Consider the following 144179-nt stretch of genomic DNA (forward strand, 5'->3'; position numbering starts at 1 on the left):
CTGTTAAAACATATTTATTTAAAAAGGCTTTTAGTTAGATTATTTATTTATTTATTTTTTATTTTTATTATTTTTATTTTTTTTAATATTGTAATGTTAATATAGTGATATTGTAATTTTACCGAGTAATTTTACTGGTTTTAATTTAGTTTTAATAATATTGTAATGCGCTTTTGAGTATTTTTATAGAAAAAGCGCAATATAAGTATTAAATATTATTATTAAATATTATTATTAAGCGCGCTTTGTTGATACATGGTTCCACTTACAGGCACGTTGGATGAGCTCGAAGCCGGGCCTGAGCTGGTCGTTCTGACGAGCACAGGAGAGTTAATGGGACTAACGACTTGCAGAGACCCAGTGTAAGGAGATGGAAAAAGTTCCTTGAGCTGTAGAGACGGCTACTTTATCTCCTCTAGCTCCTTCTCGAGAATTCTTCTCTCTTCCATTAACAACTCGTGTTATGTTTTCGCATGCCTCGAAGATCGTGTAGGCTGTTTCTTCCTCTGCTAAGCGCCGATTTCGTCGCAGGAACTCTTTGATGTCATGAAAACACAGTTCGCAAGTGTTGAACTCGGTTGAATATGGGGGTTGGAATAACAAGCGTACACCAAAATTTGCTAGCAAAGCAGAAAGAATAGGCTCCACGAAGTGGCCATGGTGGAAGCCACAGTTGTCCATTATTACTGTATCGCCTCTCTTTAGCACAGCCGATCCATCTGCTCTTGTGAGATTAACTGCTTCCTCGAAAAATAACAGGAGCTCTTGGCCATTGGACGGACCTTCAAGTACGTTCATAAAGTCTACGCCGAATGGAGAATGCAGCAGATTAATAATGTATGTAGCACTTGAAGCGTACCGTTGGATTTCGAATGCAGGCTCACCTCTGGGGGCATTTCCTTATTTTCGGTTACTAGTTGTTTTCCCAACACTACTCTCGTCAAAACAGCGAACGGTGCCTGGTTCCAAGTCGGATATTGCTTCAAGGAATTCATTTCGACGATGGATATTGTCACTCCTTTGTGATTCTGATGGTATTTGCTGTATTTTCTTTTTTGTCATGTAGAGATCCTCCCTGATACTCTTTGATATGGCAGACTTCGACGGCAGGTCCAGAAGATGAACCACTCCGTCGAGTAACAAACGATCTTGCAGTTCCCTTACGTATACGCTTGGTTTCATAAGTTTCTCCGTTTCACTACAACTGATTACTTCAGCATTCATTATTCTTCTCTCTGGTGGATCTCGGGGATGCTGGAGCGAGGAACCGGTGTGATCGTAGTCGGCAAACACATTCTAGATGAAGCAACGGCTTGTTTTGAGCTCTCTAGCAATTGTTCGCTGTGACATCCCATCATGGTTTAAGTCAAGAACTCGCAAGAGTTTGGGATAATTTCGACCGTTTTCATAGAGTTTTTCATCTTGATTCCTGCAAAGCTGCATTTTGAATTAGACTGAAGCTTTCCAATCGTTGAAACGGAAGGTTTCAAATTGTGACCATTCTATTGTTTCATCTCTCGAAAGCTATTGGTCAATTTGCAAAAAAATTTCCAGGGTGGCCTTGGTTCGAGTAGCCGCACTGTAAACTTTACTTATGATAACGTCCTGACACGTTTTGGTCTTGTGAGGAGAAATTTGAGGTTGATAACTGTTAGGGTGCAAAGAATCAATTAACTGAGTTGTAGCCATGTTGTATGGTAAGACTCTTTATGATGACTATATGAAGCTTTGTTGTAGGCTGTAAAGAACAATTTATTTGTCGAAGTGAACTTTTTTTAGAAAAGTTGTCACAATATGGTTTTGAATTTTGCAAGGGTAAGTTTACTTGAGCGATTAATGTACTTCTTAAGACTTAACTGATATAAATAAAGGTATTTTCAGTACAATTTCAGTTTTTTCCACTATTTTTTCTTAATGTGTTAAATTTTTTTTGCATTCTTCCAGAGAGTCCGTTTGCTTACGATGCTCCTTAGCCTGCTGTTTCTTTTGTTCAATTCCGTTTTTTGCTTGATTTCTTTTGTAAACTGACCCATGGTTCGATACATTTTGGACGTTTTAGAAATTGGGTTTTACTCTGCTTACAAAGAAAAACTATGTGAAAGAGTGACTTGTCTTGCTAATTAAAATCAAAGAATACCTATGGCCAACTCGTGCATAGAGTTCTTCATCTACAGAAGAAACATAGTCGTGAACCTGTAATTATATTTCTTGTAGCAATTCAAGGTTACTTCTATCTCAAAAGCCGGGGTATTCCGGAAAGTCACAGAGAGATCCAGCATTATGGTAACCATCCAACTCTGTGAGAAATAGACGTATATAGTCTCCAAAAACAGCACAAAATAGTATCCTGCGTTTATCGAATTTCCGTTTGCAAAATTTGTCAAATTTAGACGCTGCAATCCAAGTCTTTCTTCGCCTGCACGAGCCAAATTTTACTCTTGTCCATTCGTATGTCACGTTCCGCCTCAGTTGCTGAAGAAATGGTTGTATTGCAACGCAACAGTCTTTGTTTACAGTTTTAACCCTCTAACTCCCAGATCAAATTTGTAATTCTTCTACTGCCAATCATACAATTCTTATAGTGTAAGTGCGGCGAATTTAGTATTAAATCAATTAATTATCCCCGAATTGATGTTTTTCTTTATTCTCATTACCTATCTGGTTGATATTGTATTGATATTGTAAGGAGAAATTCTGTCTTGGTCACTCATGGGAGTTAAAGGGTTGTCTCCCGCGTGCATCTGGTAGCAAAACTCTTTAAGGGCCTGTTTACATGGGAGTGGGGGACCCCAGGTAGGTGAGGTAGCTCGCCTAGACCTGGTCGAAAAATAAAACGCGTTTACACACAATCTTACAACCCCGGGGTGCTGGGGTGAGGTTTCTTGAGGTTGTTGTTGCATTTGCAGTTAAGGAGTTTGAGCAGAGGCGTCCCAGGCTCACATCTCGAGAAAGACCAAAAATCTATTCTGGGACACATTTATTTATTCATGAAAGCTTCACGCGTTGTGTTACGCGTTGTTAGGTTACGCGAGGAACCGTTGACTTATTACGTTCTACGGAATAGTTTGGGAAACGAAATATGGTTGATTTACAACGCTAAATAATCTGAAATGTGAACATTTGACACTCTTTGTGTGTCCGTTGCAGTTTCTGGTGATTTCTGCCATGAGACGGCTAGGAAATGTACAAAGTTTAAAACATACATGTTTCGCTTTTGAGCTTTTTGCCATGAACAGTCAGGCGGGTCACCCCACCTTGAGACGTTTACATGGCAAATTGTCACCCCGGCTGACAGGGTTACCCTACCCGGCAGACCGGGCAACCCTCCTAGGCAAGTCACCCCACCTACCATATAAACGTGATCAAGATAAAATAAGAAATTTTATGGACAGGCGGATTACCTCACCTACCTGGGGTCCCCCACCTCCATGTAAACAGGCCCTAAGTTCTCTGCCTTGGAGCTAAATACCTCAGGAGGCATTTTAGGCGACCGTAATTTTTGTGTCTGATTGGAAATAAACATGTGCGGCAGTGAATTTCGCAAGTTTTCTTTTTTGTCAGAAAAGCACAGAATTATTTTTGTCCGATCGATTTAGTCACCAATGATAATCGAAAAAGACAATTGAATAAGATAATAAGATAATTGAATTTATTCATAGTTCTTGTTTGACATCAGATCATAAACAATAGGTTTGTGCTTGATCCCAATAACGTTTTTTTCACTTGCAAGGTTATACCTAATACAACGATGCTTGACATGTAACAAAGCCGTACTAACGTCATGCGCGATTACTTCTCCAAGGTAGTTTCGTGCGCAAGCGAATTCGGGACGACTAATTACCAGTGTCTACATCTTGGTGAGTGAGTGATCATTTGCATATCTGAGTCCCATAAAAAGGAGAGAAAGGAGAGAGAAAAGACATTGACCACAGCAACAGGTTACCCAGGTGTTGAAACTTTCATCAGCCCTCCCCTCTCCAGCTGTTTATTTCTGAGAGAGAAGTAGGAGAGGGAAAGAAAGAAGAGAGAGGGAAGAGTGAATTAAAACCCGGCTCTGTACCAGAGGTTCGCCAGCCTTTAACAATATAAAACGAAAGGAAAAAACAATTGATGGAAGAGATGTAAAGTGCCTATGTCTTTTTTTTACGTTTTCTGGTTGATAGCTGTATTCATTGACCTTAGCGCCCTGCAAGTTCTTCATGGGAATGTTTTTGTGCATTGAGAGTACGATTTGGCGGCAAAAAGGTGTCCCCATTTAACGCGCGGCCAAAACGATCATATTACGTAGCTGTGACATAGAAATGTGAAGAAACTCTGGTAAAGAAAGGAGAAATTAAGAAGAGAGGACGAACGTATTGCGTGGAAGGAGCGCTAAATGATTTTAGCTACGAGAATGATACACATACACCTGGTATTTCTATACAGTACTTTCCAAAGGATGTAGCTGTACGGTCAAAATGGACGCGTTTCGATCATCGTCATGGAGGAGATTTTCCTCTTCAAAGTCGTCGGCCTCATGCTCCATCTCGTCTTCGAAGACGGCTGTTACGAACACATACCACTGGTCAAATCTGGGGAACTTAGATTGCCAATGAATTCAGCTGAAAAGAATGCTAATTAAGAGGCCTATTCCACATCGGACACGATTATTCCACAAACTTTTCGGCTGACATTTCGCAAGCGAAGAATGGTGAGCTTCTTAATATTGTTTATTTCATGTGCTTTAGATGTACTCATACTCTTTGTCTTTCCACATGACTACATTTGCGCTTTTCTGATCGTTTCAAAATCCCACTTGTTGTAGTTTCAATCGCATTTTAACAACACAAATACATTTGTTATAAAGGTCAAGTCTTTTCCTGAGGTGACCGATATCCTGTTGCCTGAATAGTGCTAAACCTCTGGCGGATACTGGTATAAACTCAAGCTCGATGGGGCCTTGTATTCTCCCAACCTAGGTTTCCGTAAGTCCACCACACAGGCCATCATTTCCCCTCTGCCCTCAAGAAACTAAAAGTAGCAAAAATAGCAATGTCATTGTGATAACAGCACTACAACGCGATGAATTGTGAAACACAAATATTATTGAATTTGATAATAGCGAATCCAAGTGCTGTGTGAAAGTAGATGCATACGAAGTATTCATTTACAACACTAATGTCGGTTATTTGTCATGAGCGAAATATGTCATATAGCAATGCTGCACTCAGACTAAAATAGTCTCTCTCTATATGTTGAAATCCTTATTTGAGATAAACTTGAATCAGATGGCTATAAACTCACACGTTTTCCATTTGACCGACTCGACGACGATAGCCTCTGCTTTTGCAATGTCTGAGAAAAGGAGCAACTCGCAGTAAAACTACCCGATGACTTCTCGGTGGAAATCATCGTGCCTCGTGATACAGCTGATTCTTTCGATGCTGCCGTTAAAAGTTTACGTTTGGTTTGCCGAGGGAATTTACTCTACAGCAACGAAACCCATGGGCACAGACCAAGGGGAACCTTCGCCGCACTTAGTGACAAGGAGTAATTTGTTATGGCAACGGAAAAGAACACAGCTACCCATTCTTACCATAGATTTCGCCACAGATAATAGAACACAAACGTAACTGAATTTTTTCGTTCTAATCTTGACCTTAACACCACAGGCGAGAAACCGTCTTTATCCCTTTGTGAGTCTTTGTCGAAATCTTTATTTGATGTACGCGGTTCTTCTTCGAAGGGCTGACTGAACCGTACTCGCAACTTCCATTTCTTCTTTACAACTTGAGTACGATGTCATGCCCAGAAATCCATGAGGGCATGGCTGCCACGCACGCGCATCGACGTAAACATCACAACAAGGAAAACAGTGCAATTTTAACTAATCTTCTTTTAATAATTGCTCCTATGTTAGAACCGCTGGAGGTGACAGTTTCTTCGAGATCACAAAATGGAGTAGACTTTTAGTACAATCTTTCGCTGCATACTCTATGTGCTTTTACGTGTGTTTTAGTGGTTCCCGAATCTTTGGACGCGTAAATCCTCGCACTCCGCCATACATTTTCTCACTAAAAGTCCAAACAGAGCATAGAATGTCCAAAATTACCCCACTTCGAAGGTTTGCAGGAATATTCTTCCACATCAAACAGTTTTGTTTACTTGCTAAACTTCATCTCTTATGAAAAATTAGGAATCATTAAAGCCCCTAGACTGGTTCCAAACTTGGACAAAAAACAGCCCAAATACTACCTAAGAATCCTCAATGCTACGCCATTTTTCAAGCCCCAGAAAAGTACAAAAAACGCCATGTCTTGAGCCCGCCGTAATCCGTTATTCTATCGGTGTTTTTCCCTCCCTAAACAAGATCTGATGAGGAAGCGTTGTTTATCTGCACATATAAACCACGAGTTCTTTTACTCGAAGCTCGAACACCGTCCGTCATTTTACAAAGAGAACCCTAGGAAAGCATGATAAGCAAACTAAATACGCTTAAACCAAACACCAAGCTTAAGTTGTGCATGTCTGAAAAACTATCCACGTATGATAAAAAAAAAGATCGTGAATTAATCAAAAAGGGCAGGAGGAGGAGTCCTACCCTAAAACTATCAATTTTTCCGCACGCTCCTTTCGTCCCCACCTCTCTCTTTCCCGTCATGCACCCAGGAGGGGAGGTCAATTTTAGAAAGAGGGGTTCAAAATTCTTCCTACCTCTCTCCCACCGTCATCAAACCCTTCATCTGGTGCACATTCTCCCTCTGACATCCCCCTCCTCCTTACTCGCCTCCACACACACACACGCATGCGCCAAACCCCTGATCCACCCTTGAGTGGAAGTCAAGTTTACATAAAGGGGTATATATACTATCATCCCGCGAGTGACTCGAGGGGGTTGAATTTAGAGCGGGGCAAGTTTGTAAAGAACCTGTGGTGTTGCACTGGTGGGAGGTATAACAAGATAATTTGGTTTTCTGAACTGAATTGAAAATATAACTTGGCCACTGTAAAGAGTTTCTAAAGATGACATTTCGAGCATTAGCGCTCGAGGGCTAACATTCCAAATGTCAGCTTTAAAAACTCCTTACAGTGGCCAAGTTATATTGTATAAATTTAGTTGATAAAACCAAATGAAATTGAATTTGCTTTCGAATCACTTGCGTGTTCGGGCTTGTGGCGATTTAACCGATCGCTTTGATTGACAGGCTTCGTTTTCTTTTCCTTTCTCCTTTATTTTTGGTACGTACCTTTACTAAAGCAAACTTTTGTCTAGCCCCCCCCTACGGTCCCCAAGCTCCTCCGTCCCTATAGAATTGTTACAGTTAAAGATATATTTTTACCGAGACACCAACATGAGATGAAAACGCAAACGATCGACAGACATTGTGCAGTCAGAGCGCGGGAGGGTTGAGTGAAAAAGTTGTGTTCCCTTGTCATAACAATCAGAATACTTGGTGTCATTTTGTCTGACTTTTATTTACTTGAAATTGCAAATCACTGTCATATCAATTAAAAGGTACTCTCTTCAAAAACCTCTCTCTTCGTCAAGAATCAAACATTAAGCAAAGTTCTTTTACAAAAGATTCATCGATCCACCAAAAATATTCATACGTCCTTTTTTTATGCAACCACATATTACACTCAGCATTCGCTGTACAAAAATAAACGTCCTTTGGAACTTTACATCTATAACTATGACTCTCTTTTCCATTACCTTAAAACTGGTTTCATTTTTTTGTCTTAATTAGTCCCTATTTTCATTTTTATTTCAATTCTTACCACTTTCAATAGAACATTCTTATTGACCAGACAATATTTTTGGCCTGGGCGTGGAGGAGGGATGGGAGATTTTTGTTCTGTCACCATAAAACTCACTTGATCTCCCCCCTAAGGCTCTGTAAGATTCTTATCATACTCCCCCTTTCTCTCATTAGCAGTTAACTGGTAGCGCATTTTCTATAGTCCCCTTCCCCCTTTATATTCTGTCGACGACGACTGATTCCCCCTCTGTTTCCTCTGAAAACCATGTGATCATTTACCCCCCCCCCCCCAGGCGATAACTAATGACTGGTTCTGGTTGCTTGATCTCAAACTCTTTTGACCTACACTGTTCAATTTTGTGATAGGCGATCGCGAATTGCATAGCATGGCATAAATTACTTCATCATATAACTTTATTCGTACGTGCGTTATGATTAGTCAATTTAGGCAGGCCGTTTTTCACTACACGGCCCGCTAAATTCAAATGTCTGTGTGAATTGAAATCTTTCCTTTCTGTTTGAACTCAGAGATATGATAAATATCGTACTAAAACCTCGTTTTCCAGGTCCTTCCTGTAAGTTACAGAAACTCGTTTTTCCCTCGGATTTATGGCACGCGCACTTTGATCTTCCTTGCATTGGGCCATAAATCTGAACAGAAAAACCTTGATCCGTAACTCAAGTACAAACCTCGAACTCGGTTAGTGAGACGCACATGCATGTTTTACTTAGATCCGTGTTTTTTAGAGCCTTTCGCATAGACACGAAATTTAGTGTTTTAAAGTGACTGACATGATATTTCGAAGGCGAATCGCATGCATACAGCGTATGTATATCTAAATTACCAACTACAGTATAAACTGTAATTCTTTTTTTATACAACTGCATTTTTCTTGAACAAACATACGGTTTTCCTTATAAAGGCATTTGTCAATTCCCACCGGCACTGTCACACTTTCGTTCCCAGAACCTCAACCAAATGAGTAGAGAGAGCCTAAGAACGAAATTGTTATGGTTTGATTTCAAAATCAAATCACCACCTAGACAGAACGTCAGTGTCCCCTATACAACTTCAACGCAATTAAACGAATTCGAATTCGCAATATGCAAAGCTTAGGCTCAATTTTCCGACATCCAATGGTAAAGAAACAAATGTCGTCAAATGTCGAAATATTCCATGAAACACAAATTTAGGAAATATCACGTCCCGTAGTGACGTCAAAGAACTGTGCCGACACTATTAAAAACCTGTTGTGCTTCATTCATCTTAAACACGAAAAGAGTCTAAGAAGAAGTTTACTGATTTGGCAGACAAATAAATTGATGTGCCGCCTTACCGAGGATAAACGTACGCTTGATCAAGAAAAAATTTCTGAACAGTAACAACTTTGAATACTATATATATATCTATCCTACATCATCAATGTTCTAGTCTTTTCACTGCCATGACATTTTATCCAGCAATCTGCAGATCTAAGGCCCGTGAAAAAGATGAGCAGGTATCTTGCTCAATGTGAATGAAAATTGTCTCATCTCTTTGTAAGGCGCCATTTTTTCTCTTATTTCTGCCTCATGTCTTCCCCCACCCCACCCCACTCACTCTTTGGCCTTCTCTCGCATACAATAAGGTCGTGTGCCATGGGAATCAAACGCTTTAACTGAAACCAAATTTTTTCTAAATATAAGCGTTAGAACACTTAATCAACCATTTTTGTTTGAAACGAGGCAATTCCAATCATTACCAGACTTCTCCGCGTTGACGAGTTGAAGGAGGACAACATGGCGACCGTGATCATCATGTCGCGCTCTTCTGACTCAACTTTGAGAATAAGATGCTGTGGTGACTGAAATTGATGTGACGATAAACCAGCCGAATTAATCCTTCAACTCCCATAAGTGATCAAGAAGGAATTTCTCCTTACAATATCAATACAATAACAAGCAGACAAGTAATAAGAATGAAAGAGAAATATCAATCAGGGGATTATCAGTTGATCCAAAAACAAATTCTCCAAATTAACATCATAAGATTTGTATGGCAGACAGAAAGGAGAATTACTAATGAGATCTGGGAAGTGAAAGGGTTAACCCTTTGCACCCTTACATCATTATGCATATTCTCCATACTGTTCTCTATACATTTCTTCAAGTGCCGACAAGGAGAAACTGTTTAACGATCAAGAGCTTCTCCAGTTGGTGATCATTTGCTATATTCTCATGACCTTAATGCATGATCCGTAGGTGATATTGTGGGGAGAAATTAGATGCTAGTCACTCTTAGGGTTTAAAGTGTTAAGGCATCAAATGTGACAGCGGTTGCCACTGGTGTTTTTTATTTCCCACTTTTTTTCTCTTAACTTTATTTCTTTTTGGTTGATGCCTACAAGAAAAAGGCCAAAACCTTCAAACAACTCAGCCAAACTGAAAGCCTTGATCCCAATAAAACACGACCTTAATTTCATAATGAGTCGAAATAAAAGCCGGTTACCAGTGCTCTACTGCTACTTATAACGGCCGATTTACACGGTGCAACTATGATGCATGCAAGAAGCTTGCAACACTCCATGCTCCCTTGGGGCCATTAGCACGTGCACAAGCCAAAATCGCGTAAAATTCCTCTCCCTCTCACAAAAACTTGCCGGCTTTCGAAAAGGAATTCTTCTTCACTCCTGAGCGAAATTAATTTCTGCCTCCTCTTCTGAAAGAGTTATCTTCGCTTTGTATTCGACAGCTAATTTTGCTCTTTATTTGACAACTAACGAACAGCAGCAACTTCGTCCGTGATTATGATGCAAGAAAACTTCACTTTCCTCCCCCTACTCAGTAGAAATTTTTCACAATATAACTCATATTCATCGATTTCGACTACGGTTGTCGCAGCGGTTAAAAAATGTTTTTCAGAACATGTTTTAAAATCCTACGACATTTTTGAGACGTATGCGACAGTCGTAAGCGAGTTGCAGGTTTGATTTAGACGAAATAATTCGTTTCGTAGGCCTGTCGTGGGCTTGTTGCACGCGACAAAGTCGTACGGCGTAAATCGGCCTTAAAAGATTTTACCACCCGCGTCGGCGGGGAGGCGCTCGTGTTAAAGTTTTGCTTTGTGACTTCTTCTCGCGCACAGACATCTTTTACACCATCGGAAACCGCTCATGGAAAAAAAAGGAACAACAACACCTACCTTAATTACAACACGAACAAAACAAACGACTTAATAACCTTTCATTCACGATCCAAGACTCTACGTCCATTTAACATTGTCCAACTCAAGTTTTCCGCTTAATCCATCTCGATAGTAGAGAGCTCCACCTTCGGGCGACTACCTGAGAGAAACGCCTTTTCTCCCCGCTTTCACGTACAGTTCCTTCTGCTTCATCAATTATCCCACGGCTTAAGAACTTGCACGCAGTCATCCCTCGTCATTTTCTTCAATACATTGATAAGGAAATCCACAGTGGAACTATCTTTTTGTCCCCACTGATAAAGCACGTTTTGAGTAGCCTCGTTGACCTCAAGTTCAAAGTTTTTTATCTCATTCGTAGTAAACTCGAGGTATCCCGCAAGTGTTACCCAGTTTTTGCTTGACTTGGGGTTTAAAAACTTTCCAAGTTCGATGAAAACATGAGCGGGAAGGTCCCGAACCAACGTTTTACCTGTGGTAGAGAAATCAAAAATATTATTATCATATTCTGAGACTTACAAAAAGTACCATTTTGCTGGTAGATACGGGAGGTCTGAGGAGAGGTCGCAGGTGCCCATACAGTTATGAGATTAGCTTAGGTAATTTGCAGACTTCAGGGGGAGAGGGGTGAGACATGCTACGGTCAGCCTTCGCCTTGGAAGGGTTAAGGTTCGTTTCCGTTAAATATCAATAAATGACACAAGTTCCAGTCTCTAGCGTGGAGTTCAAATAAAAAAAACGACTTTCACTTCGAAAATCCGAAGGTTGGCACCACTCCGCAGGTCAGCGGTACACGTTCGAAGTTAAGGAGTTTTAATCTCCACCTTGGTTTCTCGTGTTTTCTCATTAAACTAAACACCAAGAGACCGTCATTTTTTTGTAATCGGTGGAGTTGTAGCCGGGGCATAATTCAACTTTTGCTATTGCTCAATGAAACAGTTTTTACTCCTCGCCCCGCCTCAGAGAATTGCACTGTTTAGTGGTGAAGGTAAGTTTTAACCCTTTAACTCCCAAAATCCTATTGTCAATTCTTCCCTCTAGCTGTAACAGATTTCCTTGTTATTAGTTTTGAGAATTTGGTGTTAGATGGGGATAAAAAAATCTACTCGATAAGTTTCAGAATTCTCATCACTTGTTTGCTGGATGATGTAGAGATATTATAGGGAAAAGTTTCATGTTAATCTCCTCTGAGAGTTAAAGGGTTGACAGCAAATAAATGGTAGCGAGCCGAGACCAAGAAATTACCGAAAAAAACAGAACTAAACAGTGAGAAGTGAAAAATAAACAAAAACAAAACAAAGCAAAACAAAAAAAGACAACAAAACAACATAAAAACAAAAAAAGACAACAAAACAGCATAAAAACAAAAAACAAAAACAAAACAAAAGAAAAAGGTAGAAAGTATTGAAAGTATGCATCATAAAAGAAACCAAGAATTTAAAATAGAAAGACGCTCTGACATTAAAAGAGACCATCGATTAGGCATACAGCGAGTTGAACAAATTTCTTGATCCAGCTGCCCATTTTATGTGAAAAAATAATATTTTAAACCTATTCTGTGTTAAAGTCATGATACGATTATACGTGACTCTGTCGGAATAGAGTTGAATTATTGTTTTTTTCACATTAAATCTAGCGTGAACTATAACTTAGTTTTGTTGCGGTTCTTCCTTATTCCTTCTTTATTCAAATTTGTCTGCAGATGTTCTGGATTGTGGATGATGCCCATGCGTTCTTCAACAATCCTTTACTTTCTCACACATTGTAATATCCAGGTAGAACTAATGCAAAGTATGAAAATTACTTCGATCACGAATAGGATTACAGGGAATGCTAAATAGCAACAGGCCTTGGACAAAAAAATATCTGAACTATGGAAAATAATCAACTAAAAATTGTCTGGTTCAAAGATGTCACACCACACACAGAGCGAATCGTCACGAAAGTGTCACGCGGCCACGCGCGCTTCTTCTAACTCCTAAAGGATTATTTTGAACACAGACCGAATTCTTCCCCATACTTACTTTTGCCGTTGCTTACGCTGACGCCCTGTAACGAGCCACTACTGCCCTGAGAGTCAGAATCTCGTTGATGACTATTTGGTCGAGAAAACTTGCGTAATCCTCTCAGTCAATAAGGAAGCAAAACTCAAATCAGCATTCTGTCAACATCGCGACATCCTACAGTTTTAAATTGCGTCCGCACTCCTCTTCGAGCCTAACATGTGTAGGTGTCAACGAGTAACAGGTGAACATGCATAATATTTGCTGTCAGGACTCTCGTTGGCGGACTACGCAAAATTTGTCTTTTGTCGTTTTCCCGCTAAGCAGATGAGAATTAGGAAATCTGCGAAGTGTTTTAAAAAAAACTCACGTGGGGTGCTATTTTCCTCCTCATTAAATCGTTTGATTCGCAACTTTCTCAGCTTTTCTCGTTATTGTCGCCGTTCTGTTTGGCATATGAGCGCTAATCTTTTTCTGATAGCAATCCCTTTTGAGACTTCGCTCAGCCTGACGATCGGACCTCAAAAAAAATTTTTTTTTCTTACCTTGAGGGTCATAAGCCTGGTTTCCTCCATGCCGATTTTGTTTCCTCCAGTAACAGTAGAAAGCCACAGCGATTAGAACGAGGAGCAACACAGCGACAACGATACCAATGATATATGTTATGGAGTTAGATGTTACTTTCTCTACGGGGCTTAATGAACGTCCAGCATTGGTTGGTACCGAAGGCGCTCGAGAGACTGCAATGATTGAAATAAAGCGTAAGTATATATCTGCGTTACTGACCAAATGTGAGGTCAAGATAGCTGGATATTGGTCAGTTAAGGAACTCAATGGCCAATTTTATTCTTAAAAATACCTCCAATCCAAACAACATTTTTGGGAGACCTTATGAGGTTGATTCTCAAAGAAAACTCTTTGAAATTCAACGATTAACACTCTTTACAAACACTCGCAATAGCTATGGGAACAAAAATGACGGTAGCTTTTGCAGTCATATTCATGGCTCACATTGAGAAACAACTACTTACTAGCTACAAGTCACATAAATCATTTCTTTGTAAAAGATACATTGATGACATCTTTTGTGTGAACCATTCCCGAAACCGAAAGCAACAACTTCATTGATTTCGCTGACTCATTTTACGCCATTTTTAGATTCACGCACGAAATTCACCAGAAAAAAATTTTTTCCTCGATACTGAAGTTTTTACAGGACAGAGATTTACCGATAGGAAAATCCTTGATGTTTAAACATAATGCGAGCCCACAGAAACGTTCTAATATACACACTTCTCTTTACGCCACCTTCTCAGTGCTAAGAAGAGTTTTGTAAAATGAGAGGCACTGCGCTTATTAAGAACAAACTCGGTTAAAGAATCTTTTGAGTTAAAGAAGAAATAATTTGTTAACTTGCCTTGCAGAACGAGGCTACCCTCAGGACCTTGTCGAAAAGGTCTTACCCAATGCACAATTCTTATCACGTAACACGGCTTTGAAAAACAAACCGAAATCATCTAAAAAGATTTTGGTATTTATTAGGACTTTCAACCCTGCTTAGAAGAATCTCAAAAAGATTCTTATGAAACACTGGCACCTTATTTCAAGCAACAATAACCTGGTGCAAATATATCCTAATCCGCCAATTGTTACTTATCGGAAGGACAGGTCTCTGGAAGATTATCTTGTTAGAGCACAACTTCCTTCACTTTAATTACACAACGGAGTTGTATACGATAAGGGTTTAGTGAAAATACTACAAGAAAAAGCAATAATTTCATCCCTTTCCATTCTAATACATCCTGCTTCCTCCGGATAACTCCTCCTGCGCCCCTATGCAACACAGAATGCGCAGGCCTACGCTTGAATTTCTCATAGGGAGTCTTTTTTTTTGTCGTGAGCTCATTACAAGACGGAAAACCATCTATTTTTGCTGCACTTATTTTTCATGCAGCACAAAGGCGCTAATGAGCACGAAATTTATTAAATAACAGAATATGACATGATTAGATAATTTACACGAGCAACAACGCTCTTTTAACATGAGAGTTCGATGCCTTGGGGTGGGGGGTAGGGATTTGTGGTGTGTGAAAGGTGCTAACAACGGCTATGAAATGATACAGAGCTTAATAGCCTACCCCTTTTTCAAAGATTGCAGAATTAATTTATGAAAACTGAAATTTCCAACTCCGATGTATTGCTCCCTGTCATTCATAGCGCACAAAAGTAAAAACAAAAACCTTAACCCTTTTACCCCTTGGAGTGATTAGCATCGAATTTCTCCTTACAATATCACCTCTGAATCTAACATTAAAGTCATGAGAATAAATAAAATGATTATCAACTAAAGAAACTCTTCATTGTTAAACAAATTCTCCTTATCAGCACCTTGAAAAATGTATAGAGAACAGTATGGAGAATATGCATACTGATATTAGGGTGTAAAGGTTAAATTATCGAGTAAAATAAAGAAAAAGAGTGAATTGTGAACTGCAGATAAAGAAGTGAAAATGAAAGCGATCTTTGCAGTAATGAACAATACTTGAGCAGTAGTGAAAATAAGGCTTGAAAAAACTCAGGCCTGTACAGGATTTGAACCCATGACCTCTGCGATACCGGTGCAGTGCTCTACCAACTGAGCTGACAAGCTAACTGGGAGTTGGTTATTATGTTGGTTCCAAATAAACCCGTGAAGTAATGAATAACTTACTGTGAACATCCCTTTCACGCCCAGGAGTGACCAATAAATAATTTCTCCAATATCATTGCAGACAGGTAATGAGAATCAGGAAAAAATCAACTGGGGGATATTGTTTGATTTAACACCAAATTCTCAGAACTAACACTATAAGCAATGTATGACAGAGAGTGAGGAGAATTTATATTGAGATCGTGGGAGTGAAAGGGATGTATATGAAAACATTTTGTTAACTTCAAACCAAAGATTAGACACAGCGATTTCGATCAGTCTCACATGACTCCTGGTTGTTAATCTGAACGTAACTCTCTGTCATTGTGAAAGATTGTGAATCAGCAGGTTGAGAACGGAAAAATGGGATACTTTGTTCGAGAGATTCCGAAGCTGAAAGATCTTTTTCGAATTAAAAGCTGACCTTGTTACTCCCTGCTTCTGATGCCACGATTTTCAAAGGCAACTTTGTGCCGTTGATAAACTGCACACCATATAGAGGACAATCGTATTTCTCAATATGAAGACGGACACGCTGCTTTGAAAGTGTCATAACTGCATTCTGAACGACATTAATAGAAGACATTAGAGACAACTTTAAGCTGTGCCTAACCTCCTAGCCTCTATCCATCCCTTTCGGGTTTCTGGATCAAGATCTTTGTTGACTTGCCGCAGTGAACAGCAAATTTGTGTTTACTCCAGGGGACTCATAACAACAACTATGTGGGGCGATACAATTTCATCACTTTCCGAATCATGTTTCATGTCAAATCCCGTCGGAAAAACCACTAAAACATCTTCCAAGCAAGTGATTCTTCAGATGCATTTCATCTGCTTTTCCTTTCAGGATATGAGGTCAGTAAAAATTTGAAGAGACGAATTTAAAGCAGCTGAAAATTTGTTGTTCACTCAGGCAGTCGTCAAAAACGGCTTCGTGTTTTGAAATTGCACCGAAGTCAGATACTCAATCACATACCGACACTCGGAATATTTGAAAATTTCATAGGAATATAGCATGTGCACAAGTGAACCCGCTCTGTAGCTGTCAGTCTTCAATAGCTGCCCTAATAGTCGGTGGGCGAAAATTGGCAATTTCACAAAGTGGTTCGGCTTTTTCAGTTGTAAGTATATTTATATTTGTTATATTTGTTATATTAGTGCCAATTTCACTTATTTTCTTTTATTTTCGCTTGAGCATACAGGAGATCTTGACTGAGCCACGTAGATGCATGAGCAATCAATCATGCCCAATAATTAATATTAATTTATTTAATTTATTTAATTCATTTTGAACTGATCCTTGATCCTTGATTCTTGATCCTCGATCCTCGATCCTCGATCCTCGATCCTCGATCCTCGATCCTCGATCCTCGATCCTCGATCCTCGATCCTCGATCCTCGATCCTCGATCCTCGATCCTCGATCCTCGATCCTCGATCCTCGATCCTCGATCCTCGATCCTCAATCCAATGATCCGGTGATCCTTGATCGAGTTTTTTTCAGGAAAAAATTGGCTGTTGCTTATAAAATTAAATAGTCCGCCATATCCGCCATATGGAGAATCTCCTGGAAACTCGTTTCTAGTCTTCCTCGGTTACCCTTCTCGCATTAGGCAAAAGCCCGGATATCATTCCTACAGAAGTTTTCAACATGGCTCAGGTGCGGGTAGGATGTGGTTGATCTCTATTTCGAAAGACTTCTTGGACGTTTCTAAGCGGACGATTGTCGCCAAGGTAAAGTCGTTTTTTTACCATTTAATACTTTCAACTTGATCCATGTTATGGCAAGGAAGGGAATTGTCTTAACCCTCGTAGCTTAGTGCTTCAGTCAGCACTTCCTGTTGAAGAGGTGCTAGTATTTTTCGAGTTGGAGCTCATCGTTACCCTTAATGTCACTTTGTTCAGTAGTTTTTGATGATGATCACTTAGTTGCCATCATTTTGTCAAATTTGGCTTGATTTGCTTGGCTAGTAGCCATTAAATATGTGTTTTAAAAGACAAATGGCTTTAACTCATGGATCAGTGGTTCTGTTAGAACCTTCTGTTTGTTTGCGGAAGAGATGGTCGTATTTTTCGAATTGGAGCTCATAGTTACTTTTGATACCACTGTATTCGGTAGATTTTGATGTTGATTCACTTTTGTCGAATCTAGCTGGATTCGTTCGACTTCCAGCTGAGAAGTATGTTTTAAAAGACAAATGGTTTAAACTCGTGAATTAATGCTTCGGTCAGCACGTTCTGCATGTTTGTTTGAGACATCTTCGTATTCGCCAACCAGTAGCTTATTTGTGTTGAGACCAACGTATAATTTCTTTAGATTCATTATTAATTTATATTGTTTGACCGAGTATCTATTATTTTGCCCGAATCTGGTTAATTTCTTCTACTTCTACTTTATCAATTGATAAAGCGTTCAACGCATCACATCAATATAAATACAATAAAGTAATAAATAAATAATAAAGAAATACTAATAATAAAAATTTATATATGTGGTAGGAGAAATTTTTTAAAACCACTTCCCAGTTTCAATTAGATGGTCATGCAGAGTGGTCTTAAATTTTAAATTGTCATCTATATTTACAATGTCACCTGGAAGTCTATTCCATTGGTTGACTGACCACGGAAAAAAGCTGTATGCTTATTGATTGCAATTTGAATTGCTTAGTCTTATGAAGGTTTTGGAGTTACCACTCCTTGAATTACAAGGTAAAGGAGTAAGATATGAATCTTTGTCAATATCAACAGTTTGATAAACAATCTGATGAAACATTGATAATTGAGAGAGAATTCATCTTCCTTTGAGAGATGGGCACTTCAATTTATTGAACATATCAGTTACTACTCCTGGTTCCTTGAAATAATTATTGAAACAAAGCCTAGCTGCTGAATGTTGGATCATATCAAGACGATGTACAGTCTTATGTATGTCTTTTTTTAAATATGGATACCAGGCAGAATTTGCATATTCAATCTTAGGCCTAACTAAACTATTATAAAGCTTGGATTTGCAGTCTACAGAGACATTTCTAAAGTTCCTCCTAATGATACCAAGAGTTTGTTTGGCACTTGATGTTATAATTATGCAGAATATACTCTGACCATTTAAGGTCTTCAGAAAGTATCACACCTAAGTAGCAATGGTGATGGACTTTAGTTAGAACATGATATAAAGAACATATGTTGTATCTAAATTAGATTTTTTAGTGGAGAAGCAGATGGTGTGGCATTTTATCAACACTGAATGACATTTGCCAATCTTTCTCCCATTTAGTAAATGCATCTAAATCTTTCTGTATGTTTTGGCATTCAACTGGACTATTTATACTACGATATAGGAATCAGTCATCTGCAAACAATCTCATTGTTGATGAAATACATAAGGGCAAGTCATTAATGTAAATCAGGAACAGCAATGGCTCCAAAACCGTGCCTTGAGGGACTCCTGATGTCACAAAACACTGATTTGATAAAACACCCTCCAAGGCTACCCTCTGTGTTCTCTTTGTAAGAAACACTTGGATCCAGGACAGCAAGCTGCCCTGAATTCCATAATGACTCAGCTTTTAGAGCAGCCTCTGATGAGGCACTCCATCAAAAGTTTTAGAGAAATCTGATATAAAGGCATCAACCTGTTTCTTGGAGTTCACTGCACTAACTAGGTCATGTATTGCCATAATGATTATAAGTTGGGTTTCACAATTCCTCCGCTTGCAGAAACCATGTTGAAAATTACTAAGCACATTATGATCTTTCAGGTGCTTTCAAATGTGATGACATATAATATGTTCTAGTATTTTAGATGTTACTGAAGTAAGAGATAGTGGTCTATAATTACTTGCCAAAGACCTTTTCCCCTTTTTCAAAATTGGAACTACATTTAGTTTTAATCAAGTCATTTGGCAACTGACCCTGATCTAATGACTGTTGAAAAAGTGAAGCCCGGATGCCAGCTCATGTGATAGCTCTCTCAGAATATATGTTGGCACATCATCTGGCCCACTAGCTTTATTCAAATTAAGAGATTCAAGAAGTTTCTGGACACCTAATGATGTCACTATTATTTGATTCAAATTTGGGCATGATAGACCAGGATCTAAATTAAGTAAAGAATTGAGCTTTTCATTGGTGAGAATAGAATGGAAACAATCATTAAGAACATTAATTAGCTCTACCAAAATTATCAGATGCATAAGTATTATCTTCCTCTAATATATTTATCCTTATGTCATCTTGTCTTTTAGATTTTAACAAATCTGCAAAGTTTCTTAGGCTGATCTGAACTAGGTGTTTCAATTACGTTGTTGATATAATCATGATATATCTCATTAAGCTGTTTCTTGTAAATCTTACAAGTGTTCCTGTATTTTGTTCTATTTACATGGAAAATTCTGGAGGTAAATGTAATATATACTCTATCTCCTCTGCCTCTTGACTCATGATGGAAAAACATGCTGTGATTGAAATTCCCAAAAAAACAATCAACTTTTTGTAGGGCATCAGCTTTGCCTGATGGGCCATCTGACGTGGATGCATCAATTAATGTTAGCAAAACATTGAACAGTTAAATTTTAGTTCCTGTGGGATGAAAATCAATCAAAAGACTGTTGTGCTTCCATATTGGAAATGTGTTTTCAAAGTAGTTGTTGAAAATCAATTTTCTACTTTACTGCTGGCTTGTTGTGAATGACATTATGCATTCCTTCATTTTGAGCCTAAGGAATAACTGATACATGCCTGTACCTCTCCTCCAGAAATACTGAAAACTGCTGCTTATTAGCTGCCCCACTTAAAAGCCCAATTCAAAGCTCTCAAGTCTTTCACATTCATCATGAGACTCACGCAAAAAAATTTAATGATTTTCTCAAGCTGAAACCATTGTTTCTTACAGCAAACTACTGCTGTCATTAAGTAACTATGAAATTATTATTGTTTCAAATATAATTTACTCCTTGTTTACTTTGAATGTGCTTCAGAGTTTTTCCAGCAGTGGAAATGCTCACTTTAAAACTAAAGTATGCCATAGAAAATTCATATTTTTTCACAATTTTTGGGGGAAGTATGCCCCCATTCCCCCCTAGGGATGGTGATGCCTGCAGCATCCCATTTGAAGGTTAAAATGCAGATGAAAATCTCAGTCATGAAGGTAGCAAAGGGATGTGGGTTTTATAGAATTGTGTGTGTTCCCCCTGAGTGCCCCATTTGACTTTTAACCCTTAACACCCTAAGACATTGGTATTCATATTCTCCACACTGTTCTCTTTACATTTCCTATGGAACAGACAAGGAGAATTTGTCAAAGAAGTATATTTGATAGTGAAACAAATAGAAGAGTCAGTTTAGAACATAAGAGCTACATCAATCAATAATTATAATAGGTATTTTAATTGATGAAAATCTTTCTTGGAAAAACCACATTGACTTTGCTCTCACTGAAATGAGTATGACCATACAAATGATTGTTACATGTAAGTTTAAATGCATTGTTCCATCATCTGTCCTGACTCATAAATATCTATAAATCCTTAATTTTACCTTATTTAACTTATCAACTCCCAACTTAGGGCAATGAGTCTAAAAAGTATATAGTAAACAAAATTGCTGTTGTTCAAAAGCAACTATTGCATCTAATTTACCTTACTGATAGAAAAGAACATGCTATCCCTTATTTATAAATGCAAAAACTCTACCTATTACTGTCTTATATTATGAAGCTGTATGAAAATTAATGCTTGATGTTCATAATGGTTATAAATTTAAACATGGCGAAATTGAAACAAATTGAACTTGCAGTTGTACAATATCTTTGGTGCACTTAGATACTCAGGATTTTTTTTCTTTTACAATGAACGTCTTTCATTTTCTGTTTTCTTTTCTTGTGTATATTTAACGGTTTTTTTCATGTATTATTTTCATATTTAGTCAAAATCTGCTTACATTTTTCACAATTTAATTTTTTTTCTCATAAGCTAGAGAAACTAGTTTAAACCATTGAAAAAGTTTAATTTGCGGAAAAAACCTTAAAAAGAAGGTGAGATACAGCAGAAAGAATGATGTCATAATTGTTTCTGCAGGCTTTTGTCTAGGATCTCAATTTGCATGTAATTTTTTCATCACATCTTGCTCTGCACATTCACTGGAAATCTCTAACACATTTTTCAAAATGTTGAGTAATGAGAGTCTTCATCAAATGGCCTAAAAGAGTGGCCTTAAAAAGTGGAAAAGAGCACGAACCAAAGAAATTGAAGTCAAGTTGTTAATTTTCACCAGCTTGCTTGATAACTTTTGGATTATGTTTAACTCATGATCCTGTTTCACAAAATGACCTTTCCCGCAAGTTTCAAAGGAGTTCTTTGTCAGGAGGCTTGCCAGGGGGTTCCATGTTGTGTTTCACTGGTTGGCAGCATGACCACTTTGACACACACTTTTAAAAAGGAGGCAAGAAAACTCTTAATTTCTTTGGAGGCCAAAAACTTGAGATTTGATATTACCCAAGTTACCTCTACATTAATAGGGTATGTAGAGTTGTTGGGTTTTCATGAAAATTGGCTTGAATGTTCCTCAGATATTATTGCACAGAAGTGCATAAAGCTTTAACGAAATTTGAAATATTTCTCTTGTAATTTACTGGAGTTTGACATCAAGGGAAATCTAACCTCACAATAGATTTTTTCAGTAACTATTATGGGAATATCAAAATTGCCTGACACTCTTTGTCAATCCATTATCTGCTGGGTGATACTGTCCAGTTTGTTTCGAGGTCTGGGGTAACACAGAGGCTGGTAATTCAGTAAAGCAAACACCATCAATGTTGCATTTAAATGCTTACGTGCACCTAACAAAACAAAAACTGTGAACAGTTTTGTTATTTCAATAATCCGTACTTTATAAGCTTTACTGTGATGTATATTTTTCTAAGGTTTCTGTTTTAATCTAATCATGTGTTTAGCATCAAGTAAACAGATATCAAATGTTGTGCAACAGAGCACATGTAAGTTTCCCCTGTACCTTTTGACTTTATCTTTAATTTAACTAGCCATAACATAGAGAGCATCTCTGTCTATTACAGTTTCTTTAATAGTAACATGAGTTGGACCATTTTTTCCAGAAGGCACCCTATTTTGTTGATAATAACCTTAAGTAAAAAATTGCCCCGCCTGGATTAGCACCAGCTACCTGCAAGTTGAAGGAATATTTTGTATATTGAATATGAGAAAATAGATAAAGTGTGACTGGAGAATCAGGAACTTTTTAAATTTTTGATGATCTCCTTTATTCTTGTGAGCCATACTTTTGATTCAAGGATGATACTGTAAGGAGAAATTAGAAGCCAATCGAAGCTCTTAGAGGTTAAAGGGTTAAAATGGAAGATGCATCAAACTTATTTTATTGATCTGTTGCGTGATATTTAACTCATTGTTTGAGTGCTGCAATATTCTGGTGTCGCAAAGCTAGAATAAAGTTATGATTTTTGTGTGTGCTCTGTAATGTTGCCTTCCATGTATTAATTACAAGCATTTCTTTACAGAGGACTTGATTTCATGGCTTCTGCCACCCCACTGCATCCTTCTACCAAAGAGACCTCCAATTATGCCCAACTGTGTCGCTTTCTTGTTGAAGTCGGATCACGTGTGCTAAGGGAGATCTTTGACCGGGTATGTCCACCAGAAAACCTTCACACAGTTCTGACTAATCCCACAAACCATGCCAAATTACAAACACTGCGAAAGAAGAGAGTCCTGAGTACCTTCCAGTGGGGGAAACTGTATCCTGTTGTCAAATCGTCAATTTCCTCAGGGAACTTTGACAGCTCCCTACTGCTATTACTTCTGACGAATATCTTTGGTCTGACTCTCCCTGCCTCCAGCTGGAATAACCTTCCTCCAGGATCAGACACCTCTCCAGAAGCTGGCATCACTCGCATCAAGTTTTTCAGGGACAGAGTTTTCAGTCATGCTGCTAATGCTTCAGTTGATGATCCAACTTTTAGTTGGTACTGGAACAGCATCAAAGACACCTTTCTGCATATTGAAGGGACCTGTTATGAGGAAGTCATAGATGATCCTACACTCCATTGTATGGATGCTGATCTTAAAGACCACTACCGAGAGCTTCTGAGAGAGTGGTTGAAAGATGATGACTTTGTCACAGACAAATTGCATGAAGACAAGATTGTGAAAAAGGCCAGGAAAGGAGGGGATATGGAGGATTCCTTTGACATTTCTGAACAAAATTCATGGGAGAGAGGTGTGTGTAATTTTTTTTAAAACCAGAGTTTTTAAACTAACTTGTAGAGTCAATAATGTACAGTAAGTCAAACTAGATCATTAGATGAAATTGAATTTTGTGCAGATTTTTTTTTAAAGTCACAACTATGTGTAATTGAAGTTGTGAATCTCTATTCCCTTGATACACCAATGCATCCATTAATTGCTTTTTTCCTTCATCTTTCTTATCTTTTGATTTCCATTTGGGTAAGCTATTTATTGTCACATACAAATGTTTAAAAAAAACTACAACCTTCTTTTTCAGAGACAGTAATAATGCCAGGGGAAAATACATCAACACAGACTGGCAATAGCAGCCCACTGGAGCTCAGTGTGAAACTTCCAGAATTGAGTGATCTTCCAACAATCTGTAATCCGTGGGAAACTGTCGAACTTCCTGTTGATATTCTTTTATTAACAGTGGAAAACTGTGAGTTCTTAAGCTGCTTTGCTTACCTGAAGAAACCCTTTAGGAGTTACCACATTCGTACTGGCTATGTGTACTTTGGGTGCATGGGTGATGATCAAGGAAAGAAAATGAAAATTGCATTGATGAGGTGCTCCAAAGGTCCTGATGTTCCTGGGGGTTCTTTGTCTGTTTCAAAAGATGCCATTGTGCTACTGAGACCCAAGACTATTTTTTCTGTTGGTGCCTGCAGTGGTTTGAACAGCAAAAAGGTCAAGTTAGGAGATGTGGTTGTTTCAGCAAAGCTTATAACAGCTGCACACAAAACTACCCCCAGCAGAGATATTGGTAACCTAATCAAACATGTGGCTGATGGCTGGAAGGCACCTTTACAAAATGCTGATGAATATAATGCCAAAGTGCACTGTGATGGAGTGGTTCTGAGTATCTCAGAGGCAAACAGAGATATGATTAGGAAACATCCTGAAGCAATTGCAGTTGAAATGGAAGGTGGAGGTGAGAATCATAATAATTGAAATAATTGATGAGCCAAGCACTTTTGTGCTTGAAGGAAGTGTTTTGGAAAACACTGCTCTGGTATTGTCTCTGCTGGTCCAAGAAGTAGTGTGTACCATATAGCATGCCAAATTTTGCAGGAATTATATACAAGAAGTATAGTGATTTTGTGTTTGGCTGGGGCAGGAAGATTTTTGCTGGTGAAGGTGACTGAATACTTCTTCTGGCTAAATTGAGTGTGCTCCTTCAGGATGTCATGAATTGTCTTACATTTTTCATCTGAAAAATGTAGAAAGTATTTTGTTGAGTAGTTTGAGAGTTGAGGAATAGTATCACAGTCCCTGTTAACCTTTAAACTCCCAAGAGTGACCAAGACAGAATTTCTCCGTACAGTATCAACATGATACCAAGCAGATAAGTAATGGGAAAAGAAAAAAGTCAATTGGGTGATTATTGGTTGATCCAAAACCAAACTCTCCTAACTAACATCATAGCAATTGTATAACAACCCTTTAACTCCCAAGATCTCATTGGTAATTCTCCTTACTGTCTGTGAAATGATTCTCATCATGTTAGTTTGGAGAATTTGGTATCGGATCAGTAATCCCATAATGGACATTTTTCTTTATTCTCATCACTTGTCTGCATGATATTGTATGGATAAATTGAGGAAAAATTCTTACTTGGTCACTCACGGGAGTTAAAAGGTTAAAGAGAATTTTTACCAATGAGATCTTAAAAGTGAAAGGATTAACTCTATCTGACAGAAGTTCGTCTTTTGAGAAATGTTGAAAGTTACTCATGGAACAAGGTGAAACCTGAAGAATAATTTTACAGTCCCAGTGTACAATTATTTTCTAATCGAAAAAAATCAGATTTCGAAATTAACTAACGTCTTTTTGCGTTGTGCATTTTTACAAACAGCTAGAGTGTGAATCTTTGTGAGCTTTGATTGGACAATTATATTAAGGATACTAAGAAAATAAGCTTAATATACAGTTAACAGACATGAGTATTTTTTTCAGGAGTGTATGCAGCAGCTCACGATTTTAAGACAGAATGGGTGGTCGTAAAGGGCATCAAAGACTTTGCGGATGAAATGCAGTCTTCAAGTGAGAAATGGAAACAAATTGCTTGTGTGATGGCAGCATCTGTTGTGGCCAACATTTTGAATGATCCAGTCATATTCCAAGATTGGCCTCATTTTAATGCAGGTATTGCTTTCTGTGTCAATCTTCTCTTTTTACAAGGATAGGTCTGACCTAGATCTAAGTTCCCACAGCATATTCTTATATGGATTACAAATCAAGATCATTTATTCAGTAATAGTTCACAAATAGGAAATTAAATTACCCTTATTTTGAGTTTACATTCCAGTTGGTTTAACAAGGCCTCTTAAGGTGGTGGGAGAAAAAACGTGTGGCTAAATTGAGTGATGTGATGCTGAATAACAATTCACTCCATGAGCCACATGAAATGGCCGGTATTATATAGTTACCATGGTTTATGTAACACAACTAAAATGAGGAAAATAAAGAGGTACTGTTTGTTTTCAATACACAGTTTAGACAAAAACTTGAAAGAAAAGTCTAAAGATGGGCAATGAATAATGCTTAATTTTCATTGAAAGTAGACTTGTGTCTTTTGCGTGCAAAAAGGTGCTCTTTAGAAGGATTTGCAATAAGACCTCTCATCGCCGTTCGTGTAACCGGCGAGGCTGTCGTGTTTGGGTTTTGCCTTACAGCTCTTTTCCGGGCACAGCCGCCTATAAGACCATCGTCACCCGGTTATGGAAATAGTTACCTAAACCTCTGCCAAAACCATTTGACATGTTGCACAGCAGAGTTGGGAATTACTGTCGCTCATTAGCAATGACATTAAGTTATTTTTGAAAAGTTTATTGTTTTTCATACGCGGTCTATTTTAAATGGAGTGGCTATCAGTTGAGGCTTCTATTCCGCTAATAATATTGAAATGTTCATTCTTAGGGGACGTCAAAAATTACCTTGATCAAATCAAAATTGATTTTGGAAACATGAGTGACAGGTTGGACGATTTGGTAGCACAACAAAGAGAAACAAAGCAGCAAGGTGCGTACTGCGCTAACTAACTAACAATTGGAATACGGGCTCCAGTTCCATTTTGAGGGCGAAGCTTAGTCAACTATCACGCATGAAACTGAGAGTGAAAAATCTAATAGTTTAATTTAATTTAAAAGTCATTCAAGACTTGGATGAAGGGCAGGCTCGTGTTTTTATTGAATATTGATACAAATGGGCCATCCCCTGTGCTGTTTACATTCCCTTCTATCTGTCACGGAATAAATAGTGAGTAGCTAAGCCAATCAGATTGCAGCATGTGCGATCGAACGTATATTTACCCTAATAATATCAGCGCTTGAGGAGAATAATAAAAAAATTAGTTTGAAATATTGGGGTAGGAATCAGTTACAGCAATTATTATTTCATCACAAATTGAATCAGATGCCTCCATGGGAAAGAATAACCCTTCATATTTTGCCTCACATCCAACGTGTGGCTTCGTAGCTCAGTTGTTAGCAGCACGGTATCTCATGAGGAGCTTTGGCCCCGTAAAGAATTCGCAGCCTGCATTCTATGGAGACGCTATCATTTCTGTCATCAATGTAGAGAATTACTTTAACGCTTGCAGTCGGTAGGTGTCTATGCGGTTATTTAAACCTGTTGATTTTGACTTAAAGGCTCATCTGATAATTAATACTTCATCTAAGCGCGAATTTCAATTACAAAAACACAACAAATCTTAGACCGGAATCACCTGGCGCGATCCTATCATGGAGGCCAAAGTCTTCTATCGATCGGCTGAGCTTTCTAGAGTTATGGAATACAATCTCGACCATATGTGCTAACGAAAAGTTAATGTGGAATCAAGCCCAATACAAAGAACGAAATCTTTCGTCGATTCCCCGATGACTGCAATACGTTCTGTCCCGCCAGCAGTTCTCAGCCGCGCCAACAAAAGCTGTTCGTTCAATACCACATCACCAAACATGTTGTATGTTCATTTGGTCTCTGTGCCGGACTAATTAGACAGCGAGAATTTCCTGCAGATGCATTCGTGAGGATGTAATGTTGGAAACTGTACGATACGTCAATTGTTCTTAATTTGATTGACATTAATAAGTGATTTTGTTTAACAAACAACATGTATGCAGTACTTATTTTATCGCCCCTTATATGGCATTGTTCCACTTGCTTACAGCGGAACGTTCAGTGCGTGTTTTTTCGAATAAGTCGAGAGTTGTGAATGGGAGTTAACCAAAGCGTTGAAATAGAATCGTAAAATCAAGTGAATAAACCGTGATTTCATAGGGAAGCGTGGTACAGCCTTTTCACGTTTTCGACAATAATCCTGTCAAATCAAATTGCTCTCGACCGTGCACTTTAGGCGGGAAATACCTCTAGTCGAATAATCATGGGGAATTGCAGAGATGTCAGTCAAAGAACGGTCTCCTGATATTTATTAGTGTGAATTCCTGAAGATTATTTTTTAATCTCTTCTATACCCTCTTGAGTAGTGCATACCTGAGAGTTATTTTTAATCTCTTCTATACCCCCTTGGGTAGTGTATACCTGAGCGTTATTTTTAATCTCTTCTATACCCCCTTGGGTAGTGTATACCTGAGGGTTACTTTTAATCTCTTCTATACCCTCTTTGGTAGTGTATACCTGAGGGTTATTTTAATCTCTTGCATACCCTCCTGTGAAGTGTATACCTGAGGATTATTTTTAAATCTCTTCTATACCCTCTTGGGTAGTGTATACCTGAGAGTAATTTTTAATCTCTTCTATACCCTCTTGGGCAGTGTATACCTGAGGGTTATTTTTAGTCTCTTCTATACCCTCTTGGGTTGTGTATACCCGAGGGTTACTTTTATCTCTTCTATACCCTCTTGGGATAGTGTATACCTGAGGGTTACTTTTATCTCTTCTATACCCTCTTTGGTAGTGTATACCTGAGGGTTATTTTAATCTCTTGCATACCCTCTTGTGAAGTGTATACCTGAGGATTATTTTTTAATCTCTTCTATACCCTCTTGGGTAGTGTATACCTGAGGGTTACTTTTAATCTCTTCTTTACCCTCTTGGGCAGTGTATACCTAAGGGTCATTTTTAGTCTCTTCTATACCCTCTTGGGTTGTGTATACCCAAGGGTTACTTTTATCTCTTCTATACCCTCTTGGGATAGTGTATACCTGAGGGTTACTTTTATCTCTTCTATACCCTCTTTGGTAGTGTATACCTGAGGGTTATTTTAATCTCTTGCATACCCTCTTGCGAAGTGCATACCTGAAGATTATTTTTTAACCTCTTCTATACCCTCATGGGTAGTGTATACCTGAGGGTTATTTTTAATCTCTTCTATACCCCCTTGGGAAGTGTATACCTGAGGGTTATTTTAATCTCTTGCATACCCTCCTGTGAAGTGTATACCTGAAGATTATTTTTTAATCTCTTCTATACCCTCTTGAGTAGTGCATACCTGAGAGTTATTTTTAATCTCTTCTATACCCTCCTGGGTAGTGTATACCTGAGGGTTATTTTTAATCTCTTCTGTACCCCCTTGGGTAGTGTATACCTGAGGGTTATTTTTAATCTCTTCTATACCCTCCTGGGCAGTGTATACCTGAGGGTTATTTTTAATCTCTTCTATACCCCCTTGGGAAGTGTATACCTGAGGGTTATTTTAATCTCTTGCATACCCTCCTGTGAAGTGTATACCTGAAGATTATTTTTTAATCTCTTCTATAACCTCTTGAGTAGTGCATACCTGAGAGTTATTTTTAATCTCTTCTATACCCTCCTGGGTAGTGTATACCTGAGGGTTATTTTTAATCTCTTCTATACCCTCATGGGTAGTGTATACCTGAGGGTTATTTTTAATCTCTTCTATACCCCCTTGAGTAGTGCTGCCTGAGAGTTATTTTTAATCTCTTCTATACCCTCCTGGGTAGTGTATACCTGAGGGTTATTTTTAATCTCTTCTATACCCCCTTGGGTAGTGTATACCTGAGGGTTATTTTAATCTCTTGCATACCCTCTTGTGAAGTGTATACCTGGAGATTATTTTTTAATCTCTTCTATACCCTCTTGAGTAGTGCATACCTGAGAGTTATTTTTAATCTCTTCTATACGCTCCTGGGTAGTGTATACCTGAGAGTTATTTTTAATCTCTTCTATACCCCCTTGGGTAGTGTATACCTGAGGGTTACTTTTAATCTCTTCTATACCCTCTTTGGTAGTGTATACCTGAAGATTATTTTTTAATCTCTTCTATACCCTCTTGGGTAGTGTATACCTGAGAGTAATTTTTAATCTCTTCTATACCCTCTTGGGTAGTGTATACCTGAGGGTTCCTTTTAATCTCTTCTATACCCTCTTGGGCAGTGTATACCCGAGGGTTATTTTTAATCTCTTCTATACCCCCTTGGGTAGTGTATACGTGTGAGTTATTTTTAATCTAGTCTATACCCTCTTGGGTAGTGTATACCTGTGAGTTATTTTTAATCTCTTCTATACCCCCTTTGGTAGTGTATACCTGGGAGTTATTTTTATGCTCTTCTTTACCCTCCTTACACGGCGGTCACGATATTCATATTCGTAGATGTGGATTTGCTTACAACAAACTAAAATGCACTAACGTTGTTTTAGAGAAACGTGAAGCCCTGCTTCTCCACTGTTATAGTCAATTTTGGTAAGAATTTTGTCTTCTACTATCAAGAATAGTTGCAATGTGCCGAAGCATGTAGACGGAACAGGTAGACCATCAGTTGAAAGCGATGTGTATTCTCTGGATTATCTAATCATCACAGTTTCTGGTCTTTAAAAGTTCAAAACCGTTACCTGTATTAAGAAGGTTTGTCTGAGTTAGCCTTAAATAGGCCTAGACCTTCCATCATGGCGGGAAAATCAGCTTTACCAGTGCCGCTTTTAAGGCAATTTTGAGTTTCTTCTTTTTACGTGTTTTAATTTTTTCCTGTTATATGTTGCTCTAACATTTGGCCAGGACTATTTGTGGACCTTGTGTTAACGATTTACCGTTGTCTTCTTTAAGACATACATTGTTTCTACAAAGAAAATAAGCTTAGCGTACCACCCCTTAGGTTATTTCGAATTAGATCCGTTAAGTTTCTTCGTGGAATTTCCCAGGACTCTTGCTTCTGGACAATGTGCGAACAAAGTAGTGTTGCATCTGCAAAATGATTAGAAATGTAATTATGGGAAGTTGCAGTTTTTTCCATTTCAATCGGAAGCACAGGTTCGAATTTCATCGAAGCCTGAACCTTTTCACAGGTTTCTTCCTGTAACTTTTAAAATTATCGCTTACCTGTGTGGGTGTCATGGCTTTATTTATGACAGAATGGTAATAAATAACAGTCGCTGGCATTGTAGAGGATCCAAGCCTCAAACTTTTGGATTTCGCGACTGAATATACTTTTATCAATTTTACCAACTGAGCCAAAGAGGCAAGTTGGGGAATTATCTCATCTGCCAGGCTGATTTTTTGACCAACATCTTGCATATAGTTAACATGACGCCGGGAAAGGAAGCGGGCTGATAAATTTTTAGGATTTTTCGTAAAGGCTTTGTAAAGATCTCTCACATGGCTCCGTTTCGCCCTGATAACTTCCTTATCAGTTTTATAATCAGAAATTATCATATGACAGTTGATAATTAGTATTTATGTAAACGATTTACCAAATTTTTGTTAAAATTGTTCAACTGCTTGCTACGTGGATGACTAAGCTCATATTGTCTTTTACCGTGAACGACTCTGCTTGGATCACTCAAAGTGTTAATTCCGACTTACAACAGATTCGCAATTCAGTGGTTTTTCGACAATTGTTTAATGCTTAATCCAGATAAGACGAAACTAATGGTTTTTGGCAGCCGAGGAATGTCTTCGAAATTACTGGACTTTTATCCCCCCTCAGGAAAAGACATTCACCCGGCTCAATCAGTCAAAGACCTTGGAGTAATTTCTGATCCCACGATATCTTTTGATAACCATATTTGTACTGTATCGTCTTGCTTGTGGAAATTATCTCAAATAAGCTGTATTAAATTCGTTTTCGATAAAAAACTGCTTGAAACCATAATAAACGCGCTTTTTTTCAGTAAACTATATTACTGTTCATCAGTATGGTCATCTACCTCAGCCTGTAATATTCGTAAATTGCTATATGTTCAAAACTTTGCCGCGCGAATTATCTGCAACGTAAAGAAGTATAACCATATCTCTCCTGTATTAAGAACCTTAGGTTGGCTCCCTTTAAAAATACAATTGTATTGCCGAGATGCTACTTTAACATTTAAATGTATGACGGATCAAGCCGCGGAATACTTAACATCTATGTATATAACAAGAGGCAGCGTATCTGGACGTATAACCAGAAACTTTCAACCACGAAACATTCCCCTTTTCAAAACTGCAACAGGACAGAAAACGTGTTATTATAAAAGTGTATCTACCTGGAACAAGTTAGATCCAAGCCTTAAATTATGTAAGAGTCCCGCTTCCTTTAAGAGAGCTCTAAAAAATCACCTTTTGAATGAATTTTTAAACTGATCATATTTTATTTAAAGATATATAATTCGTATTATATTGTGCGCCATATCAAACTCATGGGGTACAAATAGTCTTAACACGAATGTAGTGACTACACTCACTTCAACACCCCACTCAAATCGAGTGCAATTTTCGAATGTTTTACCATCGTGCGGATTCTCTACGGAAAAAGCACCTAGTGTACCTCTGAAATATTAAACTATAATATTGTGGCTTTCTATTTCGCTAATTTTCTTACTTGAAGGTAACGTTTTTCCCTCGTCATTTTTACTTTTTCTCCGAGCGGTTGCGTGAAATTATCAAGGCGTTTTTGATCAAAACACGACTGGGCGAAGGGTCCTGGGCGATATCTCTTTTACGCGGGTGCAAATTAAAAATGTACCGCTAGAATCAAAAAGAGGAACAAATTTCCTTTGTTTTGATATGTAAAGTGTCGAACAAAAAGCAGATTTACCCTCGTCAAATGGCGTTTCAAAACAGCTGTATCTTCCTCCTTTTAATTTTTCCTTTTTTGTAAGTGTAAAAGCAGTAGGAGAGGGATCGGGAAACTCAAAAAGCGCTTCGGGAATTAATCTGCCATCGTTTACTTACAAGATAAACAAGTAAGATTTGTGAAGTTCGTTGAAATATGAAGTCTAAATAAATGCCTTTTTTAAGCATGTTTGCTGGATTTTTCGTAAACTTCCCTGATTAATTTTTCGTTTCAGCTTACTAATCTATACTATTTCAAAGCAATGTAAAGACGAAGACGGAGAACCATGAGTCGATCCTTTCAACGGTCGTAAACAAAGTGTTTGAGCAATCAGCTTTACGAGGTGTAATAATCAATAGCCGCATATCAGAAGTCTTCAAAAAGAAAGTAGAAGGCAGCGATGACGTGATTTTTTGCTCATACAGGTTTGAATAGCTTAAACCCTCTAAACTCAAATGTGAAATAACAGAAACCATTTTTTTTAAAAAAAGTTCCTCATTAACACGTTGACCGAACTCTAATCAATATGATATTCGGTACGTTGTGTTCACCTTTTTCGTCACGAAACAGAATTATTTGTCAGAATTTAGCCGTTTAAAATGTTTAGAAAATCAATTTGTGTGTTCTTAATGCTCTACCCTGCCATCTTTTCTTTTTAAAATTGTTGAAATCTAAGATAATACTGTCACGTTAGCAAAATCACCAAAATTTTGAAGTCACTAAGACGAAGAAAATGAATAAGTGAAAGATGTTTTTACATTTCTATAATTTCGAACAACTTATCAGAAGAAATCCACCGCAGTTTTCTATGGTCTGGTCTGGACTTGAAAAATATCACCCAAGAAAGGAAGAGTACTTTTAACCAATTAAAAAAAAAACGGCTAACGAGTGTTTTTAAATAAATTATGGTTAACCTCTGAATGAACACATCAATGAATGCCTTCTATAACCCTTATATATCACAAAATTTAGGAGCACAAACGATTTCTTGCTGCATGCGGTGTGTTACGAGGAGGCTGCTTTTTGCAGCTCTGACTATTGAGAGCTCTCAAAAAAAATGTTTAACGTATTTCCAGAAACCAACGTGGTTTTATTTACTACCAAAGATAATTTAATGGGCAAAGTTTGAGGCAAAACTTTTCTCTGATGTGAAAGGCCTTGGACCACTCTTACAGAGATCGCCACTTAATTGATACACAGTAGCGTAAGAGATTGACTTGATAACCCATTAAATGCAGCGGATATTGATCATGTCGAGTTCAGAGTCTGCCTAGTTTCCGAGCCCCTCGACCGTGTAGTGTTCTCAAAATTTTGCACCCTCAGAGAGAAATGTTTTATTTTGCAGTTGTTTTCAAAATGAAAAAAATATCTGTTTGATTCCGGTTTCTTTTTTTCATGTTATTATGAATTATCAAACTTCGTGTCAATAATATCTGTTTCAGCCTTCGGCTTCGTCAGATAACTCAGACCTAAGTGATAATATTTCACGATATCATTCTCGGTGTCATCGTATAATTGCTTATTTTTCTGAGAGTCATGGCGTCATATAGCGTGTCGGTAAGAATGCCTCATAAAACTAACAACTAATTCTTTTTCAGATGGATTTGACCCAACTGGAATTATTGATAATATTCGTCAATTTTACAAAAATCGGGAAGGTTGGCTGGCACCGTTTCCCTGGTGTGAAGATTTTCACTTCTCCTTTGACGACATCTACACCAGACTTAAAGTCATCTACAGAAAGAAAACGAAAGGAACAGCAACAGACCGAGTTGTCACGATGTCTGAAATCTTCAACCAGCACGAAGAATGTGAAGAACCTAGAGTTGTGTTAATTGAAGGGAAGCCTGGTATGGGAAAGACCACTTACTGTAAAAAAGTTGTTTTCGACTGGGCCTCAGGAAAACACGCAACCGGAAATTGCTTCGCAAACATCGTAATAGTGCTTTTGATCAAATGTCGTGATGTTCAGTCTGGCCTTTGGGAGGCCATTGAAGATCAACTTCTGCCTCGAGAAGTTGGTGAAGACCAACGTGAGAGATTCTTCGACTTCATTCGCGACAATCAATCTAATGTTCTTCTGGTGCTCGATGGATTGGATGAAGTTTCCGAGAAGAAGCTACCTATGTTTTCAGAAATTATTCAAGGCCGTGAATTGCCACACTGTCGCGTGGTTGCTACGGCACGACACGAAGCTGGAGTCAAAGTTCGAAAATGCTGCGACACGCTGTTAGAAGTTGAGGGATTTACTGAAGAAGATGTACAATCCTTCATCAGAAAGTACTTCAAAGCCGAACCAAACTTGGCCAAGCAGCTTACCGCACACCTGTATATTGATCGCAAGTTATATGAAATATTGACGAATCCTCTCAACACTGCGCTTCTTTGCCTGGTGTATGAAGATTTGAAAGGTATATTTCCTGAGAGCAGAACGAAGCTGTACATGGAAATAGTGGAGTGTGTACTAAGAAGGTACAGAACAAAGCAGCAACTACCAGAAAACGGTGAAGACCTTGTTGACCTTTACGAAAGCCAATTGAAACACCTTGGTTCGATAGCTTTGAAAGGTTTACTTGAAGACAACTTGGATTTTGACGAGAAGGAGCTTGGAAAACACAAAGCAAGCGATTTACCTGGATTTGGATTTCTGTCAGTTCAGCCTGGAGGCAGTAAACTAAGACCAACTAGACGTTATAGCTTTCTTCACAAGACTTTCCAAGAATTCTTCGCAGCGTTCTATCTCAGTTGTCAGCTTATCCAGAAAGAAATCAGTACAAACAGCATAGCTGCTGGCCAAAAATATCGCCATCAACTTAAAGAAGTGCTTCTGTTTACATTTGGTATGCTAGCAGCACGATGCGAGGAAACAGTGGTGAACCTTCTGAAAAGCATAGCAACACAGTTAAACCAGGAAGAAGAGAAAGACGTGGACTTTATATTAGAATGTGTTAATGAATGCAAAAAGAAGAACAAAAATGTTGATGAAAAATTGGCTACCGCTCTTGGCGCTTCTCTTCAAACTAAAACTGTTAAAGTTTCAAGTGTAAAAGTGGATGAAACTCTAGCTGTCTTTTTAAGCAACTTTCTAAAAACAAATACAACTGTGACAAACTTAACATTGTATAAATCTTTGCAAGGTGGGGTTGCCGCTCTGGCAGAGTGTTTGAAATGTAACAAATTGCTGACAACGTTGGATTTGAGTTATAATGAAATTGGTGATGATGGTGCTGCTGCTCTGGGTGAGTGTTTGAAATATAACAAATCGCTGACAACGTTACATTTGAGTGATAATGAAATTGGTAATGATGGTGCTGCTGCTCTGGGTGAGTGTTTGAAATCTAACAAATCGCTGACAACGTTGGATTTGAGTTTTAATAAAATTGGTGATAATGGTGCTGCTGCTCTGGTTGAGTGTTTGAAAGATAACAAATCGCTGACAACGTTGTATTTTAGTGATAATAAAATTGGTGATGATGGTGCTGCTGCTCTGGGTGAGTGTTTGAAATATAACAAATCGCTGACAACATTGTATTTGAGTTTTAATAAAATTGGTGATGATAGTGCTGCTGCTCTGGGTGAGTATTTGAAATATAAAAAATCGCTGACAACGTTGGATTTGAGTCATAATGAAATTGGTGATGATGGTGCTGCTGCTGCTCTGGGTGAGTGTTTGAAATATAACAAATCGCTGACAACGTTGGATTTGGGTCATAATGAAATTGGTGATGATGGTGCTGCTGCTTTGGGTGAGTGTTTGAAATATAACAAATCGCTGACAACGTTGGATTTGAGTGGGAATGTAACTGGTGATGATGGTGCTGCTGCTCTGGGTGAGTGTTTGAAATATTACAAATCGTTGACAACGTTGGATTTGAGTGATAATGAAATTGGTAATGATGGTGCTGCTGCTCTGGGTGAGTGTTTGAAATCTAACAAATCGCTGACAACGTTGGATTTGAGTTATAATAAAATTGGTGATGATGGTGCTGCTGCTGCTCTGGGTGAGTGTTTGAAATATAACAAATCGCTGACAACGTTGGATTTGAGTTATAATGAAATTGGTGATGATGGTGCTGCTGCTGCTCTTGGTGAGTATTTGAAATATAAAAAATCGCTGACAACGTTGGATTTGAGTCATAATAAAATTGGTAATGATGGTGCTGCTGCTCTGGGTGAGTGTTTGAAATCTAACAAATCGCTGACAACGTTGGATTTGAGTTTTAATAAAATTGGTGATAATGGTGCTGCTGCTCTGGTTGAGTGTTTGAAAGATAACAAATCGCTGACAACGTTGTATTTTAGTGATAATAAAATTGGTGATGATGGTGCTGCTGCTCTGGGTGAGTGTTTGAAATATAAAAAATCGCTGACAACGTTGGATTTGAGTTATAATGAAATTGGTGATGATAGTGCTGCTGCTCTGGGTGTTACGTAGGAGTGTCATCCTCATGTGACAATACTTGCAATAAATTGAACCCTTCTAGGACATGGCTACCTTGCCTTATGAAGAAGCGTTTACGTCAGGACCGTTACACTTTATTACAATCTTATCCACACAACTTTTAGCTTGTCGCGTTTAATGGATAAAGCTGTTAAAAGAAACTATGCTTCATCTGTAACGCGCGTGCGTGTAAACCGCCAGATTATCCGCGTGAGGATAATTTGGAAACATTGGACTGCCTCGGATTTTGTTGCAGTTGAAAATCGGATGTAATATTTTTGTCTTTAGTAATAAATTCTGCTCATATATATATATTTTCTAGAGGGACTGCCATAATTGGTTTAAGGTTAGAGTAATTATTCTTTGGTGATCAGTTACTTGATTCTCATAAACTTACTTTAGTGTGATAATGTGCTGACACTTTTAAGTCCTGTGAGAAATTTGAAGTTGATAATTCTTAGGTGCAAAGAGTTAATTAATAGAGTTGTAGCCATGTTGTATGGTAAGACTCTTTATGATGACTACATGAGGTTTGTTGTAGGCTGTGAAGAACAATTTATTTTTCAAAATGAACCTTTTTTTAGAAAAGTTGTTACAAGATATTTTTTAATTTTGTATAGGTATGTTTACTTGAACCATTTATGTATTTCTTAAGACGTAACTGATATAAATAAAGGTATTTTCAGCATAATTTCAGTTTTTCTCCTCTATTTTTTGTTGATGTTTATACTTTTTTTTGCGTTCTTCCAGAAAGTCCGCGTGATTACGATGTTCCTTAGCCTGCTGCTTCCTTTCTTCAATTCCCTTTTTTCGTTTGATATTTCTTGTAAACTGACCCATGGTCGACGCAATTTGGATGTTTTAGGGGTTGGGTTTTAATCTGCTTACACAGAAAAACTGGGTGAAGGAGTGACTTGACTTGCTAACTGAAATCAGAGAATACCTATGGCCAACTCGTGCATAGAGGTCTTCATCTAGCGATGAAACATGGCAGTAAACCTGTAATTATATCTCTTACGGCAATGCAAGGTTACCTTTATCTCAAAAGCCGGGCATGGTAACCATCAACTCCGCTGAGAAATAAACTCATATATGAAGATTTTAGATATATGAAAATTCACATATTTGCACTGCGGTGGAAAGATGAAATTAGGAGATCCTCGCAGCCAAGAACACTACTGAAACGAGTAGTTGTAAATAGGACCTGAGAAAAATTTCAGGCCCGTACGGGATTTGAACCCATGACCTCTGCGATACCGGTGCAGCGCTCTACCAATTGAGCTAACAAGCCAACTGGGAGCTGGTCAATGAATTGGGTCCAAATAAACATCCAAGTGAATGATGAATTTACAACTACTGAATTTACAATTTTACAGTTATGAATTTACATTTACATTTACTACTAATGAATTTACAACTACTCGTTTCAGTAGTGTTCTTAGCTGCGAGGATCTCCTAATTTCATCTTTCCACCGCAGTGCAAATATGTGAATTTTCATATATCTAAAATCTTCATTCACTTGGATGTTTATTTTGACCCAATTCATTGATCAACTCCCAGTTGGCTTGTTAGCTCAATTGGTAGAGCGCTGCACCGGTATCGCAGAGGTCATGGGTTCAAATCCCGTACGGGCCTGAAATTCTTTCAGGTCCTATTTACAACTACTCGTTTCAGTAGTGTTCTTAGCTGCGAGGATCTCCTAAACTCATATATAGTCTTTAAAAACAGCACAAAATAGTATCCTGCGTTCATCGAATTTCTGTTCGCAAGATTTGTCAAATTTAGACGCTGCAATCGAAGTCTTTGTTCGCCTGCACAGGCCAAATTTTGCTATTTTCCATTCATATGTCACGTTCCGCCTCAGCTGCTCAAGAAATGATCGAATTGCAGCGCAACAGTCTTTGTTTACAGCCTTAATCCTCTAACTCCCAGATCAAATTTGTAATTCTCCTGCTGTCAACCATAGAATTCTTATAATGTTAGTTCAGAGAATTTAGTATTGAATCAACGAGCTATCCACAAATTGATATTTCTCTTTATTCTCATCACTATCTGGTTGATATTGTATCGATATTGTGAGGAGAAATTCTGTCTTGGTTACTCGTGGGAATTAAAGGGTTGACTCCCGTGTGCATCTGATAACAAAACTCTTTAAGTTTTCTGCCTCAGAAAGAATTACCTCAGAAGGCATTTTAGGCGATCGCAATATTTTTGTCTGATTGAACATCAACATATGCGGTAGTGAATTCCACAAGTTTTCTTTTGTCAGAAAAGCATAGGATTATTTTCGTCCGCTTCTGACCGATTGAGTCGCCAATGCTCAGTTTTCATAAGATAATTGAATTTAATCACGGTTCATGTTTGATATCAGATCATAAACAAGCGAAGCGATTCACAGTAGTCGGTTTGTGCCTGAACTCGATAAAATTTTTTCACTTGCAAGATTATATCTAAAGCAACGATGCTTAATATGTAACAAAGCCTTACTAACGTCATGTGCGGTTACTACTCCAATGTGCTTTCGTGCTCGAGCGAGTTCAGGACGACTAATTACCAGTGTCTACATCTTAGTGAGTGAGTGACTCATTTGCATATCTGAGTCTTCATAAAAACTCTTTTGCACGAGTTAAAAAGGAGAAAGGAAAGAGAAAAGAGAGAAAGGACATTGACTATAGCATTAGGTTACCCAGGTGTTCAAACTTTCCCCACCCCCTCCCCTCCTCAGCTGTTTATTTCTTAGGGAGAGGAGTGGAAAAGCAAGAAAAAAGGATGAGGGAAGAGTGAAAAAAAAACCCGGCTCTGAACCACAGGCTCACCAGCCTTTAAACAATATAAAACGAAAAGAAAAAGAATTAACGGAAGAGATAAAGTGTCAATTATTTTATTTTATTTTTTGGTTTGCGTTTTCTGGTTAATAACTGTATCCAAAATTTGAAATTATCGACCTTAGCGCCTAGTGAGTTCTCCTTGACCATTTTTTTGCGCATTATGTTACGTAGTTATGACATAGAAAACTGTTCAGAAACTTCGTCGGAGAAAGGAGAAATGAAGAGGAGACGACGAACAGATTTCGTGGACGTAGCGCCAAATGAGGTTAGATAAAAGAATAATAGATCTACACCGGGTATTTCCATACACCACTTTCCAAAGGATGTAGCTGTATGGCCAAAATGGACGCGTTTCCATCGTAGTCATAGAGGAGATTTTATTCTTTAAAGTTGTCGGCCTTATGCTCCGTTTCGGCTTCGAAGACGGCTGTCACGAACACATACCACTGGTCAAATCAGGGGAACTTAGATTGCCAGTGAATTCAGCTGAAAAGAATGCTGATTAAGGGGCCTATTCCACATCGGACACGATTATACCACATTCTTTTCGGCTGACATTACGCAAGCGAAGAATGGTAAGCTTCTCAATGTTGCTTATTTCACTTTGTCTTTCTACATGATTACATTTGCTTTTCTGAGCATTTGATAATCCTACCAGTTGTAGTTTCCATCGAATTTTAAAAACAGAAATACATCATTTGTATTAAAAGTCAAGCCTTTTCCTGAGCTGAGCGGTATCCTGTTGCCTGAACAGTGCGAAACCTCTGGCGGATATTAGCATACACACAAGCTCGAAGGGGCCTTGTGTTCTGCCAACCTGGGTTTCCGAAAATCCATCCCACGAGCCATCAATTCCCTTATGCCCTCAAGAAACTAAAAGTAGAAAAAATAGCAATGTCATCGTGATAACAGCACTGCAACGCGACGAATTGTGAAACACAAATACTATTGAATTTGATAGTAGCGAATCCAAGTACTGTGTGAAAGTCAATGCATGTGAAATATTCATTTACAACACTGATGTCCGCGGTTATTTGCCAGTGAGTGAAATGGGTCACGTGGCAATACTGCACTCAAACTAAAGAGGTCTTTCTCTATTAAAAGTCTTATTGATGAATATAAACTCACTCGTTTTTCGTTTAAACGGCTCGACGACGATAGCCTCCGCCTTTATAATGTCTGAGGAATGAAGTAACTTGCAGTAAAACTGATCGATGACTTTTCGGTGAAAATTATCGCGCGTGATTCATCTGATTCTTTCGATGCTGCAGTCAAAAGTAAGCTTTTGGTTTGCCAAGGGAATTACTCTACAGCAACGAAACCCAAGAGCACTGATCATGCAAGGCGAACCTTTGCCGCACCCACTACGAAAGATAATTTGTTAGGGCAACAGAAACGAACATAGCTTCCCATTCTTGCTATGGATCTTAAAATTTAGTAACGGGAGTTTTTTGTTCTAATCTTGACCTAAACACCGCAAGCGAGAGATCGTCTTTGTCCCTTGGTCAATCTTGGTCGAAATCTTTGTTTGATGCACGTGGTTCTTTTTTGAAGGGCTGAACCGTACTTGCAACTGTCATTTCTTCTTTACTACTTGAGTACGATATGTTACAATTCTTTAAGAGCTTGCTGAAGGTAGATAGACATACTCATCGGACATTATTTCGAGAGTTTTTCAAAGCTGACTGATACAAAATTACAAGAGACGTGAGAGATTTGTAAGTGACAACTGAGAGTTTTCACAATTTTCTACGTAATCGCCGGCTAACTCGTTACCAGTCTACGGGACACTTAAAGGACAAAATAAGAGCACTTTAAGGCCCGAAAAAACCGAGTTTCATTTCTTTGAAATTTTTCTTCTATCGGAATTGGTTTGAATATATGATAAGCTAAATACAAACGCAAAAAAAAGGTCCCTGTCATAGGCACATTAAGAAGAGAAGAAACACTAAGCTTAAGTTGTGCATGTCTGAAAAACTATCCACGTATAATAAAAAAAGATCGTGAATTAATCAAAAGGAGCAGGAGGAGGAGTCCTACCCTAAAACTATCAATTTTTCCGCACGCTCCTTACGTTCCCCTCCCCCCTCTTCCTCGTCATGCACCTAGGAGAGGAGGACAATTTTAGAAAGAGGGGTTCAAATTCTCCCTACCTCTCTCCCATCGTCATCAAACCCTTCATGTAACCATGAGGGAAGTGAAGTTTACAAAAGGAGGTGCACATTCTTCTTGCTACATCCCCCTCCCCCCTTCCCCCTCCCCCTTCCCCCTCCCCCTTCCTCCTCCTCCACACACACACACGCATGCGCCAAACCCCTGATACACCCTTGAGTGGTAGTCAAGTTTACAGAAAGGGGTATATATGTTATCATCCCGCGCATGACTCGAGGGGGTTGATTTTGAAGCAGGGGCAAGTTTGTAAAGAAACTGTGGTGCTGCGTCGGTGGAAGATATAACAAGATAATTTGGTTTTATTCACTGAATTGAAAATGTAAATTGGCAACCGTACAGATTTATTAAAGATGACATTCGAGCGTTAGCACTCGAGGGCTAACATTCCAAATGTCAGCTTTAGAAACTCTACGGTAGCCAAGTTATATTGTATAAATTCAGATAATAAAACCAAATTAAATTAAATTTGCCTTTTAGTCACTGGCGTGTTCAGGCTTGTGGCGATTTGACCGATCGCTTTGATTGGCAGGCTTCGTTTTCTTTACCTTTCTCTTGTATTCTTCATAGGTACCTCTACTAAAGCATACTTTTATTTAGCCCCTCCCCCTCCCCTTGCGTCCCCAACATGAGATGAAGACGCAAACGAAAGACCTTGGCAGACATTGTGCAGTCAGAGCGCGGGAGGGTTGAGTGCAAAAGTTGTGTACCCTTGTAATAACAATTAGAATACTTGGTGTCATTTTGTCGGACTTTTATTTTCTGAAAATTTCAAATCACTGTACATGTCATATCAATGAAAAGATACGATTTAAATTAAAGTAACTAATCAAATTATAGGAAAATGAAAGACAACTTTTGACTCTTTTATAAACGAGCTCAGCACTGGATCAACAAAATTTTTATACAAACTAAAACATCGTGTATTTGAGCTGTTGAATTTTGCAACTTCAAAATGGAAGTAAAAAAGTGGTGATTAAAAGTGGTGTAGTACAATTTTAATCTGAAATCATACTTGTGATTTCAAATCAAACTTACTCTGCGCGCGCCCGTTAGATTTTGAAATCATGCCTATGATGATTTTAGACCAAATTGCACCCCACTCAATTCAGTTAGCTTTGTAAATTCTCAGCTCCAAAATTATAAGAAACGTTTAGCAATCATTAAGGAGATATGATATTTTGAACATAAGAGTGAAAGGGTTGATTAAGAAAGTAGGCGAAGTAACACGGATTTAGAGATGTTAAGGCAGTGTCTTCCTTTCCTCAACTTCTTTAACACATTGCTTCCTACCGCAGTAATAGCCAACACCAACTGTAGCGAATCTTAAAAGAGTTGGTAGTGGCAAAGTTTCAAGATGAATATCTCAAGAGTTCATTTTGGGAACTTTGAGGATGGATTATTCCTTTTGAAATCACAAGCGAAAAGCTTATATTAAAAGAGAACAAATTTTCAAGTGCGAACCTAAGATTAATATTTAGGTATCATGGCTTTTCGCAAGTTTGGCGACGAAATCCGATATAATTATTTTTTTTCCGATGCGTAGATTGCTTTTGAAATTCACGGCAAGCTGAGATATTTCGCCACCTGAAATTGACTGCAATAGCGCTTACGTTGTATCTGAAGTCTTACATGCCGCATCGTAAATACCATCATCAACATGATGCATGCCCTAAAGTCGATTGCGTTTACCCTTCCATGCATGGCCCATCAAACTAAAATGTTTTGCCGGGTGATGTCAATAAACTTCTGGAAAAGATGGAAAAGCCCGCAAGATTCGGCCGAATGACCCATGATCTACCCCCTTCATTTACGTTGGGGTTAATGTGTATTTAGTCACCGGAAATTAATTGTAAAGGACAATAAAATTTCGATTAGTTCAGCCTATTGTGAGCACGCTGATTGTCAAGTGAAGTTCATAGTGTTCGTGTTCATAATTTTTCTTCCTGTGACAACTCGTTCTTCGTAATATTCAGTTGAGAGGTTGGTGGTTACTGGCATGTCGTCAACATTTTAGCAAAAATAACTCAAGCTTAAGTGCTCATAACAAACCCCGCAAAATATTTAAATTTTGTCCGTTGTTTATCAGGGCTAGGTTTTTCAATGGTGGGTTAAGATAATCCAGGGTTAGTGTGAAATTTGATCTCAGATCTGAAACTTTTAAAAGAAAATTCAGTTTGATTCATTTTGTGTCCAATTTGATTATTGAATGCTCTAAGAAGAATAGAGAAAATGATCTGAAAAAGGCTCTTGAACAGAGAAATTGAGGAACTTGGATTTTAATTATCCTTGGGTTTGTGCTATTCGGCCCTCGAACAAATGGGCCTTGTTTTAGTTTCACCTCGCTGTCTTATTGGTTGATCAGGACCATAGAATAAGGCGTGGTGTCTCAGAGGATGGGGTAAGCATTGTACATTGATCGACCGTACCACTCGCGGTAGAGAGAAAATTGAAATCGTAACCAAGTCTCTTCCGCGGCCGTGTCCAGTCTGCTTGTCAAGAGCATAACCAGAAAGAAGCGGACTATGAAATGCAGGTAGGAAACGTTCGTTTCTAGCGAAATGCGCAGGGAGTTTTGGTATTGAGATTGTGATCTAAGATCGTTTTAGACAGTGATCTTAGATCGTAAAGTATGGCTGAGAAAAATGCTGATCGGGAGGAATTTCGGGGTGCAAACCACCTCCGCGCGGACAACGGTCGAAATCGGAGGTGCAGCCTTGACTTCGTCATTTGACAGGAATAACAGTGAGTTGGTTCTGCTAGATGGCATAGAAACGTTGGCAACCAGCAACATTTGAAGGTGGGTGAGGGTGAAAGAACTTCAAAGACGTTGCTCTGGTGAAGTGTACCAACTAATTTTGTCTGGGAGCGTAATAATGATATAATGAGCGACGTTTTTTCGTCTTTTCACGAGCGTGGCACAAAGAAAAAATTCTGAGTCCCCATGGGGAATTGAACCTCTGACCTTCGGAGTTCCGCGCTCTAATGCTCTACCTCTGAGCCACAGAGACTCCACGGCGAGCGAGATCTAGAGCGAAGTTTCACATGAAAAAACAATTCTCTCTATCACGTTACCGGGCTCAAAATTTATCATCTGTCTTATTGTATTTACAAACATGACGCTATCGACATTGCTGATCCTAACTGTATGTATAACCTCGAAAAGTTACCTAAGTGACTGAGGGGACAATTCGAACGCACACAGTGATCTTTATTACATTTAGATGATAGCTTTGAGACGTAATTTTGCTTGATGAGAGCAGCGGTTGAGGTTGCGTGTGGTTCGAACTAAAATAAAATATAACAGAAACTAAACTAAGAAAAATACGTTTCGAAATGTAACCTATTTACCTAACTAAAAATGTAGCGATTGCACAGAAAACTGAATACGAGAACTACACCAATAATAAATACAAAAGGTAAACAACGTTAATGAAAAAGAAATAAAGGCTTACTTTGGTGTAGCTCGTAACGGTAGCAAATAGCCTGTAGCGGTTATCGAGCAGCGACGATTTAACAGCGATGATTTAGTAGCGATGACTGAGGTAAAATCTTTACACGTGAACTTACATGGGACATTGATCAGAGATAACAAACTTATTGTGTAATAATTATTGACTAACCAAAGACTTATTGATAATAAATGAACCAGAACAAAAACTATAATAAAGTGTGCATTAACTAAGCGTCTCGAAACTAACCGTCTGCAGGACGCGTGCCATAAACTAGACACGCTCACTGTGGAGTCTCTGTGGCTCAGTGGAGAAGCTGACCGGAGCGCGGAAATCGGAAGGTTTGAGGTTTAATTCCCCGTAGGGACTCGGAAGTTTTACTTTGTCCCACGCTCATGGCAAGACGAAAAAATAACTCTCTCTATTATCTTACCGAGCGCAAAACTTACCATCTGTCTTATTCTATATATAGAGACATGTCATTGTTCTGATGCACTCAGTCATCCGGATGAATGCCTTTGATTATTTGGTATAAGGTGATTGACGTATTATGATCGTCTGTGTTCGCGTGGTCCTCGAAGCATCCCATCATTGCAAAGCAACACAGAATCGATGTGTTTTCTGGCAGCTGTTGGTCGAATCGATTTCAAGCGTTGTTTGACAGATTGTGTCTACACCAGGAGAGAAGCTTAAAGCTAAAGGTAAGAAGAATGCTTCTAACAAACCATCATTAAATAACTATGTGGGGACATTTACGAATTGCACATAAAGAAACGCACACCGTCAGTAATCCTTAACACAGCTTCCCATGCAGTTCTCTAAACTCAGCAAGCTTATTGGTATGTGTAAGCTAAATTTTACGGTATGTAAAATCTGAATTTCGAAGGTAGGTTTTTTTGTCGGACGTATCACGCAAACGTGCCAGAGTCAAATTTATGTTCGAGAATTGATACTGATGAAAGTGGAAATCGAAAGTGAATTGGTTTCAAATGGAGAAACTTGGGAAATATTCCTCGAGCTGAGTTATTTTAAAAATTAATTTCTCCTCGTTACTGCAATGTTAAAAATGAACGTGATTTTCCTGCATGATTTAACTTGCTAACTCCCATGAGTGACCAAGACAGGATTTCTCCTTACAATGTCTACACAATATCAATCAGATAAGTGATAAGAATTAAGAAAAAGATCAATTTCAGAATAATTAGTCGATTCTATACTAAATTCTCTGAACCATTACTATAAGAATTGTATGGTTGACAGTAAGGAGAATTACAAATTTGATCTGGAAGTGAAAGTGTTAGGATACAAGCATCTGTCATGATATTCTAGCTTTCAATCAGTTGGAATTTTCATTGGGAATTTAAGACAAAGAATTTGGAATATGGAGTCTGGGCTGGAAATTAAATATGGGGGGGGGGGGAGGACCAAGAAAGTCAGTTTCACAGCTTATTCTTCATGCAGGCTGTGATTATTGCATATAATATTTGTACAGCTAAACAGCATTCAAACTAATCTGAAAAAAGAAATACATTTGAGAACAGTATAATTTACCTACAGTATAATTGCTTGCTGTCTGTGCATGTATTTGTACATGAAGCCATTCACCATACTGAACACAATATTTACTTCAATAACCAACATGTCTGTTGTTAATACATGATACATGATATTAACACTGGAGTCCAATCCTCTAACATGTGACCACATAATCAATATGCATTCAAAAGCCAGATGGAAGATTTTCACCAGTTTATTAACCCTTAAACCCCTAAGAGTGACTGGCTTCTAATTTCTCCTTACAGTATCACCCTTGAATCAAGTGTAAGGGTTGTGAGAATAATAGAAATTATCACCATTTCAAGAAGCTCCTGATTGTCAAACAAATTCTCCTTGTCATTACCACAGGAAATGTAGAGAGATCAGTGTGGAGAATATGAACACTAATGTTAGGGTGTAAAGGGTTAAGGGTTCTATTGTTATAATATTACTCCTGCCGCTGTACAGTGAAAATGGTTTTGTTTCTGTAGTGTTATCTGTTAATAGAACACAAGCTTTTAAGTATTAATTGCACTTTTTTGTTTGTATCACTCATTTGTGTGGCATTCAATATTACCACTTTTCTTTAGGTAATGTTATGTTACTCAGTTATTGATGTATGTGCAGTTGTTTATGTTCTTTTTTGTGGGTGTAAGGAGGTTTGTTTATGTTATTAAGATCATCTCTCTTTTCTAAAATATGAAAGACTCTAATTTCAGTAAAAAATCGTGCTCAATAACTGTCTGTTAGAAGTTTGGGAATCATAGGGTTAATCATAACCATTACTTAATTTCCTCAAATGTAATTGGTGCGTTAGATGGTTTATTTTTCAATAGTTATTTTTATAGTGTTTTAATCTGACAGTGTAACCAGACAGTTGGCTGTATGGTCAAACCTTGATTATCCAGACTTGTGGAGAATCATGGGCTTTATAGTCCAGATAATCCAGAGTTTGGAGAATGGAAGATATGAGTATAAATGTTGGTAGAAAATGGGACCAGAGCAGCAAGCCCAGATAATGGAAAAACCTGGATAATGGAGGTCAGATAATTAAGGTTTGACTGCATTGATTGGACATGGCTAGCTGTATTTGGACAATTAAAGCACCCAATCATACTAGTTAGTAAGTCCACTCAGCTAAATCCACCAGTCACAGACGGTTTAAAAAGCACTTTCGGTTGAAAACTTTGCATTTGTTCTTCCAGAAATTGTAATGATTATGATTAATTGGTGACAATTAGACTTTGTGTTGTCCTATTTGGTCAGTAATCTTGCATACTCAAGTAAATATCTGAATCTGCATGAAGAGTCACTTGGCCAAAAATTACTAGATATAGTAGAGAAAAATAATTAATTTCAACTTCTTTTGCATTAGATACATATACTGTTCTAAGGGTTATTTTTAATCTCTCCTATGCCCTCTTGGGTAATGTATATCTGAAGGTTATTTTTAATCTCTCTTACACCCTCTTATAGGTAGTGTATATCTGAGCGTTATTTTTAATCTCTCTTATACCCTCTAATGGGTAGTGTATACCTGGGGTTTATTTTTAATCTTGTCTCTCCCCTCTTGGGTTGTGTTTACCTGAGGGTTACTTTTTATCTTTTCTATACCCCCTTTGGTAGTGTATACCTGAGGGTTACTTTTAATCTCTCCTTTACCTGGGGTCATATACCTGGGTGTATACCTGAGGGGTTGCTTTAAATCTCTTCTTTACCCTCTTGGGTAGTGTATACCTGAGGGTTATTTTTAATCTCTCCTATACCCTCTTGGGTAGTGCATACCTGAGGGTTATTTTTAATCTCTTCTTTACTCTCCTGGGTAGTGTATACCTAGGGGTTAATTTTAATCTCTCCTATGCCCTCTTGGGTAGTGTATACCTGAGGGTTATTTTTAATCTCTCTCATACCCTCTTGGGTAGCGTATATTTTAGGAATATTTTTAATCTCTTCTTTACTATTCTGAGTAGTTTATACTTGAGGGTTATTTTTAATCTCTCCTATGTCCTCTTGGGTATTGTATTTAACCTGCAGCTTACTCTTCCATACCCTCTTGGTAGTGTGTACTTGTGGGTTATTTTTAATCTCTCTTATACTCTCTTGGGTAGTGTATACCAAGGGGTTATTTTTAATCTCTCTTATACCCTCTTGGGTAGTGTATATCTAAGGGTTACTTTTAATTCCTTTCTATACCCTCTTGGGTAGTATATACTTGCGGGTTATTTTTATCTCTCTTATACCCTCTTGGGTAGTGTATACTTGTGGGTTATTTTTAATCTCTTTTATACCCTCTTGGGTAGTGTATACCTAAGGGTTACTTCTAATCTCTGCTATACCCTCTTGGGTAGTATATACTTGCGGGTTATTTTTAATCCCTCTTATACCCTCTTGGGTAGTGTATACCTGAGGGTTATTTTTAATCTCTCCTATATCCTCTTGGGTAGTGTATACCTAATGGTTATTTTTAATCTCTCTTATAATCTCTTGGTAGTGTATACCTGAGGCTTATTTTAAATCTCTCTTATACCCTCTTGGGTTGTGTATACCTAAGGGTTATTTTTAATCTCTCTTATACTCTCTAGAGTAGTGTATACCTGGGGGTTACTTTTAATCTCTTCTATATACAGATGTTTTAGATGACTTCATGAAGTCATCTTAAACACTTTCACCAAGTTATTACAGTGTTTAATAATGAACATGAAAAAGTTACAAGCTTCTGAAAACAAGTGCATAATTCTCTTGTAACAGGAGTGCACTGAAAGTTGTATCACAAGTGCAAATTACAAATAGCGTTTGTAAGCTTTTAAAATTCCATCTGTCTAGACTTTCAGTGATGTTTCTTCATGTACATTCATTTATGAACGAGAAATAACGTGATTTCTCTTGCAATTTTCTGTAATAAGCACTCATAAATTTTTCAAATTTTTTTCTTCTATCTTCCAACAATTTTCTGAATAGTGTATGGATATTATAGGGAGAAGTTACAAGTTAATCACTTTTGGGGATTAAAGGGTTAATCACTTGTATGATTACAGACAGAATTGGACTCTACTTGGTCCTATTACCATTATACATTATGCTCAACCTTGTCTAATAACTAGTGAGTAATAGATGGATTGTACATACACATTGTGATCAAGGAAATATTTTTTTCCTGACACACTGCTGGTGAAAGGCCTTTTAATCATGTTGAATAAATTATAAAAAAATTGCTTTTGAGCAACAAAGGGAAGAATGAAACAGGTCCCTCAACCCTCAATATCTTCTTATTAATCCTCCCTTCACGCCACCATATGTTTTCTTGTAAATTAGTAGGGAGAATATGATGTTACATCACCACACAACTTTTTCAGTGAATATGTGTATCAAGTCTTTTGTTGGATAGTTTGTTAATATTGTAAGTATAAGTTACATATAAATCACATCTTGGAGTTAACTCTTCTGAACTCTCAGAAGTGATTAACATGTAACTTCTCCCTACATTATCCAAACATTATCCAGAAAACAAGTGATGAGAATACTGATAGTTGTCAGGTAGAGATTATAATTTTGATCAAACACCGAATTCTCATAACTAATTCACAAGGAAATGTGTAGCAGCCAGACGGGAGAATTAAAAATCAGATCTCAGGGGTTAAGGGTTTGGGGAGATGGGTGCTAGCTGGATTTCTTTACCTTTATAATGTTCTCTTTCAGGTCTTATTGGACAAGAGTGATGGAATATCAAGCAGGAGAGAATCTCTTAAGAAGAATTCTTAGACAGATGATAGCAAAAAAAATTTCCACTTGTGTCATTCTCCTGGCTAACAGAAATTAAGAGGAGAGCATGTGTTAAGAACAGCATGGGCTGTGGTAGTTTCCTTGACAACCACAACAGCTGTTTGTAGCTTACCAGCTCTCTTACCCATTTTCACTGCTAAAGGGCCTGATACAGAAATTTTTTAATAAGATAGTAAATATTTCTAATATTGTCTGTATTTATACCATGATTATCATCAAGAGACATGGATTTCTATCATCTGTTTGTATAAGATAAAGGGGGTAAGGTTCTAAAGAAACTGTGGTGCTGCATCAGTGGGAGAGTATACCAGGGTAATTTAGTATTATCAACTGAGTTGATAACTTAAATTGGCTACTGTAAAGAGTTTAAAAGTTGACATTTAGAGCGTTAGCCCTTTGTTCAAACAATTGGCAAAGGGCTTAATGCTCAACCAAAGAGCTATAGCACTCTGAATGTTATCTTTAAAACTCTTTATGGTGGCCTGTTTGTATAAATAGTCCACTTTGTTTGTAAGTATGCTATAAGAAAAGAGAACTGTACAGGAACAATTGGAGAGGACTTCAAGTTCCTCTTGTCCCTGCTTATCATTAGTAATCAGCATTCACTGGTTTGAAGGCTTTCAGTGTTTATTCAATCCTTTTTTACCCCACTAATATTGATCCAAGGTTGGAGGGTATGTGGAAACCCCGTCATTATATCTCTCTTGTGTGACAACTAACAAAACAAGTTTCCCTAAAGATTCCACAGCCTGACAAGTGTAGGCAAATTCCACAGATGATCACATACTCCTGCATCTCGCAAGGGAGATGAGCAATTATTTTTTGCAGACTTTTTGCAGTATCTGTAATTCCTCCCTTTTAATATTTTGACTCTATACAGTGGTGTTTCCCTCTCCTTATGTTTCCTCTCTCTTTTTCTTTCCATTTACAGCAGGTTCTCTTTTGCATTTTTCCAGACTTTCTTTAATAAGGTACTTCATGTGAAATTCCTGATTTCCCATTGTGTGGGAGTCCCACCAGAACTGCTCGATGGGCCCCTCATGGGACCTTACCAGGATCTTGGCAGGATTCTCATAGAGAATGGAATATCACGTGGAGTATGTTGATTATATCATTACCATCGAGGATCCCACACTTGATCCTTAATGCAGCTGTTAATCTTTCCCTTATGTAATGATCTCTTGTGGATTTTAAATGAAAACAGTTGGCCAAAATGAACCCTCTCCACCCTAACATCAGTATGTATTTTCTCCATAATATTCTCTATACATTTTCCAAGTTGCTGAGAAGGAGAATTTGTTTAACAATCAAAAACTTCTTAACCTGGTGATCAGTTCCTCCATTCTTGCAGCCCTAATGTTTAATTAAGGTTACAGGGTTAATAAATGCGTGATTAATTTATGATTAAGGTAACAAGGTCAATCTTTGATCAATGCTTGATTAAGGCTGCAGGGTTGATGAAGAAATGATAGAATGATCCAGCACACTGTTAGAAAAATCGAGTTCTTGTGAATGTTGCCGTTTTTCTTTCTATGCAATTGACAAATCTCAAGAAAAAGAGGTGACGAAACCTACTTCTACCCCAGATTTGTTTGTCAAAACAAGTTTTTCATGCTATCTGTGAATCTTGCATGGGTTTGGAAAGTTGTAAACTGGATGATAGATCGACAAACTGGGGTAATTTTCAATAAAACCAGAAAAACATCTAAGATCGAATTTCTATTTGCAAAGTCTTTTTTCCAATACGCTAAGTAAGTGAAGTGGCTCTGAACACTGGACATAAGAAATCAAAGTTGTAAGGGAAGCTGCGCATAAACAGTGCGGGCAGTCTGTGCAAGGTGAACTTTGTTACCGTGCATCCCTGGAAACGAAAATAATAACATCATGGCGGACGTGGCTACAGTGTCTTTCAGGAAGTTCTGCGGAAACTATCGAGAAGGCAAGGGCTTTCTGGAAGTGTATAAACCCTCCTCCGGAACAGAAGTCTACATTAGCCGTCAGTGGAATAAACCACCGTCTAAAAACAGCACCTCAAGTTGGAGAAGGTTCGTTAAAACACTGTTTTTAAACATCAGTCTTGGAACTAAACAGCTTACCTCTCGTAAAAGATCGTGTATTACGCTCAACTTCAAATTGGCGGCCCTGCCGCTTTCTAGAAGCATGGAAAGTAAACGCTCGCAATCGAGACGGTGGCATTGACATCTGCCAAGTTAGTATTTGACGGAAGTGCTGAAGGACAAAGCTTAATCGATTAAACAACTTTTGGAACTGTACAAGTAACCTGCATTTCTAATCTTTTCTGATCTTTTAAGAACTTTTTTCATCTGTGCAACGACTTTTTTATAGTTATGAGTTCGAATGGTATTCGTGCTTTTCTTAATCGAGAACTAAATATGTATCGTTATGGCAATTTTTGACGCACATTCACTGGGTTACTTTGAATGCCTTTTGGGATGCTTCTGTTGGTTTTTTGTCGATGTGTTGCTCTATTACACTTTATCCACTTAACCCTTTAACTCCTAAGATGTGATTGTTAATTCTCTCCTGTTCCCTGTAAATTAGTTAAGAGACTTTGGTGTTGGATCAAGATATCTTCCACCTGATAAGTTTGAGTATTCTCATTTCCTGTTTGCTGGATAATGTGTGGATGTTATAGGGGGAAGTTACATGTTGATCACTTCTTGTAAGTGGGTTAAACTTCGATCTAATGCTAGGTGATGGAAATTTTAAATTGATCCCTTTGCAGGAAAGAGATAAGTTGGTATGTATCAGATGCACACAACTTCCCTTGAAATGGAAAATGATCCAAGTAAGTCAATTTCAGTTAAAACTCGTAACTCTTTTTGTCAATTGAAGGTCTAAATTCTTAGGCTTTAATTATGAAAAAATTCACTTGAACTTTGTAAGTTGACTAAACTTCATCATGTTTTTAGGACTTAAAACACATTTGGAGGATGCCTAGAAAAGGAAAGAACAGGAATGAGCTGACTATGTGCAAAAAATAGTGAGATGATTTTTGCAATTGTAGTAGTATTTTACAGCTTAGATAGATAGTTTTGTTGACATACACTATGACTTTGACACACAATTTACCTTGAACTGTTAGATGTGTTAGATCTGTGTAGCCTGCTACTTGTTGCACAAAATGACATCTAAAAACATCACAGAAAGTCAAGACAGACAAAATTTGAAAGCATGCAAGCTCAATTTATAATTTGCTCTCACTTGTGTTACATGAGAATGCATTCATTTTCAGCCAATGAGAAGTGCATAATTTTTTAAATTTTAATTTTAATTATTATAATTAAATTTAGACTAATTTTTTCATGTATAGTTTTGCATGTACCTCAAAACTTTTATTTGTGTTCTGTGTGGTGGCAGAGATGGTGGAATATATATGTCAGATGTAGTTTGTGAATCAAAGATGGATGTTGATGACACTCAAATATAGAGCTAAAGTGACTTAATTAAGTTTTTGTCTGGTTCATCTTCACTTTGGGTACAACTACAAGGAACAGCTTCCCTTTGCTGGTACTTCACATTACTCTTGCCACTCTGGCTTGATATAAATAGAGATAATTAATTCATTAATAATTTACATGAAAAAAGTACACATGTTTCTCATATAACACAAGTGCAAAGTTGTAACACAAGTGCAAATTAAAAATAGCAGCCAAAATTTCATCCGTTTTGACTTTCTGTGATGGGTTTTTCATGTAAATTACTAACAAGTAACAACATGATTTCTTGTGCAATTTGGTGTAAATAAGCAGTAGTAAATTTTTCAAAGACTATACAAATAGTACTTGCCCTATGGATGCGTGCAATTCTATTTTTGAAAAATTAATTCATGCTTAGTAACACCAAACTGCATTCAAAATCGTGTTGTTATTTATACAAACAGGTCAGTATGGTCAGCTAAGATCCTTGGGTGTGGCAAAATATCACGATTATAGTTAACCACAGGCTAATCAGGTTGTAGTGCAGTCACAAAACTGCTAAATATGTTGTATTATGAATGTTAGCCAGTAGCTTTAGCAGGTCATGTCTAAACTGATTTTAATTTTGAAGTGTCTTTGCATCTTGCAGACTTCATTTAGAGAAGAAGCCCAACAAACACTGGCCAAAAGAAAGGTTGAGAGATTAAAGGTGAGGTGACCCTTTTTGCTATTGGATGAACAAAGCATATAAGAAGGAATAATAAGAAGATGCATTATGCAATGCATTGCATTAGCACAGCCTTAGGAGTCTGGGGAGAGCATGAGTAATATTATCACCCCTGAATCACACATCAAAACCATAAGAATACAGGAAAAGAAGCTCTTGATTGTTAAACAAATTCTCCTTGACAGCACCTTAAGAAATGTTTAGCGGACAGTATGGAGAATATTCATACTGATGTTAGAGTGTAATGGGTTTAAGATGGAGGACTGATTGATAACCCTTTAACTCCCAAGATCTCTTTAGTAATTCTCCTTACTGTCTGCCATACAGTTCTTGTGATGTTAGTTTGGAGAATTTGGTTTTGGAACAACTTATAATCCCCTCATTGGTATTTTTTGTTATTCTCATCACTTGTGTGCTTGATATTGTATTGATATTGGAAGGAGAAATTCTGTCTTGGTCACCCACAGGAGTTAAAGGATTAAATACGGCAGATTACTTGGGGAGGACTTTTGTGGGGATGCCAGCTAAGTTTGTACCAGATATATTGCAGAATAGCTCAGTAATCATAACTGCAACCTTAAGAGGCTAAAAAAAGATAATATTCTGCATAATACTACCCATGAATTCACTTCAGGTTTACTTTGATTTGAGGTACAACTGTTCTTGCTCAAGATGAGTTTCCCTTTTATTTCTTTGTCAAATTATTTTTCATGTAATATAGCATCCTGACACATTGTGGATTATACCCAAAACTTTTTAACAATTGTGCAAAAATTGAGGTAATTATGATTGTAAATCAGCAATCACTTACTTCAATGTCATGATCTCTTCCTTCCCACCTGAACTCCCTTTAGTGAGAAGGCAAATGGGGGGGGGGGGGGGTGGGTGCAAGGAAAGAATAGAGACCCATTCCTAGCTTTAACCAGGCTGAAATTTCCAAATATTGTGATCTTGAGCATCAATCATGATTCAAAAAAATAAAGGAGGGAGATGGTTTCAATTCAATGCTATATTACCTCAAACACAGACCTTTGGTTTTCTCATGGAAATGAAAAGCAATTTTTGAACCTTAATTAAACATTTTTAGGCTTCAGTTGTGGAAGCAAGGGTGGTGCAGTGGTGCAGTGGTGCTTCCCTCCCACCCCTCCCACCCCCCCCCCCCCCCCACCCACCACCACTGTGAACTGGGTTCAAATCTTGGACCTGGCATCACATGTGGATTGAGTTCATTGTTGGTTCTTGTTCCTGCTCCAAGGGGTTTTCTCTGGGTCCTCTAGTTTTCCTCTCTCAGCAAAATACCAACATTCTAAATTCCAATTCAACCTGGCAAAAGTGGACAAGATTTTTTTTTGTGAACTGCCATCCATGCATGCTTTGCTATGTTTGGGACCAGTCACTACATATATATTGCCTGGGGAGGGAATAGGAGGATTTTTGTTGTATCACACTGAAATTAACCTTGTGGCCCCCCCCCCCCCAAAAAAAAAAAAAAAGCTTTGTAGTTTTTTAATGACCCCTTTCATTGGCAGTCAATGTCCTGTAGCTCCCCCCCCTGTACCTTGTAAGCTATGACTGTTTCTCCCCCCTGTCACCCTGAAAACCATGTGATCCCCCTTCTTTTTTTTCTTTTCCCCCCCCCCCCCCCGTGATAAATAATGATAGATGCTCTACTTTTAATTTCCCCCTGAGCAGAAAGAAGCAATCTTACATCGTCAGCCCAAAGAACATGTCTTCAACATCTCGTAAGTGGGAAACTCTCTTTGTTTTTTCCTGTTTTTTTTCTTTTTTACTGTGTAGTCTTGATGCCATTTCTTCCAAATTTTGGTATGTATTTATAGAGAGTCCAGTGAAGAAGATGACGAAGCCGTCGAAGCCATGACAGAAATTGATAAGTTTGAGGATAGTCTTAAACAGAAGGAAATTATAAAACCAGAGTAGAAATTAACTTTCAAAAAGTTATCCCTATTTCTTGTAAAAGAAAAAAATCTTGCCTCTTTACATGACTGTAAGAAAGGTAAATAAAGTGTTATTTCCATTGTAAAGTGTTGGTTTAAAATTCTACATCAATTGAAGAGAGAGCTTTAGTCAATAACGTTCATCTTCTCTATTGCAAGGAGCTGTTGCTTATATTAGTTCACAGTCCCTTTAAAAATGGACGTCCACTGAATTTCGGCTAGAAAAATAGGTTTCCTTCAAACTCTGCCACGATATTAAGTTAAGTCCAAAATTCACTTTTTGTATACATCGCTCAGTATTTTGTTTCGGATTTAAAATTATCTTGTTAGAAGCCCATTTTGGTGGTCGCATTACCCGAAAATTAGAAAAAACTGCCGAGATGTTCATTTCACGATATTTTCTTCCTGAAATTAATTCTGAAATTGCTCGTCATCACTTTTATCATGAGACACACTCATTTCCCTGTCATCGTCAACTTGTTACTTATTGGAGATATTTGGCAACTTTGCGATAGCTGTCGAGTGTGGGATTATTGTAATTTAGGCTTCATTTGCGGCCACATCTTTCCCACCATAGTTAGGGCGTTGTTTGGTGCGTCTTTCCGGTTGTGCGTGGCATACTGGTAGAGAGATTACTACCTGTGCAGCGCAGTAGAATCCAATGCAACTGAACGAGGAAAACCGTGGATCACAACGCATTTAAAGCATTAAAACGAACAGCGTAAGGTTCCAAAGGGAGAGTTTCAAACACGAAAATGGCAGAGCCGACATCTCGTGCGCAAGAGCGCGAGGAAACCACTAATTTATCAGCATTCAGTTAATTTTATAATATGTTCACCATCTCAGCCAGCTGAGGTTTCCTTTTTCTGAGATTGTAGAAACTAGGATGCGAAAACCACTTCTAACATATTGTCGTCATGTTAACAAACGTTGGAATCGTTTTTAACCGGGGGGCTTTTTAAAGTTAGGGACCGGTCGTAATTTACTTCCGGAGGCGGGGACGGGAAGGGTTTGGACAATCGGTCGATGTTGTCATAAAAAATGTTGTTGTTCATCGTGGTTTTGTAGATAATCGATCGTTTAATCGTTTGTCTCAAGACTTAGAGTTAAGCTATGAATTGTGTTGATCGTTAAGTTCCGACTTGTGCAGTCGAACCTGTATTAGGAAGCACCGTATTAAGCGGTCACCCTGTATTAAGTGGTCGGTAGTCAAAGACTCGAATTTGATGTCTCCAAATCACTGTAATCTTCACCTCCATGAAGCGGTCACCCCCATTTAGCGGTCATGGTCACCTTTGAGTGAGTCCCATGGGCCATATTTGTATTGTTTTTCACCTGTGTCCAGCAGTCAATTAAAGCGGAAATACTTAAATCAAACTAAATAAAATCTTTGAAGTAAAATTAAATCCATGCTCATCTTCCGAAATCAAAGTTTTTATATAAGGGTCTGTTCCCAGCTACTGATATTGATCCTCAAAGTAAGTAGTATTTTTGAGCAAGTCTTTGTGCATTTGAAGGTCAATTATGCCATACAATGGCGTTCTTTATCGTTTCGTAGTTGACTCCTATTCTTTGAAACCTAATTGTAACGGTCAACCTGTATAAAGCCGTTATCCCGCCATTCTTCGTGACCGCTTAATACAGGTTGGACTGTGTACTGATAGTCTTCGTCAGGCGACCTTTAATTATCTAACTAGGAGTTATCGTCGATTATGAAGAGCATTAATTGGTTGAAAATTGGGTTTTGGAATACTTAGAATTCTGACTACACTCACACGAGACAATCATTGTGAAAAGCTTATTTATTCAGTCAGTCTTTAAGTATACGCATTCTGATACAATCTTAATTTGTGCACCCTAAAACCAGGGGTACTACAAAAAAAATCCGTGCTACGCCGGAAACGAAGAACCTCTAAAAAACCACTCTGTAGATGAGACCAAAAAATGTGTGGAAATGTATTCCTCATCTGGTGCTCAGCACAATACCCTGAGGAAAGGGTAAACTAACCTGATTGCACCACTGATTACAAAGAAAAATTAATTAACGTAACGATATTTTACAGGGAGTTGGAATACCAAAATTAAAACAATTACAAATATGAAAGTGGTCACTGATAAAGGAGAAGGTGATAAATGCAAAAAAAAATTCAAGAGACTTGATAATTTTTTTTTCGAAAAAAGGCCAGAACCCTTCTTTGTTGTCTACTCGTTATGTGGTTGTTTCAGAAGAAGGGACATGTTTGTTTGTTGAAAAAGTTGTGCTGGAGAACACTGGACATCCCATGCAGCAAAAGGTAAGCTGTTCGTAAACAATTCAGTTTCCCGCGTTTTGCAAATATTTAAGGGTAATATATGTTCCCGTTACCAAAAAAATATCCACCGAAACCAAATTAGGAACAATTCTTGACTGTTTTAGTTTCCAAACTAGACCCTGTGAGCAGGGTAACTGGGATACCTGGATGGTACTGGATCCTTGGAATCAAGTGTAGTGATACCATGGGTGTCGGACTAGTATACTGAAATAGTGAGCTCAAGTCTGGCCAAGGGCATACACCTATTTCAAAACATAGGCATGCTAGGCATGCAAGGGTTATTTTTTGTAGGGTGGGTGGATTACTTGAAACATTTTAAGTGGTATACATTCTTACAAAAGGAAAGAAGAGTATTAATGCGGAAAAGAACGAGAATGCCGAATTACCTCACACACAGGTATTTTGTGGTAGATTATGCGTGTTGTGCGAATAAATGCAACCAAAAATAAACTGTATTGGTGCCACGGATACCTGTTAGTACAAAATGCAGACAGCAGACTGCAGACCAGATACAAAATATAGACTGCAGACTGCAGAGTGGGTAAAAAGGCAGACTGAGAATCTGAAGAGTTTTTACGTTTGGTATATAATAACATGACATCTTACAGCTTACCGCGATCAGCCTACACGATTATTTGCACTATTGTGGAAAATTCCTGGCGCATTTCATGATGAAAATCGATCGTAATATAATTTCAAGCCTTCAATATAGTCCTCTTACTTTGCGCGCGAGTTGGTTGGTGTGATGTCTGTACAGATTTTACCAACCTTATAAAAGTAGATGACGTGAATACCAGTGATGGTACTGCAAGCTTCAATTGGCAGAAATCGCCAGAAACTACAACGGATACACATGGTGTGAGTAAGTTTTATTGATTTTACGAGAAAAATGTTCATATTTCGAAATATATCACGTCGTAAATCGACCATATTTCGTTCCCAATACTATTCCTTATAACGTGTTCAAACTTAACACCGAGTCACACAACGCGTAACGCGTAACGCGTGACGCGTACATGAATTAATCGTTGGCTTTTTCTCGAGGCGTGACCTTGGGCCGCCTGTGACAAGACAATTGCGTAAACAATACTTAACAGAATAACATTGTACACAAAAAACACAGGATTTTGGATCATGTATTTATTAAAAAAAGAATATCTATACAACTACAATGAAAACAAACATATGATTCACCTTTCTGATCGTGAAATTAATACCATTCGCACTGTTATCGCAGCTACGATCCCTGGCGTCAAGTGAATCCAGCATGGCGTCTTTCTTCACAAGCAGTTTGCACCCATTAGAGTTTTGTTCTTCAGTCTCACGGTAATAGTGTTGTTCAATAGATTGCATAGAGTATATGCAGTTTGGTTTCAGATTTCGGATTTTGCATTTTATAATAAGTGTACGTTTTTCAACTAAGACAGTAGCATACTTAGCATACAAGGCATACAAGGCATTCAAGGCTTTCATAGCTTTCAAGTGTTCGCGACTCAATCCGTTCCAAAATTACCGCTCAATAACATCTTTAAGTGTGGATTGGCCGCGAACAATACGACTTGTGTATGCGTCTGTAAGTATTTTGAGCGTTTGCGCCATGATGCTCCAGGTGATCGTAATACAAACACGTTGAAATACCAAACGACTGACAAAAGAGTTTTATAAACAAAAATCTCGTGCTTCGTCATGTGACCCGGCCTTGTCCGTGCACGACAACGTCAATCATCATCAAGATAACACGCGTGATCAGCATGTGAACACATCATTGAGTCACAGTTAGTTGTCATGGTGTTGAGGGCCCAATGACCACTAGGTACTATTGCGCAATTTTTCCATTTTGTGGCGGAGGAAAGAAAAAGACGACATTTTATGAGTGGGCTACCACAGGTATCTCAGTAATAAGCTTTACAATCGTATACAGGAGACCATCCAAAATTGAACGAGCGAACACAGAAAACAGACAAAACCATGTGCTCACCTCCCGGTTTTTTTACACTTAATCATTTTATCTAAGCGCGACTAAAATGTCTCATTTGAAAATTAAATAAACAGTGTCATGTCCATTTCCGGCTGTAACAATATACACCGATAACCTCCACTCGGCGAATCAATCAATCAATCAATAAAAGTTTATTGTGAAAATACACTTAGCTACAATAATGGTGTGCTTTCACAGACGGAACCGAAATCGGGGTCTGTGAAAGCACGCCAGCTAATTTACAGGTATTCCATAAACACAATAAAGTTAAGAGTTAAAAAAAAATTTAAAAAAAAAAACTAGATATGGAATATTCTATAATTTAAAATTATGATGCTCGTAAATTTATCCATGGACATCATTTCTTCCTCGAAGCTCACAGTTTTCATCGAGTTTCACTTTCAGAAAACTTACTCTACATTGATTCACATCACATTTATCGTTCAAAACAGACAGCAAAGAATATTAACAATGAGATCTTGGCAGTGAAAGGCCAAGGGATTGCAGTATTTTGGAACTTTGTCGTAACAGTTGCATTTTTTAATAGAAATTTTATTGTTGTTGCACTCAGTCATCCGGCTGAGTGCTTTTGATACTTTGGTACAAGGTGATTGACGCATAATAGTCTGTGATCGCGTGATCTGACAGATGACGCCCCAATTCGCGAAGCATTGCATCATTGCAAAGCAACATGAGCGGATTCGGACAAAATGCAGCGTCTTTAAAATTCGTAAAGAGCAATTCATTTGTTGATATGTAGAAAATGAGTTTTGGGGCCAGAAGTGCGGGTACGAGACAGACGATTTGAAAAACAACCTTCAACTTGAGGTATTTGATCGAGAATCGAAGCCGAGCGGTTTTATTCGATCACGATTGAATTGAATTCATATCAGTTTTTTCCCAACAGCTGTTGGTGGAATCAATTTCAAGCATTGTGTCACAGATTGTGTCTACATCAGGAGAGAAGCTCAAAGCCAAAGGTAAGAAGAACGCTTTTAACAAACCATCTTAAAATACTTATGTGGGGACATTTACGAATCGCACATAGAGAAATGCACACCGTCAATAATCCTTGTCACAGCTTCCCAGTTCTCTACACTCAGCAAGCTTATTGGTATGTGTAAGCTAAATTTTACCGAGGGTAATATCTGAATTTCGAAAGCAGTGTTTTTTTCGTCTAACGTATAACGCAAACATGTTAGAGTCAAATTTGTATTCGAGAATTGATGAAGGCAGAAATCGAAAGTGAAATGGTTTGAAATGCAAAGACTTGGGAAATATTTCTCGCTGATATTATTGTAGAAAATTTATTTGTCTTCTTTGCTGCATTGGTAAAAATGAACGTGATTTCTTACACGATTTAAAGATGCAATAAGTATCGGGATACAAGCAGATTGTCTGCGTAATGTCTGCCGCAAAATATCCGAGCATACTTTCGCACCAAACGGGGGCTAGTGTTCATACAGCTATCTGTCACGCGAGACAATAGCTTCGTCGGCAAATAAGTGTTCTTTACGTGTTCTCGCATTTGATGTGACCTTAGTGGCTTAGCTCTTAATGACAACAAGGGAATTGGCGATATCAGTTTTCGTCTTTTCATTCTGCCTGATCAACTCGTGATCTCCTTGTGTGGTATTAGACTCCCACAATTTTTCTTCTGTAAACCCCTCGGATGGGTTCGCTGTCTCTCGCAATCTAAAAATCTCCCTCGAATCGATTGTACACGAAATTACTCGTTTTTTTATTTAGAAATTCATTCCTTGTTAGAAGATACAACAGTAAACACTGAGTAACGAAGAAAAGGTCATTGCGATGGTAAGTTTAATCCACTGAGTTTAAATAGGGAAAATTCACGCTTATATGCAGTTGATCACGTAAAATTAGTATATCACATAAAAGAACAAGTTGAGTCACTCAACAGGCATTCTTCATCAATTCTCGAGTTGAATTCATATAAATTTTTTCAACAGCTGTTGGTGGAATTTCAAGCGTTGTGTGACATACTGTGTCTATAGCAGAAGGGAAGCTCAAAGCTAAAGGTAAAAAGATATCTCTTAACAAACCATCGTAAAATAATTATGTGGGGACATTAACGAATGGCACAAGAAGAAACGCACACCGTCAATAATCGTTGTCGCAGCTTTCCAGTTCTTTAAACTCAGCAAGCTTATTGGCATGTGTAGGCTAAATTTTACTGTAGGTAAAATCTCAAATTTGAAAGTGCCTTTTTTTTCTCTGACGTATAACGCAAACATGCTAGAGTCAAATTTGTTTTCAATAGTTGATGATGGATGAATTCGAAAGTGAAATGATCTGAAATAGAAAGACTTGGGAAGTATTACTCAAGCTGTGTTATTTAAGGAATCAATTTGTCTTCTTTGCTGCATTGTTAATAATGAACGTGATTTCCTTGCACGATCCAAGGGTGCAATAAATATTAAGATACAAGCGTATGTCTTGATATTCTAGCTTTCGATCAGTCGGATTTGTTATCGGAAATGTAAGACAAGGAATTTCAAATGTGGAGTCTGAACTGGCAATTGAGTATAAGGGGGGGGGGGGAGGTCAGTAAGATGGCCAAAAAAGTCAGTTTCACAGCTTATTCTTCATGCAGGCTGCAGTTATTGCATATAGTATTTATATAGTTGAATGGCATTCAAACTAATCTGAGAAAAGAAATACATTTGAGAGAAGTATAATTTACCTACACCATAATTGCCTGCTGTCTGTGCATGTACATGAAGCCATTCAGCATACTGAACTCGACATTTACTTCAATAGCTAGCATGCACTTATCGATACATCCCATAATATTAACACTGGAGTGCAATCCTTTAACACCTAATAATGTGACCTTATAATCAATACGCATTTAAAAGCAGATTGAAGATTTTCTCGGAAACTTTGCATTTTGAGACAGATGATGTCTGCGATCCATGCATGTTTTCGCACCAAACGGTGGCTATTGTTCATACAGTTATCTGTCACACGTGACAATAGCAAATAAGTGTTCTTTATGTGTTCTTGTATTTGATGAAACCTTAGCGGCGGAGCTATGAATGACAACAAAGGGATTTACCAATATCAGTTTTTTGTTTGTATAGGCCGCACTCCGCCTGATCAACTCGTGATCTCATTGTCTGGTGTTAAATGCCTACAACATTTTCATGTAAACCTCTTTGATGGGGTTCACTGTGTCTTGCATTCTACAAATCTAAAGTGTAGAAAAATGATTACTCGCATCATTTGTGCAAATAACTCAAGGATTGTAATTATATGACGTGATCAAAGGTACCAAACATACATTTTGATGAAAATTTTTCCATGACGAACTAAAGGAAGCATACCTTAATCACAAAATGAAGTCGATGTCAGTTCTCAGTTAATTCAATGTTTGCTGTATAATTTTAGAGCAATTTTGGTGCTTATGGCCTTACACCGAAACCATTGCAAGCAAATGGTATCTTAAGAATGCTTCAGCTTAAAGTGTAAGTAAAATATGACACAAAGTAGGCGTCGTGTTTGCCATAAGCTCCATCACTTGTGAGTGGCAGACCTTGCACCCTTAAATTGAAGTGTTTCCAGTCTTTGTAAAGCTTTATAGCATCCAAGCCGTGAGCTAACCACGCTAACCGTGCGGAGTAATAATATCACTGATACCAGTTTTTCCAGTCTATTTGAAGCTTTACAGCATCCAAGCTGTAAGCTTACCATACTAACACTGCCTTTGGTTAGTCATGAATGTCATGCAATTCTAAAAGCTATTACTCAGAGACACCGACCAGCTTTAAACCTGTCTTTTGGGGAGTTTTATATACTTAAATAGTTTCATCAATTTTTAGTAGAGTTTTGCATTCAAATAAAATCAATAGTTGTTGGTCAAATCTTAATTTTGGTACAAAGAGACTTACCAGGTAGGCAAAGTATTTTTAATCAGCGAGTGAAAAGCTATGCTCAATGTAAATAGTTTATAATAAAGTTTTTTATTTTACTGGCTACATTGTTTACTGTACTTGGTTTGTGGGTGTAAACCACTCAAGGTTTGTAAGAAATAAGACTCGGGGGAGGGGTGGGAGGGTAACCTTCTATGAGGCTATTGTGCGTCTAAGGAAGCCTTAGGACAGGAACGTCTTGTTGAGGTTTCTCGAGATAAGAAAAAGAAGAAAATGTCTTCCCGTTCACCTGATTCTGGTTTAATTTTTGAGGAAATTATACCCTTCTATGTATTGCAAAAAAAAAAGGGACATTTTTTTTTCTATTATTTTAAGGAAGCAACAATTTTTCGTTTTAAATGTCCACCATTACACTGTAACAATCATTCCAAAAATAAGTCATCCTCGTTTCACTTTCTAGCTTTGTTAGGTTAAGTTCCAGACGATATTCATTTTCATGGCTCTTACTGAGAAACAGCTACCAACTAGCTACAAGCCACATAAACCATTTCTTTAAAAAAGATACATTGATGACATTTTTTTGTGTGTGGATGTGTGGACCATTCCTGAAACCGAAAGCAACAACTTCATTGAATTTTCTAAGTAATTCCACGTGACTTTTAAATTCATGCATGAACTGTCATCAGAAAAAATGTTTTTCTGGATACTGAAGTTTTTAAAGACCTAGATTTACCAATAGCAAAATCCATGATGTTTAAACATATTATAGGCCAACGGAAACGTTCATATATACACAATTCTCTTCAGGCCACTTCTCAGTGTTAAGAGGGGTTTTGTAAAATGAGAGGCACTAAACACTTATTTAGAACAAACTCGGTCAAAGAATCTTTTGAGTTAAAGAATAAAGAATTCTTAACTTGCCTTATAGAACAAATCTATCCTCAGGACCTTGTCGAAAAGGTCTTAGCTGATGCACAATTCTCATCATGCAACACAACTTTGAAAAACAAACCGAAATTATCTAAAAAGATTTTGCTATTTATTAGGACTTTCAACCCTGCTTACCAGAATCTCAAAAAGATTCTTATGAAACACTGGCACCTTATTTCAGGCAACAATAACCTGGCGCAAATATATCCTAATCCACTAATTGTTGCTTATCGGAAGGTCAGGTCTTTGGAAGATTCCCTTGTTAGAGCACAATTTCCTTCACTTTAATTACACAACAGCATTTTAGAAGTTATACACGATAAAGGTTTAGTGAAAATACTACAAGACAAAGCAATAACTTCATCCTTTCCTTTCCAATAAATCCTACTTCCTCCAGATAACTCCTCCTTTGGATTCTGCACTCCTATGCAACACGGAATGCATAGGCCTAAGGTTTAATTCCTCATGGGGACTCAGGACTCTTTTTTTATGTCGTAAGCTCATGACAAGACGAAAAAACCATCTTTTTTTGCTGCAGAGATTTTCATGCTGCACAGAGACGCTAATGTGCATGAAGTTTATTAAAAAACTGAATATGACATGATTAGATAATGTACTTGGGCAACACCACTCTTTTAACGTGAGAGTTTGATCCATTGGGGTCAGGCGGGTAGGGATTTGTGGTGTGTGAAAGGTGCTAAAAACAGCGATTAAATGACACAAAGCTTAATAGCCTACCCTTTTTCATAGATTGCAGAATTAATTTGTGGCAAAAGGTACCTAAAGTGACTCTAAGTCGCTCGGTTGCTCATCGCGCAGAATGCTATTGTCTTTCGTGACATTTACTCACAGTGCCCAGTTTATCAATGAGCAGAATATCAATTTGCCTGTCTAGAACTTATCAGCTGTGATTGGTCAACAAATTTAGCTTTGGGAATATATACTTGAGTCGCACTGCAGATTTCAGCTGCTGTCAATCAAACGGTTTGGTGCGTGATGTCAGTTCCAAGGTGTGATAGAGTTATCAATAGCACACTAATTAAAGGCCTGCCACACCGTTCGCGAAGTGTTTGCAGATTCATGGGTGACAATATTTTTTATTTGACTCAATAGACAACTTGCAAACTCCTGTTGGTCAAAACTTCATCTGAATTATCAAAATTGTTTCATGTCGACCCGGCGGTTTAGAACCTGCCATCTGGCGGCCCCTTTTTCTTTTCGAGTTTGACAGGCTGTGGCAGGGGGCTAGAAATAGCGGTGCTCAATCAGCGATTTACCCGTGATTAAGTGAATTACTTTGCGTTAACTTATTCTGGGGGCTTACTTGCTTATAAGAGGGGCCCCGATAAGAGATCTGAAAGCGCTCCCTGTCAACAGTACGATAAACAATCTGATGAAACAATGATAATTGAGAGAGAATTCGTCTTCCTTTGAGAGATGGCCACTCCAATTTATTTAACATATCAGTTTCTACTCCTGGTTCCTTGGAATAATTATCGAAACAAAGCCTAGCTGCTGAATGTTGGATCATATCAAGGCGATGTACAGTATGTCTTTTTGTAAATATGGATACCAGGCAGAATTTGCATATTCAATCTTAGGCCTAACTAAACCATTATAAATCTTGGATTTGCAGTCTACAGAGACATTTCTAAAGTTCCTCCTAATGATACCAAGAGTTTGTTTGGCACTTGATGTTATAATTTTGCACAATATGCTCTGACCATTTAAGGTCTTTAGAAAGTATCACACCTAAGTACGAATGGTGATGAACTTGAGTTAGAACATGATTATTAAGAACATATATTGTATCTAACTTAGATTTTTTTAATAGAGAAGCAGATGGTGTGGCATTTATCAACACCGAATGACATTTGCCAATCTTTCTCCCATTTAGTTAATGCATCTAAATCTTTTTGTATGTTTTGGCAGTCAACTGGACTATTTATTCTACAGTATAGGAAACAGTCATCTGCAAACAATCTCATTGTTGGTGAAATACATAAGGGCAAGTCATTAATGTAAATCAGGAACAGTAATGGCCCTAAAACCGTGCCTTGAGAGACTCCTGATGTCACAAAACACTGATTTGATAAAACACCCTCCAAGGCTACCCTCTGTGTTCTCTTAGTAAGAAACACTTGGATCCAGGACAACAAGCTGCCCTGAATTCCATAATGACTCAGCTTATAGAGCAGCTTATGATGAGGTACTCTATGAACAGCTTTAATTGCTCGCTTTAAGACTAAAGTATGCCATAGCAAATTCAAATTTTTTCACAATTTTCAGGGGAAGTATGCCCCCATTCCCCCCTTAGGATGGTGATGCCTGTGACATCCCATTTGAAGGCTAAAATGCAGAAGAAAATCTCAGTCATGAAGGTAGCATAGGGATGTCCTGCAATGTGGGTTTTATAGAATTGTGTGGGTTACCCTTGCTGCATTTGACTTTTAACCTTTAACACCCTAAGACATTGATATTCATATTCTCCACACTGTTCTCTTTACATTTCCAATGGAACAGACAAGGAGAATTTATCAAAGAAGTATATTTGATAGTGAAACAAATAGAAGAGTTAGTTTAGAACATAAGAGCTACATCAGTTGTCTAATAGGTGTTTTAATTGATGAAAATCTTTCTTGGAAAAACCACATTGACTGTGTTATTGCTGAAATAAGTAAGACCATACAAATCATTGCTAAGGTGAGATAGATTGTTCCATTATCTGTCCTCATAAATATCTACAAATCCTTAATTTTACCTAATTTAACCCATGGACTCCCTGCTTGGGGCAATGGGTCTAAAAAGTATATAGTAAACAAAATTGTTGTTCTCCAATAGCAAGTATTATGTTTCATTTACCTTACTGATAGAAAAGAACATGCCATTCATTTATTTATAAATGCAAAAATTCTACCTACATGCATGTATTACCATCTTATATTATGAAGCTGTATGTAAATTAAAGTTTGCATGATGTTCATAACAACAGTGCACCTTCTAACATCATTAAACCTTTTGTGAGAACATCAAACAATTATACCTAATAGTTACTTGCTCATCAACATTACAACTTGTTAGGATTAAGTACTCTAGGTGTCAAAATCTGTAACGAGATCCCAAATGAATAGAAAAATTTGTTAAAGAAATCCTTCCAAAAAGAAACAAAAAAGCTCTTCTCAATATTCTAGAGACTGAAGATTCTTGTGTCAAGCCTGATAATGGCTAAATTTAAACATGGCAAAATTGAAACAAATTGAACTTGCAGTTGTACAATATCTGGATCATGTGTACTGATCCCAATATCTTTGATGCACTTAGATACTTGGGAATTTTTTTTCTTTTACAATGAATGTCTTTCATTTTCCATTTTCTTTTCTTGTGTATCCTTTAATGTTTTTTTCATGTATTATTTTCATATTTACTGTCAACAAAATCTGCTCAAAATTTTCAAATTTTTTTTCTCTCATAAGTTAGAGAAACTAGTTTAAACCACCTAAAAGACATTTAATTTGCCAAAAAAATCTTAAAAAGGTGAGATACAACAGAGAGAATATTTTAGGAAACCTATACAGGAGAGCAAAAGGTGCCATAATTAGAAACTGGCCTCCAGCAGAGTGTTAATGTTTTCTGTAGACTTTTGTCCAGGATCTCAATTTGCATATATTGTTTTCATCACATCTTGCACTGTACATTCACTGGGAATCTTTAGCACATTTTGCAAAATGTTGAGTAATGAGAGTATTCATCAAATGGCCCAAAAGAGTGGACTAAAAAAGGAAGAGAGCACAAGCCGAAGAAATTGAAATTAAGTTGTTCACTTTCACCTGAGCTTGCTTGATAACTTTAGGATTATGTTTAACTCATGTTCCCGTTTCCCAGTCAGGGGTTCCATGTTGCGTTTCATAATGGTCAGTGGCATGATCACATTGACACATATTGCTTTTGAAAAGGAGGCAAGAAAACTGTTAATTTCTTTGAAAGTCAAAAACTAGAGGTTTGTTTTTACACAAGTTACCTCAGTCTACATTAATAGGTAATGTAGATTTGTTGGGTTTTCATGAAAATTGCCTTGAATGTTCCTCAGAAGTGCATAAGGCTTTAATCAAATTTGAAATAACTATTTCTCACAATTTATCGGAGTTTGACATCAAGGGAAATCCAACCTCACAATATATTTTCTCAGTAACCAATGGGAATATCGAGATATCCTGACACACTTTGTTAGCCTATTATCTGCTGAGTGATACTGTTCAGTTTGTTTCAAGGTCTGGAGTAACACAGAGGTTGGTAATTCAGTAAAGTAAACACCATCAATGCTGCATTTAAATGCTTACGCGTGCCTACCAAAACAAACAAAAACTGTGAAAAGTTTTGTCATTGACAAAATGCAAGGCATGAAACTATTTTAAATTTAGTGCTCCTGCAATCATCATCTTGCACAAGGTGATTGTAGCGAGAAATTACACATCATCCTTGATCAACAAGAGCATGCACATTGCTATTAAATCACTTGATCAATTATAATAATACTTATTATCAGCACAAATCTGCAAGACTAATTGTATAATTGTAATGGTGCAGTCTGCAGAGCAGTAGGGGGTTGTAATCATCCTAACAGCATGTGGACTGGTAAACAAAAGTAAAAATGTACCGAGCTTAGTTAATTTGTTATTAAGTTCATGACATAGTGGATTATTAGTAGATTATTATCTTTTAATAATTGATAAGGGTAGAGCCCAAGAAACTCTATATACATGTATTAACTGGCTTTGCTCCCACTTTAGTGATGAAGACATAATTTCTCCTTGCAATATTGATACAATATAAGGCAGAGAAGTGATGAGAATAAAGAAAAATATCAAAAAGAGGGTAATAAGTTGATCTAATACTCAACATTATAAGAATTGTGTGGCAGACAGTAGGGAGAATTTACTAATGAGATCTGAGTTTGGAGTGAAAGTGTTAAGTACTTAGTGATAGAAATCCATATGAGACTAAGATGATTTTTAATTATTATACTAAACATGTACATAAAGATATTAATAATTCTCATCTGTCCTAATTTCAGAAAGAAGTCACCTCTTCCAGGTGCATGTCTTAGTTTTCAACTGAGGTAAGAATACTGCCTGTAAAATGAACAGATATGTTAAGAATTCTTGACCATTTCAATGACGTTAATTCTTTTCATTAAGAATACGAAATCCTGATCAATAGTTATAACATGGTTGATAAGAATTGTTGGCTTATTTAAGCTTGATATGTTTGAACAGGGGGTGAAGGGGGGAGGGGTCTTGCACAGGTTACATCAAAAAGTTCAAATATTGCATCACTAAATATTGGGTAATTAAACAACTTTAAGGTTCACATAATTATTGCAAAAAGCAACAAATTTACAGTTCATGGGGTTTTACCTTCATACTTTCACAGATCGCAAAAATTAAAAACACTCAGTCACACATCAAGCAAAAACCCCTTTCACCCCCTTTATAATGACGATGAATTGATCTTTACTACAGCACATGGCATCAGCTGCTACACCAGCATCTCCTTCTACCAAGGAGACAACCAACTATGCCCGACTCTGTCGCCTTCTGGTGGATGTTGGATCCCAAGCCTTGAGAGACACTTTTGATGCCATTCACCCTCCAGTAGGACTTCATACAGTTTTGGGGCGTCACCCAGAGCATGCAACACTTAAGTATCTAAAGAGCAAGAGGGTCTTGAATGCAACACAATGGGGGAAACTGTATCCAGCTATTCCATCATCTGTTTCATCGGCAGGGTTTGATATCACACTACTGATGGTTTTACTGAGGAACATCTGTGGGATAGCTCCTCCCAGCACTGGATGGGATAGACTTCCCCCGTCTACAGATCTGAGTAAGCAGGCCAACATCGCCAGGCTGAAATACTACCGTAATACTGTGTGTGGCCATGCCAGCCAAGCCTCTTTGGACGATGTTGCATTCAACAACTACTGGCTGGACATTAGCAATGCCATAGTAGGAATGGCAGGAGCGTGTTATGGAGCTGCTATCAGTAAGCTTAAGATTGAGGGTATGGACCCTGATACTGAAGAACACTACAGGCAGCTGCTGAAGCAGTGGAAGGAAGATGAAGACAATGTTAAAGAAAAGCTCCAAGAAATTGAAGGTGCAAATAATTCGTACCTAAGAATGTAACTTCAACCAAGCAAAAGGTGTCGGGAGGAATGACAAAATCAGCCTCGGGCATTTAGGTTTTTATTGGTGTAGTTATGTTTCAGTTACGACTTTTTAACGTTACCCACTGGTAATCTACAGTGGCCATAATCCACATTGGCCAAGAATACTCGAGCAAATCGTCATCTGATCAGAAGCAAAAATAGAACCAATGACGATACAATGGTAAACAGACAGGTTCTGAAGATTAAGAAAAAAAACCCCTTGAGGAATTTATAGTAAAGTTCGGATATAACGCGCGCTGTCATTGGTTGAAAGAGCGTGCTCTATGAGAGTATAGAGCAGAGAGCTGAGCTACAGCTGTCACGCCATCTGCCAATTGTACTATGTTTGACCTTTTCCGGGACTTCTTTTTAGCTTTTTTCCGATAATTGAAAGTGAAATTTCGGAACTGAAGCGAGCCGGCAAGTAGCAACAGAAGAATCAAACAAAGGTTTGTAAACATACCAGGCGCCGTAATTTACGTTATTAAAACGTGAGCAGATACGAAAATCCTCAAAGGAAAAACAAAATAAACATTCCGAGTTTTAAAGATTTTCACGCTCAGTTAGATTGCAAGCTTACGTACGGTAATAAAAATCAAACACAGCTAACACTCGTATAGTATACAAAGTTCAGTGTTCAAAAACAAATCAGAACAAAACAGAAATGATGAAAAATATAACCAAACTGGCATAATTGTTAAAATTCATTCTAATCATGTCGGTGTCTGACCGAATATGATCATGCTGAAGTCCATCGCGGCTCGCTCATCATGGCGATCTCCGGTCATCACAGCAAGCCTCGGAAACTACATCGGCCGCCCTTCGAGTGAAAAAATAAGAGCTTGCTCTGATATCCTTTCCGATGCGTTGAGTGGAAAGTAACATCTGTCACTGCAGCCGAGTTTTGCGGCGCTGTCATCCCGAGCGATCTTCATGTTCCGGTGAATTTGGCTGTCGTTCATTCAAAAAACGCTCGCCCTGAACAGTTTGTTTTCTACCTTGTCATGTGAAAAAACTCGCGTGTCTTTATGAGCCATAATTCGGCTGAAGTTCACTGAACATTTCACTTCAAGATTCTGTATTAGAGACTTAAAAACTTCAGGCAAAAGTGTTAAATTCGACCTACCGAACTATTTTAGTTTGTAAACTATCGCAGAAGGTGAACTTTGATGGTTTTTTAACTTTGATGGTTTGACACTTTTGACAGCCTTAGTCTTGTACAGCCAATCAGATTATTTGAACCATTCGAACAGGGATTCTGATTGGCTTATTGTAGCGTGCTTTATGAGAGTATAGAGCATGCTGACGACACTGTTGTTCGCTTTGGAAATAAATTTGTTTTGAAAATTGAAAGTAATGCTCGGGGAATTCAATGGATTCTTTATTATAAAACAAATAGAGAAGCCTTGGCTGTGCTCTGTTCTGTTATAAAGCACTTAAGAAGCGGCTAAAACACTCAAGAAGTGGGGAGAAACACTCGACTACGTCTCGTGTTTCTCCCTACACTTCTTTCGTGCTCTAGCCGCTTCCTGCGTGCTTTATAACAGAACAGAGCACAGTGAAGGCTTCTCTATTTGTTAATTATCGCTTGGTTAAATCACAGATTCTCAAAAACAGGTTTAGATAAAGAGAAAAATTTTTTCTGGAGAAAGAAATATTCTGATTCCCCATGAGGAATCGAACCTCAGACCTTCGGATTCCGTGCTCCGCTGCTGTATTACTGAGCCACAGAGACGCTATGGTTAGCTAGGCTCATCACGCAGTTCCTATATGAAACGCGTCCTGCATGCTATTAGGATCAGCAATGTCGATAGCAGCCTGTTTTTAAATAGAATAAGAAAGATCGTAAATATTGAGCTCGGCTAAAGAAATAGAGAAAGATGTTTTTCATCTTGTCACGAACGTAGGAAAAACAAAACAAAAAAAGCAAAAGAGAGAGAGAAAAACTCTAGATAGTTACCAATGAGTTCGTGGGAGTGAAAGGGTTTTTGAATGTTATGTTATAAAAAAAAAGATAAGACTGCTGCAGGAAAACTAACGTGATTTTCCACTCTCAGCCAGCACATGGAACATTAAAAAAGATCTTAATCAGGTGAGATGTGAGGTCGGAAATATTGTGGAAAAATTGGATACGATCATGGCTCGACAACAGGAAACAAAGGATCGAGGTAAGTTTAGGATGAAACTCCATCTCTCTCGCTTAATCTCTGATTAGAAAATAAATTATGTTTTGGCATGAGATTTATCAATCTTTAGCACATATCTTTGTTAGCTTTTAACGCTTTTTTGCGCGTTATTTGTACCTGAGAAGACATTTAATCCTTTCAAAGAGGATTTAGACCCGTTTTCGAAGGGAAGTTCTAACTTACGAAATCGAAAAAATGTTTTTACCCTCAGATAAAGTGACGAATGACTTTGACTGGATGAGAACTGAAGTTGGAAATCTACGTGACAAGCTGGACACTTTAATGGCACGACAACATGAAGCACAAGATCAGGGTGAATTCTTGATGCCATTTATAACGTCACTTTTACAATTAAAATTAACCTTTTAAAATTGAGAAGTATAGGAGGTACTTTAAAATTTTCTAACCTATCAACTGTCAAAGCGCAGTGAGGTGCATATTGCTGTATGTGGTTTGATTATTTTAATGGTTGATGAGAATGTACCACAACCCCTCCCCCCCTCCCCCCCCTAAAAAAAGGAAAACAACAGCAAGAAACAATAAAAACGGAAATAAAAGTATTAATGGTACTAATACTCCCAAATAAATTAAAAGGAATGAATGAAGGTTTTTTGGTTTTCCATTGTTCGTTGTTTCATATACGCATGAAATACGAATAAAAAACTTCTTTCAGACAAATATGTGTTTTCAACTTTAGAAAAAATGACAAATGACATTGATCAGGTGTCAAGTTTAATGATGGCCCGACAAGAGGAAACACAGCATCAAGGTTAGTCCCTACAGCAGCTATAAACTCAAGGGCGATTCATCTATTGAAATGCGGAGCTTCGGGAGAGTTAATATTAAGAGGGTGTTCACCGTAAGAATGTTGTATTTTTTGAGTGAACAACGTGAAAACAGATTAAACCTATATAACCTCGTAGAACGAAACATAAAGGCCCGGTCATTTACACAAAGTTTGGCCGTTGTTTAACAAAACCACATCCTAAACTATCTTCAATTTAGCCGAACCTTTTGTCTGAAAAGTCATTTTTGTGAAAAGTGTCAAGAGAGCCTAAAGCTAACTGCGGAAGGACATTTATTTACTTAAATCAACCCTCTTCTAGGGAATGCCTAAGGCTCATTGTGTAAAACCGTGGTTTAGGTTAGACTTCGTTGAAATAACCGACTCAAAGTTTGTAAACTAACGTGGCTCACACTGCAAATAATGAATTAGCCAAATATACGGACACAATTTGGCATACGATCGCACGGAAATTACGGACATTACAGTAAAGATGTACTGTTTCTTTTCAATACACAGTTTAGACAAAAACTTGAAAGAAAAGTCTAAAGATGGGCAACGAATAATGCTTAATTTTCATTGAAAGTAGTCTTGTGTCTTTTGCGTACAAAAAGGTGCTCTGAAGAAGGATTTGCAATAAGACCTCTCATCGCCGTTCGTGTAACCGGCGAGGTTATCGTGTTTGGGTTTTGCCTTACAGCTCTTTTCCGGGCACAGCCGCCTATAAGACCATCGTCACCCGATTATGGAAATAGTTATCTAAACCTCTGCCAAAACCATTTGACATGTTGCACAGCAGAGCTGGGAATTACTGTCGCTCATTAGCAATGACATTAAGTTATTTTCGAAAAGTTTATTGTTTTTCATACGCGATCTATTTTAAATGGAGTGGCTATCAGTTGAGGCTTCTATTCCGCTAATAATATTGAAATGTTCATCCTTAGGGGACGTCAAAAATTACCTTGATCAAATCAAAATTGATTTTGGAAACATGAGTCACAGGTTGGACGATTTGGTAGCACAACAAAGAGAAACAAAGCAGCAAGGTGCGTACTGCGCTAACTAACTAACAATTGGAATACGGGCTCCTGTTGGATTTTGAGTGCGAAGCTTAGTCAACTATCACGCATGAAACTGAGACCGAAAAATCCAGTAGTCTAATTTAATCTAAAAGTCATTCAAGACTTGGAAGAAAGGCAGGCTCGTGTTTTTATCGAATATTAATACAAATGGGCCATCCCCTGTGCTGTTTACATTCCTTTCTATCTGTCACGGAATAAATAGTGAGTAGCTAAGCCAATCAGATTGCAGCATGTGCGATCGAACGTATATTTACACTAAACCCTAATAACATCAGCGCTTGAGGAGAATAATAAAAAAATTAGTTTGAAATATTGGGGTAGGAATCATTTACAGCAATTGTTATTTCATCACAAATTGAATCAGATGCCTCCATGGGAAAGAATAACCCTTCATATTTTGCCTCACATCCAACGTGTGGCTTCGTAGCTCAGTTGTTAGCAGCACGGTATCTCATGAGGAGCTTTGGCCCCGAAAAGAATTCGCAGCCTGCATTTTATAGAGGTGCTAGGATTTCTGTCATCAATGTAGAGAATTACTTTAACGCTTGCAGTCGGTAGGTGTCTATGCGGTTAGTTAAACCCTTTGATTTTAACTTAAAGGCTCATCTGATAATTAATACTTCATCTAAGCGCGAATTTCAATTACAAAAACACAACAAATCTTAGACCGGAATCACCTGGCGCGATCTTATCATGGAGGCCAAAGTCTTCCATCGATCGGCTGAGCTTTCTAGAGTTACGGAATACAATCTCGACTATATGTGCTAACGAAAAGTTAATGTGGAATCAAGCCCAATGCTTTTGCAAAGAACGAAATCTTTCGTCGATTCCCCGATGACTGCAATACGTTCTGTCCCCCCAGCAGTTCTCAGCCGCGCCAACAAAAGCTGTTCGTTCAATACCACGTCACCAAACATATTGTACGTTCATTTGGTCTCTGTGCCGGACTAATTAGACAGCGAGAATTTCCTGCAGATGCATTCGTGAGGATGTAATGTTGGAAACTGTACGATACGTCAATTATTCTTAATTTGATTGACATTTAAAAGTGATTTCGTTTAACAAACAACATGTATGCGGCACGTATTTTATCGCCCCTTATATGGCATTGTTCCACCTGCTTACAGCGGACGTTCAGTGCGTGTTTTTTCGAATAAGTCGAGAGTTGTGAATGGGAGTTAACCAAAGCGTTGAAATAGAATCGTTAAATCAAGTGAATAAACCGTGACTTTATAAGGAAGCGTGGTACAGCCTTTTCACGTTTTGGACAATGATCCCGTTAAATCAAATTGCTCTCGACCGTGCACTTTAGGCGGAAAATGCCTCTAGTCGAATAATCATGGGGAATTGCTGAGATGTCAATCAAGAATGGCCGAGCTTAACAACGACATTCGCGTACTAGTAAAGGATAATGATTATATAAGTTAACGGTGGATGCCTCAGCCTTCAGTCAAAAGAAAGAGTCCCGACAGAGAACGGTCTCCTGCTATTTGTTAGTGTGAATTCAATTTTTTTGTTTCCTACCTGAGGGTTAATTTTTAATATCTTCTATACCCTAAGGGTATAAGGGTTACTTTTAATCTCTTCTATACCCTCTTAGGTAGTGTATATCTAAGGGTTACTTTTAATCTCTTCTATACCCTCTTGGGTAGTGTATACCTGAGGGTTACTTTTAATCTCTTCTATACCCTCTTGGGTAGCGTATATCTAAGGGTTACTTTTAATCTCTTCTACACCCTCTTGGGTAGTGTATACCTGTGGGTTACTTTTAATCTCTTCTATACCCTCCTGGGTAGTGTATATCTAAGGGTTACTTTTAATCTCTTCTATACCCTCCTGGGTAGTGTACACCTGAGGATTACTTTTAATCTCTACTATACCCTCTTAAGTAGTATATACCTGAGGGTTACTTTTATCTCTTCTATACCCTCTTGGGTAGTGTATACCTGAGGGTTACTTTTAATCTCTTCTATACCCTCCTGGGTAGTGCATACCTGAGGGTTACTTTTAATCTCTTCTATACCCTCTTGGGCAGTGTATACCCGAGGGTTACTTTTATCTCTTCTATACCTTCTTAGGTAGTGTATACCTGAGGGTTACTTTTATCTCTTCTATACCCTCTTTGGTAGTGTATAGCTGAGGGTCATTTTAATCTCTTGCATACCCTCTTTAAAGTGTATACCTGAGGGTTATTTTTAATCTCTTCTATACCCTCTTGGGTAGTGTATACCTGAGAGTTATTTTTAATCTCTTCTATACCCTTTTGGGTAGTGTATACCTGAGGGTTATTTTTATGCTCTTCTACACCCTCTTGGGTAGTGTATACCTGAGGGTTACTTTTATGCTCTTCTTTACCCTCTTGGGTAGTGTATACCTGAGGGTTACTTTTATGCTCTTCTATACCCTCTTGGGTAGTGTATACCTGAGGGTTACTTTTAATCTCTTCTTTACCCTCTTGGGTAGTGTATACCTGGGGGTTACTTTTAATCTCTTCTATACCCTCTTGGGTAGTGTATACCTGAGGGTTACTTTTAATCTCTTCTATACCCTCTTGGGTAGTGTATACCTGTGGGTTACTTTTAATATCTTCTTTACCCTCTTGGGTAGTGTATACCTGAGGGTTATTTTTATGCTCTTCTTTACCCTCCTTACCCGGCAGTCACGATATTTATATTCGTAGATGTGGATTTGCTTTCAACAAACTAAAATGCACTGACGTTGTTTTAGAGAAACGTGAAGCCTAGCTTCTCCCCTGTTATAGTCAATTTTGGCAAGAGTGTTGTCTTCAACTTTCAAGAATAGTTGCAATGTGCCGAAGCATGTAGACGGAACAGGTAGACCATCAGTTGAAAGCGATGTGTATTCTCTGGATTATCTAATCATCAAAGTTTCTGGTCTTTAAAAGTTCAAAACCGTTACCTTTATAAAGAAGGTTTGTCTGAGTTAGCCTTAAGTAGGCCTAGGTCTTCGATCATGGAGGTAAAATCAGCTCTACCAGTGCCGCTTTTAAGGCTATTTTTGAGTTTCTTGTTTTTACGTGTTTTAAATTGTTCCTGTTATATGTTGCTCTAACATTTGGCCAGGACCATCTGTGGACCTTGTGTTAACGATTTACTGTTGTCTTCTTTAAGACATGCATTGTTTCTACAAAGAAAATAAGCTTAACGTACCGCCCCTTGGGTTATTTCGAATTAGATCCGTCAAGTTTCTTCGAGGAATTTCCCAGGACTCTTGTTTCTGGACAATGAGCGAACAAAGTAGTGTTGCATCTGGAAAATGATTAGAAATGTAATTATGGGAAGTTGCAGTTTTTTCCATTTCAGTCGGAAGCACGGGTTCGAATTTCATCGAAGCCTGAACCTTTTCACAGGTTTCTTCCTGTAACTCTTAAAATTATCGCTTACCTGTGGGTATCATGGCTATATTTATGACAGAATGGTAATAAATAACAGTCACTGGCATTGTAGAGGATCCAAGCCTCAAACTTTTCGATTTCGCGGCTGAATATACTTCAATTTTACCAGCTGAGCCAAAGAAGAAAGTTGGGGAATTATCTCATCTGCCAGGTTGATTTTTTGACCAGCATCTTGCATAAAGTTAACATGACGCAAGGAAAGGAAGCGGGCTGATAAATTTTTAAGATTTTTCGTAAAGACTTTGTAAAGATCTCTCACATGGATCCGTTTCGCCCTGAATAACTTCCTTATCAATTTTAAAATCAGAAATTATCATAGGACAGTTGATAATTAGTATTTATGTAAACGATCTACCAAATGATTGTTAAAATTGTTCAACTGCCTGCTATGTGGATGACTAAGCTCCTATTGTCTTTTACCGTGAACGACTCTGCTTGGATCACTCAAAGTCTTAATTCCGACTTACAACGGATTCGCAATTGGCGTTTCGACAATTGTTTAATGCTTAATCCAGATAAGACGAAACTAATAGTTTTTAGCAGCCGAGGAATGTCTTCAAAATTACTGGACTTTAAATTATCCCCACTAGGAAAAGACATTAACCCGGCTCAATCAGTCAAAGACCTTGGAGTAATTTTTTATCCCACGCTATCTTTTGATAATCCTATTTCTACTGTGGTATCGTCTTGCATGTCGAAATTATCTCAAATAAGCCGTATTAAATTCGTTTTCGATAAACAACTGCTTGAAACCATAAAAAACGCGCTTGTTTTCAGTAAACTATATTACTGTTCATCAGTATGGTCATCCACCTCAGCCTGTAATATTCGTAAATTGCTATATGTTCAAAACTTTGCCGCGCGAACTATCTGCAACGTAAAGAAGTATAACCATATCTCTCCTGTATTAAGAAACTTACGTTGGCTCCCTGTAAAAACACAACTGTATTGCCGAGATGCTACTTTAACATTTAAATGTATGACGGATCAAGCCCCGGAATACTTAACATCTATGTATATAACAAGAGGCAGCGTATCTGGACGTATAAACAGAAACTTTCAACTACTAAACATTCCTCTTTGTAAAACTGCAACAGGACAGAAAAAATTTTGTCATAAAAGTGTATCTATCTGGAACAAGTTAGATCCAAGCCTTAAATTATGTAAGAGTTCCGCTTCCTTTAAGAGAGCTCTAAAAAAATCCCCTTTTCAATGAATTTTAAACTGACCATATTTTATTTAAAGACATATAATTCGTATTATATTGTATGTATTTTTGTAATCCAATTTCTTTACTGAAAAGCAGCAGATGGGGATGTGTTCAATACGTGTATGTAAATGTATCTCTACTTTTTCCCGTCTAAAGAAGGTAGCGATGACGTAATTCTTTGGTCATACAGGTTTGAATAGCTTAAACTCTCTAAACTCAAATGTGAAAGAACAAAAACCAATTCTTTTAAAAAAAAGTTCCTTATTAACACGTTGACCGAACGCTTATGAATATGATATCCAATACGTTTTGTTCGCCCTTTTTCGTCACGATACAGAATCATTTTTCAGAATTTAGCCGTTTAAAATTTTTAGAAAATCAATTTGTGTGTTCTTAATGCCCTACCCTGCTATCTTTTCTTTTTAAAACTGTTGAAATCTAAGATTTAAGCATAATTCTGCTGTCACGTTAGCAAAATCACCAAAAGTTTGAAGTCATTAAGACGAAGAAAATGAATATGTGAAAGATGTTTTTACATTTCTATAATTTCGAACATCTTATTAGAAGAGATCCACCGCAGTTTTCTATGGTCTGGTCTGGACTTGAGAAATATCACCCAAGAAAGAAAGAGTACTTTTGACCAATTTTAAAAAAATCGGCTAACGAGTGTTTTTAAATAAATTATGGCTAACCTCTGAATGAACACATATCAAAATTGAATGCCTTCTAAACCCCTTATATATCACAAAATTTAGGAACACAAACGATTTCTTGCTGCATGCGGTGTGTTACGAGGAGAGAGCTTGTCAACTTTTTAAATTCTTGATGTCGCAAGAGGTCAAAAAAGGGCTTTTTGCAGCTTTGACCATTGAGAGCTCTCAAAAAATTTTTTAACGCATTTCCAAAAAGCGACGTGGTTTTATTTACTTACTACCAAAGATAATTTAATGGGCAAAGTTTGAGGCAAAACTTTTCTCTGATGCGAAAGGTCTTGGACCACTCTTACAGAGATCGCCACTTAATTGATACACAGTAGCGTAAGAGATTGACTTGATAACCCATTAAATGCAGCGGATATTGATCATGTCGAGTTCAGAGTCTGCCTAGTTTCCAAGCCCCTCGACCGTGTAGTGTTCGCAAAATTTTGCACCCTCAGAGAGAAATGTTTTATTTTGCAGTTGTTTTCAAAATGAAAAAAATATCTGTTTGATTCCGGTTTTTTTTTTCATTTTATTATGAATTATCAAACTTCTTGTCAATAATATCTGCTTCAGCCTTCGGCTTCGTCAGATAACTCAGACCTAAGTGGTGACATTTCACGATATCATCCTAAGTGGTGACATTTCACGATATCATTCTAAGTGTCATCCTATAATTGCTTATTTTTCCGAGAGTCATGGCGTCATAAAGCGTGTCGGTAAGAATGCCTCATAAAACTAACAGCTAATTCTTTTTCAGATGGATTTGACCCAACTGTAATTATTGATAATATTCGTCAACTCTACAAAAATCGGGAAGGTTGGCTGGCACCGTTTCCCTGGTGTGAAGATTTTCACTTCTCCTTTGACGACATCTATACCAGACTTAAAGTCATCTACAGAAAGAAAACGAAAGGAACAGCAACAGACCGAGTTGTCACGATGTCTGAAATCTTCAACCAGCACGAAGAATGTGAAGAACCAAGAGTAGTGTTAATTGAAGGGAAGCCTGGTATGGGAAAGACCACTTACTGTAAAAAAGTTGTTTTCGACTGGGCCTCAGGAAAACACGCAACCGGAAATTGCTTCGCAAACATCGTAATAGTGCTTTTGATCAAATGTCGTGATGTTCAGTCTGGCCTTTGGGAGGCCATTGAAGATCAACTTCTGCCTCGAGAAGTTGGTGAAGACGAACGAGAGAAGTTCTTCGACTTCATTCGCCACAATCAATCTAATGTTCTTCTGGTACTCGATGGATTGGATGAAGTTTCTGAGAAGAAGCTACCTATGTTTTCACAAATTATTCAAGGCCGTGTATTGCCAAACTGTCGCGTGGTTGCTACGGCACGACACGAAGCTGGAATGAAAGTTCGAAAATACTGCGACACGCTGCTAGAGGTTAAGGGATTTACTAGAAAAGATGTAAAAACCTTCATCAGAAATTACTTTAAAGCACAACAAAACTTGGCCGAGCAGCTTATCAAACACCTGTCGGGTGATTACAAGTTACATGAAATATTGACGAATCCTCTCAACACTGCGCTTGTTTGCCTGGTCTATGAAGATTTGAAAGGTGTATTTCCTGAAAGCAGAACGAAGCTGTACATGGAAATAGTGGAGTGTGTACTAAGAAGGTACAGAACAAAGCAGCAACTGCCAGAAAATGGTGAAGACCTTGTTGACCTTTACGAAAGCCAGTTGAAACACCTTGGTTCGATAGCTTTGAAAGGTTTACTTGAACACAACTTGGATTTTGACGAGAAGGAGCTTAGAGAACATAAAGCAAGCGATTTACCTGGATTTGGATTTCTGTCAGTTCAGTCTGGAGGCAGTAAACTAAGACCAACTAGACGCTATAGCTTTCTTCACAAGACTTTCCAAGAATTCTTCGCAGCATTCTATCTAAGTTGTCAGCTTATCCAGAAAGAAATCAGTACAAACAGCATAGCTGCTGGCAAAAAATATCGCTATCAACTAAAAGAAGTACTTCTGTTCACATTTGGTATGCTAGCAGCACGATGCGAGGAAACAGTGGTGAACCTTCTGAAAAGCATAGCAACACAGTTAAACTGGGAAGAAGGGGAAGACGTGGACGTTATATTAGAGTGTGTTAATGAATCCAAAAAGAAGAACAAAAATGTTGATGAAAAATTGGCTACCGCTCTTGGCGCTTCTCTTCAAACTGAAACTGTTAAAGTTTCAAGTGTAAAAGTGGATGAAACTCTAGCTGTCTTTTTAAGCAACTTTCTGAAAACAAATACAACTGTGACAAACTTAACATTGAATGAATCTTCGCAAGATGGGGTTGCCGCTCTGGCAGAGTGTTTGAAATATAATGCATCGCTGGAAACGTTGAGCTTGAGGGGTAATGGAATTGGTAATGATGGTGCTGCTGCTCTGGGTGAGTGTTTGAAATATAACAAATCGCTGACAACGTTGAATTTGAAATGGACTAAAATTAGTGATGATGGTGCTGCTGCTCTGGGTGAGTGTTTGAAATATAACAAATCGCTGACAACGTTGGATTTGAGTGAGAATGAAATTGGTGATGGTGCTGCTGCTCTGGGTGAGTGTTTGAAATATAACAAATCGTTGACAACGTTGAATTTGAAATGGACTGAAATTGGTGATGATGGTGCTGCTGCTCTGGGTGAGTGTTTGAAATATAACAAATCGCTGACAACGTTGAATTTGAAATGTACTAAAATTTGTGATGATGGTGCTGCTGCTCTGGGTGAGTGTTTGAAATATAATGCATCGCTGGAAACGTTGAGCTTGTGTTATAATGGAATTGATAATGATGGTGCTGCTGCTCTGGGTGAGTGTTTGAAATATAACAAATCGCTGACAACGTTGGATTTGGGTGGTAATGTAGTTGGTGATGATGGTGCTGCTGCTCTGAGTAAGTGTTTGAAATATAATGCATCGCTGGAAACTTTGAGCTTGTATCATAATGAAATTGGTAATGATGGTGCTGCTGCTCTGGGTGAGTGTTTGAAATATAACAAATCGCTGACAACGTTGGATTTGGGTGGTAATGTAATTGGTGATAATGGTGCTGCTGCTCTGGGTGAGTGTTTGAAATATAACAAATCGCTGACAACGTTGGATTTGAATTATAATGTAATTGATGATGATGGTGCTGCTGCTCTGGGTGAGTGTTTGAAATATAGCAAATCGCTGACAACGTTGGATTTGGGTGGTAATGTAATTGGTGATGATGGTGCTGCTGCTCTGGGTGAGTGTTTGAAATATAACAAATCGCTGACAACGTTGGATTTGAATTATAGTGTAATTGATGATGATGGTGCTGCTGCACTGGGTGAGTGTTTGAAATATAACAAATCGCTGACAACGTTGGATTTGAGTATTAATGTAATTAGTGATGATGGCGCTGCTGCTCTGCGTGAGTGTTTGAAATATAACAAATCGCTGACAAAGTTGGATTTGAGTGATAATGAAATTGGTGATTATAGTCTTGCTGCTCTGTGTGAGTGTTTGAAATATAACAAATCGCAGATAAAGTTGGATTTGAGTGATAATGAAATTGGTGATGATGGTGCTGCTGCTTTGGGTTAGTGTTTGAAATATAACAAATCGCTGACAACGTTGGATTTGAATTATAATGAAATTGGTGATGATAGTGCTGCTGCTCTGGTTGTTACGTAGGAGTGTCATCCACATGTGACAATACTTGCAATAAATAGAACCCCTCTAGGACATGGCTACCTTGCCTTATGACCAAGCGTTTACGTCAGGAATGAGCAGCGATTAATGACTCTGACCTGAACAGGGTAAATGTACAGTAGCTTCCATTTATCGATACAGTATTAGTATAAGAGTTACGTAGCATCTGTTTGCCAAGATTATTTACTTTTTTAAGAGCTTTTATAAAAGCGTGTACGTTTAGTCAAGAGACCGTTACACTTTATTACAATCTTATCTACACAACTTTTACCTTGTCACGTTTAATGGATAAAGCTGTTAAAAGAAACTATGCTTCATCTGTAACGCGCGTGCGTGTAAACCACCAGATTATCCGCGCGAGGATAATTTGGAAACATTGGACTGCCTCGGATTTTGTTCTAGTTGAAAATCGGATGTAATATTTTTTGTCTTTAGTAATAAATTCTGCTCATATATATATATATTTTCTAGAGGGACTGCCATAATTGGTTTAAGGTTAGAGTAATTATTCTTTGGTGATCAGTTACTTGATTCTCATAAACTTACTTTAGTGTGATAATGTGCTGACACTTTTAAGTCCTGTGAGAAATTTGAAGTTGAAGTTTTTTTAGAAAAGTTGATACAAGCCATTTTTTAATTTTGTAAAGGTACGTTTACTTGAACCATTTATGTATTTTTTAAGACGTAACTGATATAAATAAAGGTATTTTCAGCAGAATTTCAGTTTTTCTCCTCTATTTTTTGTTGATGTGTATACTTTTTTTGCGTTCTTCCAGAAAGTCCGCGTGATTACGATGTTCCTTAGCCTGCTGCTTCCTTTCTTCAATTCCCTTTTTTCGTTTGATATTTCTTGTAAACTGACCCATGGTCGACGCAATTTGGATGTTTTAGTAGTTGGGTTTTAATCTGCTTACACAGAAAAACTGGGTGAAGGAGTGACTTGACTTGCTAACTGAAATCAGAGAATACCTATGGCCAACTCGTGCATAGAGTTCTTCATCTAGAGATGAAATATGGTTGTGAACCTGTAATTATATTTCTTGTAGCAATGCAAGGTTGCTCTTATCTCAAAAGCCGAGCATGGTAACCATGGTAACCATCAACTCTGCTGAGAAATAAACGCATTTATAGTCTTTAGAAACAGCACAAAATATTCTCCTGCGTTTATCGAATTTCTGTTCGCAAAATTTGGCAAATTTAGATGCTGCAATCCAAGTCTTTCTTCGCCTGCACAAGCCAAATTTTGCTATTTTTCATTCATATGTCACGTTCCGCCTCAGCTGCTCAAGAAATGGTTGAATTGCAGCGCAACAGTCTTTGTTTACAGCCTTAATCCTTTAACTCCCAGATCAAATTTGTAATTCTCCTACTGTCAACCATAGAATTCTAATGAATTTAGTATTGAATCAACTAATTATCCCTAAATTGATATTTCTCTTTATTCTCATCACTTATCTGGTTGATATGGTATTGATATTGTAAGGAGAAATTCTGTCTTTGTTACTCATGGGAGTAAAAGGGTTGACTCCCGCGTGCATCTGATAACAAAACTCTTTAAGTTTTCTGCCTCGGAACGAATTACCTCAGAAGGCATTTTAGGCTATCGCAATATTTTTTTCTGATGGAAAATAAACATATGAGGCAGTGAATTCCACAAGTTTCCTTTTGTCAGAAAAGTCCGCTTCCATCGATTCAGTCGCCAATGCTCAGTTTACATAAGATAATCGAATTTAATCATGGTTCATGTTTGACATCAGATCATAAACAAGCGAAGTGATTCACAGTAGTGGGTTTGTGCCTGAACTCGATAAAATTTTTTCACTTGCAAGATTATATCTAAAGCAATGATGCTTAATAGGTAACAAAGCCTTACTAACGTCACGTGCGGTTACTTCTCCAATGTGGTTTCGTGCTCGAGCGAGTTCGGAACGACTAATTACCAGTGTCTACATCTTAGTGAGTGAGTGACTCATATGCATATCTGAGTCCTCATAAAAACTCTTTTGCACGAGTTAAAAATGAGAAAGGAAAAAGAAAAGAGAGAAAAGATATTGACCATAGCAACAGGTTACCCAGGTGTTCAAACTTTCCCCACCCCCTCCCCTCCTCGGTTGTTTATTTCTGAGAGAGAGGTAGGAGTGGGAAAAGCAAGAAAAAAGGATGAGGGAGAAGTGAATTAAAACCTGGCTCTGTACCACAGGTTCACCAGCCTTTAAACAATATAAAACGAAAAGAAAAAGAATTGATGGAAGAGATATAAAGTGCCTATGTTTTTTTTGCTGGTTAATAACTGTATTCAAAATTTGATATTATCAACCTCAGCACCTTGTGAGTTCTCCTTGACCATTTCTTTGCGCATTAAAAGTACAATTTGGAGGCCAAAAAGTGTCCCCATTTAGCGCGCGGCCAAAACGATCATGTTACGTAGCTGTGACATAGAAAAATGTGCAGAAACTTCGTCGGAGAAAGGAGAAATGAAGAGGAGACGACGAACAGATTTCGTGGACGTAGCGCCAAATGAGGTAATATTTTTCTGTCAACCAAAGTGATTTGAGAGAGAGAAAAGGGAGGATTCATAAGTTATTTATCGGCTTGAGGTAGTGACCGATGTGTTTGCTTAAAAATACTGCCCAGCCGGAAAACGAGGTATATTTATGAAAAATGACAACGAAAGTTGGGATGTACTCGGCGACTCACGAAAGCGTCACCGTGGCCCGTGGGCAGAGATAGGAAAATACCGACCGGGTAAAGAACCAATCAGATTGCAAGATTCGTTACCGTGCCCTCTAAAAAAACAATAAAAAAGAATAATAGATCTACACCGGGTATTTCCATACGCCACTTTCCAAAGGATGTAGCTGTATGGCCAAAATGGACGCGTTTCCATCGTAGTCATAGAGGAGATTTTATTCTTTAAAGTTGTTGTCAGCCTTATGCTCCGTTTCGGCTTCGAAGACGGCTATCACGAACACATGCCACTGGTCAAATAAGGGGAACTTAGATCGCCAGTGAATTCAGCTGAAAAGATTGCTGATTAAGGGGCCTATTCCACATCGGACACGATTATACCACATTCTTTTCGGCTGACATTACGCAAGCGAAAAATGGTGAGCTTCTCAATGTTGCTTATTTCACGCGCTTGAGAGATACTTATACTCTTTGTCTTTCCACATGATTACATTTGCGCTTTTCTGATCGTTTGATAATCCTACCAGTTATAGTTTCCATCGAATTTTACAAACAGAAATGCATCATTTGTATTAAAAGTCAAGCCCTCTCCTGAGCTGAGCGGTATCCTGTTGCCTGGACAGTGCGAAACCTCTGGCGGATACTGGCATAAACACAAGCTCGAAGGGGCCTTGTACTCTGCCAGCCTGGGTTTCCGAAAATCCATCCCACAAGCCATCAATTCCCCTATGACCTCAAGAAACTAAAAGTAGCAAAAATAGCAATGTCAACGCGACGAATTATGAAACACAAATACTATTGAATTTGATAGTAGCGAATCCGAGTGCTGTGTGAAAGTCAATGCATACGAAATATTCATTTACAACACTGATGTCCGCGGTTATTTGCCAGTGAGTGAAATGGGTCACGTGGAAATGCTGCACTCAAACTAAAGAGGTCTTTCTCTATTAAAAGTCTTATTGATGAATATAAACTCACTCGTTTTTCGTTTAAACGGCACGACGACGATCGCCTCCGCCTTTACAATGTCTGAGGAAAGGAGCAACTTGCAATAAAACTGATCGATGACTTTCCGATGAGAATTATCGCGCGTGCTTCGTGATTCAGCTAGTTCTTTCGATGCTGACGTCAAAAGTAAGCTTCTGGTTTACCAAGGGAATTACTCTACAACAACGAAACCCAAGAACACTGACCATGCAAGGCGAACGTTTTCCGCACCTAGTACGAAAGAATAATTTGTTAGGGCAATAAAAAAAAATACAGCTTCCCATTCTTACCATAGAACTTAAAATTTGGTAACGGGAGTTTTTTTGTTCTAATCTTGACCTAAACACCGCAAGCAAGAAATCGTCTTTGTCCCTTTTTCAGTGTTAGTCGAAATCTTTGTTTGATGCACGCGGTTCTTCTTTGAAGCGCTGAACCGTACTTGCAACTGCCATTTCTTCTTTGCTACTTGAGTACGATATATCACAACTCTTTAAGAGCTTGCTGAAGGTAGATAGACATACTTAACGGACATCATTTCTAGAGTTTTTCAAAGCTGACTGATACAAAATTACCAGAGATGTGAGAGATTTGTAATTGACAACTGAGAGTTTTCACACTTATCTACGTTATCGCCGGCTAACTCGTTGCCAGTCTACGGACAAACTAAGAGCACTTTAGGGCCCGAAAAAACCGAGTTTCATTTTTTTGAAATTTTCTTCTATCGGAATTGGTTTGAATATATGATAAGCTAAATAGATATGCATAAAGGAAGTCCCTGTCATAGGTACATTATGAAGAGAAGAAAACACTACGCTTAAATTGTGCATGTTTGAAAAGCTATCCATGTATAATAAAAAAAAAAAAAGGTCATGAATTAATTAAAAAGAGCAGCAATTCGGCACGCTCCCTATGTCCCCCTCCTCCCTCTTCCCCATCATGCACCCAGGAGGGGAGGTCAATTTTAGAAAGAGGGGTTCACAATTCTCCCTACCCCTCTCCCACCGTCTTAAAAACCCTTCATTTACCCTTAAGGGAAGTGAAGTGTACAAAGGGAGGTGCATATTCTCCTTCCGACATACCCCTCCCACTTTCCCTCCTCCAAACACACATACGCATGCGCCAAACCCCTGATACACCCTTGAGTGGAAGTCAAGTTTACATAAAGGGGTATATATGCTATCATCCCGCGCATGATTCGAGGGGGTTGAATTTGGAGCAGGGGCAAGTTTCTAAAGAAACTGTAGTGCTAGCGCTGCGTCGGTGGGGAATATAACAAGATATTTTGGTTTTATTAACTGAATTGAAAACGCAAATTGGCCACCGTAAAGAGTTTCTAAAGATGACGTTTCAAGCGTTAGCACTCGAGGGCTAACATTGCAATTGCCAGCTTTAGAAACTCTTTATGGTGGCCAAGTTATATTCTATAAATTTAGTTGATAAAACCAAATTAAGTTTGCTTTCAAGTCACTTGCGTGTTCGGGCTTGTGGCGATTTGACTGATCGCTTTGATTGGCAGGCTTCGTTTTCTTTTCCTTTCTCTTATATTCTTGATACGCACCTCTGCCGAAGCATACTTTTGTCTAGCCCCCCTCCTCCTCCTCCCCTCCCCCCTCCCCCCCCTACGTCCCCAGGCTCCGCTGTCCCTATGGAATTGTTAGAGTTGAACATATATTTTTACCTAGACACCCAACACGAGATAAAAACGTGGCAAATCTTCCAGTTGTCGATTTTCGTTTTTAGCCGCGAGAAATGCCAACACCAAAGCCACTGAATACGTAACTTTCGGTTTTTCTTCTTCCCCTTCTAGGAGCGTTCGAACGTCACTGTCTGTAAGCGATAAGGTTATTCTAGTGTTTTTCAGCCATTATCCGAAAACATTCCAACAAACGATCTTGGATAGAGAGTGGTGAAGGCTTCGCCGTTCATTTATCAACCTGACCGAGTAAAGGCGAGTGACGTTCAGCAGTTGATTGGCGATATCAAACACACGTCAAAAAATATTGTATTTTTTCACGTTTGTTGTTACTGCTTTTCTCAGGGCTGGAAATCCTTGTAAAACACCGTAGTTTATGTGATAAATTCTTTCTTCGGCAAATAAGTGTTCTTTACGTGTTCTCGTATTCGATGTAACCTTCGTCACAGCTATAAATGGCAACAAGGGAGTTACGCGATATCAGTTTTTTTTCACCCAGGCCGCATTCCGCCTAATCAACCCGTGATCTCATTGCCTGGTATTAAACGCCCACAATTTTTTATGTAAACCCCTTCGATGGGGTTCACTGTCTCTCGCATTCTACAAATCTCCCCCGAATAGATTGTACACGACTGATTACTCGCATCATTTGCGCGCACAAATGAAAAGAAAACGTTGTGTTTTTTAAAGACTTCTTACTACCTGTTTGTTTAAAATTAGAACACATCAAGGGCATATTTCAATCACGCACGTTGTGTGAAAATTCCCTAAGTTGGTTTTCTGCAAAAAAGTGGTATTTTTGAACGCATATCCGTCGCTTGTGATGCCAAAGGTATCACCTTCCTGTATCTAACTTAAGCAGCAGTTTGCTATCTCAAAATCAACAGTTTAATTTAGAAACCTAGTTTCAGCGTGAGAGCGTAAGATTGAATGCGTTTGGGTGAGTCTCGCTCAATGCGTGAGAGCTCTTTGGGCGGTTCAATGCAAAGTGACACTTATCTAGAGGAAGTGTTGGATTTCAACTTGATCTTTTCCAATACCTTGATCGTGACGTTTTCCAAAATATTTGGAATAGAATGAACAAAATCTTGTCGTTGTTATTGTTTCAAATTCACGTAGAACTTGGTATGACCTATCCACGTCGTCAACGTAGCCAAGTTTCGTCTATGGACGCAATTTTTTAAATTCCCGACCGGCCGGCGAATCAGTTCCAGACAAGACGATGGAAACCTCACACACGAGATGTTTAATATTCCCGCTCTAATTTTTCCTGCTTTTTTTTTTAAGCCGAAACTGCTTGGTCGTTACAATGCAATTCGTAACCTATCGGAAGCGACGCTGTTAAATTTCTCTTGCGAATCTCGTCAAATGTCATTTATTATCGTCCTAGGATGGAGGTAAGGCCATATAGCCACCCTAAGTGATCTCACACTCATCTAAGCCATGTCAGAGTGCTCAAACTAGAAAAACTAGTGAGCATGCGCATATATATATATATATATATATATATATATATATATATCACCGACTGGAAGAAATTACACCGTTAGTTACTGGCGTAAAAAATTACATATATAAAAATTACATATACAAATATCAATGATTTGAAGAAGATTTTACGACAGTAACTAAAGGCGTAATTTTTTCCAGTCGGTATTCTTTATATGGACGATTTTACGCCAGTAACTAACGGTCTAATTTCTTCCAGTCGGTATTCTTTAAATGGAAGATTTTACGCCAATAACTAACGGCGTAATTTCGTCCAGTCGGTAGTCTTATACAGAAGATTTTACGACAGTAACTAAAGGCGTAATTTTTTCCAGTCGGTATTCTTTATATGGAAGATTTTACGCCAGTAACTAACGGTCTAATTTCTTCCAGTCGGTAGTCCGTTATATGGAAGATTTTACGCCAGTAACTAACGGGGTAATTTCTTCCAGTCGGTATTCTTTATATGGAAGATTTTACGCCAGTAACTAACGGCGTAATTTCTTCCAGTCGGTATTCTTTAAATGGAAGATTTTACGCCAATAACTAACGGCGTAATTTCGTCCAGTCGGTAGTCTTATACAGAAGATTTTACGACAGTAACTAAAGGCGTAATTTTTTCCAGTCGGTATTCTTTATATGGAAGATTTTACGCCAGTAACTAACGGCGTAATTTCTCCCTGTCGGTGATATTTATATATGTAAGATTTTACGCCAGTAAATAACGACGTAATTTTATTCCAGTCGGTGATATTTATATATGTAAGATTTTACGCCAGTAACATATTTCAACTATATATCAATTCATTATAATTAATCTACCGACTGAGTTAGTGGCGTAAAATGTTACAGTATATAGACTGTGTTAGTCACATATTACGCTGTTATATGTATTACCAAAAATATCTCAAATAAACATAAATTTCGGCCGCCGCATTAAATATTTTCTCAACACTCTTCGGAAACGTCGTCTGACGTCAGTGTTTTGAATATTTAATAAGGTACTTTCGGTTCTCCCTTTAAACCGCACCCGAAAACCATTGCTACAGAAGTCTCCAACATGGCTCAGGGGGCAGGGAGTGGTTGATGTCTATTTCGAAAACCTTGTTTGACGTTTGTAAGCGGACGATTGTCGCTAAGGTAAAGTCATTTGTTTACCATATACATACTTTTCAACTTGATTCATGTCATTACAAGGAAGGGACTTGTCTTAAACCCCTGTGGCGTAGTGCTTCAGTCAGCACCTTTCGCTTGTTTGTTGAAGAGATTCTAGTATTTTTCGGATTGGAGCTCATATTTACCATTGATATCACTATATTCAACAGCTTTTGATGTTGATTCACCTATTCTTTATCAATTTGTCGAATTTAGATGGGTTCGCTCAGCTACTATCTATGAAATATGTGTTTTAAAAGACATATCGTTTAAATATTCTTGAATTAGTGCTCCGGCCATCACTTTTCACATGCTTGTTGAGAAGGTACTTGTATTTTTCGAATCGGAGCTCATAGTTACTCTTGATGTCACTATATTCGGTAGTTTTTGATACTGATTCGCTTCGTCGGTATTATTTTGTCGAATTTGGCTGGATTCGCTCGCCTACTAGCTATGAAATTTGTGTTTTAAAAGACATATGGTTTAGATGTGCTTCGGTCAGCACCTTTCGCATGTTTGCTGAACAGGTAAGCGTATTTTGCGAATTGGAGCTCATAGTTCCTCTTGATATTACCACATTCAATGGTTTTTTTATGCTGATTCACCTATTTGTTATTATTTTGCCGAATTTGGTTGGATTCGCTGAACTTTTCAAATTTAATACGCTCATATGCACACGGTCGAAATAAATGCGCGACTCAAGTGCCTTTGTTATTCAGTGCTACAAGTTTCCTTTGTATTACATTGTTGAGTGAAACAGGGAACTTTTAGGTTTGAAAGAGCGGCGAGTAGACAACGGAAAATTTATATCATAAAAAAGCTATCATGTTACACTCACGCATGTCGCGTCGCTTCGCGAATTTATTGAATAGCGAGCAGTAGCAGTAGATTTGCTTGATTTGAGTTGTTGATGAATCAGCTGGGAAGGAAAATGTCACTTACTTAAGGCATCGAAACACATGTTTCATCGAGCAAGTAACGAAACAAAAACTCACCAATATGCTTCTAAATTTATTCATTCCAATCGGCGCTCCCTAAGATATTTACGTCACGGAATGTAAACAATTTGGTGTTTGCATCGCAGTTGATGATTTCTTCGAAACTTCGAACCTACCTCGACACCTTCGATGAGGATCAGAAGGAAATAAATCTAAAATCTATCATCAACCCATGGTATTGATGTTTTGCCTACATTGCACGCGCAGGCGAGTCTTAAAGAAACTTGAACTACATGTATCCTGCTGTAAAATTTTCCGTTCCCATTTTTCGAGCAATTTGGTGAACATCGATCAATGATTTGACAAATGTCGAAACAAAAAGCAAATACGGTTCTCCTTAAAAATTTGCATACGAGTCAGAGCAATACGTAGTCGTGACAGGTAATCATACTGTAACACAACACCATTAAAATAAACGAGTAGAACTTATCAGTTTTTGAATAAATGGCAAGATGAGTGAACCAGTTTTCGAGAACAGCATGTTCACCGATGACAAAAGCTATGAAATGAGTATTCGGACGTGGGTTTGCATTCAGAACGCGACAACCTGTTACAAACGGGCGCCTTAGCTGATTCTACCGAATTACAATACACTGAGACTAAATTTATTCTGAAGAAATTCCCAAGCCGTTGCGACGGATGTATCTATCTACGAAGTGAGAAATGACTATTTTGATAAATGAATTCCGTAGGAAAATGTTAAATCATTTACATATTCCGATTACGAAGTCCCATTGGTAACAGCATATTGGGAGGGTCGGTTCGAACGGCGATTGCAACGAACAAGTTTTCTTGTCGTTGGTAGCCGTGTAGTATTTTAGTGCTACTACATGGTGGCCTATTCTTTGAAACAATAAACCGCCAACAATAGAAAAACAAAAGGACTACCTCCTACTTACTTATGAGGCCGATATTTCAAGGTCGTGCGCGCACGTGCGATTTTTTGACGCGCAAGATTTTGTTATACGCAATAACATGCGATTTTTGGCGCGTTTGATTCGCGTTTTTCGGTTAACGTATATGTGAGCGGTACTGTACCATTTTGCGAAATCGACTGTTTTCTCCCTGGGGTTACAATGTGACGACCTCTTTTTTTTATGTCACAAAAACATTACAAATTAGTTTATTACCAAAGATTTTGGCCTCCTCTTATTTCTTGAACCATATTAAAATATATTTTATCAAAGATTAATTTTAGGAGAGATACTATTTTACGGAATGGACTATTTTCACCTTTTAATAGCAATGTCTTCCTTTTTGAGTCACAAAAATACATTTAAACATCATATTACAATATTTTATTATGACATAATATTATAATATACTGTATTCCCAAAGATCTTGGTCACCTCCCACTTCACTATCCATATAAAATTAATTTCCCAAAATAGTAATTTTAGGACAATTATCATTTTGCGAAATAGACTATTTCACTGAGCGGGAAAGATGAAGCCATTCTCGTCTAATACATGAAAAGGTCACATTGTCACTGCAGGGTGAAAATAGTCGATCTCGCAGAATGGTAACACTTCTTAAATTACTTACTTTTGGCAATGTATTAAAATCCTTCTTATCATGTTTAACATTTCCTCCAACCTTTACCTTATCGAACAAAATACAGCATTATTCCTTTAGTTTTGCTATATGACTCGCTTAGTTTATTTTTATTTTGTTTCGTCTTGTTTCGCAAAATAGAATAAGCTAAGAAATATGTATTTAAAAGGCAAGTGTTTTAAGTTCGTGGTTAGTGCTTTGGTCAGCACCTTCTACACGTTTGCTGAAGAGATGCTCGTATTTTACGAGTTGGAACTCATAATTACTCTTGATATCACTATAATCGGTAGTTTTTGATGTTGATTCACTTATTTGTCATTGTTTTGTTGAATTTGGGTGGATTTTCTCGGCTACTAGCTATGAAGTATGTGTTTTAATAGTAAAATGGGTTAAATTCTTGGATTGGTGCTTCGGTAAGCACCTTCTGCATGTTTGTTGAAGACATCTTCGTATTTGCCAACCATTTGCTTATTATTTTATATTGTTTGACCGAGTATCTACTATTTTTCTGAATCTGGTTAATTTACTTGGAAAATTCTAGAGTTACAAGTAATCTCTCCTCTGCCTTTTGTAACTTGTGTCGGAAAGACATGCTCTGATTGGAATCCCGTAACAGTCAAGTTTTTGAAGGGCATCAGCTTTTCCTGATGGACCATCTACCTGCAAGTGCCTCATGGCACGAAAATTTATTTTACTTGAATTGATGTTAGCAGAACATTGAACAGTTTTTAAGTTCCAATGGGATGAAATCTATCAAAAGACCGTAGTGGCCTTATAATTCATTTGGCTTCCAAATTGGAAATGTGTTTTCAACACAGTTGTTTAAAATCTACTTTCTATAGTTCACTGCTGGCTTGTTGTGAGTTACATGATACGTTCCTTCATTTTGAGCCTAAGGAACAACTGATACATGGTCCTCCACTCCAGAAATATGTAAGCTGCTGCTTATGAGTCACCCCTCAAGTCTTTCACATCAAGCATGAGACTTGCACAAACAAATTTAATATTATATTTTCTCACCGAAACTACATGTATTGTTTCTCACAGCAAACTGCTTATTTAATGAAGTAACTATGAAATTAATTATCCTTTTAAATATAATTTACTCCTCGTTCCCTTTCAACTTGCCTCACTTTCCAGCAGTGAAAATACTCACTAAGGTTAAAGGACATCGTAGCAACTTCATTTTTAATTTTCACAATTTTTGGGGAAGTATGCCCCTTTCCCCCTGAGGAGGTTGATGCCCGTGGCATCACATTTGAAGGCTAATTTGCAGTTGAAAATATCACTATTTAACAGCAATTCAACTTCAAAGTTCTGAAGCCCACCCAGTTGAAGGTAACAAAAGGAGGTCTTGATCCATTAAAAAATTAAAGCGTCGTGTAAATACTAGGACAAACTTCAATTCTTTCTCCTTGTGTTCAAGGCTTCAAGGAAACCCAGAGGTTCTCATAAAACAAAAGGGGTCAGGTATATTTCACAAGGCAAATCACACCACGGGCTGGTTCATCAATTCATGAATGCCGCTCGCCTTTCGGTAAAATTGTCGCAACACATATTAATTTTTGCCTTACCCATGTGTCTTGTATAAACCATTTGCAACCCTCCTGGTAGTGGGCCTATCGTGTAGTAGTCATGAAGGTAGCAAAGGGAGGTCCTGCAGTGAGGGTTTTATAGAATTGTGTGGGTTCACCCTCCCCCATTTGACTTTTAGCCCTAACACCCTAGGAATCTGGTATTGATATTCTCCACACTGTTCTCTTTACATTTCCTATGGAACAGACAAGGAGAATTTGTCAAAGAAGTATATTTGATAGTGAAACAAATAGAAGAGTCAGTTAAGAACATAGGAGCTACATTAATTATTTAATAGGTGTTTTAGTTGATGAAAATCTTTCTTGGAAAAACCACGTTGACTGTGTTATAGCTGAAATAAGTGAGACCATACAAATGATTGCTACATGTAAGTTAAGATGCATTGTTCCCTCATCTGTCTTCATAAATATTTATAAATCCTTCATTTTACCTAATCTAACCTATGGACTCCCTGCTTAGGGCAATGGGTCTAAAAAGTATATAGTAAACAAAATTTTTGTTCTCCAAAAGCAAGTATTATGTTTAATTTACCTTACTGATAGAAAAGAACATGCCATCCACTTATTTATAAATGCAAAAATCTACCTATTACCATCTTATATTATGAAGCTGTGTGTAAATTAAAGCTCAATGTTCATAACAACAGTGCACATTCTAACATCATTAAACCTTTTGTGAGAACATCAAACAATTGTGCCTAATAGTTACTCGCTCATCAACATTACAACTTGTTAGGATTAAGTACTCTAGGTGTCAAAATTTGGAATGAGATGCCAAATGAATAGAAAAATTTGTCAAAGAAATCCTTCAAAAAAGAAACAAAAAAGGCTCTTTTCAATATTCTAGAGACTGAAGATTTTTATACCAAGCCTGATGAGATAATGGTTAAATTTAAACATGGCAAAATTGAAAAAATTGAACTTGCAGTTGTGCAATATCTTTGGTGCACTTAGATACTCGGGATTTGTTTTTCTTTAAAACCACCTAAACGACATTTAATTTGCCGAAAAAATCTTAAAAAGGTGAGATACAACAGAGAGAATGTTTTAGGAAACCTGTACAGAAGAGCGAAAGGTGTCATAATTAGAAAGGCCTCCAGCAGAGTGTTAACGTTTTCTGTAGGCTTTTGTCCAGGATCTCAATCTGCATATATTGTTTTCATCACATCTTGCACTGTACATTCACTGGGAATCTTTAGCACATTTTTCAAAATGTTGAATAATGAGAGTATTCATCAAATGGCCTAAAAGAGTGGTTAAAGTTAGAGGAACTAGTTTAAACCACTTAAAAGTTTAATTTGCCAAAAAAGTCTAAAAAAGAAGGTGAGATACAGCAGAGAGACTGTTTTAGGAAACCTTTATAGAAGAGCAAAAGGTGTCTTAATTGGAAAGGCCTCCAGCAGAGTGTTAACGTTTTCTGTAGGCTTTTGTCCAGGATCTCAATTTGCATATATTGTTTTCATCACATCTTGCACTGTACATTCACTGGGAATCTTTAGCACATTTTTCAAAATGTTGAATAATGAGAGTATTCATCAAATGGCCTAAAAGAGTGGACTAAAAGTGGAAGAAAGCACAAGCCAAAGAAGTTGAAGTTAAGTTGTTCACTTTCACCAGGTTGCTTGATAACTTTTGGATTATGTTTAACTCATGTTCCCGTTTCACGAAATGACCTTTCCCGCAAATTTCAAAGGAGTTCTTTGTCAGGAGGCTTGCCAGGGGGTTCCATGTTGTGTTTCATTGGTCAGTGGCATGACCGCATTGACACATGCTTTTGAAAAGGAGGCAAGAAAACTGTTAATTTCTTTGGAGGTCAAAAACTAGAGGTTTGTTTTTACACAAGTTACCTCAGTCTGCATTAATAGGTAATGTAGATTTGTTGGGTTTTCATGAAAATTGCCCTTAATGTTCCTCAGATATTATCACACAGAAGCGCATAAGGCTTTAATGAAATTTGAAATATTTCTCTCACAATTTATCGGAGTTTGACATCAAGGGAATTCCAACCTCAATATATTTTCTAAGTAACCAATGGGAATATCGAAATTGCCTGACACGCTTTGTTAGCCTATTATCTGCTGAGTGACACTGTCCAGTTTGTTTCAAGGTCTGGAGTAACACAGAGGCTAGTAGTTCAGTAAAGCAAACACCATCAATGCTGCATTTAAACGCTTACGTGTGCCTACCAAAACAAACAAAAACTGTGAAAAGTTTTGTCATTGACAAAATGCAAGGCATGAAACCATTTTAAATTTAGTGCTCCTGCAATCATCACCATGCGCAAGGTGATTGTAGCGAGATATTACACATCATCCTTGATCAATAAGAGCATGCACGTTGCCATTAAATCACTTGACCAATTATAATAATACTTATTATCAGCAAAAATCTACGAGACTAATTATATCATTGTAATGGTGCAGTCTGCAGAGCAGTAGGGGATTGTAATCATCCTAACAGCATGTGGACTGGTAAACAAAAGTAAAATGTACTGAGCTTAGTTAATTTGTTATTAAGTTTAGGACATAGTGGATCATTAGTAGATTATTATCTTTTAATAATTGATAAGGGTAGAGCCCAACAAGCTCTATATATTAACTGGCTTTGCTCCCACATTAGAGATGAAGACATACTTTCTTCTTGCAATATTGATACAATATAAAGCAGAGAAGCGATGAGAATGAAGGAAAATATCAAAAAGAGGATAATAAGTTCATGTAATACTCATAACATTAGAAGAATTGTATGGCAGACAGTAAGGGGAATTACTAATGAGATCTGAGTTTGGAGGGAAAGAGTTTACTACTTAGTGATAGAAATCCATATGACACTATAAGATGATTTTTAATTATTTTACTAAACAAGTACATAAAGATATTTATAATTCTCATCTGTCCTAATTTCAGGAAGAAGTCACCTCTTCCAGGTGCATGTCTTAGTTTTCAACTGAGGTAAGAATAATGTCTGTAAAATGAACAGATATGCTAAGAATTCTTGATCATTGCAATGATGATAACTCTTTTCATTAAGTATATAAAATCCTGATGAATTAAGTTATATCATGGTTGATAAGTATTGTTGGCTTATTTAAGCTTGATATGTTTGAACAAGGGGTGAAGGGGGGGAGGGGTCTTGCACAGGTTACATCAAAAAGTTCAAATATTGCATCACTAAATATTGGGTAATTAAACAACTTTAAGGTTCACATAATTATTGCAAAAAGCAACAAATTTACAGTTCATGGGGTTTTACTTTTATACTCATCATCACAGATCGCAAAAATTAAAAACACTCAGTCGCACATCAAGCAAAAACCCCTTTCACCCCTTTATAATGAGGATGAATTGATCTTTACTACAGCACATGGCATCAGCTGCTACACCAGCATCTCCTTCTACCAAGGAGACAACCAACTATGCCCGACTCTGTCGCCTTCTGGTGGATGTTGGATCCCAAGCCTTGAGAGACACTTTTGATACCATTCATCCCCCTGTAGGACTTGATACAGTTTTGGGGCGTCATCCAGAGCATGCAACACTAAAGTCTCTAAGGAGCAAGAGGGTCTTGAATGCAACGCAATGGGGGAAACTGTATCCAGCTATTCCTTCATCTGTTTCGTCAAAAGGGTTTGATATCACTCTACTGATGGTGTTACTGAGGAACATCTGTAAGTTGGCTCCTCCAAGCACTGGATGGGACAGTCTTCCCCCGTCTACAGATTTGAGTAAGCAGGCCAACATCGCCAGGCTGAAATACTACCGTAATACTGTGTATGGCCATGCTAACCAAGCCTCTGTGGACGATGTTGCATTCAACAACTATTGGCTGGACATTAGCAATGCCATAGTAGGAATGGCAGGAGCAGGTTATGGAGCTGCTATCAGTAAGCTTAAAAATGAGTGTATGGACCCTGATACTGAAGAACACTACAGGCAGCTGCTGAAGCAGTGGAAGGAAGATGAAGACAATGTTAAAGAAAAGCTCCAAGAAATTGAAGGTGCAAATAATTCGTACCTAAGAATGTAACCTTAGTCAAGCAGAAGGTGTCGGGAGGAATGACAAAATCAGCCTTGGACATTTAGGTTTTGATTGGTGTAGTTATGTTTCAGTTACGACTTTTTAATGTTACCCACTGGTAATCTTACAGTGGCCATAATCCACATTGGCCAAGAATACTCGAGCAAATCGTCATCTGATCAGAAGCAAAAATAAAACCAATCACGATACAATGATAAACAGACAGGTGCTGAGGATTAAGAAAAAAAATTTCTAGAGGGATTTATCGCTTGCTTAAATCACAGATTCTCAAAAACAGGTTTAGATAAAGAGAAAAATTTTGTGTGGAGAAAGAAATATTCTGATCCTCCATGAGGAATCGAACCTCAGACCTTCGGATTCCGCGCTCCGCTGCTGTACTACTGAGCCACAGAGACGCTATGGTGAGCTTAGGCCCATTACGTAATTTCTATATGACAGGCGTCCTGCATGCTGCTAGGATCAGCAATGTCGATAGCGGCCTGTTTTTAAATAGAAAAAGAAAGATCGTAAATTTTGAGCTCGGCTAAAAAAATAGAGAAAGATGTTTTTCATCTTGTCACGAGCGTGGGAAAAAGAAAACAAAAAAAACAAAAACAAAAAAGCTTAAGAGAGAGAAAAAAACGCTAGATAGTTACCAATGAGATCAAGGGAGTGAAAGGGTTTATGAATGCTATCTTAAGAAAAAGGTAAGACTTTGCTGCAGGAAAACTAACGTGATTTTTCACTCTCAGCTAGCACATGTAACATTAAAAAAGACCTTAATCAGTTGAGATGTGAAGTAGGAAATATTGCGGAAAAATTGAATACGATGATGGCTCCACAACAGGAAACAAAGGATCGAGGTAAGTTCAGGATGAAACTTCACCTCTCTCGCTTAATCTCTGATCAAAAAAATAGATTATGTTTTGGCGTGAGATTTATCAATCTTTAGCACATATCTTTCCTAGCTTTTAACGCTTGTTTGGGCGTTATTTGTACCTGAGAAGACATTTAATCCTTTCAAAGAGAAAGTGTACCACAACCCCCCCCCCCCCGAAAAGGAGAAAAACAACAGCAAGAAACAACAAAAACGAAAAAAAAAGTATTAATGATACTAATATTGCCAAATAACAGATTAAAAGAAATGAATGAAGGTTTTTTTGGTTTTCCATTGTTGGTTGTTTCATATACGCATAAAATACGAATAAAAACTTGTTTGAGCTAATTCTTTTAATTTAATTCTTTTAAAGTAAAGGGAAAAAGAAACCTGGACTTATTTCAGACAAATATGTGTTTTGAAATTTAGAAAAAATGACAAATGACATTGATCAGATGAGAAGTGAAATTAGAAACATACAAGACAAGTTGTCAAGTTTAATGATGGCCCGACAAGAGGAAACACAGCATCAAGGTTAGTCCCCACAGCGGCTATGAATTCAAAGGCGATTCATCTATTGAAATGCGGAGCTTCGGGAGAGTTATTATTAAGAGGGTGTTCACCGTAAGAATGTTGCATTTTTCGAGTGAACAACGTGAAAATAGATTAAAACCTATATAACCTCGTGGAACGAAACATAAAGGCCCGGTTATTTAAACAAAGTTTGGCCGTTGTTTAACAAAACCACGTCCTAAACTATCTTCAATTTAGCCGAACCTTTTGTCTGAAAAGTCATTTTTGTGAAAAGTGTCGAGAGAGCCTAAAGCTAACTGCGGAAGGACATTTATTTACTTAATTCAACCCTCTTCTAGGGAATGTCTAAGGCCCATTGTGTAAAAATGTGGTTTGGGTTAGACCTCGTTTAAATAGTCGAATCAAAGTTTGTAAACCAACGTGGCTCCAACTGCAAATAATAAATTAGGCAAATATACTGACACAACTTGGCATACGATCGCACGGAAATTACGCACAATACAGTAAAGAGGTATTGTTTGTTTTCAATACACAGTTTAGACAAAAACTTGAAAGAAAAGTCTAAAGATGGGCAATGAATAATGCTTAATTTTTATTGAAAGTACACTTGTGTCTTTTGCGTGCAAAAAGGTGCTCTTTAGAAGGATTTGCAATAAGACCTCTCATCGCTGTTCGTGTAACCGGCGAGGCTGTCGTGTTTGGTTTTGCCTTACAGCTCTTTTCCGGGCACAGCCGCCTATAAGACCATCGTCACCCAATTATGGAAATAGTTTCCTAAACCTCTGCCAAAACCATTTGGCATGTTGCACAGCAGAGCTGGGAATTATTGTCGCTCATTAGCAATGACATTAAGTTATTTTTGAAAAGTTTATTGTTTTTTTTCTACGCGATCTATTTTAAATGGAGTGGCTATGAGTTGACGCTTCTCTTCCGCTGATAATATTGAAATGTTCATCCCTAGGGGACGTCAAAAATTACCTTGATCAAATCAAAATTGATGTTGGAAACATGAGTCACAGGTTGGACGATTTGGTAGCACAACAAAGAGAAACAAAGCAGCAAGGTGCGTACTGCGCTAACTAACTAACAATTGGAATGCGGGCTCGAGTTGGATTTTGAGGGCGAAGCTTGAGTCAACTGTCACGCATGAAACTGAGAGCGAAAAATCCAATGGTTTAATTTAATCTAAAAGTCATTCAAAACTTGGAAAAAAGACAGGTTCGTGTTTTTATTGAATATTAATACAAATGGGCCATCCCCTGTGCTGTTGACATTTCTTTCTATCCGTCACGGAATAAATAGTGAGTAGCTAAGCCAATCAGATGCAGCATTTTCGATCGAATGTATATCTACACTAAACCTTAATAATATCTGCGCTTGGAGAGAACAACAAAAAAATTATTTTGCAATATTGGGGTAGGAATCAGTTACAGCAATTGTTATTTCATCACAAATTGAATCAGATTCCTCCATGGGAAGGAAGAACCCTTCATAATTTGCCTCGCATGCAACGTGTGACTTCGTAGCTCAGTTGTAAGCAGCACGGTATCTCATGAGGAGCTTTGGCCCCGAAAAGAATTCGCAGCACGCATTCTACAGAGGCGCGATCATTTCTGTCATCAGTGTAGATAATTACTTTAACGCTTGCAGTCAGTAGGTGTCTATGCGGTTATTTAAACCTGTTGATTAATATTGACTTAGGGCCAGTTTACATGGAAGTGGGGGACCCCAGGTAGGTGAGGTGACCCGCCTAGGTGGGGTAACCCGCCTTTCCATATAATCTGTCATTTTATCTTGATCACGTTTACATGATAGGTGGGGTAATCCGCCAAGGCGGGTTGCCCGGTCTGCCAGATAGGGTAACCCTGTATGCCGGGGTGACAATTTGCCATGTAAACGTCTCAAGGTGGGGTAACCCGCCTAGCCGGGGTCGCGTTCATGGCAAAAAGCTCAAAAGCTAAACACGTATATTTTAAAATTTTGTACATTTCTTAACCGTCTCAAGGTAGAAATCACCAGAAACCGCAACGGACACACAAGGAGTGTAAAATGTTCACATTTTGGAATATTTAGCGTTGTAAATCGACCATATTTCGTCTCCCAAATTCTTCTTTATAACGCATTCAGTCTACGATTCCTCGTGTAACCTAACACCGCGTAACACAACGCGTGACGCTTTCATGAATAAATACAAATGTGTCCGAGAATTAATCTTTCGTCTTTCTCGAGATGTGAGCTTGGGACGCGTATGCTGAAACTCAAAACACGTTGACCGATCGCTAATCAATATGATACTGGATACGTTTTGTTCACCTTTTTCGTCACGATACAGAATCATTTGTCAGAATTTAGCCGTTTAAAATGTTTAGAAAATCAATTTGTGTATTCTTAATGCTCTACCCTACCATCTTTTATTTTTAAAATGGTTAAAATCTAAGATTTATGTATAATTCTGCTGTCACGTTAGCAAAATCACCAAAAGTTTGAAGTCCCTAAGATGAAGAAAATTAAAAAGTGAAAGATTTTTTTACATTTCTATAATTTCGAACATCTTATTAGAAGAAATCCACCGCAGTTTTCTATGGTCTGGTCTGGACTTGAGAAATGTCATCCAAGAAAGAAAGAGTACTTTTGACCAATTAAAAAAAACGGCTAACGGGTGTTTCTAAATAAATCATGGCTAACCTCTGAATGAACACATATCAAAATTGAAACGCCTTCTAGACCCCTTACATATCACAAAATTTTGTTACAAGGAGCGAGCTTGTCGACTTTTGAAATTTTTGATGTCGCAAGAGGTCAAAAAAGGGCTTTTTGCAACTTTGGCTATTGAGAGCTCTCAAAATATTTTTTGACGTATTTCCAGAAACCGACGAGGTTTTATTTACTTACTACCAAAGCTAATTTAATGGGCAAAGTTTGAGGCAAAACTTTTCTCTGATGCGAAAGGCCTTGGACCAATCTAACAGAGATCGTCGCTTAATTGATATGCAGTAGCGGGAGAAATTGACTTGATAACCCATTAAATGCAGCGGATATTGATCATGTCGAGTTCAGAGTCTGCCTAGTTTCCGAGTCCCTCGACCGTGTAGTGTTCTCAAACTTTTGCACACTCAGAGAGAAATGTTTTATTTTACAGTTGTTTTCAAAATGAAAAAAAAAATATCTGTTTGATTCCGGTTTCTTTTTCATATTATTATGAATTATCAAACTTCGGCAGATAACTCAGACCCAAGTGGTGATATTTCACGATATTGATCATGCCGAGTTCAGACTGCCTAGTTTCCGTGTAGTGTTCTCAAACGTTTGCACACTCAGAGAGAAATGTCTTATTTTACAGTTGTTTTAAAAATGTATTATAAGATATAATATTAAAAATATATTATAAAACAATTATTGAATTCCGTTTTAGCATGATATCAAACTTCATGCCAGTGTTATCTGCCTCAGCCTTCGGCTTCGGCGTATAACTCAGACTTAGGTGTTGATATTTCACCGTATCATGCTCAACATCATCCAATAATTGCTTACTTTCCAAGGGCCATGGCGTGTCGGTAAGAATGCTTCAAAAACTAACAAACAATTGTTTTTCAGGTGGATATGACCCAACTGAAATTATTAATAACATTCGTCAACTCTACAAAACTCGGGAAGGTCGGCTGGCACCGTTTCCCTGGTGTGAAGACTTTAACTTCTCCTTTGACGACATCTTCACCAGACTTAAAGTCATCTACAAAAAGAACACGAGAGGAACCGCAACAGACCGAGTTGTCACGATGTCTGAAATCTTCAACCGGCACGAGGATTGTGGAGAACCAAGAGTAGTGTTAATTGAAGGGAAGCCTGGTATGGGAAAGACAACTTACTGTAAAAAAGTTGTTTTCGACTGGGCCACAGGAAAACACGCAACCGGAAATTGCTTCCCAAACTTCGTAATAGTGCTTTTGATCAAATGTCGTGATGTTGAGTCCGACCTTTGGGAGGCCATTGAAGATCAACTTCTACCTCGAGAAGTTGGTGAAGACGAACGAGACAGGTTCTTCGACTTCATTCGCCAAAATCAATCTAATGTTCTTCTGGTACTCGATGGATTGGATGAAGTTTCTGAGAAGAAGCTAACTATGTTTTCAGAAATTATTCAAGGCCGAGTACTGCACATGCAAAACTGTCGCGTGATTGCTACGGCACGACACGAAGCGAGAGTTAAAGATCGAATATACCACAACACGCTGCTAGAGATTGAGGGATTTACTGAAGAAGATGTAAACTCCTTCATCAGAAAGTTCTTCAGAGACGAATCAGAATTGGCCAAGCAGCTTATTGAGCACCTACGTGTTGATTACAGGCTATATGCAATTTTGACGAATCCTCTCAACACTGCGCTTCTTTGCCTGGTCTATGAAGATTTGAACGGTAAATTTCCTGAAAGCAGAACAAAGCTGTACTTGGAAATAATGGAGTGTGTATTAAGAAGGTACAGAACGAAGCAGCAACTACCAGAAAACGGTGAAGACCTTGTTGACCTTTACGAAGACCAGTTGAAACACCTTGGTTCGATAGCTTTGAAAGGTTTACTTGAGGACAACTTGGATTTTGACGAGGAGGAGCTTGAAGAACACAAAGCAAGCGATTTACCTGGATTTGGATTTCTGTCAGTTCAGCCTGGAGGCAGTAGACTAAGACCAACTAGACGTTATGGCTTTCTTCACAAGACTTTTCAAGAATTCTTCGCAGCATTCTATCTCAGTTGTCAGCTAATCAAGAAAGAAATCAACACGAATAGCATAGCTGCTGACAGAAAATATCGCGATGAGCTGAGAGAAGTGCTTCTGTTTACAGTTGGCATGCTTGCAGCACGATGCGAGGAAACAGCGGTAAACCTCCTGAAAAGTATGGCAACACAGTTAAACCTGACAGAAGAGCGAAGCCTGTCTTTTATAAGACAGTTTATTATTGAATGCAAAAAGGAGAAAAAAAATGTTGATGAAATATTTGGTTCCGCCATTGGCGCTTCTCTTCAAATTGAAACTTTTCGTATTTCAGAGAGAAAAGTAGAAAAAACTTTTGTTGTCTTTTTAAGCAACTTTCTTAAAACAAATACAACTGTGAAAACGATTTCATTGTGTAACTCTTCGATAGACGGGGTTACAGCTCTGGCTGAGTGTTTGAAATATAATACATCGCTGACACGGTTGGAATTGAATAGTGATGAAATTGGTGATGATGGTGCTGCTGCTCTGGGTCAGTGTTTGAAACATAATACATCGCTGACAACGTTGGAATTGAACTCTAATAAAATTGGTAATGTTGGTGCTACTGCTCTGGGTGAGTGTTTGAAATGTAACAAATCGCTGACAACGTTGATTTTGAACTCTAATAAATTTGGTGATGTTGGTGCTGCTGCTCTGGTTGAGTGTTTGAAATATAACAAATCGCTGACACGGTTGGAATTGAGTGGTAATGAAATTGGTAACGATGGTACTGCTGCTCTGGGTGAGTGTTTGAAACATAATACATCGCTGACAACTTTGATTTTGTACAGTAATAAAATTGGTGATGTTGGTGCTACTGCTCTGGGTGAGTGTTTGAAACATAATACATCGCTGACAACGTTGAATTTGAACTCTAATAAAATTGGTGATGTTGGTGCTGCTGCTCTGGTTGAGTGTTTGAAATATAACAAATCGCTGACATGGTTGGAATTAAGTGGTAATGAAATTGGTAGCGATGGTACTGCTGCTCTGGTTGTTGCGCGGAAGTGTCATCCACATCTGACAATATTTGGAGTGCATTGAACCCTTCTAGAACATGGCTACCTTGCCTTATGACCAATTTTAAGAAGCGTTTACGTCAGGAATAAGCAGGGATTAATGACTCTGACCTTGAACAGGGTAAATGTACAGTAGCTTCTATTTGTTGATATTAGTATTAATATAAGACTTATGTAGCATCTGTTTGCCAAGATTATTTACTTTTGTAAGAGCTTTTATAAAAGCGTGTACGTTTAGTCTAGAGACCGTTACACTTTATTACAATCTTATCTATACAGCTTTCACCTTGTCAAGTTTAATGGATAAAGCTGTTAAAAGAAACTATGCTTCAGCTGTAACGCGAGTGCGTGTAAACCACCAGATTATCCACACGAGGATAATTTGCAAACATTGGACTGCCTCGGATTTTGGTGTAGTTGAAAATCAGATGTAAATGTAGATGTAGATGTAGATTTTGCATCCTAAAAAATCTACCAGAAATACAAATCTGCCGCACGTATTATAATCGGAAATTGTGAAAAATCCCGCGTGTATTTTGAAGTTGTTTCCGCCATTGTTCCAAAGTAGCCCTATACGGTCATTGTTAATCGTTTAACAAAGCCTGCTGTAATCTAAGCTGATCCGCTTTTCTTGATACGTTTTTCTTGAGAGGGACTGTTATAATTGGTTAAAGGTTAGAGTAATTATTCTTTGGTGATCAGTTACTTGATTCTCATAAACTTACTTTAGTGTGATAATGTGCTGACACTTTCAAGTCCTGTGAGAAATTTGAAGTTGATAATTCTTAGGGTGCAAAGAGTTAATTAATAGAGTTGTAGCCATGTTGTATGGTAAGACTCTTTATAATGACTACATGAGGCTTTGTTGTAGGCTGTGAAGAACAATTTATTTTTCAAAATGAACCTTTTTTAGAAAAGGTTTTACAAGATATTTTTTAATTTTGTAAAGGTATGTTTACTTGAACCATTTACGTATTCCTTAAGACGTAACTGAGATAAATAAAGGTACTTTTAAAAAGAATTTCAGTTTTCCTCCTCTATTTTTTATTGATGGGTATACTTTTTTTGCGTTCTTCCAGAAAGTCCGTTTGATTATGATGTTCCTTAGCCTGCTGCTTCATTTTTTCAATTCCCTTTCTTCGTTTGATATTTCTTGTAAACTGACCCATGGTCGATGCGATATGGATGTTTTGGGAGTTGGGTTTTAATCTGCTTACACAGAAAAACTGGTTGAAAGAGTGACTTGTCTTGCTAACTGAAATCAGAGAATACCTATGGCCAACTCGTGCATATAGTTCTTCATCTAGAGATGAAACATGGTTGTGAACCTGTAATTATATTTCTTGCAGCAATGCAAGGTTGCTCTTGTCTCAAAAGCCGAGCATGGTAACCATCAACTCCGCTGAGAAATAAACGCATATATAGTCTTTAGAAACAGCACAAAATAGTATCCTGCGTTTATCGAATTTCTGCTCGCAAAATTTATCAAATTTAGACGCTGCAATCCAAGTCTTTCTTCGCCTGCACAAGCCAAATTTTGCTATTTTCCATTCATATGTCACGTTCCGCCTCAGCTGCTCAAGAAATGGTTGAATTGCAGCGCAACAGTCTTTGTTCACAGCCTTAATCCTCTTACTCCCAGATCAAATTTGTAATTCTCCTACTGTCAACCCTAGAATTCTTATGATGTTAGTTCAGAGAATTTAGTATTGAATCAATTAATTATCCCTAAATTGATATTTCTCTTTATTCTCATCACTTATCTGGCTGATATTGTATTGATATTGTAAGGAGAAATTCTGTCTTGGTTACTCATGGGAGTTAAAGAGTTGACTCTCGCGTGCATCTGATAACAAAACTCTTTAAGTTTTCTGCCTCGGAACAAATTACCTCAGAAGGCATTTTAGGCTATCGCAATATTTTTGTCTGACTGAAAATAAACATATGCGGTAGTGAATTCCACAAAATTTCTTTTGTCAGAAAAGCACAGGATTATTTTTGTCCGCTTGATACCGATTCAGTCGCCAATGTTCAGTTTACATAAGATAATTGAATTTAATCGTGGTTCATGTTTGACATCAGATCATAAACAAGCGAAGCGGTTCACAGTAGTGGGTTTGTGCCTGAACTCGATAAAAGTTTTTCACTTGCAAGATTATATCTAAAGCAGCGATGCTTAATATGTAACAAAGCCTTACTAACGTCACGTGCGGTTACTACTCCAATGTGGTTTCGTGCTTGAGCGAGTTCGGAACGACTAATTACCAGTGTCTACATCTTAATGAGTGAGTGACTCATTTGCATATCTGAGTCCTCATAAAAACTCTTTTGCACGAGTTAAAAATGAGAAAGGAAAAAGAAAGGAGAGAAAAGATATTGACCATAGCAACAGGTTACCCAGGTGTTCAAACTTTCCCCACCCCCTCCCCTCCGCAGCTGTTTATTTCAGTAGTATAGCGCGTCTGACTAGCAATTCCCGCGCGGCCTGGGTCCGAGTTTGAGTAATAATTTATTCATGCCATGTAGGTACACGTGTTAGGGTTATTAGATAATTATATTCATGACGTGTAGGTACACGAGGGTAAAAATTGATTATTTAATGAGCGAGTGTCCATGTCGGTCATCTTTGTTAATAGAGATAAGGGTCGGTTTGATTTATATATGGAACGGTAGCGTAAAATTCATCCATGTGGGATACCTATTTGTGTGATGCGCATGTGCACTCTTCTGATTAAAAATGTACGCATGCGCAATGCTTTAGAGCCAGTCCCTATGTGGTATGAATGTCACGAAATGTCCTATGGCTGGTACTTATGTGGTGTAAGACGTCACAAAATGTTACGTGTGACGTCATCTGCCCAGACTTGCCCACCCAAGCTAAATCCCAAGAGAACATACGGTCTAAACTTAGGACTTGCTCAAGAGTTGTCTAGTATTGCTTAAGACTGTCCGAATCTCTAGGGGTTAGGATTTATTATTTAAAGTGAAGTCGTAAGTAGAAGGAGTCATAAACATGCCTGTTTTTCAATATCCCTACGATTTTACGTGTGCATGCAAAACATGTAAATCGTGTATCAAATATAAAGAAATTATGGAAGAAGCGGCATGGAATGTCAAGATTAGGAACATAAGAAAAGCGTATGTAGAGAAACGTATGGAAGAGAATACAAAAAGATTACGAAATGTAAGTCTAAAAGATTCAGCCCAAACTTGCCCAATCTCCCAAGAGGGACCTGTCAATCAAGATCATATATTTTCCTTATAAAAGTGGAGTCGTTGTAGCAGTCAAATCACATTTCTTACTCCCAGAGTGTAAAGCAAGCATCAAGAAAGCAAGATGGAAGATAACAAGACTAAGAAGACATCAAAGAGGGTTCACCCTTATGCCAAGAAAGAGACTTTGAAGAATAAGAAAGAATGGGCTAAGAACAAGTTGAAAGGTAGTCTCGTTATAGATGCACTGCCTATGAAGAACCCAGACTTTGTTGCTAAAGATGTGAAACTACCCAAGTTCGAGGTGGATTATATGAAACCAGAAGTCAAGTCATCTAAGCAAACATCTCCCCTGAAAGAGTTGAACCAGCTGGTGGAAAGTGTTCAGAATGACCCATCAACCCTGGAGAAGACTGAAGTAATGGAAGAAGGAGAAATCGTACCTGGCGTAGAAGGTACAGGTACGTTTCATTATTCTTCTCTGCAAGAATTGTTGGACAGTGTGGAAGTCAGTTATCCATGTCCGATTCACCAGACCATGATGGACGTATTGAAATCTAAAAAAGAAGATTGTGACGATGTATTCCTACGTTGCTCGTCCGCCCGTTGCCCAGTATTTTGTAATCTCAGTGATTACAACCGTTATTACTATGAATGTCAAAGACAGGGTCACCCCTGGTTCACCCTGGACAGAATCGACAAGATGGTGTGCGAATGTGGAATGACTCCCACATTGTCTTTGACTCAATCAGAAACAAATTATGGCAAAATGTATTTGCGATGCAGTCGACATAACTGTGATCTTTTTACCTGGTGGCGATTTAAACCCAACAAGAGGTCAGTGCAAATTCTTACGGATGGATGTGAATGATTCATTTCAGGACTAGATGTCAAGATGACATTTGCTGATTTATTAGAAGCCCTTTTTCCTTTACCTCAAAGAAAGTAATAAGAGTCAAATGTATTAATTTTTTAGGCATAGTGTTCATTCAAACTTTTCTTTCACCAGATGTAAAAATACACATGTTTTTTAGTTGTAATTCCAAGTTTTGTTAATTTTTTTGTAGATGGGATAAGTACAGACCATCTTGAAATCGCACGGTTGATGGGTAGAAACACAAAGCTAGATACATTGTCTATGGACGATCATGTTGAAATCGCTTGGTTGATCGGTATGCCTAAGTTTAGAAAATTAGCTAGACGCTTAGGATTGTCGGATAAAGACTTAGAATGTATTAATCATCATGTACAGTTTTTAGAAGATAATATGGATAAATAAATAAAAGTTGTATCACCGAAAACACTGTGTCATTTGTCTGTGTCAATCATGAGGCGTGTAAGACGGTCACTGATTAAAAGAAGAAAACGCAATCAACGTGGGGGTGCTTCTGTGAGTAGGGTTAAGAAAATTCTTTGTAGAGGTCCCTCTCTTACCGATAAATTAGCTTACGCAGCAAGTATGTTGTTATCGGGTCCTGCACCAGGTTTTGGAACACTTGGTAAACTTCTGGGAAAACAGGCTTTAAAAGGCATTATGGATAATGTCAAGCATTATAAAAAGGGTCGGCGATGAAAAAAAATCACCAGTTCATCATGCTTACCTCGTGGAGTCAATGGCTATGCTACTTGCATTATCGAGTGGTGTCGTGGCTTTGTGATCGCATCCCACATATCGTCTTCGAAGAGGATGAGCCGCATAAAATCCCTTACCATTGGGTTCCCGAAGACATGGAAGTTGAGGTGTTTAAATTTGTCGTGAAACCACACCTACATCCACTACACGACCGTATCTTTCATTTGATGACGTTTATGAGATACTATGATGGGAAGTATGCATATAAGACGTGGAATCAATTGTATACGCAGTACCTTCATAAGTATTGGGTCACCTATCATTGTTTCAAACTTTGGTGTCATTTATCATGGTTAAGAACATTAAGAAAGATGTCAAGGACGACTTGTATGACGAACCCGGTGTCGTCGGTAGTTTGGGTGGTGTGGCACCGTATGCCAAAGCTCAAAAGATCTCTATTGCTCAAGGTAAAAAAGAATTAGAGAAAAAATTGGCGTACACGCTTCACAAACCCAGACGTCGACGAGGAGAATTTTTACCTGTGGTGGTGTTCGACATTGATCAACAATGGGTAGCAGATTTGATCGAAGTACAGACCCTATCCAAACAGAACAAGGGATACCGATACGTATTGGTCGTGATCGATGCCTTTTCCAAATACGCGTGGGCCCGGCCGATTAAAAAGAAAACAGGAAAAGATGTGACGGATGCGTTTGCAAAAATACTCAAGGAAGCCAAAGGAAGGAAACCTCAGACGTTACAGACAGATGCAGGCAAAGAATTTTACAATCAGACCTTTCAATCATTGATGAAAACACAGGAGATTCATCACTTTTCTACTCATGGAGATGCCAAAGCCAGTATCGTCGAACGATTTAATAGAACCCTTAAATCGAAATTGTATCGCTATTTCACGGCTGCCAACACACTCAAATATGTAGACATATTGCCCAAACTTGTCAATCAATACAATCGCACCTATCACAGGAGTATTAAAACCACACCAGCTAAAGTCACCACATTCAATGCCAAAGAAGTGTGGAACAATTTGTATGGGAAATATCAGACTAAGAAAGAAAAAAAGCCTGCATTTAAAGTAGGCGATAAAGTCCGATTGAATAAAAAATTTAGACCGTTTAAGAAAGGGTATCTACCAGGGTGGACGGAAGAAGTGTTTCAAGTTCGTAAAGTCGTACCCGGAATGGTAACGACCTATAAAGTGCAAGAATTGGATGACACGCCCTTACAAGGCACATTTTATGTGTGGGATTTGCAAAAAGTACATGTAGATGAAGCGACTTATTTTCGAGTGGAAAAAGTATTAAAGAGACAAAAGGATAAATTGTTTGTCAAGTGGAAAGGGTACCCTAGCAAATATAACAGTTGGATTAATAAAAAAGATTTAAAGTGAATTGTGTGTTTGTGGTGATCGCATCATGAGAGGAGGAAGTTTGAGACGCTTTAAAGTGTATGTGCCAAATGAACAAGGAGGTGGTGGTCTCATGCGCTGGCAGACCCCCTCACCTTATGCCCCACCACCTTTTATCGGATCCTGGGGTGATCCTCAAATAGGTGCCGGAGTCAAAGACATGGCTAAAGATTTTTTGAAAGGTGTAACAGGAGGCCTTAAAAGCAGTGTCAAAAAGCGTTCGTTATCAGAAGTGCCGCGAGGTATAAAGAGAGGGGCTTCCCAAGCGCTCAAGAACGAATTGAAGAGAAAAGTTGCCAAGAGGTTGAACGATATTTTTGGAGAATAAAACATGGTCCGCATCAGCACCGTACGTCAAAGTGATCCTATCATTGGTGTAGGCACAACATCACCGACAGATCCTGTGTCTTCCATCTTAAAAAGGTATAAAGGGAGAAGAAGAAAACAACAGCAACGAGGAGGATTTCTCACAAGTCGTATAAAGAAAATAGGAACACGACAACGTGTGCATAAACGCAGAAGACGTTGAAACAGACACATCACCATGTCTATCAAAGGGGCAGAGCAGAATTCAAGTCTAGATCTCTTTAGAATACCACCTACAGATCTTTCTACGGTAAAGTACCGATATGTCAAAATACCACCTCAGACATCTAGTATTACTCCTATCCAAGTGTACGTGGAACGACAATCAGATCTCATCGATCTTTCGAGAAGTTTTGTCCAACTGGATTTGGGTTTCAAAACCACAGAAAATGCCAGTCTCACAGCACGCGCAAACAATGTGGGTGTGATGACTTCACCAGCCAACAATATTGCACACACCCTCTTCAAGCAAATCAATTTCAGAGCCAATGGTACCTTACTCACCGAACAAGTAGACATGTACCATCTTAAAGCTTTCATACAGACCATCCTTAATTATGACAGGAATGATGGAGAGACGATACTCGAACCAGCTGGATGGCGGAACGAAATTGATTCTCCTGTAACCTACACCGCTGCAAATGTCAAGATGGATGATGACGCGTATACAGCTCTTTCCATAAATCATCAAGAAAGCATCAAGAGACAGAGAGCAGATGCAACAGATTACTATGCAGGAGGAAAGAGGAGAATCTTGAGAATGAAACCGTTTATAGACGCGTTTCACCAAGGAAAATGGATCGTCCCCAAAACTCTTTTGGAATTGGAATTTTATCTGAATCCAGCAGCTTTATTCATGAATGGAGAAGCCAATCCACCCAGTGAGGAAGTCCGAGTCAACCCGGAGGATATTAAACTTACCTTCTTTCTATGTCTGGTGTCCCTAAACCCAGCCGTCTACATGAGCATGATGAGTATGATGACCAAAACCCCAACCAAGTATCCCATGATCCGTACCGAGATGAGACAGTTTCCCTTAGACAATGGGGCCACTTCTAAAGAAATCAACAACCCATTCAATGGAAAGGTGCCCCAAAGAGTCATCATTGGTATTCTGAAAACTACTGCATTCAATGGTCAATACAACGAAGACCCCTTGGCCTTTGGAAAATTTGGGGTGGAATACATCAAACAAATTGTGAATGGAGAAGAATACCCATACGAGACTTTGGAACTCAACACGGCTAATGGTCAAAAAGACTTGGTGGGTTATCACCGATTTCTGGATGCTACTGGCTGTCTGTACAGAAATGCAGGAAACATGGTGCGATTCAAAGACTGGGGTCATGGAAAAAATTGCACGCTGTTTGCGTTTTCCAATGTGGCCAATGGAAGTCACGATGACCCGGTTCTTCTACCTAAAAATGAAGGCTTCATCAACATTCACATTAAATGTGCAGGGCAAGCAAGTCAGAAAACGGTGATCGTTTATGCTGAATATGAAGGCATTATGGAAATTGATGGCATTAAAGGAGCTACCACGATGGAAGTGCATTAGTGATGGAGTTTGTGTGGCTTACTACGAATCAACTCAACGCTTTAGCGGAAAGCGATCCAGAACTCCGCAAGTACTTTGTGAGTGCTTTAGCCTGAGACGAACTACCCGAGTCGCCTGAACGTGTGAAACCGAGAGCTTACATTGTCAATACCCACCCTGCAGACAAACCTGGGGAACACTGGATAGCTGTGTGGACCGAACACGATAGCTGTGAAATTTTAGATAGTTATGGTTTAGATTTAACCACCTATGAATTTCTGGCACCATTCATTGTATGGTTAAACCGATGGCCTTACGTGCGTAAAAATACTCGAGCATTACAATCTGTAAAAACCGCAAGTTGTGGAAACTATGCCATCATTTATTTAATGTGTAAAGCAAGACGCAAGAGTATGGATGAGTTTTTTTCCATGTTTTCTAAAAAGGATTATGTAGGCAACGATGATAAAGTAGGCGACATGTTAGAAGACATCATTCAATCGTTAATAAAATAAAAGGAATGAAATAAAATCGTGTCACTTTTGTGTAACTCGCTTTTAGCAATCATGTTCAAGTGTGTGGAACCAGGATTTTCGTTCAAATCCCCTTCCAATATTTTGATTGTGGGCCCTACAAGTTGTGGAAAAACCACCTTTCTCCATCACCTACTTTTGGAAAATTTAGACCTCTTTGACCAAAGACCGACCCGCGTGCATTACTGTTATGGATCCTGGCAAAATAAGTTTGACGACATGCAACGCCATGGCATAGAATTTTTTAAAGGAGTGCCTACCCACGACGATTTAACAACATGGTTTGGAGATAAACGAGGGGGTATTCTTGTCTTGGATGATCTCATGTCGGAGGGAGGAGATGACAGAGAAATACTAAATCTTTTCACACAATATTCTCACCACATGAATGTCACCGTGTGTTATCTCTGCCAAGACATGTTCCCTCAAGGAAAATATGCCAAAACCATCTCTAGGAATGCGCAATACATTATTGCCTTTAAAAATCCTAGAGATAAAGTGGCGTTGCGCACCTTTCTGCTACAGATATACCCGACCAAGTGGCTACCTGTTATGGATATATATAATGCATGTACGGACAGACCCTATGGTTATTTGTTATTTGACGTACACCCTGCAAGTAGAGATTCTACGAGACTTTTAAGTCACTTGTTACGACACGAAGGGTGTGTACGCTGTTACAGAGAGAAATAAATAAGAAAGATGCCTGGTTATAAGCGCAGTATGCCCACAACCCGAAGGAGAAGAAGAGTGAAAAGAAGACTAACCAAAAGAAGACAAAAAGGAGGTATCCTACCATTAGCGGCACTCATTCCAGCCCTCATTGCTGGAGGTAAAGCATTGGGTTTAAGTGCCCTTGGAGGAGCTGCATCGTTTGGGGCTAAAAAAGGCCTAGAAGCTCTTACAAAGAAAAAGCGATGATTAATAGTTTCAAGAGAAATGTGGATTTTTTAAAATCTATTTTACAAGAGAAAAATAGAAAGCGTCGTATGGAAAAATTACTTCACGCTAGTAAAGATCAAATCAATGCCGTCAGTGAATTCACGTTGAACATGTTGAAGAAAAAGATACCTTTATCACCGCCCACCGTTGCCAAACTCAAGAAATATAGAGTGATGTTGAGAGAGTTGGGTAAACGGAGGAACTCTTTAAGAAAGCGGCGTCAATTACTTGTGAATCAAACAGGCGGTAGCTTTTGGAGTGGTATGAACGACGCGTTCTGTCAGTGTTTCAAGAGATCATGACTGTCACCGTGCAAGAGGGTATAAACGAAGTGGACACGGGTATAAAGTTTGATTTGCAACTCAACTACGACGACGACGACAGTGACTATAAGGATTCAACCGAGTGTAGACTCACAATAACTCAACTGTTTCGGTGGTTGCGTATGCGTGTGGTGGAACCCTTGTGGCGATTATGGAGACGTTCTTAATGGTGAAACCCGATGAGTTTCGAGCTTTGGTAGATTATTACAAGGGAAAAATTACTGAAAGTACTCTTCTAGACAAAGCCGCACGCGTGGCCGCCGAAGCAAAACTGTTATTAGAAGATACATCTACTCCTGCTGCTTTAAAAGAACCTGTGGTAAAAGAATTGTTAATGCAAGAACGCAAGCTTACTGACAAATTGAGACAGATTCCTATCGCCGGTGGTGTAGAACCTCCACCTCGAGACGATGATGGTAATCTCATGGAGGGGTTGCAAGAGGGATTGTTAAAAGAACTCATTAAATCCATAAATATGAGGGGACAAGCCGCCGTACCTCAGATGACACTCAAGAGGGAACCTGTCACACCTGTGGGGATCAAGAACGAACACGTCACCCCTGCGAAACCGGGAACGTCCAAGATTCCTTTTCTCACAGCTCCATCCCAAAAGATACAAAAAACGAAACGAAAACTTCCTGTTCCCACACCGCAAAAGCATCGCACGGAGTTGGAACGACTCAAAGAATTTGGTAACTGGGAACCTTGGGAAAAGAGAGGTTACGACCCGTATCAAGTGTTTGAAGATGACGAAACGCCAAAGTCGAAGAAAGGCAAAGGGAGGGGCAAGAACCGTCCTAGTTAAGGCTAAAAGGAAACGACAGAGAGGAGGAAAATTTGATATTCAGAAATGGATTTCAAAGTTAGGTGTCGAGTTTCATTGGCCCGGATACCAGTATATGGGTCCAGGTACAAAATTAGCCAAGCGATTAAAACGTGGTGATCCAGGAATTAATCGTCTTGATAGATTAGCCAAACAGCACGATATTGATTACAGTAAAGCTAAATCACTCGCTGACAAACATATTGCAGATCGTAAGATGGTAGCCGGAATCGATAAGTTTCCAGGCAAGAAGAGTTTAACCGAGCAAATTGTGAAGCGAATCATGCAAGCTAAACTTAAAACAAAATTGTAACGCCTCTACAATGATGAAATAAAACTTGTGAAAATGCAACACAGTGTGTGTCTCCGGTTCATATGTAGTTTGTCGTTATCGAGAGCACATCATGTCAGGTGATACTTTTTACTTGACGTTACCCAGTAACGATGGGAGTCTGAAATATTTTCCAGACAACAAAAACAATTCTTGGAAAAATCGATTAGACAAACGCATCGATTTAGAAGGAGAGTGGGAAGTGGGATTGAGTAGTATTTCGCTTCCACACGATTCTAAGGTGTCCAGTTACCTCAAAGGATTAAAAGACGATGATGTCTTGCTAACCACAGGACGAATTAAAGTAGCCACTGGGGATATACAACATAAAGTGACTTACAATGTCACGTATGGAGACATCAAACAACATCGTATCGAGACAGTTCACGATTTACTCAAATCCTTGTTTGATGAAGAACGTTTAAAATGTATTATGAATATGGGCTCGGCGTTTGGGAGTCATTTTTCTTCAGGACACAGCGCACAATTTGAAGTGATTGCGGATGAGGATAAAGAAACGATTACTGTAACAGCAGACAAGGTAAAATCGACTGATATAACTCATCAAGAAGTTCGTGACGGTCTCTATTTTGAGTTACCTCGAGACATGTGTGAGTTGTTTGGTTGGACGAAAAAAACAACAGTTCCTTATCGTCGTATTGTTAGTGGTCCTATTGAAGAGAATTGTAATGTATCACGACCGGCGCATAATCTCACAGTGACCAAACGTGGTACGGTGTGGAGTTATGATAGGAGGCTTACTACATCCAGTTTGGCGTATTACAGATATGAGATCCCATGGAAAGACCGATTTGCGGAGAAATATCATAGATTTCTTCTTAGCGATCTGAACTGGACCTTTATCAATACTAAGAGAAGTACCTACTTAAATTTACCTTACCCACGAACCTTGTATATGTATTCCTCGCTTTGTGCTCCAGTACGCGTGGGAGATCAGACGACTGATCTTATACGTCAAATACACTACCAACCAATCTTGGAAGGAAATTATTATTACGAACCCAAGCAGATTCATTACATCAAGTTACGTAAGAATCACATCGATGTGGTGGAAACACAGATGAGTGAGTCGGAAAATAATAATTTGGCTCAGTTTACAGACGGCGCTTCTATAGTCACCATGCATTTTAGACGAGTGAGATAACATGTTTAACCAAAAAGAGGCAGCCAGAGGCTGTCTGTCTGAAGCCGCCGCCGCCAAAAACCGAAGCCCAGGAAAAGAAGAAGAGAAAGAAACGCAAACGGATCATACATGGGAAGAAAAAAAAAGAACTCCAATTAAAAGAAATGATACGTAACGTGGAGGAAAGAACTTATTTTTCAAAGAAATGGCTTGATAATATTGAACAACATAGAAAACGTTCAGTGTAGTGTTTTTTGTTAAGTTGTAGACACTAAAGATGCCGCGAGTGTATTCATGTCGATGCCGCAAATATAAATTATGCATGATTTCTCAAGAAAAACAAATCGAAGAAACATGAAGGGATTATTATGAAAATTTACGAAAAGTAGTACGCCTCACCGAAATGGAAGTGGTCACCAAAGGGATTCAAGAATTAACCGTTTACTTAAAGAATTAACAAACACGTCATGAAAACTTTTTTAAAACTTTGTTTTATTAAAAAAATAATTTAAAAAATGTTCGCTTTGAGTGTCAATGTTTTTTGTTTTGTTTTGTTTTTATAAAAGCAACAAGTCCATGTTCTCCAAATCTTGTGCATCCAGTCGCGAATATCCGTAAGGATAAGACTTAAAACCGTGCGAATGATCTAAAACTCGCTTGTCGAACACGAGTTGATACGACTTAGTCTGAGTCTCAGTCTTGATTTTTTTTCAAAGTGGGGTTTCTGACAAAGTGGGTCGGGTTGACTACCAGCGTTTTTCTTTGTTCATCTAACGGGTGAAGAACCTCATCCAAAATATTTTGGCGGATGATGTCGTAATTTAGCTGTTTGGCACCACGTACATTCAGCGAGAATCCCTTTACTTTGCACACCACTTTACCATTCTTTGTTTGATACCCATAGTTCTTCGCACCTGCGGAGATGAATTCTACAATAAAGTCGCCATTGTCAAGCTCGTTGGTCATGTCGCCGAGGTAGTCGCCAAGCTCGATTTCTGTCTGCCCGGTTTCCATGTATATATGACCGAGTCTGTATCGTAATATAAGACTCGGTCACCCAACTTCTCCAACGATTCGTACAATTTAAGGCGGGCCAAACAGGTGGTAAATGCTGCGATGAAAATATTAGTATTGCTCCCTTTGTAAGGATCTTCTTCATCGCGTTTGTATGATACTTCTATTACTTCGGAATTAAGAATACGGATGTCTGTCACGGTGAAGAGAGGGTCGTCAAGCAGATCTAGGAGTTCGTAGGGTGCGTGCATTGTTTGGTCTTCGATTTATTGTTTTGTTGGCCAAATTTCCCCAGAAGGAGTTAAGCATGAGTTTAGCCGTGGCTTTTCTTCCGGGGTTCTTGACGATCTTGGTAGGGTCGAGTCGGATACCTTCTTTTTCTTCATAGCAATGAATGTATTTTTCTTTTGAGTATCGGTCCGCACCCAGTTTGGGTAGCCACCGCTCTCTTGCTTAATTTTTAACCAGGTGTCCACGTACGGCTGGAACAGACCTTTTCGACGCTGCGGGAAGTCCCATACTTCATGAATTCGGACGAGTCGGTATCCTTTTTCGATCGCTTTATTTATCTCTGGGGTACACCAGGTGCCTCGTAACATTCGTTCTTCATCACTGTGTGGGCAGTGATAGTCCCGTTCCAGCATGTGTTCTTTCTGTGTCTCTATTTCTACACACTTACGGCATAACGGGAAGGTCAGCTTGTAGGAGTTTCCAATTTTATGACGGTAAGGTAAGACTGGGTTATACATGTCAGCGGGTGGGGTGATGTCCACAGTCATCAAGCCAAAGTAACTTCTAGGGTCTTGATTCTCTGGTTCCAAATAGATGTCCGGGTGGCCTACAGGGTACGTACCATACTTGTTTACGTAGGGGTACTCAGACGTTACGTCGATGTAGCGGATTTCTTCTCTTCTTCTTCATTTACTTTATGGTACGGCAGGCGGCGCCCGTTCTACCACCGTAAAAACCTTCTCTTGGGTTCAAAGGAGGGACGATATCCAAATCTTTTAGAAATTCGGTAATGGCTGGTGTTTCTTTCTTCTCTTTCTCCCATTCACACCCCCAGATTTCCACCACTCGATACCCTTTACCGCGGAGTTTTTGAATTTTCTGACTGGTCTGTTGGCGTAAGGCTTCTACGGTCAACCATTGGAACAGAAACGGAATTTGTTTGCGATTGGTGTAACAGGTACGACAACCATGATAGAGGCTCCCGTAAATTCGTAGACTGTGCGGGTCTGTGCATCGTAACCATCCACGAAGTACGAGTAGGGCCAACAGGGATACGATACTCTCACCGTTACGTGCGTGGCTGAATTCGACTTCCGGTATTGTATTCTTGCCACATCAACCATTCAAAGATGCTTTGGAGTGATTCATACGGGCACCTCGCCACCCCGATGAAGGTTCTACTGCTATGAGATCTAAGTGTAAATGTTTCCTCCTCCAATAACGGTTACACGCTGCGGCGATCGTAACGCATTTTTCCATAGGATTGAAACCGGCGATGCTTTTAAATTCTTGGATGAATTTGTGACATCCAGCTTTCAGTAACGCAACATCTGAGTGAACAGTATGCAAGCAGTTCTTTCTTTGAGATCAAATGGGTGTTGTTTGGCTGCTTCTCTATACCACACTTCGAATTCTTCTTTTTTCTTACGCGACATTCCTCCGGATCATAGTAAGAAACTTCAGGTAACGGACCCACATAACTTCGATTTTCTTGCGTATGAAACTTGTGTGGGAAGAAGCCTTTTTTCAACTCGGTGAGACCAAAGGTGTCGGTAAATGCAGACAGAGCCATGGGAAGAAAAGCCATGGAATCTTTAAATGTGATTTTACCAGCTTCCAGAGAATCATCTTTGTGCCGTTAGGAATCATCAAATCGAATTTTTCTTCCTTCTATCACAAGCTGATGCTGTATGAAAATGGAAAGATACCCTTTTAAATTATGGAATATGCAGATGACTTCACGCGGTTCTTTGTACTGATCTTCGTTAAGGTTCGTCAAGAATTCCAGAATCTGTTTACTGCAATCGTCGCCATAAAACGTGTAGGAGGTGTTGTTTTCGGAAGTTTGAGCGCAGACGCAAATGGGTAGGTGTGTTCCGTCCTCGCTGATCATGGCTTCATAGTCCGCGTAGACGAAGATGATGGTTCTTCGTACACGGATGCCTCGGGGTTTTATTTTTAAATGCTTCTTGATTTTGGGCTTTCGTTGTCCGTTTGGGTGAATCTTCTTGTTCAGGGATGGGTTTGAATGTAGCATTTTGTGTCCTCTAAGGTCCACGTACTCCTTACAGTTAGAGCATTTTCCAAAAAGTAACAACGGTTTTTTGACAGCTGTTGGGGGTCTGGCTGAAATTGTTTGCAACACCGAGTTACCGAATCGTATAGGGTCATGCAGATGTTTTTTGCGCGGTTGTAAGGCGAAGGCAGTTCTGACTGTAAAAATGGCGGTTGCAGGCTGAGGCAGTGGAGCGAGGGTTCGTGAGGTTTTGTTACCACATTCGGTCTGCTTGCATGCTTTTACAGCGACGGCCCTCGCATGGGTTGGTTGCGGAAGTCGTCATGGTCAAAGCCTTTGTTGCACGTGTCACATAAAAATACGATCTTTCAAGGAATCCGAGGTAAGACGTAAATCCATGGTAATGACCCATATCGCTTTCGTACTCTGGTTGATACAGGATGGCGGAATGGTGTACTTTGGCGATTATCCACGTTTCCTTGAAACGTAATGCAATATGGATAGCATGTGGTCATCACTGCAACGGGTAGTCGGGCGCACCCGGTACTGTTGAAACTTTTCTTAAGTCGGCACGCCCACAAGAGCCTTCGGGCACACCAGCTTGCTTGGTGAATGAATTTGGCGCATCGGGTGCGCACATTAGGATTTAATTTCCCCGATTTCTTATAGTAACGCTTTCCCTCTACACCAATCGTCATTTATGCAAGTGGGCTTGGTTAGACAAATGGCTATTGCAAGGCAAAGGTTGTCTTCTGAATTTTTAATCGGTAACACACCATGGTTGTTGTGGAGAACAATATTCAATATTATGTCTTCCCTTTGGTAATTTAGATTTACCACGTTCCTTTGGTTTTGGCACGATGGTGAGGTCGACGGCGAAGTTATCCTCAGGGCCTAAAAGATTCATTCGAGTTATAGTGATTGGCCAGTGAGTTAATATATGCACCAAATCGCTCTTCGCCATTGCCATTCATGATTTCACCGACAGTAAAGCGTTGTGTTTGTACATTGGTGGGTCAAAGTTCTCGGCTTTAAAATTTAACAAAACATCATCTGTATCTTTCAATGTGTGGTTTTGCCACTGGTCGGGTAACTTTTTGCGGATGGACTGTGGTTTCTTTCATCGATCTAAGAAATAAAAAGGTCCGTAAGGATCTAGCAGTTTTTTTCGCTTTCATTTTTGATTTCTAACGAAAAGTTGTGATATTGCTAGGTAAGCTTCTCAGTATATCGAAAGGACACATGATGATTTTTATCTATTGTCGGTTTCATAGTGCTCGTAGCAATTACTTAACGACAGAAAAATTAAATCCGATCATCTTACCTGACTAAAGCCTCAGTGACTTCTTTCTTTCCAAATTATAGTTCTTTGTTGGGTTACGCCTCTGTGTTAATGTGGCGCGATATCTTGGTTTGACATCGCCGCTGATTTCTTCCAACGTTGGGGGAGACCAAATTTTTGAAAAATCAAATTCAAACAAGGGCATACCACCACCAATTTGCTCAGGGTGTTCATCCAAACCAATGTCTGAGGGCCATAATCTAATTGTTGTTGCATCCAATTCACGACACAAATTGAACCATTTGCGAGTATGTCACATCGTTGCCATATTGATTTTCAAAGACTTCTCCAATGTCGTGTTTAAAAAGTAATCAGAAATACCATCAGCCCCATATTCCACTTCGTCAAGACCTTTCGTTTCGCACATCGCTCGATCAATCAATAAATCTCCAACTTCACACTTACTACTTCTTCATCTACATCTGCCGCCTTTGAGATGATGGCGCAAACGCTTTGTCGTAGTTTTTTATGGAATTTGCATTGCAAAATTTTCAGGCTGTATACAACGACTCTGATTGGCGACGATTTCCGTAGGGGTTGGGCAGCCTCCAGGCAGCTTCAAATTTGTTAATTGTTCTCCCTACTGGGCATGTTTAGTCGAAAACGTTAGTTGAAACGCTTCCCAATTTTCAACTTGCGTTTAAAGCAGAATGCGTCTCAACTGATAATTTGGTCAATTTCAAATTTTTTTCAGGCTGTATACAACGACTCTGATTGGCGACGATTGCATTAGGGGATTGGGCAGCCTCAGGCAGCTTCAAATTTGTTTAATGGGTTTTCCCTAAGGGGCTCTGTTTTATGGTCGAAAAACGTAGTTGAAACGCTTTCCACTTTTCAACTTGCGTTTAAAGCAGAAGCGGCAACTGTTGGTTCAAGGTTTTGACTACCGATGTGACTACTTTATCAGTGAAGCAGAAGTTGTGACGTGTGGTGTGTGATCTATCTACGTGAAACTACAAGTGTGACACAAGGTTAAGTTTGTGATTGCGATTCGTTTTTTATGTGCCTAGCTTTGCTTTTTAAACATTTTACTTCGCTTTCTCTTTTAGATGGCCGCCTTAGAAGATAACGACGATTAAGACGTCAGGAGGTCGAAGAAGACGGGATGCGCCCTACGATTTGCTTCATCTGTTTTGAATTCAATTACCTGTAAACAGGTATAATGCTACAGCGGACCACAATGCTGTACAAGGGGGACCCGAGTTCACCGTGCATGTTAACAGCAACCTGTCCATCAATCGGCTGAAATGTGGGACACTGCCGACGACCATTTGCTCGCCCAAGCCGCCATCGAGCCAATAAGAAATTCCCACGCGATAAACGAGGATTTTGGCAAGCGAGAGAAGCACAAAGAAAACAGGCCATCCAAGAAGTTTGGAAGCATTGCTTCAACCTGGAGCGCTCGAAGACCAGGATGTCAACGAGTTTTGTGTGTGGTTTTTGATTTACGAATCGTGTTTGCGTGAACATTTCAAAAAAAAAAATTTTAAAAAAACCTAAGACAACCTTTTTTCCATTCATCTTTAGGGCAGGACGTATTTGAAGCATAGTATTTTATCGTCGATCGGAGTTTATGAGCAAATATACTTGTGTCGAGATCACGATATGCGTAATATTATACTAGAGGGATGTGGAACATGATTTGATTCGAATTGAATAATTTATAAACCTCCAGATTTTAACACGTATTTGAACGTTATATCGATGAAATCGTTTATCCAGATCATATACGCAGAGTGTTTGTGGACTCACACTTTCCTTTCGCTTGAGTTTTTAGTACGCTTTTTTGCATCACATTAGAAGGAGTACTATACCAATTTTTTAGGGTTTCAATGGCGTTACCTGCGGCATTCAAAATGCGTGATTCTATTCGTTATTGCCACGATAGGTTGCGTGAAAAGTTTTACTAACCTTTTTTTTTTGCTCTTTAAATTTATTTGACATGTAGAGAAGAGTAGAATTTATATGAGAGCTCATTTTTCTGTTATTACGACATTTGACACAATAGCAAGCAATTAGAATTTTTTTAATGATTTCAGATTCCGTCCACATGCTTACATGTCAACTTTATGTTTGCTCTATTGGGATCTGATCAAGAAAACAAGTTCATTCGAAATTATTTAAGAGCTCTGTGCAAGCTCTAAGAATTCGAATAAAGAGACTGGAATATTAGTTGATTCATTGCCAATTTTGTATATGGAATTGCAAATATAGTTTTTTTCAAGCGAAATCAGTTATTTCCCGATACATTTATTAGCAATTACTGTTGGATGTTCTTTTAGAAAAATACTGTAATAAGCAAGGTGATAGTTTAGGACTACATGCGGGTATCTACGAAACAAGAAGATTAAACGATCGTATTGTCATAGCAATTTATTTATGCGAGTACGTATATTCTATTTTATAGATACCTCAAGAATCACCAATCTGTATACTTTGTAGTTCAGATTTCCGATTATAAAGACTACCACATAGAATTTAATTCGTTTATTTACGAAGACATTTTCAACGATCTCTTCCCAGATTGTATTTTTCAATACAAGCATGTTTTATGAGAAATTTTTTACCTCAGGTTACAATTAGTTGCGGAAGGAACGACACGGTTGGGGTTTTTTTACGCCAAGACCATTATGGAATCATTATTTACATTTGTATATTAACTAATTCCGTGTTACCGTTTGTTGAACAATCTGTAGTAATCGCATCAGCCATGGAATTCCTGCAAAATGACTTTGTGTGGTCAACTTTTTCCATATTCGTGTATATGGGTTTCTCTTTCGTAGATACATCAAAAGATGTGGATACAGATGCCCTCTATTGGTTTTTTTCAGCAATTTAAAATTTGAAATTATCAGTCATGGAAAACTTTAATTTAGCTGTTTATTTTCAAGATGTTGATTGTTTTTAAATTGTGTTCTGTAAAGTATAACATAAACCAATTCATACATTGGTTTTGATGACTTCCAAGAAAAGAGAGCTCCATAGGTACGAGTGGCTTGGATACGAACGTGCGTACAGTAATGACCTGAAACTTAAATTTTTTACATTTTTAGAATGAATTACCTTTGGATGATTTCCCTCTGGAGGATGTCTGACGCGTTTTTTTTCACACATATGGGGTCTTGTTAGATATGGAAGTTGATGAAATTGTTGTAATTTTTAACCAATTTCCCTTTGTTAGGGTTGTGAATAAGATTTGTAATGTCACACCAGGCATCAGTTGGGGTTTTGTAGATTATGAGGAAGATGTAGCAGCAACCCTTATAGAAGATTATCTTTGGTTAACTACTAAACAAATTCAAACAATTATAATATTACACATTTGTAGCAACACCCCGTAGCGTACTTTTGTAATTAATAAACTTTGACATGTTTTTACATTTGTCTCTCTTATCTGTAATCTATTTCGTGCGTAGGCAGAATGGAAACCATCTGCGGACCTCTTATCCCGTTTGGTCTAGTAGATACATCTCTGGTTTCCATAGGGGTGGTGGTAATTTAGCGTAAGGCATCGCGAAGATAATGTCACGATGTCTTTCCATTAGTTTACTTTCATGTATTCCAGATCTTTGCCTTCCAAAGAATGAACATGTTTCGGCTGCTTGCTGACGAATCTTGCGTTTGAGATTGGAAATTTTTTTTGAGCCTTGGATCATCCCATCCCGAAATTGGATGTAAACAACACACTTTGCGCGGCCTTTTTTCTTGCTCTGGGCAATATCGAAGTTGTACTTCGAGATGGGGAGCAGAGATAACTACGATAGATTAATTTCTATAGGACTCGCGAGAGCTCCTGTCACAATCAATGGTAATGGAGACTGGCTGAATCTCTTAAGAATACCTCGGTTTTCTGGCGGTAAGCGATACCATTGTAAAGAGGTGCTTAAATTCTTTCATAGCATCGATGTCAGTAACAGACAAAGTAATACATTGGATGTTACAGTGATCAACCAAGTGCAAAAGCGTTGTAAGCAGACATAGTGTTGCATGTACAGTAAAATCGTAGGGATAATGAAAAACAGACATGTTATGACTCCTTCTACTTACAACGACGTCACTTTAAATAATAAATCCTAACCTCTAGAGATTCGGACAGCCTTAAGCAATACTAGACAACTCTTGAGCAAGTCCTAGACAAGTTTAGACAACATCTCTCTTGGGATTTAGCTTGGGTGGGCAAGTCTGGGCAGATGACGTCACACGTAACATTTTGTGACGTCTTACACCACATAAGTACCAGCCATAGGACATTTCGTGACATTCATACCACATAGGGACTGGCTCTAAAGCATTGCGCATGCGTACATTTCTAATCAGAAGATTGCACATGCGCATCACACAAATAGGTATCCCACATGGATGAATTTTACGCTACCGTTCCATATATACGTTTTCTGGTTAATAACTGTATTCAAAATTTGAAGTTATCGACTTAGCGCCTTGTGAGTTCTCATTGACCATTTTTTTGCGCATTAAAAGTACAATTTGGCGGCCAAAAAATGTCCCCATTGAGCGCGCGGCCAAAACGATCATGTTACGTATTTGTGACATAGAAAACTGTGCAGAAACTTTGTCGGAGAAAGGAGAAATGAAGAGGAGACGACGAACAGATTTCGTGGACGTAGCGCCAAATGAGGTTAGATAAAAGAATAATAGATCTACACCGGGTATTTCCATACACCACTTTCCAAAGGATGTAGCTGTATGGCCAAAATGGACGCGTTTCCATCGTAGTCATAGAGGAGATTTTACTCTTTAAAGTCGTCGGCCTTATGCTCCGTTGTGTCCGTTTCGACTTCGAAGACGGCTGTCACTAACACATACCACTGGTCAAATCAGGAGAACTTAGATTGCCTGTGAATTCAGCTAAAAAGAATACTGATTAAGGGGCCTATCCCACATCGGACACGATTAAACCACATTCCTTTCGGCTGACATTACGTTGGCGAAGAATGGTGACTTCTCAATGTTGCTTATTTCACGCGCTTCAGAGATACTTATACTCTTTGTCTTTCTACATGATTACATTTGCGCTTTTCTGATCGTTTGATAATCCTACCAGTTGTAGTTTCCATCGAATTTTACAAACAGAAATACATCATTTGTATTAAAAAATGAAAATTAGCGCGTGCTCGTGATTCATCTGATTCTTTCGATGCTGCCGTCAAAAGTAAGTTTTTGGTTTGCCAAACAGCAACGAAACCCAAGAGCACTGACCATGCAAGGCGAACGTTTGCCGCACCTAGTACGAAAGATAATTTGTTAGGGCAACAGAAAAGAATACAGCCTCTCATTTTTGCCATAGAACTTAAAATTTTGTAACGGGAGTTTTTTGTTCTAATCTTGACCTTAACACCGCAAGCGAGAAATCGTCTTTGTCCCTTTTTCAGTCTTGGTCGAGATATTTGTTTAATGCACGCGGTTCTTCTGAACCGTACTTGCAACTGCCATTTCTTCTTTACTACTTGAGTACGATATATCACAGCTCTTTAAGAGCTTGCTGAAGGTAGATAGACATACTTATTGGACATTATTTCAAGAGTTTTTCAAAGCTGACTGATACAAAATTACCAGAGATGTGTGAGATTTGTAAGCGACAACTGAGAGTTTTCGCAGTTTTCTACGTTATCGCCGCGGGCTAACTCTCGTTACCAGTCTACGGGACACTTTTAGGACAAAATAAGAGCACTTTAGGGCCCGAAGAAACCGAGTCTCATTTTTTGGAAATTTCCCCTCTATCGGAATTGGTTTGAATTTATGATAAGCTAAATACAAACGCAAAAAAGTCCCTGTCATAGGTACACTAAGAAGAGAAGAAACACTAAGCTTAAGTTGTGCATGTCTGAAAAACTATCCACGTATAATAAAAAAAAGATCGTGAATTAATCAAAAAGCGCAGGAGAGGAGGAGTCCTACCCTAAAACTATTAATTTTCCGCACACTCCTTACGTTACCCTCCCCCCTCTTCCCCATCATGCACCCAGGAGGGGAGGTCAGTTTTAGAAAGAGGGGTTCAAAATTCTCACCAACTCTCTCCCACCATCATCAAACCCTTCATGTACCCTTGAGGGAAGTGAAGGTTACAAAGGGAGGTGCACATTCTCCTTCCGACATCCCCCTCCCCCTTCCCCTCCACACACACACACGCATGCGCCAAACCCCTGATACACCCTTGAGTGGAAGTCAAGTTTACAGAAAGGGGTATGTATGCTATCATCCCGCGAAAGACTCGAGGAGCGGGAGCAAGTTTCCAAAGAAACTGTGGTGCTGCGTCAGTGGGGGATATAACAAGATGATTTGGTTTTATTAACTGAATTGAAAATATGAATTGGCCACCGTAACAATTTCTAAAGAAGACATTTTGAGCGTTAGCACTCGAGGGCTAACATTCCAAATGTTAGCTTAGAAACTCTTTTTGCGGTGGCCAAGTTATATTGCACAATTCAGGTGATAAAACCAAATTCATTACGTTAAATTTGTTTCATTTTTTTTTTTAATTAGTCCCTATTTTCAATTTTACCACTTTTGAGCGATAGAACATTCTTATTGACCGGACATTATTTTTCGTCTGGGCGGGAAGGGGGGGGGATTTTTGTACGTTTTACTGTAGTCAATATTCTATAGTCCCCCCCCTCCTCCTTATACTCTGTCGGAGACGACTGGTTCCCCCTCTGTTCCCTCCTGAAAATCAGTGTGATATCTCCCCTTCATAATCACCCACCAACCCTCCCTCCCCCCGCCCCCCTCAGGCGATAACTAATGGCTGGTCCGTATCAAAATCTTGCTTGATCTCTACGTTGTCTTCATTATCATTTATATCTCAATCTTTTGACCTACACTGTTCAATTTTGTGATAGGCGATCGTGAATTGCATAGCATGACATAAATTATTTTATCATAAAAAGTTTCGTGCACGCGTTATGATTGGTCAATTTAAGCAGGCCGTTTTTCACTAAACGGCCCGCTAAATTCAAATGTCTGCATGAATTGAAATCTTTCCTTTCTGTTTGAACCCAGAGATATATAAAAATCCTACTAAAACCTCTTTTTCCAGGTCCTTCCTGAAGTTACAGAACTTCGTTTTCCCCTCGGAATTATGGCTCGCACACTTTGATCTTGCTTGCATTGGGCCATAAATCCGACCAGAAAAAAGCTCAGTCCGTAACTCAAGTACAAACCCCGAACTCGGTTAGTAAAACGCACATGCATGTTTTACTTAGATCCGTGTTTTTTAGAGCCTTTCACATAGACACGAAATTTAGTGTTTTAAAGCGACTGACAAGATATTCCTAAAACGAATCACATGCTTAAAGCGTATGTATATCTAAATTACCAACTACAGTATAAACTATAATTATTTTTATATACAACTGCATTTTTCTTGAACAAACATACGGTTCTCCTTATAAAGGCATTTATCAATTCCCACCGGCACACTGTCACACTTTCGTTCCCAGAACCTCAAGCATATGAGTAGAGAGAGCCTAACGACGAAATTGTTATGGTTTGATTTCAAAATCAAATCATCACCTAGACAGAACGTCAGCGTCCCTATACAGCTTCAACGCAATTAAACGAATTCGCAATATGAAAAATTTTCTCAATTTCTCGACATCCAATGCTATGGAAACAAATGTCGTCGAACGTCGAAATATTCCATAAAACACAAATTAGGAAATATCACGTCGTAGAATCGGTCTCGTAGTGACGTCAGAGAGCTGTACCAACACTATTAAAAACCTGTTGTGCTTCATTCATCTTACACACGAAAAGAGTCTAAGAAGAAGTTTACTGATTGGTAAAAAAATAAATTGATGTGCCCTCCCTAAGGAAAAACGTTAGCTTGATCAAGAAAAAATTTCTGAACCGTAACAACTTTGAATACTATATATATATATCTATCCTACATCGTTAATGCTCTAGTCTTTTCACTGCTATGACATTTTATCCGAAATCTGCAGATCTAAGGCCCTTGAAAAAGATGAGCAGGTATCTTGCTCAATGTGAATGAAAATTGTCTCATCTCTTCGTCAAGCGCCATTTTTTCTCTTATTTCTGCCAAATTAATCTCTTCAACTCCCATAAGTGATCAAGAAGGAATTTCTCCTTACAATATCAATACAATAACAAGCAGACAAGTGATAAGAATGAAAGAGAAATATCAATCAGGGGATTATCAGTTGATCCAAAAACAAATTCTCCAAACTTCACGTCATAAGATTTGTATGGCAGACAGAAAGGAGAATTACTAATGAGATCTGGGGAGTGAAAGGGTTAACCCTTTGCACCCTTACATCATTATGCATATTCTCCATACTGTTCTCTATACATTTCTTCAAGTGCCGACAAGGAGAAACTGTTTAAACAATCAAGAGCTTCTCCAGTTGTGATCATTTCCTATATTCTCATGACCTTATGCATGATCCGTAGGTGATATTGTGGGGAGAAATTAGATGCTAGTCACTCTTAGGGTTTAAAGTGTTAAGTGTTAAGGCACCAAATGTGACAGCGGTTGCCACTGGTGTTTTTTATTTCCCACTTTTTTTCTCTTAACTTTCTTTCTTTTTGGTTGATGCCTACAAGAAAAAGGCCAAAACCTTCAAACAACTCAGCCAAACTGAAAGCCTTGATCCCAATAAAACATGACCTTAATTTTATAATGGGTCGAAATAAAAGCCGGTTACCAGTGCTCTACTGCTACTTATAACGGCCGATTTACACGGTGCAACTATGACGCATGCAACAAGCTTGCAACACTCCATACTCCCTTGGGGCCATTGCACGTGCACAAGCCAAAATCGCGTAAAAAATTCTCTCCCTCTCACAAAAACTTGCCGGCTTTCGAAAAGGAATTCTTCTTCACTCCTGAGCGAAATTAATTTCTGCCTCCTCTTCTGAAAGAGTTATCTTCGCTTTGTATTCGAACTAATTTTTGCTCTGTATTCGACAACTAACGAACAGCAGCAACTTCGTCCGTGATTATGATGCAAGAAAACTTCACTTTCCTCCCCCTACTCAGTAGAAATTTTTCACAATATAATTCATATTCATCGATTTCGGCTACGGTTGTCGCAGCGGTTAAAAAATGTTTTTCAGAACATGTTTTAAAATCCTACGACATTTTTGAGACGTATGCGACAGTCGTAAGCGAGTTGCAGGTTTGATTTAGACGAAATAATTCGTTTCGTAGGCCTGTCGTGGGCTTGTTGCACGCGACAAAGTCGTACGGCGTAAATCGGCCTTAAAAGATTTTACCACCCGCGTCGGCGGGGGCGCTCGTGTTAAAGTTTCGCTTTGTGACTTCTTCTCGCGCACAGACATCTTTTACACCATCGGAAACCGCTCATGGAAAAAAAAGGAACAACAACACCTACCTTAATTACAACACGAACAAAACAAACGACTTAATAACCTTTCATTCACGACCAAGACTCTGCGTCCATTTAACATTGTCCAACTCAAGTTTTCCGCTTAATCCATCTCGATAGTAGAGAGCTCCACCTTCGGGCGACTACCTGAGAGAAACGCCTTTTCTCCTCGCTTTCACGTACAGTTCCTTCTGCTTCATCAATTATCCCACGGCTTAAGAACTTGCACGCAGTCATCCCTCTTCATTTTCTTCAATACATTGATAAGGAAATCCACAGTGGAACTATCTTTTTGTCCCCATTGAAAGCACGTTTTGAGTAGCCTCGTTGACCTCAAGTTCAAAGTTTTTTATCTCATTCGTAGTAAACTCGAGGTATCCCGCAAGTGTCACCCAGTTTTTGCTTGACTTGGGGTTTAAAAACTTTCCAAGTTCGATGAAAACATGAGCGGGAAGGTCCCGAACCAACGTTTTACCTGTGGTAGAGAAATCAAAAATATTATTATCATATTCTGAGACTTACAAAAAGTACCATTTTGCTGGTAGATACGGGAGGTCTGAGGAGAGGTCGCAGGGTGCCCATACAGTTATGAGATTAGCTTAGGTAATTTGCAGACTTCAGGGGGAGAGGGGTGAGACATGCTACGGTTAGCCTTCGCCTTGGAAGGGTTAAGGTTCGTTTCCGTTAAAAATCAATAAATGACACAAGGTCCAGTCTCTAGCGTGGAGTTCAAATAAAAAAAAACGACTTTCACTTCGAAAATCCGAAGGTTGGCACCACTCCGCAGGTCAGCGGTACACGTTCGAAGTTAAGGAGTTTTAATCTCCACCTTGGTTTCTCGTGTTTTCTCATTAAACTAAACACCAAGAGACCGTCATTTTTTTGTAATCGGTGGAGTTGTGGCCGGGGCATAATTCAATTTTTGCTGTTGCTCAATGAAGCAGTTTTTACTCCTCGCCCCGCCTCAGAGAATTGCAGTGTTTAGTGGTGAAGGTAAGTTTTAACCCTTTAACTCCCAAAATCCTTATTGTCAATTCTTCCCTCTAGCTGTAACAGATTTCCTTGTTATTAGTTTTGAGAATTTGGTGTTAGATGGGGATAAAAAAATCTACTCGATAAGTTTCAGAATTCTCATGACCTGTTTGCTGGATGATGTAGAGATATTAGAGATAGGGAGAAATTTCATGTTAATCTCTTCTGAGAGTTGAAGGGTTGACAACGAGAAAATGGTAGCGAGCCGAGACAAAGAACTTGCCGAAAGAAAGGAACTAAACAGTGAGAAGTGAAAAATAAACAAAAACAAAACAAAACAAAACAAAAAAAAAACAACATAAAAGACAAAAAAAAAAAACAAAACAAAACAAAAGAAAAAGGTAGAAAGTATTGAAAGTATGCATCATAAAAGAAACCAAGAATTTAAAATAGAAAGACGCTCTGACATTAAAAGAGACCATCGATTAGGCATACAGCGAGTTGAACAAATTTCTTGATCCAGCTGCCCATTTTATGTGAAAAAAAAATATTTTAAACCTATTCTGTGTCAAAGTCATGATACGATTATACATGACTCTGTCGGAATAGAGTTGAATTATTGTTTTTTCACATTAAATCTAGCGTGAACTATAACTTAAGTTTTGTAATAATTTCCATTCTCGGTTCTTCCTTATTCCTTCTTTATTCAATTTCTGCAGATGTTCTGGATTGTGGATGATGCCCATGCGTTCTTCAACAATCCTTTAGTTTCACACATTGTAATATCCAGGTAGAACTAATGCAAAGTATGAAAATTACTTCGATCACGATTGGGATGCTAAATAGCAACAGGCCTTGGACAAAAAAATATCTGAACTATGGAAAATAATCAACTAAAAATTGTCTAGTTCAAAGATGTCACACACACAGAGCGAATCGTCACGAAAGTGTCACGCGGCCACGCGCGCTTCTTCTAACTCCTAAAGGATTATTTTGAACACAGACCGAATTCTTCCCTATTTAAGACATACTTACTTTTTCCGTTGCTTACGCTGACGCCCTGTAACGAGCCACTACTGCCCTGAGAGTCAGAATCTCGTTGATGACTATTTGGTCGAGAAAACTTGCGTAATCCTCTCAGTCAATAAGGAAGCAAAACTCAAATCAGCATTCTGTCAACATCGCGACATCCTACAGTTTTAAATTGCGTCCGATCTCCTCTTCGAGCGTAACATGTGTAGGTGTCAACGAGTAACAGGTGTCATGCATAATATTTGCTGTCAGGATTCTCGTTCGCGGACTACGCAAAATTTGTCTTTTGTCGTTTTCCCGCTAAGCAGATGAGAATTAGGAAATCTGCGAAGTGTTTTAAAAAAAACTCACGTGGGGTGCTATTTTCCTCCTCATTAAATCGTTTGATTCGCAACTTTCTCAGCTTTTCTCGTTATTGTCGCCGTTCTGTTTGGCATATGAGCGCTAATCTTTTTTCTGATAGCAATCCCTTTTGAGACTTCGCTCAGCCTGACGATCTGACCTCAAAAAAAATTTTTTTTTTCTTACCTTGAGGGTCATAAGCCTGGTTTCCTCCATGCCGATTTTTTTTCCTCCAGTAACAGTAGAAAAGCCACAGCAATTAGAACGAGGAGCAACACAGCGACAACGATACCAATGATATATGTTATGGAGTTAGATGTTACTTTCTCTACGGGGCTTAATGAACTCGTCCAGCATTGGTTGGTACGAAGGCGCTCGAGAGACTGCAATGATTGAAATAAAGCGTAAGTATATATCTGCGTTACTGACCAAATGTGAGGTCAAGATAGCTGGATATTGGTCAGTTAAGGAACTCAATGGCCAATTTTATTCTTAAAAATACCTCCAATCCAAACAACATTTTTGGGAGACCTTATGAGGTGATTCTCAAAGAAAACTCTTTGAAATTCAACGATTAACACTCTTTACAAACACTCGCAATAGCTATGGGAACAAAAATGACGGTAGCTTTTGCAGTCATATTCATGGCTCACATTGAGAAACAACTACTAACTAGCTGCAAGTCACATAAATCATTTCTTTGTAAAAGATACATTGATGACATCTTTTGTGTGTGAACCATTCCCGAAACCGAAAGCAACAACTTCATTGATTTCGCTGACTCATTTTACGCCATTTTTAGATTCACGCACGAAATTTCATCAGAAAAAAATTTTTTCCTCGATACTGAAGTTTTTACAGGACAGAGATTTACCGATAGGAAAATCCTTGATGTTTAAACATAATGCGAGCCCACAGAAACGTTCTAATATACACACTTCTCTTTACGCCACCTTCTCAGTGCTAAGAAGAGTTTTGTAAAATGAGAGGCACTGCGCTGCGCTTATTAAGAACAAACTCGGTTAAAGAATCTTTTGAGTTAAAGAAGAAAGAATTTGTTAACTTGCCTTGTAGAACGAGGCTACCCTCAGGACCTTGTCGAAAAGGTCTTACCCAATGCACAATTCTCATCACGTAACACGGCTTTGAAAAACAAACCGAAATCATCTAAAAAGATTTTGGTAGTTGTTAGGACTTTCAATCGTGCTTAGTAGAATCTCAAAAAGATTCTTATGAAACACTGGCACCTTATTTCAGGCAACAATAACCTGGCGCAAATATATCCTAATCCGCCAATTGTTACTTATCGGAAGGACAGGTCTCTGAAAGATTATCTTGTTAGAGCACAACTTCCTTCACTTTAATTACACAACGGAATTTTAGAAGTTGTACACAGTAAGGGTTTAGTGAAAATACTACAAGAAAAAGCAATAATTTCATCCCTTCCATTCTAATACATCCTACTTCCTCCGGATAACTCTCCTGCGCCCCTATGCAACACAGAATGCGCAGGCCTACGCTTGAATTTCTCATAGGGACTTTTTTTTTTCGTCGTGAGCTCATTACAAGACGGAAAACCATCTATTTTTGCTGCACTTATTTTTCATGCAGCACAAGGCGCTAATGAGCAGGAATTTATTAAAAAAACTGATTAGATAATGTACACGAGCAACACCGCTCTTTTAACATGAGAGTTCGATGCCTTGGGGTGGGGGGTAGGGATTTATGGTGTGTGTGAAAGGTGCTAAAAACGGCTATGAAATGATACAGAGCTTAATAGCCTACCCCTTTTTCAAAGATTGCAGAATTAATTTATGACAAAAGGAACCTAAAGTGACTCTAAGTCGCTCGGTTACTGATCAGAAATGAAAACTGAAATTTCCAACTCCGATGTATTGCTCCCCGTCATTCATAGCGCACAAAAGTAAAAACAAAAACCTTAACCCTTTTACCCCTTGGAGTGATTAGCATCGAATTTCTCCTTACAATATCACCTCTGAATCTAACATTAAGTCATGAGAATAAAGGAAATGATTATCAACTAAAGAAACTCCTTCATTGTTAAACAAATTCTCCTTATCAGCACCTTGAAAAATGTATAGAGAACAGTATGGAGAATATGCATACTGATATTAGGGTGTAAAGGTTAAATTATTGAGTAAAATAAAAAAAAGAGTGAACTGTGAACTGCCGATAAAAAAAGTGAATAATAAAAGCGATCTTTGCAGTAATAAACAGTACTTGAGCAGTAGTGAAAATAAGGCATGACCTCTGCGATACCGGTGCAGTGCTCTACCAACTGAGCTGACGAGCCAACTGGGAGTTGGTTATATGTTGGTTCCAAATAAACCCGAGAAGGGATGAATAAATAACTGTGAATATCCCTTTCACTCCCAGGAGTGACCAATAAATAATTTCTCCAATATCATTGCAGACAGGTGATGAGAATCAGGAAAAAATCAACTAAGGGGATATTGTTTGATTTAACACCATATTCTCAGAACTAACACTATAAGCAAAGTATGACAGAGAGTGAGGAGAATTTATATTGAGATCGTGGGAGTGAAAGGGATGTATATGAAAACATTTTGTTAACTTCAAACCAAAGTTTAGACACAGCGATTTCGATCAGTCTCACATGACTCCTGGTTGTTAATCTGAACGTAACTCTCTCATTGTAAAGGATTGTGAATCCGCAAATGGAGAACGGAAAAAAATGAGATACTTTGTTCGAGAGATTCAGAAGCTAATAGATTTTTGTCTAATTAAAAACTGTCCTTGTTACTGCCTGCTTCTGATGACACGATTTTCAAAGGCAAGTTTGTGCTGTTGACAAGCTGCACACCATATAGAGGACAATCGTATTTCTCAAAATGAAGACGGACACGCTGCTTTGAAAGTGTCATAACTGTATTCTGAACGACATTACTAGAAGACACTAGAGACAAGTTTTAGCTGCGCCTAGCCTCCAAACGTCTATCCCTCCCTTTTTTCTGGATCAAGATCTTTGTTGATTTGCCGGAGTGAACAGCAAATTCATTGTACTTTTTAGGGGACTCACAACAACAACTCAGTGGGGCGATGCAGTTTTGTCACTTTCCGAATCATGTTTCATGTCAAATCCCGTCGGAAAAAACGACCAAAACGTTTCTTTTTTTAAGCAAGTGATTCTGCAGATGCATTTCACCTGCTTTTCCTTTCAGGATTGAGGTCAGTAAAAATTTGAAGAGACGAAATAAAGAAGCTGAAAATTTGTTATTCACTCAGGCAATCGCCAAAATCGGCTTCGTGTTTTGAAATTGCACCGGAGTCAGATGCGCAATCACATACCGACACTCGGATAATTTGAAAATTTCATGGGAAAATATAGATGTGCAAAGTGACCCGCTCTGTAGCTGTCCGTCTTCAATAGCTGTCTTAATGGTCGGTAGGTTAAAATTGGCGATTCATAAAGTGGTATGGCTCTTTCAGTATTAAGTATATCTATATTATTATATATTTGTTATATTTGTGCCGATTTCACTTATTTTCTTTTATTTTTTCCTGAGCATACGGAGATCTTGACTGAGTCAGTAGATGAGCAATCAATCATGCCCATTAATTTATTTATTTAATTTATTTAATTCATTTTGAACCGATCCTTGATCCTTGATTCTTGATCCTCGATCCTCGATCCTCCTAATCCAATGATCCGGTGATCCTCGATCGAGTTTTTTTCCAGGAAAAATTGACTGTTGATATAAAATTAAATAGTCCGCCCTAGTTTCTAGTCTTCCTCGGTTGTTCTTTTCGCAGTAGGAAAAGCCCGGAAATCATTCCTACAGAGGTTTCCAAAATTGCGGTTTTTCTGTGGTTGACGCCTAATTCGAAAAGACTTCTTGGACGTTTCTAAGCGGACGATTGTCGCTAAGGTAAAGTTATTTTTTACCAGAAACTTTTCAACTTGATTCCCATGTTATGCAAGGAAGGACTGTGTGTTGACCCCTAGCTTAGTGCTTCGGTTAGCAATTACTGTTGAAGACGTTCTAAGCGGACGATTATCGAATTGGCTCATAGTTACCCTTTTTTTTACCAGTAGACATTGATGATTTCACTTAGTTGCCATTTTTGTCGAATTTGGCTGGATTCGGGCTAGTAGTTAACCCTCTTTTGAGACAAATTAGCTTTAATTCTGGATTAGGTTAGCACTTGCTGTTTGCGAGAGAGAGGGTTGTATTTTTCGAATTGGAGCTCATAGTACCCTTTATGTCACTTTATTCAGTAGTTTTTTTGATTATTCACTTAGTTGCCATTATTTTGTCGAATTTGGCTGGATTCGCTTGGCTAGTAGATATTAAATATGTGTTTGAAAAGACAAATGGCTTGAACTCATGGGTTAGTGATTCTGTTAGAACCTTCAGTTTGTTTGCGGAAGAAGAGATGGTCATATTTTTCGAATTGGAGCTCATAGTTACCCTTTATGTCACTTTATTCAGTAGTTTTTGATGATGATTCACTTAGTTGCCATTATTTTGTTGAATTTGCTGGATTCGCTTGGCTAGTAGATATTAAATATGTGTTTGAAAAGACAAATGGCTTGAATTCATGGGTTAGTGGTTCTATTAGAACCTTCTGTTTGTTTGCGGAAGAGATGGTCATATTTTTCGAATTGGAGCTCATAGTTACCCTTTATGTCACTTTATTCAGTAGTTTTTGATGATTATTCACTTAGTTGCCATTATTTTGTCAAATTTGGGCTGGATTCGCTTGGCTAGTAGATATTAAATATGTGTTTGAAAAGACAAATGCTTTAAACTCGTGAATTAATGCTTCGCTCAGCACCTTCTGCATGTTTGTTTGAGACATCTTCGTATTCGCCAACCATTTGCTTATTTGTGTTGAGACCAACACATAATGTTTTTAGTTTCGTTATTAATTTATATTGTTTGACCGAGTATCTATTATTTTGCCTGAATCTGGTTAATTTACTTCTACTACTACCTCTACCTACTACTACTACAATCTACTCTATCAATTGATGAAGCGTATTGATCAACGCATCACATTAATATAAATATAATAAAGTAATAAATAAATAATAAATAAACACTAATAAGAATATATATATGTGATAAGAGAAATTTTTTAAAACCGCTTCCCAGTTTTGACAAGATGGTCACACAGAGCAGCCTTAAATTTTAAATTATCATCTATATTTACAATGTCGCCTGGAAGTCTATTCCATGGGTTGACTGACCACAGAAAAAAGCTGTATGCTTATTGATTGCAATTTGAATGTGCTTAGTCTTATGAAGGTTTTGGAGATACCACTCCTTGAAGTACGAGGTAAAGGAGTAAGATATGAATCTTTGTCAATATCAACAGTTTGATAAACAATCTGATGAAACATTGATAATCGAGAGAGAATTCAACTTCCTTTGAGAGATGGCCACTCCAATTTATGTAACATATCAGTTACTACTCCTGGTTCCTTGGAATAATTATTGAAACAAAGCCTAGCTGCTGATTTTATGTTGGATCATATCAAGACAATGTACAGTATGTCTTTTTGTAAATAGGGATACTAACCAAGCAGAATTTGCATATTCAATCTTAGGCCTTACTAAACTATGATATAGCTTGGATTTACAGTCTACAGAGACATTTCTAAAGTTCCTCCTTGTGATACCAAGAGTTTGTTTGGCACTTGATGTTATAATTATGCACAATATCTGACCATTTAAGGTCTTCAGAAAGTATCACACTAAGTAGGAATGGTGATGGACTTGAGTTAGAACATGATTATAAAAACATATGTTGTATCTAAATTAGATTTTTTAGTGGAGAAGCAGATGGTGTGGCATTTATCAACATTGAATGACATTTGCCAATCTTTCTCCCATTTGTTGACATATTGACTGGTACAAACAGGGTTGAGTGGCCATCTGTTAAAGCTACGATTTGGAAAGGTTGTGGTGAGTAAAAATTGCGATATTCGTTACGTGATCAAAATCGTATAAAGAATAGATTTAGCGTGGTTGAATTAAGGTTACCATAACGCGCGGCGCAACGAAAACTAGAATAATCTGAGAATCGAATCGGTAACTTGCATGCCGCAGTTCTTAAGCTTATTGCCTTACAATGAAACTAAAACCTATCAGTAAGGTTTCAAGATTCCTCAATCACGTTTGGAACATTCAAGATTCATAATAGGAAAATGTTATTAAACAAAACTTAGTACATAGAGAAGGCCCTACTTGGTATAAAACAAAACAAATAATGTATTCAGCACTTGGTTCGTAAAATCTAGGAGAGAGATGTACTCTAACTCCGATATAAAGTCAGCAGTATAACAGAGATTTTCTCCAATTTGAGATCAATGAATGCCCTTTTCAATCATAGCCATCTTGAAAGGGCCTGGTCTGAGCTTTAAATTATAGATATTTAAATTTTTTTTTTTTTCAAATTCAGATGTCAGGGAACCCAGAGATACAAAAATGGTCAAGTCTTCGTGTAGGACAACCTCTCAAGGCGTACTCATTGTGAGCCAGGAACAAGATACATACAGCAAAGCTAAGTTAGCAGGATTTAGGTAAACTCGAGTCTAAATGGGATTTGTTACCGTTACAACAAGATTTTAATCAAAAAATATCGCATTTATTTGTCTGTAAATTAACACTGTCACGCATAAGAGGGGCTTGGCTTCCAAATATAATTTAA

General features: G+C 38.4%; 5 protein-coding genes and 1 pseudogene across 5 annotated transcripts; 5 read left to right on the plus strand and 1 right to left on the minus strand.

Annotated features, from left to right (window-relative positions):
• Positions 1-339: 339 nt before the first annotated feature.
• LOC136281637 (uncharacterized) lies at positions 340-1068 on the minus strand (annotated as a pseudogene).
• A 16165-nt stretch (positions 1069-17233) lies between these two features.
• Positions 17234-38012, plus strand: LOC131785002 (NLR family CARD domain-containing protein 3-like). The gene is made up of 6 exons (XM_066169286.1): positions 17234-17345; positions 23140-23858; positions 24144-24800; positions 25826-26014; positions 26789-26890; positions 34479-38012. Exons 2-6 carry the CDS (start codon positions 23153-23155, stop codon positions 37313-37315), a joined length of 4491 nt encoding a protein of 1496 aa, XP_066025383.1. The 5' UTR covers positions 17234-17345; positions 23140-23152; the 3' UTR covers positions 37316-38012.
• Positions 38013-40310: 2298 nt separating this feature from the next.
• Positions 40311-57296, plus strand: LOC131785003 (cilia- and flagella-associated protein HOATZ-like). The gene is made up of 7 exons (XM_066168239.1): positions 40311-40415; positions 52044-52184; positions 52907-53132; positions 53802-53896; positions 55177-55236; positions 56947-56996; positions 57093-57296. The coding sequence occupies exons 1-7, from the start codon at positions 40311-40313 to the stop codon at positions 57190-57192; spliced, it is 777 nt and encodes a 258-aa protein (XP_066024336.1). The 3' UTR covers positions 57193-57296.
• Positions 57297-62194: 4898 nt separating this feature from the next.
• LOC131793371 (NLR family CARD domain-containing protein 3-like) lies at positions 62195-86298 on the plus strand. Its single transcript, XM_066169290.1, has 10 exons — positions 62195-62327; positions 62407-62479; positions 63470-63538; positions 71394-71438; positions 71842-72478; positions 74588-74698; positions 74928-75029; positions 75414-75485; positions 76445-76546; positions 82666-86298. The coding sequence occupies exons 5-10, from the start codon at positions 71845-71847 to the stop codon at positions 85482-85484; spliced, it is 3840 nt and encodes a 1279-aa protein (XP_066025387.1). The 5' UTR covers positions 62195-62327; positions 62407-62479; positions 63470-63538; positions 71394-71438; positions 71842-71844; the 3' UTR covers positions 85485-86298.
• A 7167-nt stretch (positions 86299-93465) lies between these two features.
• Positions 93466-109937, plus strand: LOC136282070 (nucleotide-binding oligomerization domain-containing protein 2-like). Its single transcript, XM_066169304.1, has 7 exons — positions 93466-93588; positions 100657-100701; positions 101111-101747; positions 102520-102630; positions 103074-103178; positions 104140-104241; positions 106773-109937. The coding sequence occupies exons 3-7, from the start codon at positions 101114-101116 to the stop codon at positions 108971-108973; spliced, it is 3153 nt and encodes a 1050-aa protein (XP_066025401.1). The 5' UTR covers positions 93466-93588; positions 100657-100701; positions 101111-101113; the 3' UTR covers positions 108974-109937.
• A 7881-nt stretch (positions 109938-117818) lies between these two features.
• On the plus strand, positions 117819-118292 carry LOC131798847 (uncharacterized). The gene has a single exon (XM_059116542.2). It carries the CDS (start codon positions 117819-117821, stop codon positions 118290-118292), a length of 474 nt encoding a protein of 157 aa, XP_058972525.2.
• The last annotated feature ends 25887 nt before the right edge of the window (positions 118293-144179 follow it).

Source organism: Pocillopora verrucosa, chromosome 6 (genome assembly GCF_036669915.1).
Source record: "Pocillopora verrucosa isolate sample1 chromosome 6, ASM3666991v2, whole genome shotgun sequence".
Classification (NCBI taxonomy): domain Eukaryota; kingdom Metazoa; phylum Cnidaria; class Anthozoa; order Scleractinia; family Pocilloporidae; genus Pocillopora; species Pocillopora verrucosa.

Excerpts from the sequence above, each read along its gene's own strand:
- LOC131785002 (XM_066169286.1), top strand. The coding sequence starts at position 23,153 with ATGGCTTCTGCCACCCCACTGCATCCTTCTACCAAAGAGACCTCCAAT. Across the intron at positions 23,859-24,143 it reads ACAAAATTCATGGGAGAGAG|AGACAGTAATAATGCCAGGG; the intron begins GTGTGTGTAATT and ends CTTCTTTTTCAG. Across the intron at positions 26,891-34,478 it reads AAGAGAAACAAAGCAGCAAG|ATGGATTTGACCCAACTGGA; the intron begins GTGCGTACTGCG and ends ATTCTTTTTCAG.
- LOC131785003 (XM_066168239.1), top strand. The coding sequence starts at position 40,311 with ATGTTACGTAGTTATGACATAGAAAACTGTTCAGAAACTTCGTCGGAG. Across the intron at positions 53,133-53,801 it reads AGCACCTCAAGTTGGAGAAG|GTGATGGAAATTTTAAATTG; the intron begins GTTCGTTAAAAC and ends ATCTAATGCTAG. Across the intron at positions 56,997-57,092 it reads GAACATGTCTTCAACATCTC|AGAGTCCAGTGAAGAAGATG; the intron begins GTAAGTGGGAAA and ends ATGTATTTATAG.
- LOC131793371 (XM_066169290.1), top strand. The coding sequence starts at position 71,845 with ATGGCATCAGCTGCTACACCAGCATCTCCTTCTACCAAGGAGACAACC. Across the intron at positions 72,479-74,587 it reads AAAGCTCCAAGAAATTGAAG|CCAGCACATGGAACATTAAA; the intron begins GTGCAAATAATT and ends TTCCACTCTCAG. Across the intron at positions 74,699-74,927 it reads ACAGGAAACAAAGGATCGAG|ATAAAGTGACGAATGACTTT; the intron begins GTAAGTTTAGGA and ends TTTTACCCTCAG.
- LOC136282070 (XM_066169304.1), top strand. The coding sequence starts at position 101,114 with ATGGCATCAGCTGCTACACCAGCATCTCCTTCTACCAAGGAGACAACC. Across the intron at positions 101,748-102,519 it reads AAAGCTCCAAGAAATTGAAG|CTAGCACATGTAACATTAAA; the intron begins GTGCAAATAATT and ends TTTCACTCTCAG. Across the intron at positions 104,242-106,772 it reads AAGAGAAACAAAGCAGCAAG|GTGGATATGACCCAACTGAA; the intron begins GTGCGTACTGCG and ends ATTGTTTTTCAG.
- LOC131798847 (XM_059116542.2), top strand. The coding sequence starts at position 117,819 with ATGCAACGCCATGGCATAGAATTTTTTAAAGGAGTGCCTACCCACGAC.